The 144,179-nt window shown below is 40.9% G+C and overlaps 3 protein-coding genes across 3 annotated transcripts; 2 read left to right on the plus strand and 1 right to left on the minus strand.

The window, feature by feature from the left end:
* The first annotated feature begins 14,378 nt into the window (after window positions 1-14,378).
* On the plus strand, window positions 14,379-30,762 carry LOC124114058 (ras-related protein RABC2a-like). Its single transcript, XM_046474597.2, has 3 exons — window positions 14,379-15,393; window positions 23,225-23,333; window positions 28,651-30,762. The coding sequence occupies exons 1-3, from the start codon at window positions 15,147-15,149 to the stop codon at window positions 28,961-28,963; spliced, it is 669 nt and encodes a 222-aa protein (XP_046330553.1). The 5' UTR covers window positions 14,379-15,146; the 3' UTR covers window positions 28,964-30,762.
* Window positions 30,763-45,283: 14,521 nt separating this feature from the next.
* LOC124114061 (putative cysteine protease YraA) lies at window positions 45,284-109,471 on the minus strand. Its single transcript, XM_048396017.1, has 5 exons — window positions 109,355-109,471; window positions 106,247-106,384; window positions 103,209-103,305; window positions 50,225-50,339; window positions 45,284-46,216 (listed from the first exon to the last, which is right to left on the minus strand). The coding sequence occupies exons 1-5, from the start codon at window positions 109,415-109,417 to the stop codon at window positions 46,102-46,104; spliced, it is 528 nt and encodes a 175-aa protein (XP_048251974.1). The 5' UTR covers window positions 109,418-109,471; the 3' UTR covers window positions 45,284-46,101.
* On the plus strand, window positions 74,610-96,754 carry LOC124114060 (ras-related protein Rab-3-like). The gene is made up of 3 exons (XM_046474598.2): window positions 74,610-74,895; window positions 92,770-92,878; window positions 94,063-96,754. Exons 1-3 carry the CDS (start codon window positions 74,655-74,657, stop codon window positions 94,373-94,375), a joined length of 663 nt encoding a protein of 220 aa, XP_046330554.2. The 5' UTR covers window positions 74,610-74,654; the 3' UTR covers window positions 94,376-96,754.
* Window positions 109,472-144,179: the final 34,708 nt, after the last annotated feature.

The following is a 144,179-nucleotide window of genomic DNA, read 5'->3' on the forward strand; positions in this document are numbered from 1 at the left end:
TGTCACAGTGTGTCAGCTTAATGTTGGAGGAAAGCCCCAAAGTACCACCTTGGTGAACCCACGAGCAAAGTATGGTGCAGACAGGCCAGAAGGAATATCTCCGGCAAATCTGGGATTCGAACCCATGATTAGCTGATCCTGGCAGCTAAGGGAGACAACTGTGTACAATGAGTTCACACATGTTCCGGACGGTGCATTTAAGCAAAATATAATAGTTACATGTTGTTCAGAAGATATTCGGTGAAGGTTTTCATGGACATGTACTATCTTATTATCTGTGAACACACTATGCAATTTAGAAAGTGGTCAAATGTAACAAATGTTATATTTGGGATAACACTTCCTTTGTACAGTGGGGCGGTCGGGTAGACTAGTGGTTAAAGCGTTCGCTCGTCACGCCGAAGACCCGGCTTCGATTCTCGACATGGGTACAATGTGTGAAGCTCATTTCTGGTGTCCCCCGCCGTGATATTGCTGGAATATTGCTAAAAGCGGCGTAAAATCAAACTCACTCACTCACTCTTTGTAAAGTACCAATCCTGACTTTGGGTGCTGGCGATTGCCTCACTCTGGCAGTGTAGGTTCGGATCCCGGATGGGACTCAATCCCAAAAGGTACGAGAATATTTACTTTACAACGAAAGCGTTATCAGAAATATGACATTTGTACCAATCTTATTACAGTACAGGGGTGTTGCTCTAGCCTAGTGGTTAAAAGCGGTCGTTTGTCACGCTGAGGGCCAGGTTCTATTCCCCACGTATGTACAGAGTGTCGGGCACATTTCTGGTGTCCTTCGCCATGATATTGAGGATCGCGACTCATACTCATTCTGAAGGACCCGTGAAGATCCGGGGTAGAATAGGTCTTCAGCAACCCATGCTTGCCGTAAAAGGTGACTATGCTTGTCGTAAGAGGCGACTTACGGGATCGGGTGGTCAGGCTCGGTGACTTGGTTGATGCATGTCATCGTGTCCCAATTGCGTGGATCGATGCTCATGGTGTCAATCACTGGATTGTCAGGTCCAGACTCGATTATTGACAGACAGCCGTCATATAGCTGGATTGTTGCTGAGTGCGGCGTTAAACAACAAACAAACAAACAAACAAAACAGGAAGAGAAATTGATCCGGGAATTACAAATATCTCTGAAAAGGTGATTCTACACCTTTCTGACTATTGCTACCAAGACTTTACCAAGCGGGGTTTAACGATTACATCAACCTTTCATTAGGTACTACCCAGGTCCTGTATGAATACTGAGGATTTATGAGACCATGCTTCATTTACCGTACGTTATGACACCCGGGTACATATGGCGTCCAGGTCACAGCTGCTCAGTGTACAGTTTTCCTGCATCGCCCAGTCGCCCACAAATAATATTGACTAGTTTGCTCTTTGTCTTCAAACTGATTTTGCCCCAAGCCCCCTACACCGTCAGTAGATATACACAATGACTTCTTCCGCCGACCCTGCTGATTTGCACAATGAGCGCCGGTGTATTGATCCCCTGAGGACAACACTACAACTAACCAGACAGACTGGCAGAGAGACAATGGTTTATTTATGTCTGTCTTCTGTACATATATAAAACAATTTGTACAAATAAACATTGATGGAATGTGCTGTATCATTCAAAATAGAATGATGAGAGACAAATATCCTAAAATTCGTACAGATATGCTATAAGGCGTCACTGAATACAATACACACACTTGCATCACTGAATACAAAACACACACTGGCATCACTGAATACAAAACACACACTGGCGTCATTGAATTCAAAACACACACTGACATCACTGAATACAAACAACACACTTGCATCACTGAATACACAACACACACTTGCATCACTGAATACAAAACACACACTGGCATCACTGAATACAAAACACACACTGGCATCACTGAATATAAAACAAACTGGCATCACTGAATACAAAACACACACTGGCGTCACTGAATATAAAACACACTGGCATCACTGAATACAAAACACACACTGGCATCACTGAATATAAAACACACTGGCGTCACTGAATACAAAACACACACTGGCATCACTGAATACAAAACACACACTTGCATCACTGAATACAAAACACACACTGGCATCACTGAATACAAAACACACACTGGCATCACTGATTATAAAACACACACTGGCGTCACTGAATACAAAACACACACTGGCATCACTGAATATAAAACAAACTGGCATCACTGAATACAAAACACACACTGGCGTCACTGAATATAAAACACACTGGCATCACTGAATACAAAACACACACTGGCATCACTGAATATAAAACACACTGGCGTCACTGAATACAAAACACACACTGGCATCACTGAATATAAAACACTGGCATCACTGAATACAAAACACACACTGGCATCACTGAATATAAAACACTGGCATCACTGAATACAAAACACACACTGGCATCACTGAATATAAAACACTGGCATCACTGAATACAAACAACACACTGGCATCACTGAATACAAAACACACACTGGCATCACTGAATATAAAACAAACTGGCATCACTGAATACAAAACACACCTTGGCATCACGGAATATAAAACAAACTGGCATCACTGAATACAAAACACACACTGGCGTCACTGAATACAAAACACACACTGGCGTCACTGAATACAATACACACACTGGCATCACTGAATACAAAACACACACTGGCGTCACTGAATACAATACACACACTGGCATCACTGAATACAAAACACACACTGGCGTCACTGAATATTAGACAAACTTTGTCAATATCAGGTTTATCTGAAAGATTCTGAGACTTCATACATTCATTAAAAAGAATTGCCCTGATGTGGTCATGTCACACATGTACGCTGTGAAACAAAGCACCAGCGCAGCTGCTTCTACCCCATTGTCCACTCTGTTCCACCCGATTAAGTATATGACGTCAACGCGTGTGTCCTACTGTTGTTGGAAAGTAGCGGCTGGCGTGGTCTCTGAAATTATATTCAATGGTCACCCACCTGCCATTCTAATATACCCGGATATTAATATTTACTAATTTTGTAAACTATGTACCACTGAACATGTGTTGAGGACCAAAATTGTCATCTCTAGAGAAAGGATTGGCCCTGAGCACATGTTGAGTGGTATATTAATGCCAAGTGCTATGGAGAAGCTGGTGAGGTTTGTGAACATAGCACAGCCAGTAATTCCCAAATGGAGAAATTCTAGAGGAAACAGGCACACTGGTAACGCAGTAAGACTAACGCCGAGTCTCGGAAACATTTAAATTGATAGAAATAAATAACCCCATCTAATTCGAAAAAGAAACCCAGTGGGATAGGAGATTCAGAAGCTGAGGAAAAATCTAGACTTGCCTCATTTAGGGCCTTGCATTACAGAAAGGGCTGGGCGCCGGTAGAAGGGAAAATAATACGGTTCACAGACTGTGAGACAGACCAGTTATCCAGGCTAATGCGCCTCAATTGGCTATGCAGAGTTGCGTCCCGTAAGCGTACCAGGAACCTATGATCGTGTGGTCGAATCTCATATTCGTCCTTGACTTGTTTCTGGGTTTTTCAGCCCCTTTCCCATGCTCGTGGATTCGACCAAATTGTAATCGCCAAAGACCTCCATCACTTCGGACTTTTCTTCTATATCAAGCAGACACGCCGTGGTATAACCGAAATGCATGTCATCGTATCCCAATTGCGTAGACCGATGCTCATGATGTCAATCACTGGATTCTCTGGTCCAGACTCTATTATTTACAGTCCGTCGTCATATAGCTTGAATATTTTCCCAAGTGCGGCGTTAAACAACAAACAAACAAACAAACAAAAAGCCTAATCCTTAGCCTCGACAAGCTCTGCTGGACCTGGATTCGAAACGTCACTTGAGGGTTTTTTCACGTTTATCTGACATGCCGTAATGGATTTGAAATATGCGGGCTGAAAGCCCAGTCACTCATCATGACTCCTTCCAGGTAGCATGGCGCCATATGTAGACCGTTGGTGGAACTGCACCGTATCCCACAGAATACCTGGAATATAAATACTAAGGATATATGCGCTCATTTTTTTTCGTTATTTTCTAAACTGACATTTGCACCTAGCGTTCCCGCATAAATCTTTACCTACCTTTACCTGAAATCTTTTATAGGCATTTAGAAGCTTGAAGAACATGAAAACATGACATTTGTTATAGATAGAAACTTTTTTATTGTTTGTCACGACGTTTCAGGGCTACTTCTTGCTATTTCATCATCGAGTTAATATATAATAAAATATAATCATTATAATTTATTTATATATTCTTGTTTAAGTTTATTTTATGTATAATCATATCCAAATGTAGGATAAAGAATATTTTTTGTTACTTGTTTATATTCACTTCGATTTTGCAAACACGGAACAACGTTTTACGTCGCACTTGCAAGGGGTGGTGAAACGTCCCATCATGTTAGGTAGGGAGAATTTACGGTTCAAGGTTTTACATTTGTAATAAATAAATGCAATTTTCCGGTAGACAACTACACAAAAATTATATAATAAATATAGTATTCCTTGAGTCTTGTGACATATCTCTTGAGGGCGAAGCCACGAGTGAAAATATCTCCTTTCCCCCCGTCACTCGATGAGAGACACATGATATTTCATTCGACACATTGAATATCCTATAAGTATTTCACACATGTTATGAATAACACTTACACATTGTAATTGACACTTATAATTAACACTTATTGTGATTGACATATATTGTAAACGGATTTGGCATTTATTGTAAAATGATTTGTACCCAACATACCGAAAAAACATGTTTGTTCACCAGACATGCTGATTGTTCTGAAACAGTGTTTATGAAAATAATATAATTGCTCCTCCCCTGAGTGACCGAAAAAGTATTCTGACTCCCGAGAATATTAACGGCCGGTCCGTCACTTATTACAAAAAGCTATGACATTTCACAGACCCGTGAAGATCCGGGGTAGAATAGGTCTTCAGCAAACAATGCTTGCCGTAAAAGGTGACTATGCTTGTCGTAAAAGGCGACTAACGGGATCGGGTGGTCAGGTTCGCTGACTTGGTTGATGCATGTCATCGATCCCAATTGCGTGGATCGATGCTCATGATGTCAATCACTGGATTGTCTGGCCCAGACTTGATTATTTACAGACCGCCGTCATATACCTGGAATATTTCCGTGTGCGGCGTTAAACAACAAACAAACAAGCAAAACGCAACGCTAATTTGGTAGACAAGGCTGGAAAAACATGACAGCATGTCATTTGGCTGTGGACCGCCTCCGTGGTCTAGTGGTAGAGCGTCCGCCCGGAGAGCGGAAGGTCCGGGGCTCGATTATTTACAGACAGCCGTCATATGGCTGGAATATTGCTGAGTGCGGCGTTAAACAACGAACAAACCAAACCAAACCAAACATTTCACATAGACCTGGCTTACAAGCTGTGGGCTGTATTCGCTGTAATGCACAGCCACATTCACGGCCCAAGCGGCAAAAGTCTGTACAATCATTATTAAGACACTGAAGTAGTATATGAAAAGCTCTTATTCGCCAGTGATTATACATAATAAGAATAGATCGCCATTGTAAATAATTATGTTCTCTGTTAACGTCTATATGCATTGTTATGTAGCCTTGGGTGTAAATAAAGTTCAGGGCCCACTTGCACAAAGCGATCTTAGCGTTAAGATAATCGTAACCCCCATACTTTAACATAGGCTTACGATAGTCTTAGCGCTAAAGATCGCTTTGTGCAAGTGGGCCCAGTTCTGTCCCTACAACCGCTATCAGCGATTGTCTGATATTCTTAAGTTCTTGTTATGGCTTGTCATGAATGGCAGTTACACATGAGTGATACATTGGTGAAATATATCTATGTGAGGTATCTAATCGTCTTACATCCCCAACCCCCTCCCGGCTTCGTGGGTTAGGAGTGTTCTGGCGATGGAAACCTTGTATAAGTAATGGTTATTGTATGAACGTTTGTCTGTTACGGTTGGAGTAGGCTCTATGCAAGATCAACGTCACTTGTCCCTCGCCCATTAGACATAACACTTAACATTTTATACTTAAGAATATTTATAGCTCTTCTATCTTCTAGAGTTCCAAATACACGAACAGATGCTAAATTTAGTATGATTAATAATAGACTCACGTAAGGCGCGGAGATAGCAACATTTCAAGAATACTCTGCTGCTTATCAAAAGAAAAAAAGTAATAATTCTGACCTCAGGATGTATTGTTTATACTGTGCGTAATTGTAAATGAAATGGGTTAGTTTTGTTTTTGTTTTTTGTTGGTTTTTTGTTTGTGTTTTGTTGTTGTTTTTTTGGTTGTTGTTTTGGGGTTGTTTTTTGTTGTTGTTGTTTTTTTTGGGGGGACACATGGTTGAGGTAATTGAATACCATCCAATCCTCTTTGCCCTTTTATTTTTGTGTGTTTGTTGTTTAACGCCGCAATCAGCAATAGCCGAGCTATATGACGGCGGTCTGTAAATAACCGAATCTGGATCAGACAATCCAGTGATTGACATCATGAGCAAGTATCTATGCAATTGGGATCGATGACATGCATCAACCAAGTCAGTGAGCCTGACCACCCAATCCGGCCAGTAGCCTGGCCTCTTGCGACAAAGTCACCTTTTACGGCAAGCATATATGGGTTGTGGAATACCTTTTCTAACCCAGATCTTCACGGGTTTAGGCCCTTGAAACAAAAATTTGTCATTGGGATCTCGTCTGTCCTGAAATCCCCACGGGGTGAACGCACCGAAAACAGGAAGTCTATAAAAAAAAACACCAAAAAAGTTAAATTTACAGTCCCTTTTCGAATATACTTCTCAGAAGAAGTTAAGGAACACGTGATTCTTTCATATTACTATAGTTAATCTGCCATGTCATGAAAGAAAACACAGGTGGCACCATTCAGAAACGCATTGACAGGTACATAAAGTGTCCACCTGCAACACCTCTGTGACATATATGGTACAAGCCAAAATATGGAATTGCATCGGACATCATTTTGGCCAGTTGCAATTTGCTTACCATAAAATCTAAATATTTATACAGTTAAACGAATAGCTGCAACTCGATGGGACAAGCAGTGGATATGAAAGGGGGGAGATGTGATCCATTGTCGGCTGGCTATATCTGGACAAGGTCTAGACACACTTCATTATATAAACGACCCGGGGTAGAATAGGTCTTCAGCAACCCATGCTTGCCGTAAAAGGCGACTATACTTGTCTTAAAAGGCGACTAACGGGATCGGGTGGTCAGGTTCGCTGACTTGATTGAAGCATGTCATTGATCCCAATTGCGTGGATCGATGCTCATGATGTCAATCACTGGATTGTCTGGCCTAGACTCGATTATTAACAGACCGCCGCCGTAATGAATTTGAAATATGCGGGCTGAAAGCCTAGTCACTCATCGTGACTCCTTCGAGGTAGCATGGCGGCATATGAAGACCGTTGATGGGACTTCACCGTATCCCACAGAATCCCTGGAATATAAATACTAAGGATCTATGCGCTCATATTATTTCGTCATTTTCTAAACTGAAATTTGCACATAGCGTTTCAGCATAAATCTTTACTTTCCTTTACCTGAAGTCTTTTATAGGCATTTAAAAGTTTGAAGAACATGAATACATGAAATTGCGGCTTTAAACAACAAACATTATTATCGGCAGCTATAAATACAATGAGCCACTCATTAACATGTCGTTCGTTTCAACGATGTTATGTTATCATGCCGCCGTTGCTTTGTAGGAGCACAGTTGTGCAGTGTCAGGCAACAAATCAGACACCTTTTTAATAAGATAAGATAAAGATAAGTTAATATTTTATTTGCGTGTCACGCAGTATAAAAAAACATACATTCAAAGTACATGACAGAATATATAATACACCACCCGGCCAGTTGACCTATGAGACACGAGAGATAAAAAATAACTCAGTTTTATGTAAAGAGATTATACTGGTATCGTTTAGTGAGATACAAATGCAAAATATATACGAACGTGTGGTAACAGAACTATTTTATAAGTACTTATTTGAAAATGTCCCATTGTTAATATCTTTTGTAACTGTTGAGGAATCCTTTAAGGCAGAATACCATTAAAACTAAAGATATCTAGACTTGTATAAACATGTGGTTAAATCCTATAAGGAAGAATAACAATTACTTATGGATCAGAAGTGCACTATCTACAATGCAAGTTGAAATTTTCTTCTTTTATACATAGCAGTAACAACTGCGGCTAGGGGAATAGCTAGACTATCATTCTGCATAACATATATAAATTGGTCTTCTGGGGTTAATGCAAATCGTGTGAGTCGCGTGTGCTTCCGGTAGGACGGGTCATACTTACATCTGGTGTCATCCCATTGGTATCATTTTCAGCGCTATTTTGCCTTGTATCGAGACTTGTTATTCTTGCGTTAACGTTTCACGTCACTGAATTGCGAGAGACTAAACTGAATAAGGATATTTGAAAATTAAAACAATAAAAAAGAAACCATTAAGAATACCGTATTCGACGTAATAAGCGCTCAGGGCGCTCTCGAAATTAGAAATAGGGGGCTCTTATTAGAATATAATTTGGGTGAAAGAGTCGAAAGATCGTAAATTTTATGGTTTCTGCTGACAGCCTGAAATGATACAAAAGAAAAGTCTGTGCGTATTTTACACGACAGATATATTTTTCCAGAATTTAATAGCCCGTAAATAAGGGTGCGTATTATACACGAGTAAATGTACACGTATTGTGTACATTGATCAGTCGGAAGGGTGCTAATTGGGATTGTTCACTAGCCAATATATTGGAAAATATCGCCATGGGCGCTTATGAGAGCGGGGCGCTTATTACGTCGAATACGGTACCTGGTAAAAGTAGAGATTGTCTACATATTCATAAAACATGCACCCATTGTCGAAATCTCTATAGATCACGGATAACCAATCAGTGTTAAAAATGCGTAAAAAAAATATTGCCTCCAAGTATATTTAGCTGTCCTTGCAGACGGTAGCCCAGTCTCTTGTCACGCTCAGTTGCGTTAGCGAGCAAATCGACTCACGGTAGCTAGTGAGCCGTAGCGGCAAGTGTCAGACAGCCGAGCAGAAGCCAGATATTAATGCCCCTTTAAACTATAACCATCAGGGGTATTTCCAAATAACTATTGAGCTTCCGCCGTTCTTTTTTGTCTGTTTGTTTAGGCTGAAGAAATTAATTAACATGCACCCATTGTCGAAATCTTCATAGATCACGGGTAACCAATCAGTGTTCAAAAATGCGTAAAAACAAATATTGCCTCCAAGTTTATTTAGCTGTCCTTGCAGACGGCAGCCCAGTCTCTTGTCACGCTCAGTTGTGTTAGCGAGCAAATCGACTCACGGCAGCTGGCCTCAGACCACAATTAATTTCCTTCTTTGCTATCTACAGTGACATGATAGCCCACTCTTAATTATTATCGGTCGTAGGCCGTTCTCCTGTTGCATGCTCACCAACCTGCCACTTGTCACTTAATACACATTTTTGGCCTGCATTGACCGGTTCCCTTTCGCAGTAACCACTGTCAACAGTGCTCAACGGAAGTTTCGAGCCGAAACACACAGAGCGGCCTTCAACTTGGGGGTCCAGTCATGGGAGGCTGGAATAAATACCTTCACAGCATGTGGCTAACAAAAAATTGGCAACATACTACAATGTCTTATCTTTCATTTAAGCTATCACAAGTCACTCCAAAAAAATGGCACAGGCTGAACAGCCCATTTGAACAGGGCACTATATTCTCCTATTTTCCTTCCGGTTCATGGTAAGGTAAAACTTTGGGGGGATAACTGTGGTCTGAGGCCAGCTGGTGAGCCCTAGCGGCCAGTGTCAGACAGCCGAGAAGAAGCCAGAGAATAGTGCTCCTTTAACAGATAAAAAGTGGGATTTAAACGACGTGCAATTATCTGTCTGGAACTGCCAATTCGACTTGGGATAATACTCCTTTAAAGAAATGCAATCGGCGACGTACAGTACCATTTGCGTAACTATGGGTGAATCTATTGACATAATGGGAAACGTTAATTATAGAAATGGACAAGGACACTTAGACAGGCCATGTTGGACACGTGTCGCGTCGCCTGGAGCGTAGGTAAATTATTCTTCAAAGGACGCACGCATGTAATTAAGAACCGACCCACCTGTGACACCTATTGTATGATACGGGTACCCCATCTGTGCTACGTGATATGGATCTCGCTTTGTTGTTTGTACTGTTTATATATTTACGAGGGGTGGCTTACAAACTAAGTTAATGGTAGCGAACGCGTGCCATCGTGAGTACAGGATTGGAATATGTTGGATGACACTTAAAGATGTACTGAATCTTTAATTCAGTTTATAAAGAATTACGAAAAATATATCATCAGAAATGTACATCTTTTATTTCAGTGCTATGGTAATAGAAAAAAAGCATCCACTGTTGAATGAGACTCAATTGCAACGACCTAAATGGACATAAGTTCGATCGTATGTTGTTACGGTGTGTAGCCGGTTGAGCCACATTTCAAAAATGACTATTGCCGAATGCGCCACATTTTCAGCTGTGTGCATTTCACCTACTCTAGTCGGTAATTAGTTAATCAGATTACCGATACCTTTAAATGAGTGTCCCACATTTAAATTGAGTAAACTCACCTCAATTAGCTTGTAGAGATTACTAAGCGTGGTTTCTTTAGAGATCAATGGCGGTCTTAATTGACATTGAGTTAATCCTGTTATTCATAACATATTTAAATGACGTCCTGTTCACTCCATGTCAGAACCATGGCAAATGCACAAGTTCAAATAAAGTTCATTGAAAGTGACAGAGGAGGCGTCATTTTGTTCTATGATGGCTTTAAGTTTCGGTGTAAGAGCAGTCGTGACTGATGTAACACCTGAGTGAGATGGAATATGCTGACCACGTGGGCGACCTCCTTCATCTGCAGTAATGACATTATGGTAGTGTTCGGCATCATCAAGTCATGCAGTAGCGTAATACATCTGTGTCTTACATGTAAGTGCAAACATTGTCATTGTTTTAGATGTGCTACACAACAATTCATTACACAATCATGACCCGTAATGTGACAATGTAATATGACCTGCCATGATATCCATCAATGTAATGTTTTGATGAATATATTATCCCTGTTATGATCTGAATAAAAAATGAGAAAACAAGACTTGTATTTGCTAAATACGGTAACCTGTTAGAATCACAAAGCATTATTTTGACAGCATAGCCACGAGAGCCACATTCCACAATCACGCAACCGTAACCATTGCCCCGCGAGCCACATCAGTTTTGGCTATCTATTTTCGAAATGTGGCTTAGTAGTGGGGCGGTTAAGGCTAAAATTGTGCACTTTGGGTTAAAAGCACTAAACTTGGCACATTTATACATTGAACCATTCCAAACATTTTTGGATATGGATCCACCGCAGCAGAGCCCCCTGGTGGTAGAAAATCCAAGATGGCCGCCAACATGGCTGAACTCTCTGATGGTATCCATATATATCCATATCCATATCCATATCCAGAAATGTTCGGAACGTTTCAATGTATAAGTGTGCCAAGTTTGGTGCTTTTAACCCAAAGTGCACAATTATGACTAAAATCCAACCGTTGTTACTGATCCTAAGTGTCATTATTACAAAGATGATCTTCATTATTTACTTCCATGTAAACGATATACATATATTAGATAAAATTATTTCTTTTGTGTAAAAGGTAAGGATATTAAAGGATATATATTGTTTGGAAATATAACCCTGTCATCTGAAACAAATATTAGACTAATTGAATCTGTTCATGGATAGCTCCCCTCAGTCTGTCTTACAGACCCTGATACAAATATGTATCAGTAACTGGGCTCCCTTTTATTATATTTTTATTAAGATAACTGAACAACTGTTTTTTTTCTGTACGATATGTTCATTTCAGAGACTAGATGTTAGTCTATTAAGATAACTGAACAACTGTTTTTTTTCTGTACGATATGTTCATTTTAGAGACTAGATGTTAGTCAAAGTTCCCCTAACAAAACGCTTTGAAAGCCTTTAAAGTATGTTAGACATTTTTCTACATGTATTTATTCCTGTGTTGTGATGTTTTATTTAACTATTTTGTATCGTAGAGGTCTTCAAATAGGCATTGCGCCTGTTGACCAATCCATTTAGCATAAAAGAAAATATTGTTTCAACCATAAAGAACGCGCAACTGAGGTTTCGTTACACGTAGCGATTCTCTCCTGCTTCACTGACTCTCTATCTGTGTACGGTTCATAGGGTCATCTCAATCAACGGGTTCACATATAGTTCAGTTTCGCGGTTAATGGCCCACACTGACCAATCTTCAGGTTTGATCTGCGAACAATGTTTACGTAGCTGGGGTACTCATCTGTATATACTTACATTTGTTTCACTTTTAAATATCTGTCAGCATGAATGTCTTTTATTATTTATTCTGCAGTTCATAACATCAATAAATTATTTGACCGCCTCGGTGGTTTAGTGGCAGAGCGTCCGCCCGGAGAGCGGAAGGTCCGGGGTTCGATCCCCGGCCGCGTCATACCCAAAGACGTTAAAAGATGGTACTTGTTGTTACCCTGTCTGGCGCTCGGCATTAATGGGCTAAAACAAGGACTGGTCGGCTCGGGGTCAGTATACTGTGTCTGAGTGGGGTATTCATGTTAAACTGCGGCATGGTATCTCAGTGAGCTAGCACTATAAATCGGCATCAGTCCGGACTAGTACAAGCAGCCACACAAACACATACACGTGCATGCCCGTCGCTATATAAGTGCAATAATCTTGGACGCGACGTTAAACCCCATTTCACCTCACCAACAAATTATTTCGTGAAATCAATAATTCTTTCAGAGTTTAAGGTAAATAATACTCATAGGGCAAATCTTCATTTGTTTGCATAATATTGCAATAATCTGCCGAGGGAGCGAATTATAACTAAATTTTATCAATATTTGATCTATTTATATTTGTGATGTCACAGACAGTATTAATAAAATGTCAGGGTGTCAATAAAGGATGTTTATATTAAATATCAAGAATTCAATGTCACACATTCTATTTTATAAAATCATGCGTTAGATATTTAAATTGCGACATCAATAAATAAAATTAAAACATCAATAAATCGATTTTGTCATATACATGATTTCTTTATTAATCCTGTTGGTCATATAATCACCTGTGACTTCACATGTTGATAATTACATCTTTCGTCGGGGGCACGGGTGGCCCAGTCGTCCGCGATTCGCTGTGCAGAGTTGCGTCCCTTGGGCACGCCAGAAACCTATGATTGTGGGTTCGAATCCCGGTTCGCCCCGATTATGTTTCTAGGTTTGTCGCCATACCCGTGCGCGTGGGTTTCACCGAAGTGGTAAACGTCTGAAACCTGCATCACTTCGGGCTTTCCTCCCAAATTAAGCTGACACGCCACGATATAACTCGAATGCTGTTAAAAGCGGCGTTAAACTCACTCACAACTTATTCAGTTATTCAAATATGGACTAAAATATATCGGGAGCAGCCTGCGCCCAATTGGTATCACATCTTTATGAATATTATAGCTTGTGTTGAAGCATCTCCCAAAACTTGGGCCAAATAACCTAATGCCTTTGTTGGGTGCCTTTCAGTGCGAGATATTGCCATTGGTAGAATGCACAAACTGAGAAAGGGGAAACAGAATTGGTAGCCAGCTGCCATCCAAAGTCTGGGTGTCCTACATTAACAGCTTGTATTTGTTCACATAAGAGTGCCACAAAACTGTCATACTTATATGTTAGCATGGCTACACTAATGCCTCAACAAAGGAACTTGGATTAAGTTGGATATGAAATAATGCCAATTATAAGGCCAACAAGTGTACGACCAAATCCCTGTCATAAAGATGAAGCAATCATAACCCTAATACATCCTGTATATACGCGCTTAACGAAAGGCGGTTAAAACGAACCAAAATTAGTCGTTCCCTATGAGATCGGTGTAACCGTAGTTTACTGTACAATCAAGGAAAGAATTGAATTTCTTCATATTCACAGAAAATACTTGAGACAAGGGAAATTAATTCCCTGTGGATTCTCAAAAACTCAAAACATGTGAAACGCTTGAATTGTTGCAATCTCAGCAAAGAGCTTGAGGCACCTTATCGCCAACAGTGTCCGACCAGGTAGCAACACAACGTGTATTTCGCGTCCTTCAAGTGCGGAGACAGCTGAGATCTCACCTGTACTAAAGTTTGACTGACACAACCTCTGACCTCCGTGGGGTATATCTCCTTCTGCCGAAAGGCTATAGCTTAGGTGTCGCAGTGGAGTGCCTCACCACAAGAGCGGTGGCTGTGACTAAAATAGCTCTGATGAGATTCGAAAGATTGCATCGAGCCTCCGAGTCTTGTGATAGGACCATACTCCAGTAACACAACACCTTGACATGGCTTTATCAACAATAGACGAAGTTAGCTTGGCAACGACAGACGGATTCACATCGGATGCTGTTCACGTGTGAGACTGTGTCAGTAACACTGAGCATATTTATATATTGAGGCTACTGATTACTCTTGATTAACAAGCTGGAGAACTGTGGATATATGATTGGTAACATTCGTTTTTCAATGAGCCAATTAGATTGTGTCGTTTATATTTGAGCTGTTACTATATCTGACTGTTACTCGAAGAGAATGCACATGCGCTGTTGTATGGACAGTACTGCCGAAGTAATTAACACATGCGGACGGACATATGGCATTGTGTTGGTCAAATTTCCTTTATAAGTGAGAGAGCTATACTTGGCTGTTGTACACGCAACCTGTGACTGGCTTGAACGGATGGATGATCAGCATTTAACAAAAGACCGCCGTGTGTGCTTGGAATCAAGCAAGGTGCACCACTCTGCCTCGTCTCATTAATGAGAAACGCGGAATAAATTCCAAATGGGTGGTGACGAGTTTGAATAAGCCTGAGCCCGGCTCATTCCTACCATTGATAAACACGTGGAATTCTGGCTTCTCTTTGTGTCGGCTTGAAGACGAAAACATACCTGTTGGATTCGTGTGAATGAAACGAGCCCTCCGAAGAAGCGAGTATATATCAAACGAAAACATGACTCATTACGATTACAACGTTAAGATCATCCTCCTGGGAGACTATGGTGTGGGCAAGAGTACCCTGATGAACTATCTTGGAAAACAAAAGGAGGGATCAGTCAGATGCTGCTGTGCGCGTTCCAACAGGAATGGCTACGTGGAAATTGAGGTTAACAGGAATGATAAGTGCATCTTAGCAAGACTAACCGACACTGGAGGTAGGTCGTAAATTGCAAAAAATAATTCATATCACTGTTAAAGTTTATACAGAGATGGAACGTGTAGGTAAGACTGTCAAACGACTCACCTGTTTAAACATACACAAGTTTGAGATCCACTTGTATGTCATCGTGCAATGTGAACAGAAAAGCTCATTTGTGGTATGAAGTAGCCAGTACCAACAGAATCAGAGAGTAATCACATTTAATATTCAATATAGATATAAAATTAATGATAGTTATATATATATATATATATATATATATATATATATATATATAACTATCTCTAATTTTATATTTATATTGAATATATATATATATATGCATCGATATATTTATATATATATATATATATTTTGGTATATATCTCTATCTCTAATTTTATATCTATATTGAATATATATATATAATATATATATATATATATCGATGTGCATGAAGATATGTGTGGTTGTTGTACTTCATTGAGAGAGCTTTCCCACTGACATACAATGCCGCAGTTTAACATCGATACCCCACTCAAACACATGATACTGACTTCGGGCCTACCAGTCCTTGTTATATCCGCTTAACGCCGAGCTCCACACGGGGTAACATCAAGTACTGTCTTTTAACGCTTTTTGGTATGACGTGGCTAGGGGAGAGACCCACCGCCTTTCCTCTCTCAGGGCAAACGCTCTATCCACTAGACCAGGGCGGACCTATTAGAACCCCGAATTCTCACGGGGAGCACAGCGTAGATGACGTGTAAGCTGCACAGGCGAATTCTCAGTTATCTTTTAATATTTATACATGTTCCCTTTTCAATTAATAAATCATGCGATGATCATAAAGAAACATGCTAAGCTTATACAAAATTTAATTATATTCACCTCTGCTAAATTAGCATTATATTAATTTATAGCACTTCACGTGGTCTTCTTTGTTTAAATGAGACAATGGGACAATTAAAAATGATTTGTCAGACTTCAACACATACAATGGGATTCATTCTTTGTGAAGCATGTGTTACTCATTTAATTGTTGTGACATTCATTGCAATAACCGAACGATGCAGAAAATAGTCACTTGTCAAGATGTTACAGAAAAAACCCCATGTCATTCTAGAATATTAGTAGGGGCGGTCGGGTAGCCTAGTGGTTAAAGCGTTCACTCGTCACGCCGAAGACCCGGGTTTGATTCCCGACATGGGTACAATGTGTGAAGCCCATTTCTGGTGTCCCCTGTAACCGAGCGAAAACTTTCAAAAATATATATCAATAAGCTTGTGAACATATTAATCGTTTATTGGGGTGAGGTGAAATGGGGTTTAGCGTCGCGTTCAAGATTATTGCATGCACGTGTATGTGTGTGTGTGGCTGCTTGTACTAGTCCGGACTGATGCCGATTTATAGTGCTAGCTCACTGAGATACCATGCCGCAGTTTGACATGAATACCCCACTCAGACACAGTACTCTGACTCCGAGCCGACCAGTCCTTGTTTGAGCCCATTAATGCCGAGCGCCAGACAGGGTAACAACAAGTACCATCTTTTAACGTCTTTAGGTATGACGCGGTCGGGGATCGAACCCCGGACCTTCCGCTCTCCGGGCGGACACTCTGCCACTAGACCACGGAGGCGGTTAACTTTGAAGGAAGGATGACGTAAAAGTTGTAGATTACTTCACGTCTTCTATATTACTACTGAGAATGAATTGCAAACTTCAGTGATAGTATCGATATTGATTAAATTGAATGAATCAGTTAGCAGACTAAACTTACACAATGACATCTTTACCTTCTTACAAAGGTTTATTTTTTCCGATCCTTTGTTCTTAAACTGCCATGATGCTTTCCTGTCATCATTGATGTAGAATGTTATGCGATTGGGGCGGTGAAGCTAGGTTTGGGAGCCTAACAATTTCATTTTTGTTTCCAGCCCCTATTTTTTGACATATCCAGCGAAGAAAAGTTCTCTTTTGGTAAAGTCTGAGGGCATATTTGTTTCAAAAACATTCCCCGACCTCGGAATATTAACTAGTCGCCAGCCTAGGTCCATATACATATGGAATGAGGTTGGCGTTATTGCTGCAAACTATCATTCATGTGCTTGACATTTAAATATAAAAAGAAACTGTAATTTTTGTTTGTGACAGAACACTTTTCATTTAGAGTTTCCCCGTCTTATGAAAGGAAGCAAACAATTCACCCACAAGACATTTCTTTTCAGGAATTATAACATGTCAGGCAACGATTTGTCATATCCCATGACATTGTGTCAACAACGTCTAGGTCGTGGTTTGTGCACGAGACCGTGGAAGTTCCTCCTTTCTGAACGTTGCTTGCTTTTTGGATACAATGACATAATAAATCAACTAAAATGCAGGAAAGTAGTGCCATGGTAAATATCATCGACTACGGAAGAACATTACGCGTGACAGTATGCATGTTATTATCATATATGCAATGGAGTATTAAACCCAGATATACAAATGAAAGCGTCAAAATTCATTTCCATAATCAAAAGAAATCTCATTACGCATGAAAGTATACATGTTTATTATCATACTAATCATCACAAGTATATGCAATGGAGTATTCAACCGAGATACCGAGTATAAAACCGAGTATGTACATGAAAGCAGAGCCACGTACGATTCCGACAATATCGTAAGCATGTGTTTATGAATAGCTATCAAATAGTGATAATACCAGGTATTCGTGAAAAGGCGATTTTAATTATAAATGAATAGTTTTACGCCGCTTGTAGCAATATTCAAGCAATGTCACGGCGGAGAACACCAGAAATGGGCTTCACACATTGTACCCATGACGAGAATCGAACCCGGACCTTCGGCGTGACGAGCGAACGCTTTAACCGCTAGGCTACCCTTGATATGAGTTGAGTGAGTGAGTGAGTTGGTTCAACGCCGCTTTTAACAGTATTCCAGTTATATCGCGGCGTGTCAGCTTAATTTGGGAGGAAAGCCCGAAGTGATGCAGGTCTCAGACGTTTACCACTTCGGTGAAACCCACGAGCACGGGTATGGTGCTGACAAACCTAGAAACATAATCGGGACGAACCGGGATTCGAACTCACGATCATAGGTTTCTGGCGCGCCCAAGGGACGCAACTCTGCACAGCGAATCGCGACGCCTTAAACGACTGGATTAAGCAGTGGAAGGGTTCACCCTAAAATCTTTCTTTCTTATGACGAATCTATATCCATTTTGAATAAATATAAACCATCGAGCGTTGTAATCAAACCAACAATGGCTCCATACGTTCCCCACGAAGGTCACAATGTGGTACACACCGTCCAAAACATGTTCTCTTTCTAATGGGGTATTCGCTGATGCTTGATCACGCTATGAATTTGCTTCGCTTCCTAAATCAAAAAGTCCAACCAGACCGACTAATCCCAAGGTTGCCATGACCTGTCATGACTGGCTCCAAAGAACATTATCACATCAGCGCTCGGTCTGTAATCGTCGGACATACTATTTCGACGTTCAGTTCTCCGTTATGATTGATTTTTAATTCGAAAAATAACGGTACAAAAAATGCATAGTTTATTTCCATATATATATAAACATGTAAACATGACTATAAATAATGGTATTTAAACTACAAAAGAGTATGTCAATTAGTATGCTAGATAACCGTCAATATTAATAGAGGTGAGGTGAGGTGAAATGGGGTTTAACGTCGCGTCCAAGATTATTGCACTTATATAGCGACTTGCATGTACGTGTATGTGTGTGTGTGTGGCTGCTTGTACTAGTCCGGACTGATGCCGATTTTTAGTGCTAGCTCACTGAGATACCATGCCGCAGTTTAACATGAATGCCCCACTCAGACACAGTATACTGACTCCGAGCCGACCAGTCCTTGTTTTAACCACTTAATGCCGAGCGCCAGACAGGGTAACAAGTATCATCTTTTAACGTCTCTTGGTATGACGCGGCCGGGGACTGAACCCGGGACCATCCGCTCTCCGGGCGGACGCTCTACCACTAGACCACGGAGGCGGTCAAATATTTATAGAAGAACCGGATTGTTGACTCGCTTAACCGAAGACCAATGTTCGATTCCACCCATGGATAAAATGTGTGCAGACAGTTCTGTGTGATATTGCTTGACTATTGGTAAAAGCGGCGTCATACCTCGCTCACTCATCCACCCACCCTAGGCCCACCCACTCACTCACTCACTCCATGTCCATGCATACCACACGACATAAATTAAAAACAATGAATTATGTCGTTAACGTTACGTGTTCATTGTGAGTTTGACAGCCCATTGCATGTATATGCTGATAAGGCGAAGCCAGAAAGAGGTTTGCCGGCACAATGTCTAGGATTAATTTAAGTGAGTGAGTGAGTTGGGTTTAACGCCGCTTTTAACAATATTCCATTTATGTCGCGGCGTGATTAATTTAAGCTTCTCCTGTAAATCTAAATAACTTAGGTATGTAACAGTGATGCGTTGTAAGTTAAGGACACATCATATATAATATCCCTATACATTTTCATCATGATATGACGTTGTTGGTGATATGAGTTGGCTATATTGCTTCGTTTCATGTACAACTGTCTCTGTACAGTAAACTACGGTTATAACGAACACGCTTATAACGAACTAACGGATATAACGTACTAACTTTTTAGTCCCGACTATATGCTGTAGTTATGCTGTATATATGCTTATAACGAATTACGGTTATAACGAACTCAAATTAGTAGTCCCTTTGAGTTCGTTATAACCGTAGTTTACTGTATTAACTCCCAACACTGTTGGACATGCTACTAATGTAAGGCTATTGGACGAGCATCCGTGCTCCTATTGCATTACACGGAGCCAAAAGGTCATGTAGGTTTATTGATGTTGGGGTCAGATATTGGTGGGACACTAACTATCGTCTTGATATCATCCCAGGAGCTGGACACCCAAACACGTAAATGGTACCCCACCCAACTCTCCCATGCGGGTCATTCTGAGCAGGCTAGATAGGAACAAGTTTTGTTTATTTGTTTTTTTTAACACCGCACTCACCAATATTCCAGCTATATGACGGCGGTCTGTGTATAATCGAGTCTGGACCCGACAATCCAGTGATTGGCATCATGAGCATCGATCTACGTTACTGGGATACGATGACATGCATCATCCAATTCAGCGAACCTGACCATCCGATCCCGCTAGTCGCCTCTTACGACAAGCATAGTGGCTTCTTAATAATAATAAAGCGATAAAACCCTTTCAATATCCAATAGAAATCTCTTCATAAAGCAGAGTCGATTGTACAATTCCGACTATATCATGAGGATGTGTTTATGAATCACTATCAAATAGTAATGATACCAGGTGTTCGAGAAAAGGTGAGCGTATCCTGCCCCACCCATGTCACCCGTCGCAAATACATGCAAAGGCAGGTCAATTGGTAACCTGAAAAAAATATGGGAACATATGGTACAAGTCAAAATATGGAATTGCATCGGATATCATTTTTGTCACTGATGCGTCAAATTTGGAAATGTTCTCCACATGTCTAGTATAAAACTTTTTAATAGCTTTACCGAGGCTTTGAATGATGGAACTTTGATCAAGCATTGGCTCTGAATACCTATTCTACCCCGGATCTTCACGGGTAAACATAGGAAGTAGTGGTCTTGCTTGTCTTATTGTGTGTCATCCAGTGGGTTAGGTCGTTGGTCATGGCTTCAGTCACCCACCCTACAGCCCAGATTTAGCCCCCAGTGACTATTTCCTGTTCCGGCAAATGAAATCTGCCCTACGTGGAAGACGCTTCCAGGATGACGAGGACATAAAGGCTGCCACAGAGTCGTGGTTAGAGGGCCAATCTGCCGATTTCTATAAAAGTGGTATTCAAAGCTTGAAGGACAGATGGAATAAGTGTTTTGAGGTGAATGGAGATTATATTGAAAAATAAAAGTGCAAAAGATATTCTGCGACTTGGTCTTATATTGAAGTTGCAAAACTTATTGAACGCCCCTCGTAGCTTGCATATTTCTGACTGACGTAAAACAACATTCACTCACTTTAGAGGAAGGAAAATACCACGTACCGTTTACCCCTGGTCAGTCATGACTCAGCAACAAAGAAACACACTGCAAACACAGCCCCATATCTCAACATCGCTAACAATGTTTGAAATTATTCGAAACCGATCTGCTTAAGCATAGAGCCATCTTCCATTAAATACATATTCTCGTTCAAATGCCTTTCGACTAACAATACGGACCTGATAAAGCATACATTAAAACAAGTTGAATCTTTATGATGAGTTTTCTTATCTGGTACAAGGAGGACACTTAAATATTTTTATTTTGAAAGACGGACACGACAGGTCGTGTCACCTCACCATACCTCGAGGTACATTACGCTCGTTACCGTTTACATTTTTAGGGCAGCAACCCTTGAGGTATGTGATTCTGGGGGTGCATTGTTCATTCATCCGGCGTTGTATAACCAGGATTTACCACAGTAAACTGTATCTAAACCTGGGTAAATATGGAAAGAGTCCAGCCTTGCTGTTACAAATCATGAGCGATGAGTCATGTGTATTTGAAGCACAGCTGCGTTTCTTTGCGACTCACATGTGACAAAATCACTAAATTTAGAATACTTGAACCTAAATAGTGTTTGCTTTGTAGATGGGCAGCTAATGGTCTGTCGACTGCATGTACGGCTTATGGGCGGAAAGGGTTTCACACATAACAAATATTTTAATTACGGCCTTTGTTTAACTAGGGTCATGTAACATGTTGAAGTTAGACCTTCCGACGTGAGCTGCATATTTAGCAAGTTGAGGCTGAATACATATTTGAAAGTTTGTCAAGAAACAGGAGCACAGGCTTTACTGCTAGTATTTACAGGCCGACGTCATATAGCTGGAGAGTATTGTTGAGTGCCGCAGCAACAGCAATAGTGAGTGAGTAGGGTTGTACGCCGCTTTTAGCAATATTGCAGCAATATCACGGCGGGGGACACCAGTAATGAGCTTCGCACAAAGTGCTCATGTCGGGAACCGAGCCCGGGTCTTCGGCGTGACGAGCGAACGCGTTAACCACTGGGCTACCCGACCGCCCCATCTTAATATGAAATAGATGAGGTGGTTTCATTGGTCCTTTTTACTTCTAGTTCAGGAGGACAAAGCAGTGGAAGGGAACGCCGCCTTACAACAGCAATAACAACAACGATGACGATGATGATGATGATGATTTTAGATCAATAATAAATATCGCGAGTGTCAGAAATGAACTATCTTATAATATAATGGAAAGAGGTCCTGTAAGTGAGTTGGGTTTGACGCCGCTTTGAACAGTATTCAAGCTCTGTCGCGGCGGGTCTGCTTAATTTGGGAGGAAATCTCGAAGTGATGCAGGTGTCAGACGTTTACCACTTTGATGAAACCCACGAACACGGGTTTGGTGCTGACAAAAGTAGAAACATAACCGAGTCGGACCGGGATTCGAGTGATGATGATGATGATGATGTTTGCGTTCAATTTGAATTAAATTCACAACTCCCTGGGGAACCTGCAACACAAAGTGAAGCGCGTGGTAGAAATGTTTGCCGTCACATTTATATCTCGCTGATACCCCCATGCATCTAGTTGTCACACCACTGATCCTTTCCTAATGCTTTTGTCGCACTTTGGTCATTTTTGCATGTTTACGTTAAATCCGCATCGCGAGGAAACGAGGACGCGGGAAAGCGACCATGTCTCATACAGTATAACATACATTTGTGAGTGAGATGTACACACATACTGACGTCTTAAGTAGCATGAGACCATAAGACCATTTATCTTTTCATCACAGGCCAAGAGCGTTACCGCAGCCTAACCTCATCCTACTACCGAGGTGCACATGGCTGTATCCTGATGTATGACGTCACAAGGGAGGAGACGTTTCATAATATGCAAAATTGGTAAGTTGCAGAATGCGTTTAATTTCCCTCTGTTAACCTTTCAAACCTTCATTTTAAAGGTATATCTATTAAAAAGTAACACGGGTTTTCTCGTATTTTGTTTGTTTGTTAACGTTGTTTAACGCCGCACTCAGCAATACTCCATGCAGCTACATGACGGCGGTCTGTAAATAACCAACCCGTGGTTGATATTTTGAGCAACGATCCACGCCTTGGGTGTACGAGGACACACAACCAACCAAGTCACCGAGCCAGACCCATTAAGTCATAGCTTGCTGTGGACCAACTCGAACCAGAAATCCCTGCGTAGGTTCATCATCAGAAAACGGACATGGACAATGGACAGACCAGTGATGTTAAGTAGAAGGGCATTGTAACAATACACAGTGAAAGGTCGCTTTTAGGTGAAGTGAGATGAGAAGAAATTGGGCTTAACGTCGCGTTCAAGGTTGTGTTTGCGCGCGTGTGTGCGGAGCGCGTGCGTGCGTGCATGTGTTTCTGCATGTGTGTGTGCGTGTGCGTGTGTGTGTGTGTGTGTGTGTGTGTGTGTGTGTGTGTGTGTGCGTGCGTGCGTGTAAAGCTGTTTGTACTCGTCCGGACAATTGATAGTTGGTAGTTATATGGTGCTAACCCATTGATATACCATGCCGAACTTTGACATGGATACCTCAAAGGAACAGTCCTTGTTTAATGCGCTTAATTCCGAGCACCAGACAGGGCAACAACAAGTACCATCTTTTAAAGTCTTAAGGTATTGCGGGGACGGGGGATCGAACCCCCGCCTTCCGCTCTCCGGGCAGACGCTCTATCAAGTACACCAAGGAGCGCTCGGGCACCTTGTAACATGAATACCTTGCATGATCGAGCGTTCAGAAGGTATAATCTTGCATTACGCCGGACAGTGATTAGATAATAACCTTATTGTAATTCTCCAACAAAGGTTAGGTGGTCACTGGCCTGGCCTAGAGGTGACAGATAACAACAGTAGTAACATCGTGCACTTTCACTTCTTGAAATAGATCCGTGTCGTCATGCGTACAGTTACGATGCTTCAAACTGATATGGGCTTGTCAATGTCCACGTTAATCGCAACGTGTGACTATGCCCAAGTGTCATTAGTCTTGACAATTCTCACGTGTCGGTTTCACATGTTCAATTTCCGTTATTTACATGATAATGAGGAGTGGTAATTTTTTTTAACCATTTTGATTGAACAATACACCCACACAATTAGTATAAACTACCAACACGAGGGTGGGGGTGTCTGTCTGATGATGTTTGCTTTTAGAAATAAAAAACTTGTTTGCCAATCTTCCACCAGAGGGAGCTGCCTTTAATTCGTTTCCCTCTTCCCACGACATGCATGCGTACCAAGTCTTTTCAGTGACAGACTAACATAATGAAACCTATAATACAGCAATTAAAGTTTTTTTGTTTTTGTTTTTTTAACGCTGAACTCAGTTATATGACGATGGTCTAAATAATCGAGTATGGATCAGATAATCCAGTGATTGACATCACGAGCATAAAAAATTATCCAACCACATTTTACGAACTGTTGCAGGAATCAGAGATGGTTAAATGGACATAACCAGATTTAACAACAGTTCTTTTAATTTTCAGTTACGTAAAAAGTAAACTCGGTATACTTTCTTTTGCCCCTCAGATTAGCTTGTGTGAATATTCCATTGCATATATTGGATGATGTGATAATAACCAATCATGCTGTAATGCGTTATGTTCGTCTGTACTTCATGATTCATGGCGTACAGCATGACACTTCTTTCCTGTGATTTGACCCGTGAAGATATTCTTTAACTACTACTACTACTACGACTACTGTACCAGTGAAAATCCGGGGTAGAATAGGTCTTCAGCAACCCATGCTTGCCGTAAAAGGCGACTATGCTTGTCGTAAAAGGCGACTAACGGGATCGGGTGGTCAGGCTCGCTGACTTGGTTGATGCATGTCATCGATCCCAATTGCGTGGATCGATGCTCATGATATTAATCACTGGATTGTCTGGTCCAGACTCGACTGAAATAATGAGCAACGCCATCACAGTCACTTAGTTTGACCACCCAATTCTGTAGGTCGTTTCTGGGAGTGATAAATACGATGTTCTTTAACTACTACTACTACTACTACTACTACTACTACTACTACTACCACTACTACTACTGCTACTATACCCGTGAAGATCCGGGTTAGAATAGGTCTTCAGCAACCAATGATTGCGGTAAAAGGCGACTATGCATATGCTTGTCGTAAGAGGCGACTAACGGGATCGGGTGGTCAGGCTCGCTGAAGTATGTCTTCGATCCCAATTGCGTGGACCGATGCTCATGTTACCAATCACTGGATTGTCTGGTCCAGACTCAATATATCATATATTTGTCATATATCTGCAATATTGATGAGTGCGGCGTTAAGCAACAAACAAACAATTGTGATTCGATGAACAGCAGTAAACTACGGTTATAACGAACTCGAAGGGACAACTAATTTTAGTTCGTAATAACCGTAGTCCGTTATAAGAATATAAACATAATTTAAACAACAAATGGTCGTAGTTTACTGCACCACAAAGCCGATGTTGTTCTCCAATATATTTAAAATCCTTACAATATAATTATATATATATATATAATATATATATATATATAAAGAGAGAGAGAGAGAGAGAGAGAGAGAGAGAGAGAGAGAGACACACACACACACACACACACACACACACACACACACACATACACACACATATACAATTGTCATATACATTTGGTAAATTCGGCAATCCTGTTGGAATTCATAGGGTCGTTCATATGAATTCTAACAAGTCGAGTTGACTGCATTGTTGATGTTACTGTGAAATTCAATAACCCTGTCATAGATACCGTCAGAGTGTAGAGTCCCGCCAAATATGGGACCACCCACTGACATGGATACGTATCAATAACCTCCGATCAGTGCCATGTCTCAAACACAGCCGTCATCAGTCAAAGGTCGCGTTGACACCGAGCACGTGAGATAATTCCGTATGTCCATGTGCCCAGTAAGTTCAGGATAGTTCAGCAAGCAACAGTTGTCAAATGAATCATTCATATTGCATCTACATTGTTTCATGTATAATTTATATAAATAAAAGCCACAAAAACCTTTCCATATGCATATGAAATCTCGATTCCGGCTATATTATGAGCACGTCTTAGTGAAATTTGTCGAATTATTTTGTGAATAATTAATATTGAAAATATTTCGGATTTTTAATGACTTATTTTGAAGATTAATACTTAGAATAAATTGTTTTAGTAATATTTGTTTATAAATATATTGTGTTGAACAATGTTTATATTCAACACTAAACCGTGTAAATTTCGGGAACAAAATGGATCGGTTGTTTGGCTTGGTGAGTTGGTTGACTACGTGTCGTCATATCGATACCAGTCACTGGTATATCTTGTCCAGACTCGACTGTTCACATGTCGTTGTTATATATCTGTGCGGCCTTAACAACAAGCAAACAAGTGTCGTGACAACAAATCGAAACTTTCTCCTTTGATGTGATCCTTTATATTTGCCCCTCAGCATAGTTCAACATAAAACACCAATGTGGATTCATGTAAACAGCCGGGCAAAAGAAAGTATTTACTTGAAAATTGGGTGTGACCAACACGTTACTTGGTTGAAAAGAGTCTCCGAAACACTGTAAACCTTAGGCCCGAAACACAACTATGACACCCGTATCAAATAACCATTTCTTGTTTGTTTCATTTTTAGTCACCGTCACACATGGGTGTATACTTTCTTTTCCCCCGGCAACTGTTATGTTAGGGGCCACTATCGTATAATACAGTACGAAATAATACAGTACAGTATAATACAGTACATATCTGTACTTACATGTTTATAACGCAATATATCATAATTTTGTAGAAAGAGTTAATTACATAATCATTTTGTTAATTATTGTCACCATCCTCAAACCGAACAATCTTGCATATATTAAATAATGTCGTAAATAAAGCAACAAAACCCTTTTCATATCCAATAGAAATTTCTATAAAGCAGAGACGATTGTACGATTTCGACTATATCATGAGCATATGTGTATGAATCACCATTAAATAGTAATGATACCAGATGATCGCGAAAAGGTGAGCGCATCCTTTCCCCACCTGGCACCCGTCACACCTTTCCTCTGTAGAAGACACATATCTATTGAAACTAAAACTATATGAATGGCTACATTGTACAAATATATATCACTACGTGCTGTAAATGCTCGAAGCTCGACCAGGTAAACCAGTTGTTAAAACGAACGATCACCGCGGGCGCGGTAAGATGCATCCTCACCACCCACGTCGCCCATTGTGACCCCCCGATCATCATTAGTTGGCTCTTACAATGCAGTTTTGAACTTAATGGACCGATGACACATTGATTAAAACGGAAATGTGCAAAACCCTTTCCATAATCACACGAATTCATTAAGATTCCGACTATATTATGAGCATCTGATTATGAATAACTATCAAATAGTGATGTTGCCAGGTGTTCGTGAAAAGGTCCGCGTATCCTGTCCATCCGGTGGCACCCGTCACAAACAAATGCAAAGGCGGGTCAATTGTTCACCTAACAAAACACGGAATCATTCGGCCAAGACAGGGAATTGCATCCGACATAAGTTTGGTCACTGATGCTTCCAATTTGGAAATGTCCTCCATATGTCTACCTTAACACTTTTTGAACGTTTTACTGAGGCCTTGAATCGTGTAGCCCTCATCAAAAAACTATAGAACAAGAGTCATATGACGGTCTTTCAAATCTTAAAGTTGAATTTATCCTTCCAGTCTTGAGGATAGATTTTGTCACTCTGTATGTCCATGCATAGATCTAAATATGAAACAGATGAGGCGGTTCCACTTTTCTCTTTTGTATCTAATTCAAGTGGGTAAATTGGTGGAAGGGAATTGACTGTTTCACTATTATTGAAGGATATCAAGTCGTCTATAAACATGTAGCTTAAGTTATGCTTCTTGGTCAAATTTCCAAAATGGTCCGATCCATATACATAAAGAAACAGATCAGGTAGGAGGGGGTATAATTGTTGCTCATGGGGAAACCTACTTCTTGCCTAAATGTCCTAACGCCAAATGTCACGTAGATCTGTGAGGAAGACTAGGATTTCACATACTGTTTTCTCGCAAACTGCAGATGGCACTTGTTTTAATTGCCAACTTGTCCTGAACCTTTGAATATAACGATGTAGCTGTATCTATTTTATACTAATGAAGACTTTATTTCCCCCTGTTCCAGGTCTGCCGACTTAGAGACATACGGCCCTGTTCAACACGTCTCATCAATAATGGTGGGCAATAAATGCATGTCACCGGAACGGGAAGTGACGCGACAAAGGGGAGATAAGCACGCCGAGCACTTGGAACTTCCCTACACAGAAATCGACGTGGCAAAGAACTACAACGTCATTCGACTGTTCGAGAAGCTGATAGACAATATCATGGAAGTCGCGTCCAGGAAAAACTCTCTGGCATTGGAGATTAAACCACTGTCACTGAGAAAGGATTCGAAGGAGTCCCTCGCTCCTGAAAACAGTTGTTGCTCATGTTGAGGCTTGTCATATAGATGTCGCTTCCAGATGTACTGGAACCGGTTTATGGTTCTGGATTGGGACTTCCATGTTGTATCTATTTCGTGTACTGTTTTCAGTACTGTAATGCACCGTTTGACGTTAGTACGTGTTCGGTGATGTAGAACAGTTTAGTGCTATGTTTCCTTTCACGTCGTAGGTTTGTTATCACACCGCAGAGACAACAAGCACGTATTTCAAAGAACAACCAAGCGGCACGGACTATATAGACTCACAGTGTTTTGCGGATCAACATAGTACTAAATACTTCAAACTATAATGCCCGGAAGACTGTAAAAAAATATAATCCGGGTGTTTGATGATTGCTGGTTTCAGGGATCTCCACTGCAGGAGCACATAAAATAGAACCAGCACATCCTACCACATGTGGGAAAATAGTATATGGCAAACATGCGCAGCCTTAAGAGCTTGTTGTTTAAGGTGGCGTCAATCTTCATACTGTGATAACATCAACAATGAAACAAAATCCCATATCGCAGTTCGTATATCGGACCAGTCTATCTGCCCTATGTGTAAAACACTGTTGGGAATGAACTGAACATTTGATACTAAGCTTTTGAAATGTAATTTAAAAAATGGATCGTATTTATTGTCATCAACGTTCATTTCCACCCAGCACCAGCCCGCATTTTGTCTTCATCCCTTTGTCAATTACACATTACACATGGACTCTAGGGTCCTCATCACCGGCTTTCATTCAGTGTAGTAGTGACAGACGTATCTAAGGAGTGAAGTGTAAATCTCCCCAAAGTAAAGAAAGCCCTACTCCGTGTATGAAGTTTAAGACTTTGAAACAATGTGTAGAGTAGAGGCGACAAGGCCATGACACATGTAATCTAAACATTGGCCTGAGCACTCGATGTTTTCGTCTCGCAGGTAACAGGTATTTGTTTGATTCCGTATTCCTCGCGGCCGTATTCTTCACGGGTGGTCGGTCGACTCGGAGTCAGTATACTGTGTCTGAGTGTCTGAGTGGAGTATTTATGCATGTGGCATGGTACTTCAGTGGGCTAGCACTATAAAATCTACACACACACACACACACACACACACACACACACATCATGCACGTCGATATATAAACGCGACGTTAAACCCAATTTCTCCTCATCGAGAAGCATCGAATGAAAAGAATTTAGAGATAATTATTTTGCAGTGCCAAAAATAATAATTTGAAAATTGAAAAGAATAACCACAACAATAACATTACGATTTGGATTATAAACGGACAAAGACATCACCATCAACATAGAAAAAATAATTTAAAGAAGTTGACACTCATGACAATTCGGTTTTAATATAATGACCCATGGCTCATGTGTTTATACTAATTAATGATAAAATAAGGTTACGTATATATCATGTTTCCACTTTCATCAGTAATTCTATCAAAATATAACCTTGCATGTGACTGCATAACTTCAGAATGCAATGAGTGCAGTTCAGACGTGGGAGCACAGGATGGCACTCATGCATTGGTGCGTAATACACGTGTACGCATTGTGGTTAAACCAAGCCGTGTCTGCAATATTCTTGAACATATGTTATTTGTCTATTTATTTGTTTTTGTTTATAGGGCATTGAAGTAAACCCACTCGTGATGTTAGTTGTACAGTGGACACACCTTTGGAGAACATCGGCTTTGTAATACTTCGAATTACATTTGTTTGTTTGTTTGTTTTTTAACGCCGCACTCAGCAATATTCCAGATACATGACGGCGGTCTGTGAATAATCGAGTCTTGACCAGACAATCCAGTGATTGACATCATGAGCATCGATCCACGCAACTGGGATACGATGGCATGCATCAACCAAGTCAGCAAGTCTGACCATCTGATTCCATTTGTCGCCTGTTACAACAAGCATAGTCGCGTTTTACGGCAAGCATGGTTTTCTGAAGACCTATTCTACCCCGGATCTTCACGGGTCGTATGTCGTTCATGGTGTGTACATAAGACGAATTATTCAGGCCACATGTTTTAACAATGCTCCTTTCAGATTCCTCTTCACCGGGTGTGTCGTTATTCTTCTTCTGGGTGTACATATGCCATGTTTGTGATACATGAATGCACTTTGTAATATCAGAAATAAATTCTTTACAACAAAACAAGCTTTAATGTAGTCATGTAAGTAAGGCACCGTGATTAAGTCAATATAATGTTTTATACAACAGTACGCATTACTCAAGGTATATGTGGATATACGGTGGGCTGTAAATAATTGAGTCTGCACCAGACAATCAAGTGATTGATATTGTCAGCAACATACCGTGACGTCGGGGTATGATGTCACGTTATCAGGAAAGTCACCGAGCGTGATCCTGGCAATCCAATGATTGACATCATGAACATAGATCTACGCAATTCGGATACAATGTCATACATTAACCAAGTCTGACCACCCGATCCACTTAGTCGCCTTTCACGACATACATGTAACCAATTCTAACCCGGTTCTTAACGGAAGTTAAGATGTGGATGCTATGAAGCCAAAGCAAGTATTACATATTATTTGAGTATCTTACATGTACTATACGTAGACGGGTTTTTAACTACATGTAAAAAGCGTGAATTGTATTGGTTTATCGTACATGTAAAATGCGTGAATTGTATGAATTTGTTCCCTGCTACAGCAGTGTACAACTAGTTAAATTATACCCCGTCGTAATGGAAACAGGAAATTCAAGCTCCTTGCATCGATGTGGCATCGCCTAATGTTTACTAACATTGACTTTCGATGTACGTGATGCACAGAGCCTCAACACAAATTACAGCGACAAAACCCTTTCAATATCCAATAGAAATCTCTTCATAAAGCAGAGTCGGTTGTACAATTCCGACTATATTATGAATCACAATCAAATAGTGATGATAATATATAAGCGGTCGTGATATAGTGCGTGTACCCTGCCCCACCGGTGGCACACGTCACAAATACATGCAAAGGCAAGTGTGGCAAAGTCAAAATAGGGAATTGCATCCGACATCATTTTTGTCACTGATGCGTCAAAGTTGGAAGTGTCCTCCATATGCCTACCATAAAACTTTTTGAAAGCTTTTCCGATGCCTTGAATTTAGTAACCTTGATAAAATAACTTCTGAACAAGAGTCGTATGACGCCCTTTGAAGTCCTGGTGGAAAGAGCATGCTCCATTGAATCTCAAACGTTGTGAAATGTGAACGCCAAAGGCTGGAGCTGCTGGAATATTGCTCGACATGTAGGAAAGTTGACTATTGGAAAGTAAAAGTCAACCCTCTTGTCATGCAGTCTCGTGGAGAGATTTTTGTCACTCTGAATCTTTATGCATAGATCTAAATATGAAACAGAAAAGGGTGTCTCTCTGGTCTCCTTTATTTCTAGTTCGGGTGGGTAAATCAGTGGAAGGGAATTGGATATTTGTTGAAGGATATCATATCATCTATATACCTGAGGCTTAAGTTAAACTTCTTGGCCAAATTACCTTGTTTTGACTTTGCCAATCCGAGCAGTGATTCCGATTTATATACATAAAAAAACCAGATCCGCAAGAACGGGTGCACAGAGGTGTCCATGGTGATGATGCCCACTTATGTAGATTTTATCACTTAGGAAGTCCACATATTTCTGCCAGTAAACTTCAGATTGCATTTGCTTTCATTTTTGACAAATTGTCATGAACCTCTGAATATAGATTCGTAAATGTATCTGTGTTCACCACGTTTTGTAACAAAAGCTCTATGGATCAAGGAATGAAGATTTCCCTCAAGTTTGTCATGTGGGATGTAAAGTTGAAAAATGAAATGTTTTGACGGAATGTAACTTGGTTCTTTTCTGAGATTGCAAAAAGTTAAGCAAATCCTTTGAGCTTTTAAGTATCCATATGGTATTAATTCCACTTGTCCCAAATACTTTATGTGAATTTATAGAAAGTCCCTCCTTGATTGTATTAAGGATTATGGTTAGACTTTGAAACAAGAAATTGGAGATTCATTTGCTGGACTCAGCAATATATCTCTCTTTGTACGGACTTTTATGGAGCTTTGGAATCCAGAACACAAGAGGAATGGACATGTCAGGTTTCAGAGTCCAGTCAAATGTTGATAGTACTGATGCATGGTTTGGGCAGATTTCTTCCTCGGTTGACTTATTGGCCTTACATGTGGCATTATTTGATATATCATTTATCTTTGATGAAACAATTAATGTTGTGATGCTTACATATAATGGTTATGTTATTTGAGGCCTTGTCAGTGGGAACAACTACAAACTATTCATATTGGGAATTGACTTTTTAGCGCCATATATGACGTTTTTAGTTTGACATGATGGCTCTTCAAAAGGTTTTGTGCAGCATGTCTTAGCTGTAAAGTTAGATTTGAATTCAGGATAAGTTTTGCATTATTTTTTTGTGCCACATGAAGAAATACTTCATAGCAATTGGTTCGACAGACAAATGTCCTCCAACTTTACTGAACATTTTTACTGATGTTTGTAAATGAATCTTCATTTTTGAAATAGAAGTTGCCTTCATGTTGAACATATGTCGGTATCAAGATTTCCCGAAGGACCAACCGGGGACAACAATCTAAACCATAAGATATTGTCGTATCGAGCTCACCTTGCAATATGCCGAAAACAAATGTTTCGTTTGTATCACATTCTGATTAAAAAATATATCCACGGTTTGTTTTCCAATTGTGGTTAATGATAATTATTACGGTAGTATAAATTCATTGTAGGTAAACTTACCCTCATTCTTGTCACTCATTTTAACTATGCTTAAGTATTTTATCATGTCATAGCCCCAAGAGTGAGCACAGGCCAGTAATTAGTTTTCATACCAATATTTCAAAGTTTTCCGCAACTTTCAAATTTAACTTTTTTAGTCGGCCAAAAGACCCATATCCTACCGCGTCCTTCATGTGTATCATCAGCGTGTCCACCAACAAAGAGAAAACAGTTGTCACAGAACAAGTTTCTGAAATGCCTGATAAAGCCAGTTTGACGATGATAGCTTGATGACGCTTAATCCTGGTTCACATGGTTTAACCGTGAGGAACTTGCCCGAAACGAAACTTCCTTATGTCTATTTTGATTTGAAAAAATTCATATATTTCATAATGTTTCCATGTAACGGCTCAGAAATAACAATGAACTTTTTTTCTGAATGAACATTTTTCAGTTCAATCATGGCGTGTAGGAGGGACGTGAAAAGTAATTCGACCATGTAATTTGACAGCCTTTACCAAACAGTGGCGAAAATGATATGAACAGATAACCGAAAATCAGCGATGACACCAGGTGTTTGCGAAAAGGTGGTGTCCAAGTCGCCTTAGAAGCCGCAACCGCCGTGGAGAGTTGCGTCTCTTGGGCACGCCAGACACCTATGATTGGTTTGAATCTCGGTTCACACTAATCATATTTCTAGGTTTGTCAGTACCATACCCGTGCTCGTGGGTTTCAACAAAATTGTATACGTATGACACCTGTATCACGTCGGGCTTTCCTCCCACGGTAGGCTGACACGTCGTGATATAACTGGCCATGGAGTGCTGTTGAAAGCGGCGTTAACTAAACTCACTTACTCACTCCTCCTACGTGTATATGTCACTTCGTAAGGAAAAGGGCATGTATCAGTGTCCTGATCCTCAATATGACTGGACCTTTGGCCGCATCGTGTAAACATCTGTATGTGTCGTTAATGCAGAGCCACAGATATGCCAGTCCATTGACACCACGTCTGTACACAGGCTCAGACACTCGTCCGGAGTTCACGGACGGGGTATCAACCTCTGAACCTGTGTCCCGTGTGGTGATCTCGGCTCAGACGACCCAAAAACCTATGCTTGTAGTACGAGGTGTCTAAATGGTGGAGTGAGGTAAAATAGAGTTTAACGTCGCGTTTAATGTATTGCACTTATATAGCGACGTACATGTATGTGTGTGAGCGAGCGTGTGTGTGGCTGCTTGTACTGTAATAGTCCGGACAAATGTCGGTTTTACAGTGCTAACCCAGTCAGATACCATACAGCAGTTTAACATGACTACAAGGGGTGATTATTGGTCTGGAAATCACTATTGCGATAACTATTGATATTGCAAGCAACTATTGCGATAAATATCCGATTCGATAGATTTCAGTGTATCATTTTAGATGGATTTTAGAGTTGAATTAAACCTTGGAACTGAAGTTTCCTTTGAATGTGATAACCATAACAACAAATTAAAAGTAAGGTTTGAGATATGATTGATTTGTTTTTTCTTTACCCAAATAATTTAAGAAAAAGAAACTTACCATGTGTAAATTACTACCACTCATGATCAAAAGAAAAACAAATTTGAACAGCATTGCATGTGTTTTATTGATATCGTAAATACATTCCCACCTATCGATATTCCTAACTGAAACTAATTTAACAATCGATAAATTGACTTAAGTGCTTACCAATAGCAACATATCGATATTTCGGTTTATCGTGACACCCCTAATGAATACCCCGGTCAGACACTTGTACAGTATACAGATCAGTTCTATTTTCTTGTTCCCTTATTCCACTCTCCTGGCAGAGGGTCTATCCACTAGACTACGGAAGCAGTCAGCCTAAACGGTTTAATGGATGAATTTTATTTTACAGATTTTCAATGTGCTTTGTTTTGATCAGTGACAGAGAAAATTACAATACTCTAAACGTTATACGCTCGGATGAGCCACACTGAAGTCGCTCTCGCGTGTTAACAACATACAAGAAGCATTTATGAACAAACTAACAAATATAGAAATCCTTGTAAATTCACGATGACACCATGTCTATGCGAAACTGATGACTATTTCCTGCACTAGCGAGAGTACACGACGTCACGACAGAAGCTACGATGCAATATGCTTACGTCTAGTTTTCATACTTAGGAACAAAAACCTCAAACTGATTCGTTGTTGGCACCAATTAACCCTCCATGTGAGGGGACTAACGGGATCGGGTGGCCAGACTCATGAACTTGGTTGATGAATGTCCCAACTGTGTAGCTCAATGCGCATGATAATGATCGCTGGATTGTCTGATCCAGACTCGATTATTTACAGACCGCCGTCATATATATAGCTGGAATATTGCTGAGTGCGACATTGAACAGCAAACACCAACAAATATATCTATGTACCTATAACTAAGACCAGATAAAGCAATGCCAACAGTGACCTTACATTATATGCACGATCACAATGTTCCCATCGTGGTTACATTACGTCGCAGAGTGACGGAGACACTATTCTGGAAGTCGGTTTTAGCATTCAATACACGCATTAGTGACATAATAGCGTCGCATCATTAACATGTACAATGCCCTGTTCCATAAAGCAGTCTACGACTGTCCTCGATCTTTGCTTAAGTATGGGTGAGGTGAAATGGGGTTTAACGTCGCGTTCAAGATTATCGAATCATACAGCGACATGCATGTGTGTGTGCGCGTGTGTATGTGCATGCGTGTGTGTTCGTGTGAGTGTGCGTGCGTGCGGGTGGCTGTCTGTTCTAGTCCTGACCTATGCCGGTTTAATAATGCTAGGCCAATGAAATGACATGACGCAGTTTAACATGGATACCCCTCTCAGTATAATGACTCCGTGCCGGCTTGTTCAAGTGCCATAGAGAGTAACAAGTACCATCTTTTAGTGTCTAAACCAGGGTATCGAACCACCGACCTTCCGCTCTCCGGGCAGACACTCTATCGTACAGTAAGGGTGTTCGCTTGGAGAAACAGGGTCACTACTATCTGACAGTGCACTTTTATACCAATTGTACAGTGATGTTAAATGTAACTTTACATATTAAGTCCGTAAGAGCCAATTTCAGTCTAACTTTCATGTCTTCAAGGGCAAAGCTATTTTCGAGTGCAATATAATTTCAGAAGCTTTAGGTCTGCCATTAACTGCCCCACAAAGAACATCAGGGCAGGTCTTTTTCGGTGCTTTGAGGTACAAATGTAAATTATAGAAAATTCGCTTCGTCATGAGTGTCGCGTGGTGACAAAAATGATCTTAATGTTATATTTTCTGTTTATACTTGACATAAAAAAACGTGTATAAAAGTTCTTTGTTTAAAACGTTAATCCGACAGGGTTTGTACGTCGACGAGCTTCACAAACTGTCATCGAAGGGATTCCAACATGCACCTTTAGGACCCATAAAAGATACATAAATCTTTCATTTAGTGTATTACGAGTACAGTATGAGGTTAAATATGTCAAGGCATTTGAACACCATTTCCATTCATATTGTAGGTACCAAATCCACCTATAGGCGCTATTTTAATTTTTGGGGTTATGATTCCGCAGATAAAAAATATAACAATTTTGAAATATAAGTTCTCAATAATGACTAATGTCCAAAGGTTCAGTAAAGAAACCGTTTGACTTGTCATGAAGTAGTGTTTCTTTCTATCTGATAAGGTAAGCAGTGTCAATATCTCATTTTACAAGTTAAGTTGTACTCATTTCCCGTATGACGAGTGTTCATTTGTCTTTATATCAAGTTCCGTTGTTTTCATTTTCTTTCAGACAAGTTACTTTGTGTTCGCTTCTTAAAAGATGAGTCACGTTGTGTTCATTTCCTATATAACAAGTCATGTTGTGTTCATTTCCTATATTACAAGTCATGTTGTGATCATTTCCTATATAACAAGTCATGTTGTGTTCATTTCCTGTATAAAAAGTCATGTTGTGTTCATTTCCTATATAACAAGTCATGTTGTGTTCATGTCCTATATAACAAGTCATGTTGTGTTAATTTCCTATAAAACAAGTCATGTTGTGTTCATTTCCTATATAACAAGTCATGTTGTGTTAATTTCCTATAAAACAAGTCATGTTGGGTTCATTTCCTATATAACAAGTCATGTTGTGTTCATTTCCTATAAAACAAGTCATGGTGTGTTCATTTCCTATATAACAAGTCATGTTGTGTTCATTTCCTATAAAACAAGTCATGTTGTGTTCATGTCCTATATAACAAGTCATGTTGTGTTCATTTCCTATATAACAAGTCACGTTGTGTTCATTTCCTATATAACAAGTCATGTTGTGTTCATTTCCTATATAACAAGTCATGTTGTGTTCATTTTCTATATAACAAGTCATGTTGTGTTCATTTCCAATATAACAAGTCACGTTGGGTTCATTTCCTATATAACAAGTCATGTTGTGTTCATTTCCTATATAACAAGACAAAGACATGTTGTGTTCATTTCCTTTATAACAAGTCATGGTGTGTTCATTTCCAATATAACGAGTCACGTTGTGTTCATTTCCTATATAACAAGTCACGTTGTGTTCATTTCCTATATAACAAGTCATGTTGTGTTCATTTCCTATATATCAAGTCATGTTGTATCTATTTCCTCCATATTAACAATTTACATTCTTTTCATTTTCTTTGAGACAAGTTACTGTGTTCACATCTTAAAAAGCGAGTTACAGAGTGTTCATTTCCTACATGACAAGTTAATGTGTGTTCACATCTTAAAACATGAGTTACAGAAAGTTCACTTTCTACATGACAAGTTACGTTGTGTTCTCATCTTAGAAAAATTAGCAACAGTGTTCAATTCCTGCATAACAAATTACACGTGTTCATATATTAAAAATGAGTTACAGTGTTCAATTCATGCATAACAAGCTACACGTGTTCACATCTTAAAAATGAGTTTCAGAAAGTTCACTTTCTACATGACAAGTTACGTTGTGTTCTCATCTTAGAAAAATTAGCAACAGTGTTCAATTCCTGCATAACAAATTACACGTGTTCATATATTAAAAATGAGTTACAGTGTTCAATTCATGCATAACAAGCTACACGTGTTCACATCTTAAAAATGAGTTTCAGAAAGTTCACTTTCTACATGACAAGTTACGTTGTGTTCTCATCTTAGAAAAATGAGCAACAGAGTGTTCAATTCATGCATAACAAGCTACACGTGTTCACATCTTAAAAATGAGTTTCAGAAAGTTCACTTTCTACATGACAAGTTACGTTGTGTTCTCATCTTAGAAAAATGAGCAACAGTGTTCAATTCCTGCATAACAAATTACACGTGTTCATATATTAAAAATGAGTTACAGTGTTCAATTCATGCATAACAAGCTACACGTGTTCACATCTTAAAAATGAGTTTCAGAAAGTTCACTTTCTACATGACAAGTTACGTTGTGTTCTCATCTTAGAAAAATGAGCAACAGAGTGTTCAATTCATGCATAACAAGCTACACGTGTTCACATCTTAAAAATGAGTTTCAGAAAGTTCACTTTCTACATGACAAGTTACGTTGTGTTCTCATCTTAGAAAAATGAGCAACAGAGTGTTCAATTCCTGCATAACAAATTACACGTGTTCATATATTAAAAATGAGTTACAGTGTTCAATTCATGCACATTCAATTCGGTTTGTTTTCCAATTGTGGTTAATGATAATTATTACGGTAGTATAAATTCATTGTAGGTAAACTTACCCTCATTCTTGTCACTCATTTTAACTATGCTTAAGTATTTTATCATGTCATAGCCCCAAGAGTGAGCACAGGCCAGTAATTAGTTTTCATACCAATATTTCAAAGTTTTCCGCAACTTTCAAATTTAACTTTTTTAGTCGGCCAAAAGACCCATATCCTACCGCGTCCTTCATGTGTATCATCAGCGTGTCCACCAACAAAGAGAAAACAGTTGTCACAGAACAAGTTTCTGAAATGCCTGATAAAGCCAGTTTGACGATGATAGCTTGATGACGCTTAATCCTGGTTCACATGGTTTAACCGTGAGGAACTTGCCCGAAACGAAACTTCCTTATGTCTATTTTGATTTGAAAAAATTCATATATTTCATAATGTTTCCATGTAACGGCTCAGAAATAACAATGAACTTTTTGTCTGAATGAACATTTTTCAGTTCAATCATGGCGTGTAGGAGGGACGTGAAAAGTAATTCGACCATGTAATTTGACAGCCTTTACCAAACAGTGGCGAAAATGATATGAACAGATAACCGAAAATCAGTGATGACACCAGGTGTTTGCGAAAAGGTGGTGTCCAAGTCGCCTTAGAAGCCGCAACCGCCGTGGAGAGTTGCGTCTCTTGGGCACGCCAGACACCTATGATTGGTTTGAATCTCGGTTCACACTAATCATATTTCTAGGTTTGTCAGTACCATACCCGTGCTCGTGGGTTTCAACAAAATTGTATACGTATGACACCTGTATCACGTCGGGCTTTCCTCCCACGGTAGGCTGACACGCCGTGATATAACTGGCCATGGAGTGCTGTTGAAAGCGGCGTTAACTAAACTCACTTACTCACTCCTCCTACGTGTATATGTCACTTCGTAAGGAAAAGGGCATGTATCAGTGTCCTGATCCTCAATATGACTGGACCTTTGGCCGCATCGTGTAAACAGCTGTATGTGTCGTTAATGCAGAGCCACAGATATGCCAGTCCATTGACACAACGTCTGTACACAGGCTCAGACACTCGTCCGGAGTTCACGGACGGGGTATCAACCTCTGAACCTGTGTCCCGTGTGGTGATCTCGGCTCAGACGACCCAAAAACCTATGCTTGTAGTACGAGGTGTCTAAATGGTGGAGTGAGGTAAAATAGAGTTTAACGTCGCGTTTAATGTATTGCACTTATATAGCGACGTACATGTATGTGTGTGAGCGAGCGTGTGTGTGGCTGCTTGTACTGTAATAGTCCGGACAAATGTCGGTTTTACAGTGCTAACCCAGTCAGATACCATACAGCAGTTTAACATGACTACAAGGGGTGATTATTGGTCTGGAAATCACTATTGCGATAACTATTGATATTGCAAGCAACTATTGCGATAAATATCCGATTCGATAGATTTCAGTGTATCATTTTAGATGGATTTTAGAGTTGAATTAAACCTTGGAACTGAAGTTTCCTTTGAATGTGATAACCATAACAACAAATTAAAAGTAAGGTTTGAGATATGATTGATTTGTTTTTTCTTTACCCAAATAATTTAAGAAAAAGAAACTTACCATGTGTAAATTACTACCACTCATGATCAAAAGAAAACAAATTTGAACAGCATTGCATGTGTTTTATTGATATCGTAAATACATTCCCACCTATCGATATTCCTAACTGAAACTGATTTAACAATCGATAAATTGACTTAAGTGCTTACCAATAGCAACATATCGATATTTCGGTTTATCGTGACACCCCTAATGAATACCCCGGTCAGACACTTGTACAGTATACAGATCAGTTCTATTTTCTTGTTCCCTTATTCCACTCTCCTGGCAGAGGGTCTATCCACTAGACTACGGAAGCAGTCAGCCTAAACGGTTTAATGGATGAATTTTATTTTACAGATTTTCAATGTGCTTTGTTTTGATCAGTGACAGAGAAAATTACAATACTCTAAACGTTATACGCTCGGATGAGCCACACTGAAGTCGCTCTCGCGTGTTAACAACATACAAGAAGCATTTATGAACAAACTAACAAATATAGAAATCCTTGTAAATTCACGATGACACCATGTCTATGCGAAACTGATGACTATTTCCTGCACTAGCGAGAGTACACGACGTCACGACAGAAGCTACGATGCAATATGCTTACGTCTAGTTTTCATACTTAGGAACAAAAACCTCAAACTGATTCGTTGTTGGCACCAATTAACCCTCCATGTGAGGGGACTAACGGGATCGGGTGGCCAGACTCATGAACTTGGTTGATGAATGTCCCCACTGTGTAGCTCAATGCGCATGATAATGATCGCTGGATTGTCTGATCCAGACTCGATTATTTACAGACCGCCGTCATATATATAGCTGGAATATTGCTGAGTGCGACATTGAACAGCAAACACCAACAAATATATCTATGTACCTATAACTAAGACCAGATAAAGCAATGCCAACAGTGACCTTACATTATATGCACGATCACAATGTTCCCATCGTGGTTACATTACGTCGCAGAGTGACGGAGACACTATTCTGGAAGTCGGTTTTAGCATTCAATACACGCATTAGTGACATAATAGCGTCGCATCATTAACATGTACAATGCCCTGTTCCATAAAGCAGTCTACGACTGTCCTCGATCTTTGCTTAAGTATGGGTGAGGTGAAATGGGGTTTAACGTCGCGTTCAAGATTATCGAATCATACAGCGACATGCATGTGTGTGTGCGCGTGTGTATGTGCATGCGTGTGTGTTCGTGTGAGTGTGCGTGCGTGCAGGTGGCTGTCTGTTCTAGTCCTGACCTATGCCGGTTTAATAATGCTAGGCCAATGAAATGACATGACGCAGTTTAACATGGATACCCCTCTCAGTATAATGACTCCGTGCCGGCTTGTTCAAGTGCCATAGAGAGTAACAAGTACCATCTTTTAGTGTCTAAACCAGGGTATCGAACCACCGACCTTCCGCTCTCCGGGCAGACACTCTATCGTACAGTAAGGGTGTTCGCTTGGAGAAACAGGGTCACTACTATCTGACAGTGCACTTTTATACCAATTGTACAGTGATGTTAAATGTAACTTTACATATTAAGTCCGTAAGGGCCAATTTCAGTCTAACTTTCATGTCTTCAAGGGCAAAGCTATTTTCGAGTGCAATATCATTTCAGAAGCTTTAGGTCTGCCATTAACTGCCCCACAAAGAACATCAGGGCAGGTCCTTTTCGGTGCTTTGAGGTACATATGTAAATTATAGAAAATTCGCTTCGTCATGAGTGTCGCGTGGTGACAAAAATGATCTTAATGTTATATTTTCTGTTTATACTTGACATAAAAAAACATGTATAAAAGTTCTTTGTTTAAAACGTTAAGCCGACAGGGTTTGTACGTCCACGAGCTTCAAAAACTGTCATCGGAGGGATTTCAACATGCACCTTTAGGACGCATAAAAGATACATAAATCTTTCATTTAGTGTATTACGAGTACAGTATGAGGTTAAATATGTCAAGGCATTTGAACACCATTTCCGTTCATATTGTAGGTACCAAATCCACCTATAGGCGCTATTTTAATTTTTGGGGTTACGATTCCGCAGATAAAAAATATAACAATTTTGAAATATAAGTTCTCAATAATGACTAATGTCCAAAGGTTCAGTAAAGAAACCGTTTGACTTGTCATGAAGTAGTGTTTCTTTTCTATCTGATAAGGTAAGCAGTGTCAATATCTCATTTTACAAGTTAAGTTGTACTCATTTCCCGTATGACGAGTGTTCATTTGTCTTTATATCAAGTTCCGTTGTTTTCATTTTCTTTCAGACAAGTTACTTTGTGTTCGCTTCTTAAAAGATGAGTCACGTTGTGTTCATTTCCTATATAACAAGTCATGTTGTGATCATTTCCTATATAACAAGTCATGTTGTGTTCATTTCCTATATAACAAGTCACGTTGTGTTCATTTCCTATATAACAAGTCATGTTGTGTTCATTTCCTATATAACAAGTCATGTTGTGTTCATTTCCTATATAACAAGTCATGTTGTGTTCATTTCCAATATAACAAGTCACGTTGGGTTCATTTCCTATATAACAAGTCATGTTGTGTTCATTTCCTATATAACAAGACATGTTGTGTTCATTTCCTTTATAACAAGTCATGGTGTGTTCATTTCCAATATAACAAGTCACGTTGTGTTCATTTCCTATATAACAAGTCACGTTGTGTTCATTTCCTATATAACAAGTCATGTTGTGTTCATTTCCTATATAACAATTCATGTTGTATCTATTTCCTCCATATTAACAATTTACATTCTTTTCATTTTCTTTGAGACAAGTTACTGTGTTCACATCTTAAAAAGCGAGTTACAGAGTGTTCATTTCCTACATGACAAGTTAATGTGTGTTCTCATCTTAAAAAAATGAGCAACAGAGTGTTCAATTCATGCATAACAAGCTACACGTGTTCATATATTAAAAATGAGTTACAGTGTTCAATTCATGCATAACAAGCTACACGTGTTAACATCTTAAAAATGAGTTTCAGAGAGTTCAGTTCCTACATGTCAAGTTACTTTGTGTTCAATTCCTACATGACAAGTTATTGTATGTTAACATCTTAAAAAATGAGTAACAGTGTTCAATTTCTACATGACATTTTACGATGTGTTCACAACTTTAAAAATGAGTTACAGAGTGTTCACTTCCCACATGACAAGTTACGTTGTGTTCACTTCCCACATGACAAGGTACGTTGTGTTCACTTCCCACATGACAAGTTACGTTGTGTTCACTTCCCACATGACAAGTTATGTTGTGTTCACTTCCCACATGACAAGTTACGTTGTGTTCACTTCCCACATGACAAGTTACGTTGTGTTTTTTGAATTCCCATATTGCACTACAGATGTCAAATTTCCTTCAGACAAACAATCTCATTCTTCAACACATGAAAGACAATACCTACAAGCGTTGATCTTAGTTTGATGACTGGTAGTATGTGCCCTTATGTTTTGTGTACGGACACATAAATGTATGCGCGCTGAATGCCAAAGTCCCGCGGATGATGGTAGAATAAAACTCATGTTATGGTGAGGTGAGGTGAGGTGAAATGGGGTTTACCGTCGGGTCCACAAATATTTCATGCACGAATGTGTGTGTGTGTGTGTGTGTGTGTGTGTGTGTGTGTGTGTGTGTGTGTCTGCTTATTATAGCCCGTAATAATGCCGATTTCATATACTGAGATACCCCACTCAGACACAGTATACGGACTCCAAGCCGACCACTCCTTGATTTAGCCCCTTAATGCCGACTGGGTCACAAGAAGTACAACCGTTTAACGTCATTTGAAATGAAGCAGGCGGACGCTTTACCATTAGACCACGGACGCATGTTATGGTATATACTAATGTAAAGGAAACAAATAGCACGTACAATGTAGATGTACACGTTTAAGTTTCTTTCTTCATTTGGCGCAGATGTGTATGTTTGCGCAGGTTCATCATAGGTAAAATAAACCTATATAAACCGTTACAAATTTGACTGAAAAAGTAGACAAGGCGCATCAGTATAAATGATTTTAATTCCACAGCAAATGACAATTTGTTTCAAGAAACTTTACCACAGAACAAGATACCATCGGGTATTAGTTGAGTGAGTAGATTAGCCTTCCATTGCAACTACTGACCATAGTGAGTTTAACGCCGCTTTTAACAGTATTCCAGTTATACGGCGTGTCAGCTTAATGTGGGAGGAAAGCCCGAAGTGATGCAGGTCTCAGACATTTACCACTTCGGTGAAACACATGAGTATGGCGCTGACAAACCTTGAAACATAATAGGGGCGAACTGGGATTCGAACCCACAATCATAGGTTTCTGGCGTGCCCAAAGGAACTTAACCCCGCACAGCGATTCGCGGCGCCTTTCCCGTGTCCCCCTACTGACCATATGTGACCATGTAAGTGGTTAAACAGTCACACAAATGCCCTTCATGGGCACCTGTCATGACACAAAAGTTCATAATCCGGGTCCTGTGTAGAATATGTCCCCAGCACTTTATTGCTTGGCGACTAAACTGGATTAGTTGGTCAGGTTTATTGGCTTGGTCAAGTGCTTGGGACGATGCTCACAACATCAACCACTTGTTTCGTTGGCCCTGACTCAATTACTTACAGACCGCAATAATATATAAGAAAATTGCTGACTGTGGCAACACATGAAGGCAAACAAATAACATGAAACAATTTTACAGTAAGTACACATGTAGGGTCATTTCTGTGTTAAGAAAGAAACGCATTTTTTTCAAACGTGTTGATTTTTTTCCCTTTAGTAGTGTCAAGCAAAAAAAATAGATATTGTATGCAAAATCACAAATCACGTTTACACAATTATTTAAATATTAACGAAGTCATGAATCATTTCCTTGTTATTCGCCTTTAATATATATTTTAAGCACGATCTTAAATCAACATGACGTGTCCGTAATGATATTTGCGATAGAAGATAGCAATGTTCATAGAAAAATCATGAAAAATTAATTAATTGTGAGTATATTAATTGGCAAAGAAACATTATCTGGGAAACATGCATGTGCTTCAATACATCCATTTTCATCATCCCGCACTAAATGTTAGCGAAATTTATTCACTGCTGAGCTGTTGCAGAATTGCCTTGCAGAAGTCAGGGAGGTCCTGTGGTATTCTCGAGGTGATTAAATTCCCATCAACCACAACTGGTGAGTCCTCGTAAACAGCGCTGAAATGACACGCCCATATATCAGTGAAAACATGTATCATAACTTTCTTTGGGGTTCTCCCATCTAAAAACTATCGTCGCTCAGCAACCATTTTGACCACCTAATCACCCTTAGCGGACTGTAGCGACCGAAAATTGTTTCGGTTACTGATTCAAGAAGTACACATTTCTTTTCAGGACATGCAGAATGTATTGTAAAGATTTCCATGTCTTCTCATGTCATACGACTGATTTAATCGCAGAGAGCCGTGAGAGGACATGGCCACTTGTTAGTGAGTTTGAGTTACGGTCATTTGTTGAGGCATCGCAGTTAATTCAAGGTGTGTCATGAGGAGAGGTTGAGGTTTGTCCCTTGGTGAAACCTTCAAGAACCAAGTGGCGACTCCGGAACAGAACATCTGTCCCCGGAAACCCATGCTTGCCGAAAGAGGCGAACACATGGACTGGGTCAGTCTCGGCTTAGTTGATGGCATGTCATGGTATCAAAATTCCGCAAATCGAAGCTCATAATGTCAATCTCTAGAATGTCTGGTCGGGTCTCGATTATCAACAGTCATACAGCTAGAATATTGTTGAGTAAGACGCAAAAACCAAACAGACACGAAAGCTACAAGAATATGTGGTTCTGTCAAACCATGCGTTACGCTGCGTTATCTTAAGTTGATTATTATCATGATTATCATGGCTTTCAATGTTACTACAATGTGTAGGACCGACCAGTGCTCATGCGACGGTAAATGTGAACTTACACTTCAAAGCGTGGATCATCACAAGATTTTACTTCAGCAATAAAATTAAAATTGCACACCTTAGCTTTGCTTGTATGTTGTTTAACGCCGCACTCAGCAATATTCCAGCTTACGACGGCAGTCTGTAAATAATCGAGTCCGGACCAGACAATACAGCGATTAGATTAGATCACAAGCCGCGTCATACCAAAGATGGAACTTGTTATTTCCCTGACTGACGCTCGGCATTAAGGGAATAAACAATGACTGGTCGGCTCGGAGTATACTGTCTGAGTTGGGTATTCATGTTCAACTGCGGCATGGGATCTCAGTGTGCTAGCACTATAAAATCGGCATCAGTCCGGTCTTGTACACTGAATATGTGCGACGTAAAACCCCATTTTACATCACCTTGTAACGTTTGGCGTGTAATGTATCTCGGGGCTCGCGTGCTACAAACCATTAAACATAAATTGCAGCTGACGGGAACACGTATCATCTCCACTTTGTGTGCTTTGACCCTGTCTAATGTTACCTCCTCAAAGGAACAACTGGCCCAAGACTCAACATAATGTTCTAATGACTGAACAGTAAACACTCGAGATGGTATATCCGTGATCTGCACAACAGGTCGACTTAAACAGCATATATGCCATTTATAGTTTGAATGGACATTATGAAACATACACATGTCATAGCAATACAATAACACATAGCTTCGAACATAAATTTTAGTTAGGGCTGTGCCGTTACACTGGTGTAAGGTTCATATCACACAGTGCATGTATGTACTGACTGGTCCTCAATCACATATTGCTTGTGAAGTGGTGAGTGCAGAGAGGTGCATGTCAGTTAAAAAACATAATTACCTATACCTGTAGACGTTAATGGGCAATATAGGTGACTTTGAACAAGACAATCCAGTGATTGATATGAGCAGTTGGGGACACCAAGTACAGGGCTCACACTTTCTACCCATTTTGGGAATCGAACCAGGTCTTCGGTTTGAGCCAATGATTAAACCACCAATAGGTATTCAGCAACCTATGATTGTCGTAAAAGACGACTATGCTTGACGTTAAAGCGACTAACGTGATCGGGTGGACAGGCTCGCTGACTTGGTTGAAGCATGTCATCGTATTCCATTTGCGTGAATCGATGCTCTTGATGTCAATCACTGGATTGTCTGGTCCAGACTCGATTATTTACAGACCGCCGTCATTTAGCTGGAATATTTCTGTGTGCGGCGTTAAACAACAAACAAACAAGCAAAACCCAACGCTAATTTGGTAGACAAGGCTGGAAAAACATGACAGCATGTCATTTGACTGTGGACCGCCTCCGTGGTCTAGTGGTAGAGCGTCCGCCCGGAGAGCGGAAGGTACGGGGTTCGATCCCTGACCGCGTCATACCAAAAGACGTTAAAGGATGGTACTTGTTGTTACCCTGTCTGGCGCTCGGCATTAAGGGGCTAAAACAAGGACTGGTCGGCTCGGAGTCAGTATACTGTGTCTGAGTGGGGTATTCATGTTAAACTGCGGCATGGTATCTCAGTGTGCTAGCACTATAAATCGGCATCAGTCCGGACTAGTAGAAGCAGCCACACACACAAGTGCAATAATCTTGGACGCGACGTTAAACCCCATTTCACCTCACCATTTCCAGTCAGTATATGTCAACCGTTCCAGTTACGAAACACGGGGATGAAAAGACCTTATCAGAACACATTAATGACCTTAGCTTGTACTGTGATGACACGGGGTTATACATGATTCATGAAGTGAAATGTCAAAATATTAAATATGAACTTTCATTAGAGCAGAGCAAGACACCTTGTGCTACACCTGGATACACCCCTGACGTGACTTATAAAGCTGAGGGCCTGTCTCTATATCTCATCGTAACAAGAACAAGTATGTATGTATGTCAGTCTAAATGAAATATACCTCGTTTGTGAACTTCTGGGGTCCTTGTTCTTGTATCTTCCTATACGTATTCGCGGCAGGTGGAAAGGGTGTATTTTTGAGGATTGGGTACGAGGGAGGAATAAAGACGAATTAATATGCCACATTTTGATGGGGGGGGAGAAGAGTCCATTTTGACGTCCGGCCCCGGTTCAAGAAAACGAGTTGTGTTTACAAGGGGGAGAACAAAATGAGTAAGCGACTAAGCACAATAAGCACACTTCACTTTCTGTAAGGTGAGCTTATAACACCATAGTAGATCGAAGGCAACATGATTTACATGTCGCGGCGTCAGAATCATACTGTTCTATCGACTGAATTGGGTCAAATTGAGTTATTGGTACCGTTGGAAAGCGCAGGTTCTGATCTTTCCGGCTGTGCAAAAAATATTCTCAGTTGATCAATAGTAAAGCCAAAATTCACAGAATTATTTTGTTCTATCAAGAAAATGACACTTAAATTTAGTCTTAAAGTGTTCCGTGTTTCCTGACCAATGAGGGAGGAATAAAAACGAATTAATATGCCACATTTTGATGTCAGGTCCCCGTTCAACAAAACCTTTTTTGAGGGGAGCACATTGTTTACGGGAGAGGGTAAAACGAAATATTGGAAGGGGTGGGGGGGGGGGGGGGGGGGGGGGGGGGGGGGTCACACAACGAGTATTGTTTACGAGGGAAAGAGAAAAAGAGAATTGTTTATGAGGGAAGGAAAAGTCGAGTATTGTTTACGAGGGAAGAAAAAAACGAGTATTGTTTTCGAGGGAAGGGGAAAACGAGTATTGTTTACGAGGGAAGGAGAAAACAGGTATTGTTTACGAGGGAAGGAGAAAACGGGTATTGCGTGCACGAGGGAAGGGGTAAGCGAGTATTGTTTACGAGGGAAAGAGAAAACGAGTATTGTTACGAGGGAAGGAGAAAACGAGTATTGTTTACGAGGGAAGGAGAAAACGAGTATTGTTTACGAGGGAAGGGGAAAGCGAGTATTGTTTACGAGGGAAGGAGAAAGCGAGTATTGTTTACGAGGGAAGGGGAAAGCGAGTATTGTTTACGAGGGAAGGAGAAAGCGAGTATTGTTTACGAGGGAAGGGGAAAGCGAGTATTGTTTACGAGGGAAGGAGCAAAAGGTGAAGCATATTGCTTATGAGAAGAAGAGTCCATTTTGACGTCTGGCCCCGGATTAACAAAACGAGTTGTGTTTACAAGGGGGAGCACAAAATGAGTAAGCGACTTACAAGCACAATACGCACACTCCACTTTCTGTAAGGTGAGCTTATAACACCATAGTAGATCGAAGGCAACATGATTTACAACTCTCACCCAGCATTCTCCACGTCGTCTTTGATAGCATGGAAGCAGGTTGCTCGTTTCCCTTTCAAGATCTTGGCCGAGCAGAACATCCAGGCACCGTGACATATGGACGCCACTGGCCTCCCTGGCAAAGAGAAATAGATTTGTTATAATCGGAGCCGGATTCGAACCATGACAAGCGGATCCTATGGCGTTAAGGGATATAACTCTTATCAGCGACAACTTCGCCTTAGTCCACTTGACACCCATTTTCTTTTTCAGTTTGAGTAAATACGCGACACGACTTTGTTTGGCATAGAATCATGCATACACACTGTTTGTTTGTTTGTCGTTTAACGCCGCACTAAGCAATATTCCAGCTATAAGACGGCGGTCTGTAAATAATCGAGTCTGGGCCAGACAATCCAGGGATTGATATCATGAGTATCTATCCACCCAATTGGGATACGATGACATGCATCAACCACGTCAGCGAGCCAGACCACCCGATCCCGTTAGTCGCCGCTTACGACAAGCGAAGTTGCCCTTTACGCAGGCATGGGTTGCTGAAGACCTATTCTACCCCGGATCTTCAGGGTCTGTGCACATATAAAACAATAGTCTTTACAGGTATAGGGAAGTATATTTTCAAACTGGTGGGAATTCCTCGTAAGAATTTAGATTCTAAGCAACTATGCTTGTCGAAAGAGGCGACTGAACGGATCGGATGGTCATGTCGGCTTCGTGCTTTTAACACAAGGCGCACTCTTGACCCTATATCTGTCATCAAACGGCTAGACCACATATGGATCGAGTGGTCAGGCTCGTTGATTTGTTAATGATGTCAATCACTGAGTTGTATCCTATAAAGCCTTAAAAAGGCCGCTTTATGATGTCAGAAAAGTTTATTAAATGTGAAATTAATACACACAAAAGATCCCATTTCTGTAAAATATTACTCAATCTTGATAAGTATCTCTTAGATAAGCTGAGAAAACTTGTCCCCATTGTAGACACCCTGTACCAAGTACAATAGCATGGATCAAGGGCCATAAATCTGTAAAGAATAATTTACGGCACTTATTGTCGAACTCAGTCTTGACAAGTGTCTCTTACATAAGCATGCACACTTTCGTTCATGCAAGGTCGATTTAGTTTGTTTGTATGTTGTTTAACGCCGCACTCAGCAATATTCCAGCAATATGGCGGCGGTCTGTAAGTAATCGAGTCTGGACCAGACAATCCAGTGATTGACAACATGAGCATCGATCCATGCAACTGGGATCGATGACATGCATCAACCAATTCAGCGAGCCTGACCACCCGATCCCGTTAGTCGCCTCTTACGACAAGCATAGTCGCCTTTTGCGGCAAGCATGGGTTGCTGAAGACCTATTCTACCCCGGATCTTTACGGGTCTGCAACGTCAGTAGTTTCTGTGAGAGTTGTCCCCATTTCACACAGTGTGCACTTAACTGAAAAGCATGGAGCAAGTGCCATACCTCTGACAAAAATGAATGTACACCATCAATTTTCGACCTCAAGCTGAAAAGCAGTGAGCAAGGGCAATAACCCCGCACAAAAATATTTGAAGGGACCAATTTTCGAACTCAAGTCTTGACAAGTATCTCCTACATAAGCATGAAAACTTTCATTCAGGTAACTTCAGTAGTTTCTGAGCCAATGTCCCCTGTAGTGGTCAAAATTTCACCCGTTTTCATTTAGCTTCTAAAAGGGTATATTCATTTGTCGTTTCTTTTAAGTTTGCAATTTGTAATATTCCCATTTCGTTTAAAGTTCTAAAATTTGTATTAACTCGTCTTAAGCTACCCTTCCAAATATATAACAAGGGGATGTCAATGCTCTGGAGTAAGGTTTTCAAGCCATGTGGTCTGAGAAGGCATATGTCCAAGACACCAAGTCAAAATGTATTGTCTAAAACAATGGTAAGCCAGTTTAACAATTTCACACCAAGCCTCAAGCAATTACTGTAAATGCAATGTTACATTATATATATGACGCTAAACTTGAAGTAATTCTCTGGTGTGTAGAACGGATAATTGTTTCACCGTGTGTGTGTTAGTTCATCTGTAGAAGCTCACCTTACCATACTTGCCCATCAAGTTCAAATGTGAGCCTAGTTCTCTTTAAGTTAATTATCGTTTAAAACGTATAGACATCTAATTGGGTTTTTCAATCTGTATTCTGTAAAAGAGCAAAATGAAAATAGATAAGAAAGAATGAAAGAAACCAGAATAAAGAATTAAGAGCACGGTGTGCACTAAACTGAAGAGCATGGAGCAAGGGCTATACCTCTGCAAAAAATGAATGTACGCCACCAACCTTTGACCTCATTTGAGATCGTGAACAGTAACATCGGAGTGTAAAATTATTTCGAGGGAACAACAGTTAAAAGGTTTTTAAAGATATATTTATTCAAAAGCAAGGAGCAGGTTAAAATAATAACGACATGCACTAAATTTCATCATTCTTGTTTTTCATATCCGTCGAAAACAGTTCCTGTTTGCCGAAGAAGGCGACAGTGACATTTGTCACGTTCAACTGAAAAAATCCAACTTTCTTATACAACTAAAACCGTGTGACAGATGAGGTATGCCCTCTTGTTAAAATATAGGACATCTGTCCATTTAGGTCCGCCTCAAAGTGATTGTTTATTCATTTCGGGACACAGTCTAAGGGACAATTAGGTTAGCTTATGAAATAATTTAGCACTGAAAACGAGGTGTTGCCATAACCTGGACAGGAGGATGGGCTTTTACAACTGTACCAATGAGGGGAATCGAACTTGGGTCCTCGGTTTAATAATCACTCATCCCTGGGCTATATGGTGGAGATTTACTCGGAGATCGCTACAAAAGACGTACTTCTTGTCTGTAGTGGGAGGGGTCGACCAAAGAGAATGTGTTCACATGGATTTTAACTAAAATTGGGTCTTTCCCTGAACCACGAAAGACGTCAGCTGCACCACGTCGGCCTGCAACTACAAGACGGCCTGCAACTACACCACGACGGCCATTTTGGAGGTCGGCAACTGCATCACGACATCCGCCTGTCAGTACACCTAGACGGACTACAACTGAACCACGATGGTCTGTTACAACATCATGACGTTATGTAACTTCATAATTACCGTATGCAACTACATCATGACGGCTTGCAACTTGGGTCCTCGGTTTATTAATCATTCATCCCTGGGCTATTTGTTGGCGGGGATGTCTTCTCGGAGACTGCTTCAGAAGACGTACTTCTTGCCCGTGGGAGGAGTCGACCAATGGGAGCGAGTTCAAATGGATTAACTGAAATGGGGAGTTTCCCTGAACCACAACTGATGTCAACTACCCCAAGACGTACTACAGCTGCACCACGACGGCCAGTAACTACATCATGACAATGTGCAACTGCACTATGATGGTCTGAAACAACATCTTGACGGTCTGCAACTAAACCACGCAGTCTGCAACTGCACCACGACTGACGTCAACTACACCACGATGAATTGCAACTACATCATGACGGCTTGGAACTGTGCCATGGCAGCCAAGAACTGCAGCACGACTGACGTCAACTACACCGCGACGGTCTGTATCATCATCATGACGTTCTCTAACTCCATAATGACCTGATACAACTACACCACGATGCATTGCAACTACATCATGACGGCTTGCAACTGTGCCATGGCAGCAAAGAGCTGCACCACGACTGACGTCAACTACATCACGACGTCCTGCATAAAGTACCACGGATTTTCCGACACTATAAACACCTGGGACCTGAAGAAGACAATGAATTATTGTTCGATCTGTTATCTTTTTTCCCATAGATCATTATATTGCTAATACAGTGAATGTCTAACAAGGTATGTATCCCTTTCTTCCAGACAGTGTTTTTACTCTGACACAATGTTAAATCGTCCTTGCACCTATATCATGAGACTTGTCTTGAACAATTACTGCCCGGAATGTTCTTTATATTTTGTGAGATCAAAGCCGAGTTCCCTAAATATTAGTGAGTGGGTGAGTTGGGTTTAACACCGCATTTTAACATTATTCCAGTTATATCACGGTTTGTCAGCTTAATGTGGGAAGAAAGCCAGCAGAGATGCAGGTCTCAGACGTTTACCACTTCGGTGAAACCCACGAGCGAGGCTATGGTGCTGAAAAACCTAGAAACATAATCGGGGCGAACAGCCACAACTTCATACAGTCAATATTTCAATATCACCAACCACTGACACGTGCGAACTAGTTATTTGGTAAGTCCTCAAAGAATATTGAATTCACTCATATAGATGTGCGCGTGATAATTATGGACATTGCACAATAGGAGCCGAGAAACACAATCACACGTGCGCCCCATATGTGCACGTGCATAATGAAATTGACAAGATGTCTCATCTATTTTTGTTATCAAAATGATTTATTAAAACATCTACAATGTACTTCTGTTTAACTGCTATGCTCTGTAAATATTTCTTTTGACGCTGGTAACATTAATGATGAATTTAATATCATCTCTTCTTTTTCACCGACAACATCAAACACTGAGTAACAGCTGACACGAGATTGCGCGTGAATGGTGACAACGTGTGTGAATACGCGTGCAGCACGCGCTTTGCTTTGTGATGGTAATGATATGATTTCGAACAGTTGACGCGCGTGCAGTACGTGTTTATTCTGTTGTTCCGTCGTGACAATGACAGACATTCGATACTGTGTTTCTCAATGTTAAAAAATACGGGATATATTAGATTCTCATTCTGTTAAATTGAATTGAACAAGGTTCTGTTAATTAAGACAAGCACTGGCATTGTGGCACATGGGAATAGTTGAGGTGCGTGTGAGTGCAACGCTTACGCGCACTCAAACAAGCCGGACCAATGTTTTTGTCTCGCATATCATACAGTTAGGGGGCAACCATTTCATTTTCAGTGTGTGTGTGTGTGTGTCGTGTGTGTGTGTGTGTGGGGGGGGGGGGGGTGGGGGGTGTGTGTGTGTGTGAAGAGAGGGAGGATGTGGGGGGGGGGGGGGGGGGAGGGAGGAGGGATGTGTACGGGGGGGGTGTGTGTGTGTGTGGGGGGGGATATGTACGGGGACGGTGGTGGGGTCGGGGTTGGGAGTGGTGGTCAAATGGGGTTTAACGTCGCGTTCAAGATGATGGCACTTATATCGTGACGTGCAGGCGCGCGTGTGTTGGTGCGTGCGTGCGTGCGTGCGAGTGTGGCTACTTGTACGACAGTCCGTTTGGCTCCAAATGAGAACGATGAATTGCACAATAACTCAAAATCGGGAATAGTATATTAAATGTCAATATGGCCCACGGCAAGAAATACCCCGTACCAAATAGCGCAAACACGTACTGCACGTGCTACACAACGGTACAGGGAACGGCAGAAAAAGAGGGTTCGTCTCATGATAATTTTAATGTCACAGCCCTCGTCGTCCGAATTGCTTGTGTCACGACAGTCACTTGCTTTAGTCAACCACTTGACCAGTAGCTTGACTATATCTCGCTGCTATGTTTCTTTCTACCTTTACCGCTGGTGTTATGGTCAACCGTATACACGGGCTCAGGTTTTTTAGATTTGATGATTTCACTGAGTTCTGGTTTTACCGCCCTGAAAGCAAAGGTCATACTCGTCCGTTGCGGCACAATCACAATCTTCTTTAAGGCTATTAGACAGGGCCTTGTTGTCTGGATCCTGCAATTTGTGATGTGATGCATTGTTCATGATAATAAGGGTCTTGGCAGGCACAGTAGGGACCAATGTAACTTTCACCTACTCTAGAAGTACCTTGCCGTTCATTTCTGTGTATTAGTCCCTATTGTCCTTTGCCTTGGGTCGATGGACGAGGTCACAGCCTGGGAGAACACCCTGATGAACACAACCAGCATGGAGAACGATAAGTCTTTCAATTTCCCTTTGGTAACTTTCTCCCACACTCCTTCCAGTTCCCACTGGGTACCACTGACTGCTGGTTATGTGAGGGGCACATAATTTACCCACGTCTCATCAAGGGAAACATGCTCATATCCTTCATCTTGGTTTCTGCTTGATGGTTAGAAGAAGTCAGATCCTTCACTTAACCTTCTGTATCTGTATCCAAAAGTATGCAAACGTTGCCATAGCTTGTATTTTGTCACAATTAAGTCATGTTTCAAGGTATTTTCTTCAAGAGTCTTAGTAACATGCACTTATTTTCTGAATGCAGTTTAACAATTGATTAAATTAAATTGATTAATTGCACGTCTGACGTGATCTAATTTATCAACCCAACATGGTTTTGATATGTTCCCCATCTGCTTCGTCCATCTGCTTCGAGTCCCGTTGACAGACGGACAGCTTGTCAGGAGACATACCAAGAGCTTTAGAAGTTGGTTTCAATATAACAAACAGCAGATATAGTTGAGTACAGAGTATTCATTGTCGTATACCGTATTGACATTTAATAGACTATACCCAATTTTTTAGTTATTTTGTAATTGATCATTTCATTTGGAGTCAAACGGACTGAAGCCCGGACTAATACGGATTTCATAGTACTAGCCAACGGAGATACCATGCCACAGCTCAACATGAATACCCTATTCAGACACGGTATACTGACTCCGAACCGACCAGTTCTAGCTTTAGCCCCTTAACGACGAGCGCCAGGCAAGGTATCAAGTACTATCTGTTAACGTTTTTTGACATGACGCGGCCGAGGATATCCGCGCTATATGACGGCGGTCTGTAAATAATCGAGTCTGAGCCAGACAATCCAGTCATTGACATCATGAGCATCGATCCACGCAAATAGGATACGATGACATGCTTCAACCAAGTCAGCGGGCCTGACCACTCGATCCCGTTAGTGCGTAGTCCTGCGCCATGACTGGAATATTTTACTAAAAGCCTAGGCAAGTCTTGATTCAACTAAACCAAATCTACTTTCCTTGACTCAACAAACAGCAGAAGAGGAAAGGTTCTTTTGAATTAAAATAATTATAGTTATTTAAAAGAAATGTTTTCATAGACTAAGAAAATTAACCCAAATAGCATGTTAAATGCGCCTCGGGTATTATGTGCACCCCCACTTTTTAAAAAAAATCCACGATCCGCCTCCGACCTTGGTGACATTAACGAATCTGAATCGAGACGAATCGTGGATTCGAGCCCTCGACATTCGAATGCTTGCTAGTAAGGGAAGCAACTCATAATGTTGCGCATTTGATCACGTGACCATATGCCTCCGCATACATAAGAAGTGCTCAGAGCACATGACTTGGTAAGCATTGTTTTCTTTTCCTACTGAAATATTAACAAGAATCATTACCGGGACGATTGTAGGATTCCAATCAACGATCCTAGGATTCTGGGACGCAACTCTGCACTTGAGTTGTGTCGCTTTAGATCACTGGAACAGCCGTGACCCAACATTTTTCCAAGGTTTAATGACTTCATTGGGTAGGTGTCACGAGTCGTCATTATCAGTCACGCAACTTAATCACAACGTATGTGGACGAGACCTTCCCAGGTCAGACTAGAGCGGCTCAGGCCACATTGGAGCCATACGAGATAATGGAACGAACGCTGTCATATAGCTGGAATATTGCTGAGTGCGGCGTTAAACAGCAAACAAACAACGTTAATGGAACGTCTGGGCACACCCTTCGTTCTCATGGGACATTTTGATGTATTGAGTGAGTGAGTTTTACTCTGCTCTTAAGATGGGGGGTGGGGAGGAATGTGCTTCACGGAGTGTAATCACGTGGCAACCCCCGAAATAAAGTTAAAAAAAAGTCATTATGTGAGGGATATATTTCATGGAGCTGCAAAGAAGATGAGCACAGGATGCTGGGGATGAGGAAGGTTGGTTGCTGGTTGGTTTACTGTTTAGCGCCGTACTCAGCAATATTACAGCTTTATGACGGCGGTCTGTAAATAATCGAGTCTGGACCAGACAATCCAGTAATTAATATCATGAGCATCGATCCACGCAATTGGGATACGATGACAAGCTTCAACGAAGTCAACGAGCCTACCACCCGATCCCGTTAGTCGGATGAGAAAGGGATGAAAATAACGTGGAGTGATTATTTCATAAAATATGTGCTTCTTTGCTTCGGACTCGACCTCCTATGGAGGTGCCCTCGGATCTTAACACAGAGAAGCATCGTGTCGGAGTAACATTGTTTTAATGAGATTGCAAGTCACAGAGATCCCCATCCTCTTCCACCCCTAGTTGTTACGAGATGCCAACCTCTGCAACAGTTCACATCTATGTATATTCCGTCACTACTTCAAGACATACCAGTAGTTGTTTGAGCTGTATTTTGTGAATATCTAGTGGACAATATTTTGTGACTGTAAAACCTGAGGAAAAACGAATTATTAAAACGTCAAAACCTCCAATCCCTCAAACCAAGATACCAAATGGTCAGTCATTCACATGCTCTTTATCTGAGACCGCCTCCGTGGTCTTGTGGTAGAGATTCCACCCAGGGGGCGGAAGGACCGGGGTTCGATCCCCGGCCGCGTCATACCAAAAGACGTTAAAAGATAATACTTGTTGTTACCCTGTCTGGCGCTTGGCATAAAGGGGCTAAAACCAGGACTGGTCGGCTGGGAGTCAGTATACTGTGTCTGAGTGGGGTACTCATGTTAAACTGCGGCATGGTATCGCAGAGGGTTAGCACTGTAAATCGGCATCAGTCCGGACTAGAGCGAGCACGCACGCACGCACGCACGCACGCACGCACACACACACACGCACGCATGTCGCTGGATTAAACCCCATTTCACCTCACCTATTCAACTTCATCAACACATTATGAGGGGCAAAGCACATTAATAATGTTCATTGAAGAGCCTTAAACACAGATCATGTCTAAAGTGATAAAGACAACTTAAATGTAAGGCATAATGTGGTAATATTCCAATTTGATCCGAGAGCTAACAACAATTTGATCACACAGTAACGCACAACCAACACCAACCATTTCACTAAAACATGTTTGTAGAAAGAAAATAACGAGTTCCGGATAATATGAGAAGCAATGAACTGCATCAAATCATCCTTGAACGCCCCGTGAAGATCCGGGGTAGAATAGGTCTTCAGCAACCCATGCTTGTGGATATGAGGATATGCTTGTTGTTGGGAGGCGACAAACGGGATCGGGTGGTCAAGCTCGCTGACTTGGTTGATGCATGTGACATGTAATCGTGTCCCAGTTGGGTGGATGGATGCTCATGATGTCAGTGACTGGATTGTCTGGTCGACTCGATTATTTACAGACCGCCGTCATATAGCTTACGTATTGCTCAGTTACACAACAAACAAACAAAAATACGTGAACAGTATCAACAGGAGGCCTTGTGGGTTCACATTAGGTTCCCAGCACCCATGACGGTCGTCTTCAGAGGAGATTGGGTGGACGGGCTCTGTAACTGTCTGACACTGTGCCCCGATGGCGTGGTGAAATGACTATGCTAACAGCCCACTCACTAAGTATGTAGGTTACTCACCGTCAGAGTTTTTCTTTTTTCAGTTGGTAATGCTACCTGTTAAATTAACGATAAAGCACTTAAGTCCCTTATAAACATCCCAAAATATTGATACGCATAGTTTAAACGAATGTAATCAGATAAAGATATTGGATTAGTACGTATGGTTTCAGGCCTCGTTTATCACTATTCCAAAAATATCATGAGAGGGACACCAGAAATAGGCCATATAGATAATAATATATATAAAACGTCAAAGACAGAGACTGTCTCTCTGACGAAATAGATTCCACTGGGCGTAAAAGGCAAAATAGCAATGCAAATTATATGAATGGATCACTGAAAATCAGTAATGACACTAGGTGTTCGGGAAAAAGGTAAGCATGCCCTGCCCTACCGGTAGAACCCGCCACTCACACAATAGATAAAAATAAATTACAGGGTGAGCAGGTCTTAAGACGTTTACCGCTTCGGCGAAACCCGCCGATGGTGCTGTCAAACCTGGAAATGTCATCAGGGCGAATCTGGCTTTCGAACCGAAATTAGGTTTGTTGGACGCTTTTGTGACTGTATCTACACCCACACTGCGGCGCCTCAAACGGCTGGGTGAACTGTGACTCTAGCGTACCTAATCAACTGATGACACACAATGTACATACAGACCAGCCTAATTTTGAAGTTTACTCAACTTCACAGTGTTTTTTATTTGGCTTGGGATACCTCTTGAGTTAACGATAATCCCGTATAAACATCTAAAAAAAATTCATACGCACAGTTTAAACGAATGTAATCTGATAAAGATAGTGAGTGAATATGATTTTACGCCGCTTTTAGCAATATTCCGACAATACAACGGTGGGGAACAGCAGAAATGAGCCTTACAGCCAAAGACATGAAATATGCAGCTACTACGTTCTAATGAGAACTCAAATCGTTTTGCAAACGGCATCACATTACCGTAAATATACCTGCATGACTGCCATCTATTCACAACACGGTGTCACAGTGCCCTAAGTGACCTACTTGGGATGTTTACCCAACCAGGAAACCAAGGTATAAATAGTTCCTATGTCGCAGTGATCAAACTTGACATAAAAGGAAAGCCAGTACAGCGCGTGTACATCGGATGCACAGCGCCCATGTACGTCACTGACAGATGCAGCTGTGGTATGCCAATTGCATTCCTTGTCAATGTCAAAGGGAAGAGCATTGCACAAACCGATAAAACTTGCGAAGTCATCCCTTGAAAAGTGATTGAAATCTGAGCAGGTTTCTTTCTGTGGCCTTTTTCGGTGATTGTGTCTCCGCATTCAAATCACGCACACACAATATAGGCCCATGGCAACGTGCACGTTGATCAGTTATTTTCTCTGTGTACATTTCTGATTGGCTTCACTGAGTCTTATTTAAAGGGGAAGGGAGGTAGTCTCTTCACGCCTTTCTTCGATTTTACACTGCAGTTGTGGATGCTGTACTAGAGTGCACTGTAGACCAAAACATATATCCAAATATACTTGAATTGAAATAAATCAAGGTTAAAAATGTACTGAAATATCAATAAAGGGACTTCCGACGAAGACACATCTGGATAATCTGGTGGTCATTTTTGGAAACATGTACACGCACGCACGCACACACGCACGCACGCACGCACGCACGCACGCATTTCTACCAGAATCCGCACGCACATAGCGACGTGAGCCTTAACACCTTAACACTCACATACTGTACCATAGACGTACAATAGTCTTAGGCATAACATTGCATTTTGCAAGTGGGCCCAGATACGATCATTGTTGCTTGCTCCTAAGTAAGTTGGGTTTAGCGCCGTATCGAACAGTATTTCAATTTGATGTTGGAGTAAGACCAAAATGATGCAGATGTCCAGGTCGTACACGTTTACCAGTTTGTGTCAACCGACGAACACGTCTCTGGTGCTGATAAACACACGAATCCTCAATATGACGAGACCCGTGAAGATTCCGGGGTAGAATAGGTCTTCAGCAACCCATACTTGCCGTAAAAGGCGACTATGCTTGTCGTAAAAGGCGACTAACGGCATCGGGTGGTCAGGCTCGCTGACTTGGTTGATACATGTCATCGATCCCAATTGCGTGGATCGATGCTCATGATGTCAAACACTGGATTGTCTGGTCCAGACTCGATTATTTTACAGACCGGAGTCATATAGCTGGAATATTGCTGAGTGCGGCGTTAAACAACAAACAAACAAACAAACAAACAAACAAACTCAATATGGCGAATCTTGGATTCCAACCAACGATCCGAGGGTTCTGACACGCGACCGGGACATGCAGCAACCAAGTACATCGAGATGCGTCGCCTTGACAACTGGAATACCCGTGACCCGCATAGCTCGAGTATTAATCATTAATGAGTCATTTGTGTGGGTGTTGCGAGGCGTTGTAATCAGGCGCAACTGAATCACAATGTGATGAAAGTGGACCAGACCGTACCAGGTGAGACTCAATCAGATCAGGTCACATTAAAGTCACGAGATAAACGAATGTGAGGCTGCACCCAGCGTTCTGACCTGTAGGGTATGTTACTGTATTATTTATTTGTTTGTTGTTTAACGCCGCACTCAGCAATATTTCAGCTATAAAATGGCGGTCTGTTACAAATGAAATAATCGAGTCTGAGCCAGACAATCAAGTGATTGACATCATGAGCATCGATCCACACAAATGGAATACGATGTTATCCATCAACCAATACAGCGAGTCTGACCAACCGATCCCTTTAGTCGCCTCTTACGACAAGCAGAGTCGCCTTTTACGGCAAGCTTGGATTGCTGAAGACCTATTCAAACACGGATCTTCACGGTTCACTGTCGCAATGTCCGGGGTTCGATCCCCGGCCGCGTCATACCAAAAAGCGTTAAACGAAGGTCCTTGTTGTTACCCTGTCTGGCATTTGGCATTATGGGCTAAAACAAGTTCTGGTCGGTTCGGAGTTTGGATACTGCGTCTGAGTGAAGTATTCACGTTAAACTGCGGCATGGTAGCTCAGTGGTATGGCACTATCAATCTGCTTTAGTCCGGACACACACACACACACACACACGCACGCGCGCGCGCATGCACGTCGCTATACGTGCAATAATCTTGGACGCGACATTAAACCCCATTTCACATCACCTCACCTTGTGGGTTAATATTAGGTTCCCAGCACCCATTACGGTCGTAAGAGCCAACGACTGCAAAGGTGATTGGGTGGACGGGCTCTGTGGCTGTGTGACACTGTGCCCCGATGGTGTGGCGAAATGATCATGCTTGTTCAATAAATCAGACAAAGACTACATGTTCTTGCATTTGTAATTTGCAAACATCGGGATTGATGCCTTCAATGTGAGTGACAGACAACAAAAGTTTCCCAAAATATCCCACAATATTTAAAATTTCAGGCATCACCAATAATTTCTTTTCTTCTACGAACGTCATTTCATCCAGATTGTTTAATTATTGGAACGTGTTGCAGAACGTTCACTTTGCAGCTCATGGCAAAACATCCACTATTTTGGCTGCCAAGGCTCATCATACTGCTATCAACCCGTAGGTCATATAATCACAGGTGACTTCTCTTTTGTTGACAAGAACAGCCTTCGTCAGTTATTCAAATTTGTCCCCCCAAAAAGTGAGCAGCCGCCAACCAATTAGGATCACAGCTTAAAATAAATATGGATGCCGTCGAAGCGTATGCAAAAAAGTAGCCCTAAAGAGAAGAGGAACCTGTTGAATGTCTTTCAGGGTGGGATACGTCATTGTTTGATGTTGTCATTGACAGAATGCACGAACTAAAAAGGGGGAAACGGAATTGGAATAAGCCCATTCCGTCCCAGCCAGCTGTCATCCAAAGTCAAAGTCAAGTCAAAGTTTGTAGTTGTTCCCACTGACAAACACCATAACTATTATATGTAAGCATCGCCACATTAACTGTTTCATCAAAGAACTTGGCATAAATGACATATCAAATAATGCCAGATATGTTAACTGGGGACGAAATCTGACAAACTTAAGGAAATACTTTATTCCTTGATCCATGGGGCTTTTGTTACAAAACGTGGTGAGTACGGTTACAGTTACTTATCTATTTTCAGAGGTTCAGGACAATTTGTAAAGAATGAAAGCAAATGTTATCTGAATTTTACTGAAAAACAATATGTGAAATGTTGGACTTCTCACTGATAACATATATGTACATTTAGGGTGTAAGACATTTAGGCAAGCAGTAAGCATCCCTATGGATACCAACTGCACTGTGCTTCCTTGCGGATCTGTTTCTTAAAGCAATTGAATCAGAATTTCTGCTCGGATTGGCAAAGTTGAAAAAAGGCAATTTGGCCAAGAAGTTTAAATTAAGCTTAAGGTTTTTCTATGATCTAACATCTTTCAATAACCATCAACTAGCCAATTCCATTCCACTGATTTTCCCACCTGAACTAGAAATAAAGGAGACCAATGAGTGATTGAGTATGGTTTTACGCCGCTTTTAGCAATATTCCAGCAATATCACGGCGGGGGACACCAGAAATTTGTTTTCACACATTGTACCCATGCCGGGAATCGAACCCGGGTCTTCGGCGTGACGAGCGAACGCTTTAACCACTAGGCTACCGGACCGCCCGAAGGAGACCAATGAGACCGCCTCTGTTTAATATTTAGATATATGCACAAAGATTCAGAGTGAAAACACACACACACACACACACACACACAACCACACACACACACACACACACACACACACACACACACACACCCCACAAGACTGTTTGTCAAGGGGGATGACTTTAACTTTCCAAAAGTCAATTTTCCCTTATGTCGAGCAATATTCCAGTAGCTCCAGACATCGGTGTTTATATTTCACAACATTTGAGATACAATCAAGCATGATCTTTCTACCACGATTTCAAAGAACGTTATACAACTCTTTCTCACAAGTTGTTTGATGAAGGTTACAACATTCAAGGCCTCAGTAAAGCTTTCAAAATGTTTTATGGTGGACATGTGGACGCATCAGTGACAAAGATTCCCTATTTTGACTTGTACCATTGTGTTTTTTTCAGGTGAACAATTGACTTGCCGTTGCATGTGTTAGTGACGGGTGACCCCGATGGGGCAGGACACGGTCACCTTTTCGCGAACAACTGGTTGATAAACACTATGTGATAAACACATGCTCATGATATACAGTAGTCGGATTCGTACAATCGACATTTCCCCCCATTTACTTGTCAGCGATATACAGTGAAACATCGTTAACCTGGACGATCATCGAAAATATGTCGAAGTATCGATAGTTCGAGACAAGCGAGTATTGGTTCAAGGACGCAAGTTAACCCTTGTTAGATCGGACCCGCCTCACCTTTGAGCGAACACCTGGTATCATCACTATTTGATAGCGATTCATAAACACATGCTCGTGCAGTCAACTGTGCTTTTAGAAGAGATTTCTATTGATTATGGAAAGGGGTTTGGCGTGTTACAGCTGGAATATAGTGCGGCGTTAAACAACAAACAAACAAACAAACAAACAGGTGAACATTATCAACAGTAGCTAGGCGGCGTTGTGTGTATGAGGTCCCTAGCATATTTAACGGTTGTCAGAGCCGACTGCAAAGGAGATTGGGTGAACGGGCTCTGTAACTGTGCCCCTATGGCGTGGTGAAACGATCATGCTTACAGTCCACGCACCCACTAGCCCCTTATGTATGTCGTTTATAGTATTCCAGATGTTTTAATAAAGAAATTTAACAAAGTTCGAGTTTTATCAAGACTATTTCAACTGCAATTCCATGAACAATTCCATGTTAAAACAACGCCAAGACCAGTCTCGATTATCCGCCCAAACAGATTCCACTGGAAGGAAGTGGCAAAATAGCAATGCAAATTATATGAATGGATCACTGAAAATCAGTGATGACACAAGATTTTCGCGAAAAGGGTAGGCATGTCCAGCCCTACCTGAAGCACCCGCAACACACAATTTGGAGAAAAAAATACAGGGTGAGCAGGTCTTACGAAGTTTACCACTTCGGTGAAAGTCACCATGGTGCTGACAAACCTGGAAATATCATCAGGGCGAATATGGCACTCGGACCGTCGTTCAATCAGTGATGACACCGGGTTTTCGCGAAAAGGGTAAGCATGCCCAGCCACCCAATAGCACAAGCCATAAAAACAAATTCCATGACGGTGAAACTCGCAGATGGTGCTGACTAACCTGAAATGTAATCAGGGCGAGTCTGGATGTTTTTATTCGAAGGGACGTTCATGGGTTTTATTGCACGCTTAAAGGACTGCCTACACCCGTGCCTCAAGCGTATCTTATCAAATCATAACATATAATGTAAACACAGACCAGAATGATCTCTGTTTCGCTGGGAATGATACCTCTCAACAAGACATCACTTCAACCCTCATAAACAATTTATTTTTTTCAAAATACTAGTTTAAACGGATGTAGTCATTTAAAGACATTGAGTGAGTACGGATTCACGCCGCTTTTAGCTCTATTCCAGCAATATCACGACAGGGAACACCAGAAATGGGCTGATGAGTGAGTGAGTTGGGTTTAACGCTCCTTTAAAAGTATTCCAGTTATATCACGGTGTGTCAGCTTCATGTGTGAGGAAAGCCCGAGGTGATGCATGTCTCAGACGTTTACCACATCGGTGAAACCCACGAGCAGGGGTATAATCGGGACCAACCGGGATTCGAACCCACAATCATAGGTTTCTGGCGTTCCCAAGGGACGAACAACGAATCGCGGCGCCTTAGACGACTGGGTCACCCGTGCCCCCCGGCTTCACAGGTGAACACACGAATGTGAACCTCGGCCGCTCTCAAGAAACCTTGAGTCTTTTTTAACAACCGCATAACATTACCCTATATATACCTGTTGGCATCGATTCAAACACTCATTGTGACCTACCTGGGGTGTTTACTCGCACATCGCCTGCACCACACCCATGTACAGTCACAGACAGATGCAGCTGTGGTATGCCAATTGAATTCTTTGTCAATGTCAAAACCACCAGACAAGATTTCAAAGGAAAGAGCATTGCACAAACCGATAAAACTTGCGAAGTCATCCCTTGAAATGTGATTGAAACCTGAGCGGGTTTCTTTCAGTAGCCTTTTTCGGTCATTGTGTCTCCGCATTCAAATCACGCACACACAAGCGGTGAATTTAGGCCCATGGCAACGTGCACGTTGTTCAGTTATTTTCTCTGTGTACATTTCCAATTGGCTTCATGAGAGTTCACTGAGGTTTCTTGTGGTGATTCATTACGTTTGAAAACTCACTATTCTTATTTAAAGTTGAAGGGAGGATGCCTCATCACGCCTGTCCTCCCTTTTACACTGCAGGTGTGGTTGCTGTACCTAAAGATCATTGTTGACCCAACCATATACCCAAGTACTCGTCTTCCGACGAAAGACACATCTGTTATTATTTGGTATTCACTTTTGTAAACATGTACGCGCTTACATACATATACGCACGCACGGAAACAAGCATTCATATATATATATATATATATATGTGTGTGTGTGTGTGTGTGTGTGTGTGTGTGTGTGTGTGTGTGTGTGTGTCTGTGTGTGTGTGTGTGTGTGTGTGTGCGTGCGTACAAACAGCCGCCTTCTCCCGGCCATATATATATATATATATATATATATATAATATATATACACACACACACACATATGTGTGTGTGTGTGTGTGTGTGTGTGTGTGTGTGTGTGTGTGTGTGTGTGTGAGCGTGCGTGCGTGCGTGCGTGCGTGCGTGCGTGTGATACAAACCATGGACTTGTGGCTTAAGCAACGACATGCGCAATTTGGGAAGAAACAGACATTAATTTCTGAAACTACTCGGCGATTTTTCAATCGACTTGTTGCGCAAACTTACCACTTCATCTGAAACACTACGACTAAAATATAATCTATTAAAATCCTACTCTAGAGTGAAGTGTTTCATCTGATATAGTCGCTGTGTGACTGTCAATCAATGTCATCAGTCGTATGCATTAAGTGCCCATAGGTCATGGGCGGACAGATATAACATCCGATAACCTCTTCATGTCACGTAGACATGTACATGTGCTATCATCGTGTCACTAAAATACAACTAACAAACTGTCCTGTAGTTTAGTGAATAATTAAATTTTCCTTGTGTTCATTGAAATACCTGCATTCTGATCAGCTGAATTGGTCACGTTTTATTGCATTCATTTCCCAATGAATGCAAAAACTTAACGACTACTCTTATAAGTACGGGATGTCGGGGAGTCTTTCTGCTCAAGTGTATCGCCATGCACAGGGCATTTAGCGACATTCATGCATATTCATTGTCCAAACTACCCTTTGAAACCGAAGGCCGAGCAAACATGAGGGCTCGCTCGCCTCTTTTTTTCCCGCTTGCCTCGGTTCCACATTAACTTTCATGTCTTCGGGTTTCATTTCTAACTAGCAATTTTCTGTCTTCCCGTTCTCAGGGAACTAATGTTCGAATCTGGCGGTAACTTACCAGATGTCATTTGAAACAGCCGCCTTCTCCCGGCCATTTTTGTTCCGGCTCGTTACAGTCTGACTGTTGCAGTTCTTCTCGCCTCTTCCTTGATTGGCAGGTCCTATGAACTTCGTTTTGATCCTACTCTCCGTTGATTGGCTATTGACTTTGTGGGCGTGTCAAGTTATGTGCAATTAAAAAATCACCTGATTCATGTCACGCCACAGTAAGTATTCCTCACCTGGAATGTTTATTAATCTCGTCATTTTTGTCTTGACAACTGACCAATGCTTAATTGAGTTAATTGGGTTTAACGCTGCTTTCATCAGTGTATAAATTATACGGTGTATCAGCTTAATATTGGAGGAGGGTCCAAAGTGACGTTTACCACTTTGACATTTGACACAATTATTGCACATGAAAGGTGTTGGGTTTAATCAAAATTGAAAAAAGCCGAATTTTTCTGAAATTTGAACCATGTTTCATAATGTGACCTCTTGTGACCTTGACCTTATACAGAGGTGACCCCAACCAGACTTGGCCTTAGAGATTATGATCAAGTATAGGTATCGTCAAATTCCATTCATAAATACAAAACTTATCTTGTTCTCAAGCTAAACATTCCAGCCAAACAAGTGCACTGACAAACCTTGACCATCAATATCATCCAAACACAAGAATTTTGCTGGTTGGAAACTGAGCTGGTGTGACAAATATGAAGTCTCCATATCATACTGAGACTACTTACATGCCATTTCGAAACTGAATTACCTTCAAAGCTTTGTTTGTTTGTTGTTTAACACCGCACTCAGCAAGATTCCAGCTCTACGATGTCGGCCTGTAATTAATCGAGTCTGGACCGGACAATCCATTGAGCAAGTCAGCAAGTCTGACCGCCCGATCTCGTTAGTCGCCTCTTGCGACAAGCATGGGTTGCTGAAGACAACTTCCAACCCAATCCCAAAATTAGATCTTAGTTCCCGCTATCGCTAAACAAAGATCTGAGGACATCCCATTACAGGTCACGTCAGAACGACCTTTCATCCGACCAATCAAAGCGTCGATTACCACATCGTGAAAGTGACAGTCGGAATGTGTTGTCTAATCATGCAACCTCGAAAACGTTAACACGGGGTATTCCGAACGACAGTTACGACCCGTACGACTAATTCCGTCAAAATTATCGTCTGTCTCTCGCTTCCGTGGGATGAACATTTGAACGTAGGAGGCGTTTGCTCTGTACGTGGGAAGCACTGCCATACAATCTCAACCATATATTAGACATTCCGTGTTCGTTTGTTCAGTTTTCAAAATATCAATCAAGAACTGTGTAAACATATTTTTCAAGCGTAGTGTGAAATGGAAGTCGCCAGTTTGAAACGAGTGCCGTGATATCGACTTCTTGTTAGTCATTTCAGTAGTCGGTCAAAGTTCGCGAAAGGTCGTTCTGACGTGACCCGTAATAGGATGTCCTCAGATCTTTGTTTAGCGGCAGCGAGAACCTTGATCTGATTTTAATGATTGCTTCCAACCCGGACCTTCACGGGGAGACATTAAAAATGGCGGTGGCTCAAATTTGACCAACCAGAAGGGGCTGCTGAGGAATCCGCAACCGCCACGTGTACACAGTCAACTTGTAACAGGTCACACCTTGTAAGCACTCGATCGTCATATTCGGTCCCTCTTCCGACAAGTTTGGGTACTGGGGATCTATTCTACCAGGGAACCGGGAAATACCACGCGCTAGAATCTGCAGTTTCAGATTAAATTATAAATGTATCAAACTGGCTCAACAACGTTGGGATTCGGGATAAGATTTGTTTGTTTGTTTGTTTTTTTGTTTCACGCCGCACTCAGAAATATTTCAGCTATATGACTCCGGTCTGTAATTAATCGAGTCTGAACAAGACAATCCAGTGATTGATATCATGAGCATCGATCTACGCAATTAGGACACGATGACATGCATCAACCAAGTCAGCGAGCCTGACCACCCGATCCCGACATGCATAGTCGACTGTTACGGCAAGCATGGGTTGCTGAAGACCTATTCTAACCCGGATCTTCACGGGTCGGATTCCGGGTTAGAATAGCGTACCATCAACTTATGCTGATCGTAAGAGGCGACCAAATGAATCGGATGGTCGGGCTCGGTGACTTGGTTGATTGCGTACGTGAATCGTTACTTATATTATCAATCACTGGATTGTCTGGTCCAGACTTGATAAATTACAGGCGTACAATAACATAAAACTGTATCCATTCTGCCTGTGAATAATAATCTTGATCTATTTCTGCCACAAGTAAACCAATAAATTGATTTATAATTGCCAAAAGCAGATCAATTGTAGGTGAGGTGAAATGGGATTTAACTTCGCGTCCAAGATTATTGCACTTATATAGCGACGTGCATACATGTGTGTGTGTGTGTGTGTGTGTGTGTGTGTGTGTGTGTGTGTGTGTGTGTGTGTGCGAGCGTGCGCGTGTGGCTGCTTGTACTAGTCCTGACTATTGCCGATTAATAGTGCTAGCACACTGAGATAACATGCCGCAGTTTAACAGGAATACCCCACTCACACACAGTATATTGACTTGTAACAACAAGTACCATCTTTTAACGTCTTTTAGTATGTCGCGGCCGGGGATCGAACCCCGGACCTTCCGCTCTCCGGGCGGACGCTCTACCATAAAAGAAACAACAAAAAACAATTTCCGGACAGGTGTTTTTTGACATTTTGCCCTTGGGGAACTCAGGGTTAAGAAATGTCCCTAGGTACAGGCGATTAAATGGATTATATCGTCAGGTGCGTTGACTTAGTTGATTGTGTGCCCTCGAAATAGACGGCGTAGGGCGTTGCTCATAACATCAAACTCTGGTTTTCTGGTCCGGTATCGAATATTTACAGACCGCCGTGCATGTATACAGCTAGAAGGGAGAGCACAAAACAAACAACCGAATTCTAAATCATAGACGCCCATGGATCTCCGCGCCATGTTAGTGCCGTTAAAAGGCTTTGTTGCATGACCGGTAACTTTTATGACAAACCCTACTTATTATTACCACAGCTGACAGACCAAAGTATGAACAAACCTATAACACTGTCAGGTCACCATAAGATAACCACAGAGTAAGCCTCGCGACAGACATCAGATGTTTTAATTGCCGACGGAAGTTTAAGTACACTCAACAAGCATGCCGTGATCTAACCTTGTGGTTATGATCTCGCCAGGTGAAGCGTTGTAACGTAATCGTGGGGAACACCCTACTGAGATGCAAGGCTTCGGCAAACTGGCAATTTGAAACATGTGGAAAGAGCCCTTTGGCTTTCATCATCGATCACACAGTGTATTATGCATGTACCTCCATACATACCCACTCGCTACCATAGCTTTTTTGTAGGCCTCGTTCGATGGCACAAGGCTGAAAATGGCATTCCAATCAAGCAACACTCAAAAGCGAAAGAAGCTGTCTTCGTTAAAGATAGGTTTCTTTGTCCCACTGTTTCTTGTTCAACGCTACTCTCGCCATGCAATATCCCTGTTATATGCCGGACCCGTGAAGGTCCGGGGTAGAATAGGTTTTCAGCAACCAATTCTGCCGTAAAAGGCGACTTTGCTTGTAGCTGGAATATTGCTGAGTGCAGCGTTAAACAACAAACAAACAAACAAACAAAGCTATAAGCCTGCCAGTCTGGATAAGCCAATCCAGTGATTGGCACCATGAAATTCGATTCACGCAAGTGGGATACAATGATATGCAATCAACCAAGCCATAGAACCTGATCTCTTACATTTACACATGCAGTTGTTTTTACGACAAGTATATAGATATCTAGGGGCCTATATTCTTAAGCGGGATCCACGCGGGATAAGTTGTGTTTGTTTGTGAAGATCCGGGGTAGAATAGCTCTTCAGCAACCCATGTTTGCCGTAAAAGGCGACTATGCTTGTCGTAAAAGACACGATTATTTACAGACCGCCGTTATATAGCTGGCATATTGCTGAGTGCGGCGTTAAACAAAAAACATACGAACAAATCATATAATCAATAGGAAATGAATCCTAACAGGGGCAATATCATCTCCACCATCACTATTATCATCATCCTCACCAGCAGCATCCTTCTTCTTCTTATTATTATCATTATTTCAATAGGATGATGCATACCAGCGAAACCTCGTTTAGTCGAAATCCGTAACTCGAAATATCGTTTAATACTATGGACCAGATATACCCCTTTTCAACACAATGGACCCGTGAAGATCCGGAGTAGAATAGGTCTTCAGCAACCCATGCTTGCCGTAAATAACTTTATTACTTGCCCGTGAAGAGATCACCCGTTTAATAAACATACAGCTTTATTACACATTGTGTAATACCAAAACGCGTGCTTGTGTACTCTCGGAACACGTTTCACGAACAAATATTGAAAGCTCTCAACATCCCTTGGCTTATTCAACGACATTGTGTGTGGAGATGATAGATCACTGGGAGGAGCTTATGCACACTCGATGACCCCAGCAACCTTGTTGCTAGGCTGACGTCACATAGCATTGTTTCGCCGATGGATCTTGCAACAAAATTCAACAAATTACGTCATCGGGTATTGTGACGTGATTGTAAACTTTGAGGTGCAAGGCCCCGTTCCACAAGGCGATCGTACTCTAGCGCAACGACAGTCGTAAGTCTAAGTTTAATTATGTGAGTTGTGATAGCCTTAGCACTACGATAATTTTGTGGGACGAACGCCTGAATTCTAAAGCTGGACCATTGTATGATATTAAATTCATACGTTTCAACTTTTGACGTGTTTGAAGTATTATTCTGTTCAACTCAATTTGATTATGCCATGGATCGTGTAGGTGTCAACCTATTTACACTCAACAGTATAATTCTAAAAACATTATAAATGACAAGTAATAAATAAAATACTAAACTCGCTCTCGTGTAAAACCAATTTTATGAAACTCGTGAATAGCTTTCGCTCGTCAGATACCAGAACTATTCACTCGTTTCATAAAATTGGTATTACACGGGAGCTCGTTTAGTATTCTATATGTAAGAGGTGACTAATGGGATCGGGTGGTCAGGCCCGCTGAAATGGTTGATGCATGTATCCTAATTGCGTGGATCGATGCTCATGATGCCAATCACTGGATGCCACATATAGCTCATCTTCCCGAGGCAAGAGAGTTAACTGAAAAGTCCAGTAATCACCCTTGCCGAACTAGGCTGGAATTCCTGGGCTTGATCGTAGAGCCACCAGTGGCTATTACGAGTTATGTCCTTTCTATGCCTCTCCTATTGAGTAATCAGATTCAACCTCTCGAATCACTTGCATTTGCTTCAAACAAAACGGTGGCGCCCAGTCAAGACGATCTGATCGATAATCAAGATCTATATTGTGATAAAACGAGTCTTACATCGCGAAGTGCATCAAATCACGTGAGCACCTTCGTTAAAAACAGGAAAAGATTTAGAAAATATCTGTTGACAACGAGTTAGCGGTGCACATGCTTTGCAAATCCTGCAGTCGACCGAAATCTGCATGACACTTTACGAACCGGATTTCGATTTTGGTGCGCGATTTTGATTGGACTATGCATAGACTCGTTAGCCCAGCCAAAATGTAACTCCATAATACCAGCCTAGTTCGGCAAGGGTGGAAACTGGACTTTTATAGTCAGTTAACTCACTTGCCTCGGGAAGATGCATGTAGCTGGTATATTGCTGAGTGAGACGTTAAACAACAAAAAACAACATCAAAACAAATCAGAACAATGGCCAAATCCGTGCTCCGCTTGTTTCGAAGAACGGATAATCGATCTATGATATGGTATTTAGGCAGACGAAACAGCACTTCTTCACACGTTCATGCGAAGTAAAATGTACACATGTAACGATAGCATGATACCAATTCAAGTAGAAAACGGATTCCACCGAGATAAACAAGTCCGACGTAACAAGGGTTAACTTCGTCCTTGAACAAATACCCGCTTGACATGACTCCGATGATCGTCCGTGTAAACGATGTCTCACTGTATGTTAATGACAAATAAACGGGACAAAAAAGTTTCCATAATAATAACAAATGTCTACAAAAAGAGGTTACCATTGTACGATTCCGACTATATCAAAAGCAATTGTTTATGAACCATCAAATAGTGATGTTCCTGATGTTAACGTGAGGTGAGCGGATCCTGCCCCGCCAGTGGCTACATTAACAAACACATGCAAAGGCAAATGCTGTTTCCTCATATGTCTTCAGATAACGCTGACGCTCTCTCCGTATCTGTATGGCCCACATGTGAGGCTACTGGCTCAGTACAAGGTCTCCCTTTATCTGCGGAACAAAATAGCTATATATTTGGGGTACTCCCACTCGGCAGTGAAGCCCCGACATGTGACACAGTCATCACATGATTAGACCCGTCAGTGTCGTCAATTTCAACATGGCGACCAACAGCTATACCGACAAGGAATACACAGTGAAGGCGGTGTTGATTGGGGATTTAGGTGTCGGCAAAACCACATTTCTTCACACGTTCATGGAAGGTAGATTTACACGTGTAAAGACATCATTTGATACCCAAGGATTCAAGCAGAAAAACATTATCTACCAAGACAAGCAGATCCGATTGCAGATGTGGGATACGGCGGGTAAGTACACCCTGACCAATGCTGGATGGCCTTGTGGTAATATGCCTTATCACGGCCTGTGATGAATACGATACGGCCCTGGTCGAGTTTAAGCACTCTCATTTCAAAATAGAGCGTGTCAGTTTGGAAACATTACTGTGATGATTTTGGCTAGTGTTTTATCATTTCCAGATATTGTTGAAATTTATCTGTCCAGCAATACCTATTGTATACCTCGTTGAGTTCGTCCCTCCAACATTAAGCCAGACTGTAGTAGAGTATAATTTAATCAGAAATATGTAGCTAGGACTAACATTAATTACTAGAAATAAATTATGATTTATAAATATATATCTACAAAATATAAAATCAAATCATATGAAACCCAGACCGATGCTTAATTTCTCGGCCAATCTAGACTTGCCAAACCATTCTAGACTTGAGTTGGATATATTCGTAATTTATTCGCCTGGGTCTGTGAGACTGTGTAGCTGTGTCACAGCGGCCTGAGCACCCTGTGCATCATATCGAGTCTGGATCGTCAACTGTGTAAACCGTATCCCGCTCCGAGGGACCCGTGAAGATCCGGGGTAGAATAGGTCTTCAGCAACCCATGCTTGCCGTAAAAGGCGACTATTCTTGTCGTAAGAGGCGACTGACGGGATCGGGTGTTCAGGTTCGCTGAATTGGCTGAAGCATGTCATCTAATCCCAATTGCGTGGATCGATGCTCATGATATCAATTACTGGATTGTCTGGTCCAGACTCGATTATTTACAGACCGCTGTCATGTAGCTGGAATATTGCTGAGTGCGGCGTTAAACAACAAACCAACCAACAAACCGCTCCGAGGTGTTTGGGACATGTATAAAAACTCAAAACTCAAAACAGGTGCACCAAAACCTACCACCTTCTGGCTACATATCAGCCATTAATTATACATCATGTAATTGTGTGTTGTGTGTGTGTGTGTGTGCTGTGTGTGTGTGTCTGTGTGTGTGTATGTGTGCTGTATGTGTGCTGTGTGTGTGTGCTGTGTATGTATGTGTGCTGTGTGTGTGTATGTGTGCTGTGTGTGTGTGTGTGCTCTGTGTGTGTGTGTGTGTGTGCTGTGTGTGTGTGTGCTCTGTGTGTGTATGTATGTGCTCTGTGTGTGTGTGTGTGTGTGAATGTGTGCTCTCTCTCTCTCTCTCTGTGTGTGTGTGAATGTGTGCTCTCTCTGTGTGTGTGTGTGTGTGAATGTGTGCTCTCTCTCTCTCTGTGTGTGTGTGTGAATGTGTGCTCTCTCTCTCTCTCTCTGTGTGTGTGTGTGTGTGTGTGTGTGTGTGTCGGGGGGAGGGGGGCCTGGGGTCGTGTGTCACTGCTGCGAGAACATTTTATCAGGACATCCAGCCTATCGGCGAACAATTTTTTTAAGATGGGGTTGAGTTGTTTTTATTAACCAAAGAAAGCGCACTCAGCCACTGGAATTTAAACGGTCCCCTAACTTTTATATCTTTGCTGTGTCGATCTCTCGTAACTAAGAATGTACACCAGACAAAGCAGATGCAATCCCGATAACGCTTGCGTGTGTTGCTAAAATGTTTATCTTAAAAGTTTTCAAATACATGCGCACTAAAAATGGGTTAGTTAGATTAACCTCACACGTCTGAGCTGAATTAACACATTCTGCCACCAAAGCATGACTGTGCACGAAGATGGACTTGGAATTTGAAAACAGAAATACCCACATACATGCATGATTGCTCACAACACATTCAGTGACAGTTGCATACACACTCGAATGTGCCCCCAACCGAATCAATGCAAAACTAGGTCAAAGCAACATACAGTAAGCCATTGCAGGACTTTGTAGTCGATAAACATCTGTGATATCAATATCGAACACTGAAATAGACAAGGGCCGCTATTTCATATTTGTTATCAACCATAAGTTATATTTAAAATGTCCATGACATCCATACCAGTTTATGAGGATCGTCAACGCCTTTGTTTATGTCAGTCTGAACGACAAAATAAATATTCATAACTAAAACAAAATATAAAACGCCAATGTCTCAAAACTGAATAAAACATGTGTTGTGGCTTCAAAACAAATCGTTCGGCCCTACCTTTGAGAGAGTGGCGAGTGAGTGAGTTGGGTTTAACGCCGCTTTTAACAGTATTCCGGTTATATCGCGGCCCTTTGAGAGAGGTGAGGTGAGGTGAAATTGGGTATAACGTCGCGTCCAAGATTATTGCACTCATATAGCGACGTGCATGTACGAGTGTGTTTGTGTGGCTGCTTGTACTAGTCCGGACTGATGCCGATTTATAGTGCTAGCACACTGAGATACCATGCCGCAGTAGTTTAACATGAATACCCCACTCAGACACAGTATACTGATCCCGAACCATCTTTTAACGTCTTTTGGTATGACGCGGCCGGGGATCGAACCCGGCAACTTCCGCTCTCCGGGCGGACGCTCTACCACTAAACTCTTTGAGAGAGGAATGGCGACAGAACCAATAATACGTATCACACAACAGAATGTTTACTGTAAACAAAAACCGTCTACGATAGAGAATAAACAAAAAGTCAACGATAGAGAATAAACGGTCTCGACTATTCGACGAAACATATTCCATTAGACGTTATAGGCAACATGGGGGTGAAATTCATATGAATAGAACACTGAAAATCAGTGATGACACCAGGTGTTCGCGAAAAGGGTAAGCATGTAACCATCCGTGTAGAAAAAGGCAAACTTAAATTCAAATTCAAAATTAAATTGTTAATATACAATGATTGTATAAATTCAGCGCCAGCTGCTTTATACAATCAAGGCCCGCTGGTATTTCGTCTGATGCTGAGTGCGGCTGAATAGAGGTTCAGCTGGGTCAATATAGTCACGAGATCTTGATGCGGTATTTGTATTGTTCTCGTGACCACGTGATGTCTGCAAGAGTTAAGGTCAAGGGACTCAAAGCTTGACGATCTTGCAATATCAAAATAACACTTGTTGCTTGGTATATGTCTTTTTCATAACGAAATACATTATATAATTACCATGAAAATAAACCACGTCGATCAGAACACATAGAAGGAAACCACTTTGATGTGAGGCAAAGAATGTGACACACTGTATTAAGAAGCATTGTGAAATGTCATTTGATTATTAAGAAGTATTGTGAAATGTCATTTGATTATTAAGAAGTATTGTGAAATGTCATTTGATTATTAAGAAGTATTCTGAATTGTCATTTGATAATTGAGAAGTATTGTGAAATGTCATTTGATTATTAAGAAGTATTGTGAAATGTCATTTGATTATTAAGAAGTATTGTGAAATGTCATTAGATTATTAAGAAGTATTGTGAAATGTCATTTGATGGCGGTGGTATATATTACGGTTCATTGTGTATGGGTAATAAAGCCCGTGACAAGGATTGATAGTGAGTTGAGTTAAGTGCTTGTTTGAACAGCATTTTGGGAAGCTTGAACACGCCGTCCAAAATACATCGTCCTAAAAAGAAAACAAATATACCAAACTCTACATCAGTTTTGTTCTCTTTAGAGTCGGTAAGTGTGTGAATAATTAAGTTAACTATATGACGGCGTTTCACGGGTGTCCAGATAATTAATTATCGATAGTTTGCTTGCAGATTACAGGTAGCAAATGGGAAATTTACAGGTATTTACAAAACTTGCATATATATATCTTTATGAATGTTATCGCATGTATTGGTATGAATGATAAATAAACTTTGTTCATTCCAATTACAATTTGGTACTTTCACCACAAAATGCATAGGTACATGTAAGGTACATAATTTGTCAAAAAGCTGAATTTTTTGGGATATGAGAAAATCTTTAAATAAACTGATTTTCTTGAAAGGTATAGCAATATTTGTGCTCTTGATGATGTCCAAAACTTTCAAGTGTACAAAAAAGGACACCACCCATTTCAATACGCCTGACAAATCTCATACCAACATTTCATTGATTATCGTAATTGTAAAGTTTGACTTTTCCAGTGGACGAAATAGTGCCCTCATCAAACACCCATCTTCCAAACAGTTGTCATTAAATATTCATAAATCACGCACATAAAATAGCAATGTACCCCAAGCAGACCTCCTCACATCAGACAGACACAAACAGTGGGATCCCAGTTTTATGCCAGATTGACTACCTTTGAATTTTTAGATACTGAATAGACATAAACATTATATATATACCTATCAAAAGAAGTGAAAGAACAACCGATCTATATCAATTTCTAAAATGATGACTTTAGTCATGAAACATTATGAGGTCCTTTAACTTCTTTTGAGTAAGATAACATAATTCAGTATCTAAAATCATGAGATATGAACTATTAAAAGGGTAACGCCATTTTCAGGGCATTATCAGTTGCAGAAGGCCGACATCTTCCAATAACTCATAGAACAAACCTGATGACGTCACTATTGAACGTGACGTCACCCATCCCTATCCCTATGACGTCATCTAACAACGGGCGTGATAATAGCCCGTCGTCAAGCAATATGAGGGCATTATCAAGTTACAGTGGCCCGCTCATTCAGATAACAGGCGGGCAGTTTAATGATAATTGTAAACCTATAGAAAGTGTGTTCTGTGTTGTGATTGGCTAATTTGGGTCACATGACCAAATGTCAGAGGGTGAAAATATGATTTGCATTCCCTGAAGCAAGCGACCGAATCACTGTGTAGGAATACATAATTACGCAAATTGAAATACAAAATTGACATTCATAACAAATATTTTGATTTTCTCTATTCATGGGAAATATTGGGATTTTAAATTTTTAATTAAAAAAATTTATAATTACCAAAATCACAATCACCATAGCGACTAACGCGCACCTGGCGAACCCTCAGATATCACTGTTCTGTATATCAAACGGCATAAAAAAAATTCCAAGACCAAGCCAATTCTTCAAGAAATGTGTGCATATAATTTAACGAAACATAATATCGATTTTGGTTAAGTTTTATCGTCAGTTTTAGTTATAAAATAAATGAAACGGCTATTCATGGACACTATTTATATGAACTTATAATATTAACTATTACACTCCCTAGAAATACATACAAGATTAAATGTAAATGTACCTGTCACATGTACACTTGTTCAAATTAAAGAAATATCGTAGACGACACTATAAACTTATCAACTTCATTTGTGAACATTGTTCAAACAAACAGGAGATTATCAAACGTTCATATATGTTGTGGCCTATATCTACGTATGATATCATATTGAACATTGATTTAATATACAAAGTGAAATAAATTGTATGAAAAAAATGTACAAAAGATATGCAAGATCTACATCATGAAACAGTAAAAAGCAGTTAACAATGATCTTGAAAATTTTCATTCGAGCCCCTCAAGCTTACGCTTTCGGGTCTCGAGATGAATTTCCAAGATGCAAATACTCGATAAAATCCCGGAAATAGACACACATGTACACATAGTATTTATCTTCTAATTCTATCCCTTTTAGCTATAATGTCATATAACAAAATCAGGTGTTTATATAAACCTGAATATTCAATATCTAAAGTACACCGTATCTGTGAAACCAAATATCTCTCTAAAGACCTTTCACCAAAGTCATCAGACGTAACCTTTACACAGTTAGCTCATTGAATATGTTAGTGAACCGCATTTCGTAACACCAGGTCAACGACCACTGATCAATGTGTCGTTTGTGTAAACAATGTTGACATGTAGATCGGGAACTATAGCAGAAGCTGACTTAAACGATAGGCAGATAAAGGGACTTTCACCTCCTTGCTAGACAAGGTTTCACCATCGGTTACTGCTAATTTTGTCTCCTGTTTCCGTGTTTGGCTACTTATCTTCATCTCTAATCACGATACACGCAATAACACTCTACGGCGCTTACTATAACGTTGTGGTTGACCATGATTGGATTTATGAGCTAAAACTGTGTTTAAGATTTGCCTGATGTGAAATAAGTGTGAACATGTTTTTTGCAGACTCAGTTGAGAAAAACCCGCAAACTTTAAAAACAAACATGCTTAAAATACAAAAGTTATCGGTTTTCTGGAAGCAACAACGTCATCTGGGAAGGCGATTTAAACTATGTGGTATCAATTTCGCAAAGCCCTAAGACACGTTTTTGAAACTTTTGTATTGGCAAAAAGAAAAAGAGAAAAAAAAAAGACCGAAAGATATCTCCCATTTAACAATGTTGTTTAATCAGTCAGATTGCAGCACACACTTCAGTATTATTTATATGTGATTGTTGTTGGTTTGATCCACTTAGCAATATCCGAGCTGTAAGGCACCGGCCTGTACACAATCGACCACTCACAGGTTGATGTTATGAGCATCGCCCCGCGCCATCGCGGAACGAAAACATCACCAACATGACCACCCGATCCACTGAGTCGCCTCTCACGACCGGCATAGGTTCCTAGGGGCGTATTGCAATCCGGAATCCCCACGATGTCGTTATTTAAGAAATAAAGGACGAGTGAGAGTTGTTTATGGTACAATAAAACACTGCAGGGAGAATAAACCATGAGAGGCGCAGCCCGAGTAGTTTATTCTTCCTGCTGTGTTGTATTGTACGACAAACAACGACCACGAGTCGTTTATTGCATCACGTCAGGCTTGCCTCCCACATTAAGCTGAAAAGCCGCGATATAACTGTAATACTGTTAAAAGCGGTCTTAAACCCAACTTACTCACACATTCACTCTTCAAAGCTACATGTAGCTTGTATTCGAAATCAACTCGGATCAAAGTAATGTTCGAGCACGGTCAACGTCCCAGACCTTCCTAAAGTTTAAGCTCAGCTCATATTGAAGAAAATGTAACACGTAAATAATAAAAATACACAAAGGCATTCACATAATTAAATCCTTGAATCTCCAAGAATCAGTTTCCGTTAAAGAACATGAGTCAGTGCATGTACACAGATATGACATCAGTATAATTTTCAAAAACATAAGACAAGAGACAAAAATTATTACAGATGCGCAAAAAGCTAGATCCAAGTAAATCCCTGATGTAATACTCGTATTCATGACATCACGTTTTGAAACAGATTTCACTATTACTAGTTCTTGGATCAACCCATTCTCCGAGAATCGCGATCGTAAAATGACAGGTGCGTAAGATTTACAGCCACGACAAGGGCGTCAAGATACCGTTGTATAATTTGAATGACATCACCTGGTGAAATAAGTCTCAGTATTACATGGATTCCGGAGAATCGTTGAAAATAATCGGGTCGGGGTCAGTGTTATCGCACAACCTACTCACATAGAGGATTGCCACTTGTTTTGCAAATAATGTTGGAACAAAGAGTGATTCATTATCACCAGGTGCATACCAGAAGAGAATTCATCATATCAACACCTACGTTGACGTAATTTATGACACATGAGTCACTGATATGAATGTAGATAGGTGGTTTTTTTCTATTAAAATGACTGCTCAGAATTCTCACGTGTCCCTTCCACTGATTTACCACCTGAACTAGAAATAAAAGAGACCAGTGAAACTGCCTTATGTTTCATATTTATCTGCATAAAGTGAGTTAGTGAGTTGGGTTTAACGCCGCTTTTAACGGTATTCTAGTTATATCGCAGCGTGTCAGCATAGTGTTGGAGCGATGCAGGTCTCAGACGTTTACAACTTCAGTGAAACCACGAGCACGGGTATGGTGCTGACAAACCTAGAAACATAGTCGGGGCGAACCGGGATTCGAACCCCCAATCATAGGTTTCTGGCGTGCCCAAGGGACGCAACTCTGCACAGCGAATCGCGGCGCCTTAGACGAGTGGGCCACCCGTGCCCCCCTACGCATAAAGATTCATAGTGACAAAAAACTCGCCAGAAGACTATGACAACAGGGATGACTTCAACATTATAACAGACAACTTTTTTGTCGTGCAATATTCCAGCAGTTATTCATTTGGTGTCTTTTGAGGTACAATCGAGCAGTCTCTTTCGCCAATTCAAGGCCTCAGTAAAGCTTTCAAAAGTGTATTTTTATAGCAGACATGTGGAGGACATTAAACGCATCAGTGACAAAAAAGATGTCCGATGCATTTCCCATTTCCCTATTTTAACTTGCCTTTCAAAGTGTTTGTGACGGGTGCCACCGGTGTGACAGGATACGCTCACTTTCACGAACACCTGGTGTCATCACTATTTGATAGTGATTCATTAACACATGCTCATGATACAGACGGAATCGTACCGTCGAATCTGCTTTTAGCAAATATTTCTTATCAATATGGAAAAGGTGAGGTGAAATGGGGTTTAACGTCGCGTCCAAGATTATTGCACTTATATAGCGACGTGCATACACGTGTATGTGTGTGTGTGTGTGTGGCTGCTTGTACTAGTCCGGACTGATGCCGATTTATAGTGCTAGCACACTGACATACCATGCCGCAGTTTAACATGAATACCCCACTCAGACACAGTATACTGACGCCGAGCCGACCAGTCCTTGTTTTAGCCCCTTAATGCCGAGCGCCAGACTGGGTAACAACAAGTACCATCTTTTAACGTCTTTTGGTATGACGCGGCCGGGGATCGAGCCCCGGACCTTCCGCTCTCCGAGCGGACGCTCTACCATTGGACCACGGAGGCGGTCAATATGGAAAAGCGTATTGTAACATTTATTAACATTATGGAGGTGAGGTGCAGCGACGTGTTTGTACGTGTGTGGGGCTGCTTGTATTAGTCCCGACTTATGCCTGTTGTAGTGTTAGCCCACTAAGACACCACGCCACTGCTTAACACCCCACTCAGAGATACAGACTCCGTGCCGATCAATCCTCGTTTTATCCCCTTAACGCCGAGCGCCTGGCGGGGTAACAACAAGTACCATCTTTAAACGCACTTGGTATGAAGCGATTAGGCAATCGAACCACCGATCAGACCGTGCAGACACTCTATCTTCTACACATTTTAACTATAGGAGATAAACTGAATGTGGTTCCTGAGATCAGATATGTTGATAAACGTTGTTTTGATGACCGAAGCGCGGACATTATCTTGACGAGTGCGGATATTGTGCTGACAGCCCTGGAAACATAATCAGGACACACCTGGGGTCATAGGTTTCAGGTACGCCTAAGAGACGCAACCCTGCACAGTATATTGCGGCGCTCAGGCGACTGACATCTACACGCCGCGATATAACTTGAATACTGTTAAAAGCGGCGTTAAACCAAACTCACTCACTCACTCACTCTAACCCAACCCTGTGTTCCCCTCGGGGTCGGCCCGGGAGAACCAAAATTGATATTTGGAGGAAATTGCTCTTGGCGTTCCCGGGACCAGTAAGGACTGACACGTTCAATGACACGGGATTTGGCAATCCATGTACCTGGCAAATAAAACGAGAACAAAGGAGTACCGCTCATCGATTTCAAGACAGTATTTATGCATTAATGTTAAAGATTGTTTACAATATACATATTCATATCACTTTTCAATCCCGGTTAAGAAGTTCCGAGAAGTTAATGTTTAATAAATGCTTTGTATGTTAAAATGTATAAAAAGTTCAAAATGTACATACTGTATGCTGCTTTTGCTATCTCAAATGGTTCAGCAGGATGAGTGTGGGGGAAGCCAATAACTCTGAATAACTCGTTTATATCATAAAGTGTATTTCTACTAATGCATTTCGGTATGCCTCGTTTATACAAGCATTCATGGTTCATCGCACTCACGGGAATTCCGTCGATTTTGGCAGTCCCGGAACCAACAGCAGAATTTCTCGATTTATCAATTATCTAAAATTCAGATTTGGCGTCCCCGGCCTATAATCTTCCCCTCAGTCGCCAAAGGATGACCCAACCTCTTGATAATTTTAACCGGACAAGGGTATTGACCTATCCCTTTACATCCTTCTATTTTCAGCTGCTGACTTAGCACATGACTACGCATGGGCTACAGACTGACACATACTTGACACAATTTGTACTTTGCCTTGGCCGCAGTATACATTGCCCCGTGTTACCCCGAGATTACATACGTGATGGAAGAGGCAGATGTTTGATATCTGAAGCAACATCGACTGCACACTGTGTACTTTTATAATCGTACGATCATTTACGTGCTGGGACAAATGCTGTAGTATTTTCTTGTTAAGAGTGAGTGAGTTGGGTTTAACACCGCTTTCAACAGTATTTCAGTTATATTACGGCGTGTCAGCTTAATGTGGGAGGAAAGCCCGAAGTGATGCAGGTGTCAGACGTTTACCATTTCGGTGAAGCCCTTAAGCACGGGTATGGTGCTCACAAACCTAGAAACATAATCGGGGCGAACCGGGATTCGAACCCACAATCATAGGTTTCTGGCGTGTCCGAGGGACGCAACTCTGCACAGCGAATCGCGGTGCCTTAGACGACTGGGCCACCCGTGCCCCCTCTCTTGCTACGAGTGAACCACTGTGTTTTCACTGGCCTATACATCCTATACCAAGTTCATTCTTATTCCCCGAGGTGTCGCGAAGGATGATGGAAGTCTTCAAGTTTATAAAATATATTCGTGGTGACAAAATAACCCGGTTAAAACCTACTCCTAATTCGGAAAGTACCGAGCGTTCATGAGCAGAGTTGTCACCACGCGACGTGACGTCATAGTGGAGAGTTCAATTGCAGACGATCACTGTTCATGAATCGTGTTTGGAAGGCTACTAGAGCTCACCATTTCATCACCTGACAATGCCGTTGATGAAAAAGTTGTATTTCGTTCAATGACCTTACACATATTCATCAATATGGATATGAGCCGGTAGCGAGGAAGATTTACCGAGTGAAGACCATCAGTCTGATGTCAAACCAGAAAGACCGGGAAACACAATCTGGTGTCAAATGCTGTCCTGACATTTCTGAATTAAGTGAATGTTTGTCGATAAAAAAATATTTCGTGTGACAGTTTTACTTGTATAAAATGTAAATGGACTACCATATATTAGAGAGACATATATACGAAGAATGAAATAAATTTAATACATGACCTTAACTTGACAATATCACACGAAACCAAATATAATTTCTAATAATATAATTATTTCTCTCAAAACGTAACCAAATTAACACTTATCTAACCTGAAACAGTTTCTTTTCAAACAATAACTTATCCCAGATTTAGACAGAAAATGACAGAAATAATCGTCGGTGGTGGATCCAGAGGCGGGATTAAGGGGGTTAAAGCACCCCGAACCCGACTCCTTTTGAAATCCACAACCAGTAAAAAACTTCCCTCCCCAACGAGTGTAAAACAGTTCGTTTGAGAAAAACGTGATCCATCTCTTATTATTAATAGTCGATTATAAACATATATCCAATAAAACTGAAAATACAAAAATACCTTTTTTTCACATTGACATTTATAGTAAAGTCATTCCCGAGGCAAATACATGTACTTGGTATTTTTGTATTTTTCATTTATCATGACGAACACATCCTCATTTATATCATCTATCCTGTTTTCTAATATAAAGGTATATATAATGTACGTGGTGATGAGTATTAACATGTTTTATATTCTTTAAGGGATGACTCAATTAATTTCAGGGACTGTGCACACACACGATTCTCAACTTCATGTCTAGTTTATTATGGACATCCCAAAAATGAATCTGCCAACCCCTTTAGGTACGCGGGACTCATGGGTCTATTTAGAGGGTATTCGGTACTTACCGATGTGGTACGGACCACGGACCTATATAATCTGGATGGGATTTATAAGTCCGTAGCGGGACTCAACCATGCAAATTTAATGGTGTACGCGAAAGTGTCCTTTATATATTTTCTTTTTTTCGATATTTTTCAGTTATTTTACATGAAATCGAATCCTTTTCTCAATGCTTTTGAGATTTGTGTTGGGTAGTATTCTCGTTTTAGGGGTGAGAAATAAGATAGTATTCGGGATTCAGAGGAGGAATGGGTTCGTACCCTAAAAAAATGTAGAAAAGTTTATCATGCATGTTTTGTGAATGAAATAAGAGAGACCTTTCCGGCAGAATCAGACGAGGATTTCAAGTACGCAAGACCATGAACTAAATATGTGAATTTATGAATTGTGCCAAATACATAACTTTAGCATGTAATCTGATCAATGTGCATGGTCCTTTGTAATTGTTGTACGAGGGTAGTTAGTCATGGATTATGTGTAACAATGAATGGTGGGGGCGAAAGTTAATGCAGGTCTTAGACGTTTACCAAGCTCCAGGTTCATCATCTCCCAGCGTTAGAAACTAACAGTTTTCATCCACTAGTCCTTATAATGATAACATAGAGCAAAACCCTTAAAAATGGCAATTTTCTACTAGTCCTTATGATACCTTTACCATGGGGCAGTTTGGCAAGGACTATAGGACTAGTGCCAATTTCTAACCCTGTCTCCTGTGATAATTTACGTCGTTTTGAGGCAGACTAAGCAGTTTTTGTTGAGCAATTTGTAACCATAAGGATAAGTGCTAGGTGCATCACTATCAGTACAAGACCACTGTCAAAGCAGTGGTAACATCTGACGTTTCCTCATCCAAATAAGGCCAAGTCTGTTCCATCAGCTGGTAAGGCGACGGTTCACGTTTTCTATCGATGCAGCGTAAATAAAAGACACGAGCATCGGCCGTTAGTGTGAACAGATTGTCAAAACCAACAATCTAATCTGCTGATAAAGTGACATTTGAGGATAAGACGCCCTCCGTCAGACAGTCTGCAGATATAATGACAGTTGGCGTCTTATCAAAAGGCAAACTATAAACTGTGTACTCTTCAATATAATCCACTCTTGATTGAGTGAGTGAATAGGTTGAGTTTAATTTGTTTTTGTTGATCAACATGGCATTCAGCAATAGTCCAACCATATTAGGGCGGTCTGTAAATAATCGAGTCTTGACCTGACAATCCAGTGACTGAAGTGATCATCGATCTACGGCATTGGTATACGATGACATGGATCAATCAAGTCAGCGAGCCTGATCACCTGAACCCGTTTGTCGCATCTTACAAGCATGGGCTGCTGTAGACAAATTTTAACCTGGCTCTTCAAAGGAGGGGTGGGGGGTGGGGTTTGGGTTGTTGGGGGGGTTGTTGGGGGGGTTGTTGGGGGGGGTTAGTTTCAAGACTTGTTGCAATACAATATCCAAGCCATATCTCTGGACGCCAAACAGATACTGCAAATTGAATGTCACACTTTGTAACGTACTTCACATTGTAACTTTGACCTCACATTTTGTAAGAAAGTGACTTCAAACATGCTGTAAAATGGACTTCACACATCGTTACAATGACTGTACACAATGAAGCACGGAGTCCGCATATTGTAACGTAGACTTCATACATGGTAACAAAGACTTCACACATGGTAAGAAGGACTTCGCACATTGTACACCCCTTTCGGCCTACGTAAAATAGTATACTAACATACATCGTTTTACAAGTACAATATAACTAAAAACTTGTCATCAACACAACACTTTCATCTTCATATCTACATAAAGACAAGAACACTTGTCGATCAACATGTGCTCATCCTTTTCGCGAACACCTGGTGTCATCACAGACAGGATCGATTGGTTTTAATTCGTGAAGTGTTTTGATGCATAAGAATTATAATCTTAATTGTTTTGGTTTTTTTTTAAATCAATGTAAGGGTCATGGTTTATCAAGAAGTGCTTTGGATATGCTTATCCTTTACGCGAACACTTGGTGTCGTCACTGACTTTCAGTGATCCAGTGATATAATTTTCACCGCTATTTTGCCTTTTAGGCCCAAAGGAATCTGTTTCGGCGGATAATCGAGACAGGTTATTCTCTGTCGTTGACATAAAATATTTTCAGTAAAACATGCTTATGTAAGAAGCATTTTATTCTTTGAGTGAGTGAGTATGGTTTTACGCCGCTTTTAGCAATATTCAAGCAATATCACGGCGGGGGACACCAGAAATGAGGAACCGAACAACGTGTTTGGGAAACACAAAAATTAACTTTCAGGACTTCTAGAATATCCAGTGAATAATTACATTTTTTGTAAAACCAGAGGCAAAACATTTTTCCAGCATTTTCGGAAACTCAATATTTTTCGAAAAGGTCTTCCGCCCGTCCAGGGTATTGACACCTCGACCCTAACAGTTGATGCATGTACATGATTTACTAGACGATGCTAGCTCCTCCGTGATATCTTCCACACGCATCATCATCAACATTAATACACCCCATACAGCAGAACATCGTCTTAATCAAGCTATGTCAGCGACGCCACATGTCGATGATACATCCACGGACATAGTTATCGTAGTACATATGTCCGAGATAAGGTTTTGATATGTCAGTGGTGTGATATACGTCAGCTTGTTTACTATCTCATGAATGCATACAGCAAGTGTTCGAAATAAGCGCCTGCCCGTAGGCCCGTGTCAGGTAGATCTTGTGTCGGGCCCGTAGTTTTAAAGACCCGTGAAGATTCTGCAACTCACGTTTGCCGTAAAAGGCGACTATGCTTGTCGTAAGAAGCGACTAACGGCATTTGGTGGTCAGTTGGTTGGTTGACTTGAGTTGATGCATGTCATCGTATTCCATTTGCGTGGATCGATGCTCATAACGTCAATCACTGGATTGTAGGGTCCAGATTCGATTATTTACAGATCGCCCTCATGTAGCTGGAATATTGCTGAGTGCAGCGTCAACAAACAAACAAATAAACAAACAAACAAACAACGACTAAAGATGAACCCCGCTGGGGAACAATGAGCAATTAAAAGGATGTGACGGTTGGATCGTGTTTAAACATTGGTTTGTGTTGTCAGGTCTGAGTGTCGCACTTAAATATGATTATTACCAAACAATAATTGTTTCTTCGTACTTTCAGGTTAGTCTTTTATGGAACACAGATATACATTTTAACTCGGAACATCTTTTTTTATCATCATATGTCTCTTAAACACAATCCTGGAGAATTATAACACATATTCCCATTTTAAAAATGTAATTAAAAAGATACAGAACAAAATGTAGAACAGTGCGTTATCTTGTAAAGCTGTGAATGATTGGTGCTTGACGGCGACTATAAATGTGATGTAAATTGTCAACATTTTTAATCTATGGTGATAAATATATTCCTCACATTTTCCTCACTGCCCCTTCCGTCACAAAACGTCACGACTGTCAGTTACGATTGTCCCGAATTTAAAATATGTCTCGCCTTTCATTTGAAATATATAATTGAAATAAATTGTTACGCGCCGAATAAAGATCTTATCGTATGGAAATAAATCGATATGAATAAATATCAGTTTGTATATAGTCCCCGATAACGTACACTTCTATCTGTAGTTCAGAGGCCTATATTTCTGACATACGAATCCAAGATTCATGCCGTATGTCTTCAGGCCGCTGTGAAATATGACTCCCAGACTGGCAAGATGAAAGATTTATATTCATGCCAGCTCGTCGGAAACATTTCGGCCCGTAACCCTGCTTTAAATTTTGTCTGGGTTAGGGTAATGTAACCCTAACCCTTAACCCAAGATATATGATTGTTCATACTTCTAGGCAGGGACAATGATATTTAACGATTATTTCTATGCAGGGGTTACGAGAGGAAGCTTCACAAAGCTCGACTTTAAAACTTACATGACACTGATATAGTAAGCGCATACTCCATATTCGAGTATGCCCAGTACTCGATGTCGTTCAGGACATATTCCCAACGTAACCCATTATTTTCCCTTCACAAAATCTCGAAGGATACATGACCAATGCGTATTTACACAATGAATCACGGCTTTCCTAAAATAATATCTATGATTTGTGTTCTAATTCAGTCAACTGTGAACTGAATATTGTTAAGTATGAGACATGGTTTTTTCCACACTGAGCGTTGTACCGAGCAGACATTAGTAACGCATTTGGTTTCAAGGTAGGCGTGGTCAAAAGGTGACTGTTACACCATCAACTCTCTCATGACCGTTGAGGCACCACTAGCTGTGACTGGTACCCCATCAACACTCTCATGGCCGTTGAGGCACCACTAGCTATGACTGGAACACCATCAACTCTCTCATAGCCGTTGAGGCATCACTAGCTGTGACTGGTACCCCATCAACACTCTCATGGCCGTTGAGGCATCACTAGCTATGACTGGAACACCATCAACTCTCTCATGGCCGTTGAGGCACCACCAGCTATGACTGTTACACCATCAACTCTCTCATGGCCGTTGAGGCACCACCAGCTATGACTGTTACACCATCAACTCTCTCATGGCCGTTGAGGCACCACCAGCTATGACTGGTATCCCATCAACACTCTCATGGCCGTTGAGGCATCACTAGCTATGACTGGTACCCCATCAACACTCTCATGGCCGTTGAGGCACCACTAGCTATGACTGGTACCCCATCAACACTCTCATGGCCGTTGAGGCACCACCAGCTATGACTGGTACCCCATCAACACTCTCATGGACGTTGAGGCACCACTAGCTATGACTGGTACACCATCAACTCTCTCATGGCTGCCAAGGCACCCCTAGCTATGACTGTTACATCATTAAGTCGCACATGGCCACAAAGGCACCAATAAGCTGTGACTCCATCAACGTGATTTTGGCCACACGTAACGACTGCTAAAATGTCCTGAGGCAAAGGAGTGAACTGACTGTAAATGTCCCGTTTCCACCCTTGCCGAACAAGGCCGTAATTTCTGGGCCCGATCGTAGCGCCACCTGTTGCTATTACGAGTTATGTCCCTTCTATGTCCCTCCTGTTGACCAACCAGATGCCATCTCTTATACCAAGTGCATTACTACAAACAAAATGGAGGCGCCCAGTCAAGACGATCTGATCGATAATCAGAAATCACATATATATTGTGATAAAACGGGTCTTACTTCGCGAAGTGTATCAAACCACGTGAGCACTTTGATTAAAACATGAAACATTCAAACATTCAAACATGAAAGATTTGGAAAATATCTGTTGACGTCGAGTTGGCGGTACACATGCTTTGCAAATACTGCATTCGACCGAAATCTACACGGCAGGTGTAACGAACCGGATGTCGATTTCGTTACGCGTTTTTGATTGGACAATACATAGACTCGTTTGTCCAGCCAAAATATAACTCCATAATTCCACCCTAGTTCGGCAAGAGTGGAAACTGGACTATTATATTTAGTTAACCTCCTTACCACAGGGTCCATGTGCTATGACTGTCACGCTATCATTTCCCTCACTTTATGCATTGGCATCAGTTGACACCATCGGGGCACGATGACACTCAGTAAGCCAAGTCACAGAGTCTGACTACCCTATACAGTAAACTACGGTTATAACGAATACGCCCATAACGAACGGACCGATATAACGAACTTATTTTAAGTCCCGGCCATTTGATGTATATATGCTGTATATTTGCTGTATATGTGCTTATAACGAACTAAAATTCGTGGTCCCTTTGAGTTCGTTATAACCGTAGTTTACTGTACATTTCAGGGGCACGGGTGGCCCAGTCGTCTAAGGCGCCGCGATTCGCTGTGCAGAGTTGCGTCCCTTGGGCACGCCAGAAACCTATGATTGTGGGTTCGAATCCCGGTTCGCCCCAATTATGTTTCTAGGTTTGTCAGCACCATACCCGTGCTCGTGGGTTTCACCGAAGTGGTAAACGTCTGAGACCTGCATCACTTCGGGCTTTCCTCCCACATTAAGCTGACACGCCGTGATATAACTGGAATACTGTTAAAAGCGGCGTTAAACCCAACTCACTCACTCACTGTACATTTCAGTCGACTCGTACGAAAAGAATGGACTGTTTGGAACCAACTGTACCCAGGAATCAACACGGGGTTTAAGTTATGATTGTTATACATCTGTTGCAGGGCAAGAGAAATACCGCAGTCTCACAGCATCGTACTACAGAGGAGCTAACGGATGCATAATCATGTTTGACGTCACCAACGAAGAATCCTTCGACCACGTCCACAGATGGTGAGTGAGGGAATTACCGAGTTTACGTCAGGCTACATGTATACATAAGGGTGTGTGCGAGTGAGTGAGCGAATTTAGTTAGCGCGGCTTCTAGCAATATTCCTGCAATATCACGGCTGGCGACACCAGAAATGGGCTTCACACACTGTACCTTAGTGGGGAATCGAACCCCGGCCTACGGTGTAACCAGCCAACGCTTTACCACTAGGCTACCCCTATGCATAAGGAGTGAGTGAGTTTGGTTAACGCCACTTGTAACAGTCAAGTTAATGTGGGAAGAAAGCCCGAAGTGATGCAGGTCTCAGACGTTTACAACAGTGGTGAAACCCACGAGCACGAGTATGGTGCTGACAAACCTAGAAACATAATCGGGGCGAACCGGATTAGCACCCACGATCATAGGTCACTGATGTGCCCAAGGGACGCAGCTCTGCAAAGCGAATTGTGAAGCCTTAGACGACTGGGTCAGTATCCATATTAATGCCATACCTTTGCAGCAAGTATCTTTTACGCCACAGTCAGCAATATGCCCGCTATATCACATCGGCCTGTAATTTATAGTCTGGGACAGAACAAACCAGTGATTAACAGTATGAGCACCGTCCCACGCCGCCGGGTCACGGTGACACGCAATCAACCACGTCACCGAGCCAGGCCAGTCCATCCATTATTTGTGAATCTTATTAAGAAGCAAAGGCTACTTGGGATCTTAACATACCCGGTTTCCCACGGAGGTCGACCCGTGAAGCTCCGGGGGAGAATAGGTCTTCAGCAACCCATGCTTGCCCTAAAAGGCGACTAGCTGTAATATTGCTGAGTGCGGCGTTAAACAACAAACCAACCAACCAACCAACCCACGGAGGTCATGGAAATGAATCTTGTTTGATTTTACAAACGGTTCAAGCTCTTGAATGTCGACACACGATCATCCCTATCTGAGATTGCCTACCGACAGCTACTCGCTAACAGTCGTTTACACAATCAGTTTCTATCGTATACCTGAACACCTTCCTTTAAGGGATCAATGTCGACGTCACTGGTTATTGTCAACATCCCTGAATGACATGGTGACAATATTTTCGATTTGTTTTCCCATATCAATTGGAGCTAAGATACATAAGTAACGAGTTATAATAGTTTCATTGAAGGCAATGACAATCACATCAGCTTTTTTCTTTCTCCAGGTTCGAAGACATAAAAGAATATGCTTCCCAGAAGGAAATCGCAGTTGTGCTTGTTGGCACGAAGTGTCACGAGCATGACCGAGAAGTGGAGATCGCGAGAGCGACCAGCTTCGCGGAGGAACACAATATTCCCTATTTTGAAGTCAGCGCGGAGAGAGACATAGACAGCGTAAATAATGTATTTGATAAGTTGGTGGAAAAAGTACTAGAAAACGTGGCTCGAAACTCCACAATGTCCCAGTCTTCTGATCGATCTGAAGTCAGTAAGTTGTCCCCAGGCCAGAAGAAGAAAAAATCCTGGTGCTCTTGTTGAAGGCGTTGTTGAATACCTTTGTGAAGACGCTATTGATGACTGGAATAACGAACATCTGACAAAAGCCCTAACGGCTTTATCAGATACTGATGAATCTGCCAGACTAAGGGGTGTTGCGAATACGTTGTCCAATGTCGCACAAAAGTTGTAGCTGTAGCTGTAGCTGTAGCTGTTAATATTATTTCGACATATTTTCTCATGCCACAATGCCTCATACGACCTCGCGTAGACATGGGAAACCGGGAAATATGGTTCATATGGGTAAATATGGTCAATATGGGGGGAAATGGTACATAATGGGCCATATGGTGCATATTAGGATATGTAGTGTGCATAGGCTGAACCTTGAAACATGCTATTGGTCGTTTCTGCATATGCAATACAGAAATTTGCGCTCTGATGCAGTAGGTCTTATTAAAAAGTCAAATGTTCTATTTATTGTGTACACGTATTTCATAATGTATTCTCATTTCAGTGTCATTGAAAGAGACAGTAACTAGTTTCGACAAATCTGTTATTTCACTCGAGACCAAATATCCATTGTATTGGTTAAGATGATAGTATTTCGTTACAAAATACATGCGGACTTGAATGGTTTTATTTCACTCGTTAAGTAACAGAAAACAACTATGTAAATAATCGCGACGAAAACCCTTTCATATTCATGAGCAATCTCCGCTAATAGCAGATTCGATTTCACGATTCCAACTTTATCATGAGCATGGGTTTATGGATCACTATCAAATAGTGATGATACCAGGTGTTCGCGTAAAGGTTAGCGTTCCCTGCCCCACCCGTAGCACCCGTCACAAAAACACGCAAAGGCAAGTCAGCTGTTGATCTGAAACAAAAACCGGGAACATATCGTACACGTCAAAATAGGGAATTGCATCGGACACGATTTGTTTTGTCACTGATGCGTCAAATTTGGAAATACCCTCCAGATGTCCACCATAAGCTCTTTTTAAAGCTTTACTGAGGCCTTGAATGTTGTAACCTTGATAAAACAACCTCTGAGCAAGAGTCGTATTACGCTCTTTGAAATCCTGTTACTTCAAGTCTGTTCAAGGCGAATCGGATCTGTTTGTCCAAATAGCAAATATATGTATGTTACTCGTTCGGTCGGTCATCAGAGTCAGCGGACTTGTTTAAGCAACATGAAAGTGAGATGAACAGATGGTGCTGCCGTTGACGTCGGAGTGGAATACTTATGTGATGTGATTTTGCATATTCATCAAAAGATTGGTTGGTTGGTTGGTTGTTTTACGCCGCACTCAGCAATATTCCAGCTATATGACGGCGGTCTGTAAATAATCGACAATCCAGTGATTAATGTCATGAGCATCGATCCACAGCAATTGGGATCGATGACATGCATCAACCAAGTCAGCGAGCCTGACCACCCGATCCCGTTAGTCGCCTTTTACGACAAGTATGGGTTGCTGAAGACCTATTCTACCCCGGAATTTTCACGGGTCTATTCACCAAAAGAACATTGAGCAGTGTAAATATCATTATCAGCCATCTCATCAAATCCCCACACAAATTGAACATGTATGATATGGGCCAACTAAACAACTGAAAACGTTAAATTTAAGTGTGACGGAAAACTTTAAAATATGTTATGAAATGTTTGTTCATATGACTGGAAACTAGCCCTTCTTCTGTCTTACAAAGAAATTTGCAAAAACGCGCAAGGGCATATTTTTCAGCTTTCCCGTTTGCAAATATGACACTTTGAACCTTACTGTACTGTCTTGGCCCTACATCCCAAGAAGCATAGCCGGGGTCAAAGATTAGACATAGCTTCATGACAACCTTATGCAACTAAGAACGTTTACTACAGTTTGTGTTACCAAGTAGAAAACATAACATAAGTGTTGAATAGTTCTTGCAAGATTAATATCGATACTAGGCTTGGATAACTAGGATAGGAGTTAAGAGATTTCATAAACACCTGGGATAAGAGTGAGTCAGTTACAAATATACCTGGGGAAGGAGTTCCTCGGTTGAAGCCCTGTGAAGGCACAGTTCTTCATTGATAACATTACGTCAAAACAATAGGATCACTTTAGTGAATTCTCTCTGTGGGCTGACATTTCATACGCTATTTTTTCAGTTTCCCTCTTTAGATTTCAATGAGTAATAGACAGAATAACGTCCCTGAAGAATGAATGCAGTCCCCCGCCAACGATTCGGGATTAAAACCATTCATTCACTCGGGTCAGACAATTCGTAATTTCTGGAAGCACGTTGGTTATTCTCTCATTATTACACTTGTTCATTGTTTGTATTGTTTACTCGCTTGTCTTAAACCATGTGGATAATAAACATGAAATACGTGTTTCATGCTCTGGATACTATTTCACCTTCTCTATATACCATGTTTGGCTTGTTTGTTGTTGTTTATAGGGCACTGAAGTGAGTGAGTGAGTGAGTATGGTTTAACGCCGCTTTTAGCAATATTCCAGCAATATCACGGCGGGGGACACCAGAAATGGGCTTCACACATTGTACCCATGTCGGGAATCGAACCCGGGTCTTCGGCGTGACCAGCTAACGCTTTAACCACTAGGCTACCCGACCGCCCCGGCACTGAAGTAAACCCACTCGTGATGTTAGTTGTACAGTGGACACACCTAGGGACAACTTTGGAGAACAACATCGGCTTTGTTATACTTCGAATCACATTTGTTTGTTTGTTGTTTAACGCCGCACTCAGCAATATTCCAGCTTTATGACGGCGGTCTGTAAATAATCGAGTCTGGACCAGACAATCCAGTGACTGACATGAACATCGATCCACGCAATTGGGATACGATGCAATGCCTCAACCAACTCAGCGAGTCTGACCACCCGATCCCGTTAGTCGCCTCTTACGACAAGCATAGACGCATCTTACGGCAAGCATGGGTTGCTGAAGACCTATTCTACCCCGGAGCTTCACGGGTCTCCAAGGTAGACTGATAAACAGAATGTCTTTCACTCATGATGTAAATCATGGATTGTCAGGTCCAAACCCGATTATTTACAGACCGCCGTCATATAGCTGGAATATTGCTGAGTGCGGCGTTAAACAACAAACAAACAAAACACTTTGGACGTGTTTCCAAAAATGAATTGCATATAACAATTGTGGGTTGTGCTCGTGTATGTAAAACAGCGGAGGGAGAATAAACCAGGAGGGGCACAACCCCGAGTGGTTTATCATCCTTGCACTGTTTTATTGTACGATAAACCACGACAACGAGTGGTTTATGTCTTATATTAGATATCAACATTATTTACAACATCCCTTAGGGGATAAATAAAATTTACAAGCCTTAAAATATTTTACCCGCATTTAAATAATAATGACTCTCTGACTACAATCCGATTGCGGCAATGTCGGACAAGTCCATCTTCTGAACAGAGGTTAAGTTTGGTATTTCCTGAATGCTAGTATTCTCATGACGATTGTCTGTACCTTTTCTACGAACAAAGATTGGCATATCTCGCCCAATTTTTGATTCGATCTTTCGTCCATTGCGTTTATCCCAGTTGCTCAGCTGCATCTGAGGGGAACAACACATTACCCTTTCACAAACAACGTCGTCCAATTTACGACGTCATCGAGTTGCGAGCGTATGTTCTTATCTCCAGATATGACGTCATGATATGACAATTTATTATATACTTAAGTGTGAAAGAATGAGTTCTCCGCAGTTGAGATAAGTGATATTTTCATTGCAGTGAAGATAACAATTGATATTTCGCTGCAGTGAACATAACACTTGATATTTCACTGCTGTAAAAATGACACTTTGAAGGACTATTGTCATACAAAAGTGACCTCCCCTTAAATTGTCTCCCTTTATCGTAAGTGTCTAGCCCATACACAAAGTTTTATTTTGCCTTGTCAATGTGGAACGAACGTAAAAAGGAAGTCAATAGTTTGTGACAAACTATTGACTTCCTTTTTACGTTCGTTCCACATTGACAAGGCAAAATAATAACAGATGGTCATTTATGGGGTTAATATCGCTTCAGGCTGTTTGTTATACGCTTGAAAAACTTTCGTTATGCACTGTAAATTTTTCACGTAACTCGTCAATCGAGACTGTTCGTTTCGCAAAGCGCCATTTTTTTACTTGACCAGCGGCTTGATAGTCTTCAAGTATATTTTGTTTATAATCATACCTATATGTATGATACAGAATTTTCGTGTCCCTAAATAATTTTTGTTACTTTTGTGTATATATTTTTAAGATTTTGCAAACACGAAACTACTTTTTAGTCGCAAATACAAGGGATGGAGAACCGTCCCTGTGCTAGGTAGGGAAAATTTACGTTTCAAGGTTTTACATTTGTAATGGAATTATAACATTTCCGGAACACAACCGCACAAAAAGTATATAATAAATAGGATATTCCATGTGTCTCGTGAACTCTCATTTCGTGAGGGATGGAAAGGGGACATTTTCACTCGTACGCCACTCGTGCAAATATCTCCTTTTCGGGAGCCTGGATGGTTCAGTCGTCTAAGGCGTCGCAACTCGCAAGGCAATGTCCAAGATTCGCCCTGGTTATGTTTATGTCAGAAGGTTTGTCAGCACCACACCAGTGCTCGTCTAACACCTGCATCACTTTATTTCTCTCACATCAAGTTGACACGCCGTGATGTAACTAAAATAATGTTCAAAGCGGTTTTCAACCAAAGTCACTCACTACAATCATGAATGCCAATGAACATGACATACAAGAGAAATGAGCTCAAGCCAAGAATAGAAAAGACATAGACCGCACGTCTACAGATAATTTTTATAAGCTTAGATATAAGTGTCTGTTAAACACCTCTAGGGGAGGCACGGCGTGAAAATCAGGTCGCTATACGAGTTTCGTAATTAGTGAGGTGAGGTGAAATGGGGAATAACGTCGCGTTCAAGATTTTTGCACTTATATAGCGACGTGCATGTGTGTGTGTGTGTGTGTGTGTGCGCGTGCGTGCTTGTACCGAGTTCGGACTAATGCCGATTGTACCCTGCAAGCCCCTTCAGATTCCATGCTGCAGTTTAACATGAATACCAATATCTGACACAGTAAACACACTCCGAGCCGACTAGTCCTTGTTTAGCCCCTTAATGCCGAGCGCCAGACAGGTAACAACATGTACCATCTTTAAGCACCTTTGGTAGGACGCGACGGGATCTAACCTCGATCCTTTCGCTCTCCGGGCGGACGCTCTACCACTAGACCACGGAGGGGGTCGTTTCGTCATTGGCGAAAGATCGAGAGAGACTAAGGTGACGCAGGTCGTTGACGTTGACCACGTTTCACTTTGGGCAAACCGTCGGTGCCATCATAAGCATCGATCCACGCAATTGGGATACGATGACATGCGAGCCTGACCCCCTGATCCCGTCAGTCGCCTCTTACAAGTATTACGGCAAGCATGCGTTGCTGAAGACCTATTCTACCTCAGATCTTCACGGGTCGACTCGAACTCACGACATGCGGATCCGGGCTATGGTACGTATTTAGTATGGCAACGAGGGTGCACACAATATCAGACATTCGGCTTTGTGTATGTCCAATTATGTTTGGAAAACGAATGTACTAAACAAAATTCAATCAGTTCTAGATTCCGCGAGGACACTTAGGATATGACATCATTTCAATATCTTTTTTACGTACTGCTTCAGAGGTTCATGATGGATATGGCTAAATTTCAGTCCTACGAAATGCGCAAAAGTAAGACTTACAGACATTCATTCCAGTTGATGTCACAGTAGGATTTAGAAAAGCGCCAAATTTCAAGCTCTATTCTGAAAAACAATTTCTACGTTTTTCATTTTCGTGTTTAAGGCAAACAATGTATTGCCACACATACTTTGAATATTGGAGTAACTGTGAATTTTTATCTTGTAATCTATAACGGTAAATAAAATTATTTCAAAATGCCTACGCTAACTGAACTAAATATTAAATTCCGCAGTCATGCGGCCGCTAAATCGACGAGTTTAATCAGAGGTGATTATTGTGGTTTGACACCGCTGATTAACCAATCAGAATCAGGTTTTTTTCCAAATTCATGGTAGATTATGGATGTATACTTTCTCTGCTCGGCCATTGTCAATTTCAGAGACCACTGAGAAATGAGTAAATTACGATCGGTTGGAATGTACATTGATCCGTTGACCAGGACAATCATGTGATCAAACCGTGGTGTAGAATCTTGGGCCTATTAGTATTATTTAGTAATATGAACTTATTGTTAGGATGTCCTCCATCTTAGAAATTCAAAAAAAAGCCTATCGAGAGATGGGAGTTCAAAATGTCTGGAAATGATCCATATTTTGTTTCGAACGGCCTGTCATTTTGAACTTTTCGTCGCCGGCAAAGGAATTATCGATGTACATAAATGATGGCCTTTTTGAAACTGTTCACGTGTATAAGTAGGATTGATAATTTTAGGAGTGACATGTGGCAAGGTGACAAAATACCACCCCACACTGACATGTCATCACTAAATACTAGCAGGTGTTCGCGAACAGTGTAATCGAGGACAGTCCTATCTGTTATCCAGTCTAAGGTCATGACTGGGAGTGTGTTTGTACGCCCCTTTCGAACATTATTCCACTTCTATCACCGTGTATCATCTTAAATCCAAACGTGTCGCAGCACCGAGAAGTTAATTTGTTGAAACCCACGACCCCCAAAATGGGTGCCTACAAACAAAGGGTACAAATCGGGGCAAAACTTGAATTTAAACCCACGGACATCGGATCCTGTCACGATTAGAGGAGCAACTATCTCATAAAAGTTTACAAGTTATGGATCCGCCTCTATTTTGTAACACTACAATAAAACGACAGACGACGGCCATAAAGTGCAGTGCACCGCCATTTAAACTCTAGTTTAATACAGGTACACTCAAAAAGTCGTGTTTACATACACGCACGTGACAGTGAGTGCTAAGTGATTCAATGAGGGGGTCGACAAGTAAGATGGTTTATTTCCTTTGATTTGCTTAAAAAAATTCAGCAGTTTTTCAGAAGCATTAAAACCGCACCGAAAAGTGCGAAATCGGCATAAAAAAGGACATAAAGTTTCAACTTGCTACAGACACTTTATGAATAACTTTCATTAACATTGCAATGATTGGTTTGATTTGTGTCGCAAACAGTCTGTGGTCACGATCTGATTCTTCACCCAGCATTACGCCTTTCATAACATAGAAAGTGGTGTCCACAAGGTTCTTCTTTCTCCCTGTGTCTATCAATGTATATTACAGAGTTTACGCGCCACGCATTTCCCTCTGGGTGGAGGAGACCTTAAAGCAGAGTAGTTGACAAGTTTGGTATTTCGACAGGCAACATTCCGTGTTTTGGTAAGAATATAATGTGGTCCATGTGGTGGATTTGGTCCAAGCAACCTATTATTGTCGTAGGAGATGCCTGAATGAATCGGGAAGACAGATTCAGTGATAGCGTTGCTTGGAGCAAGACGACCTTTAGCACCTCTCACATCTCTCCATAATCTGCATTGCGCTTGTGTCGAGCAGACAAACAAAGATTGTAAAAATGGTTACGTGCGCTAGCAGGTGACTTGTGGCTGAATGTACTTGAAACATGGTCCATAAATCTTATTTAAGATAGTATAAAATTATATGTTATTTCTTTATGCGTTATTCGTGTATAATATAAATCACTTTAGATTGTATAATATACGACGGCACATATATCAGCGTGAGTCACACGTAACATCCTGGACGAGTGCAAGCACACCATACAGTTGGCACATCATATCATGTCCTATAGTGAATAGCATCATGTTCTTCGTGAAGATGTAACCATCATACTCTGAAAGATTATTCTCGTTAAAGCACATATATAATATCGGGCCATTGGGTCATTTCCGATGATGATGATGATGATGATGATAATGATGATGATGATGAGGCCGACAGTAGTATGATATATCATTATATGCATAATATCCAATCACTAAGTGATTGCTCAAAGCGCCTGTCATTTTACCCTGGGAAACGGATAAGTGCGCATACCAATTGCATTCACCTTTCCCTAGGGAGTATCTCTTCAATTCTCGTGAATATTCTCATCGTGTCCATGAACATGTAACCACACCATGCAAGACAGTGTTCCTCCTCGCTACCAACGTTAATCATCATACATCCCTTGACGACGTTTATTCCCAAGAGGTTGTTGTCCTGGACACGTTTGACATCTAAAATGCCACTTAAAGATATCATTCTAAACTGAACTTAAAGAATAAGGAAATCATTTGGAAATTCTATTACACTAAAAGAAAAGAATCACATGCCCTTATGTTTGTTGGTTTGTTCGTTCAACGCTGCACTCAGCAACAGATGACGGCAGTCTATAAATAATCGATCCACGCAATTGGGATAAGATGACATGCATCAACGAGGTCAACGAGCCTGACCACCCGATCCTGTTAATCGCCTCTTTCGACAAGCATAGTCGACAAGCATAGTCGCCTTTTACGTCAAGCATGGGTTGACCCTGATCTTCCCGGGTGCAGGCCTAAATGGATGATTATGTGAGTAACTGCATTTTAATGCCGAGGTCAGCAATGTACCAGGGTAAGTTTTATCAAGGCCTGTAACACATTGAGTCTGGACTTGAGAAACTAGTGACTGAAAGCATGAGCAGCACTCCACATCATCAGGATACAATGATAATATGCAATCAGCACAGGCGGACCAGCCCATCCTTATGTGAGCCTCCTACAGAGCTTTAGGCCCTGGAGGACTATATGACCTGGAACTCCCTAAGGGTGAATCAAATAAAAGCAATTGAAACGTCCTTACCTGAAGTATACATGTTTCGGACCAGGTCCACCATTCTCTTGTCCCGGCGAAGGTAATCAGGGCAGAAACCGCCCGGTATTATCAGGGCAGAAAGGTCCTGTTGACAGGGTGAATGTGTGAGTTGAGTTTAAAGCTGCTTTGATTTGTATGTTTGGTTGGCTAAGCCACACTCAGTCTATGAACATTCGAGTCTAGACTAGACAAACCCAGTTATGATAGTGTGAGCAACGTCCCATTACGTCGTTATGAACCAAGTTACTGAACCCCACCACCCGATAATTAAGCTGCTCCTTAAGACACACGTTACTTGGGACCTATTCTAACCGAATCCCCATGGGTGGTCAGAAAGGGAGTAACAGAGTCTATGTCAGGAAACATGTATGCACTGGGCAGTCATACCAAGGCGACATGGACACGTTCGTTGGTGATTAACACCCTTCAGCATCCAGACACACAGATGAAACTAGTGATGGATATTATGAGCAACGTCCCATGTAGTCAGGGTACCATGCCAAGTAATCAAACACCTCAGCGAGTCTGACCATGCGATCCATTTGGCCACCTCTTACGACCAGCATAGATTCAGTGTGTGTAATGGTGTTAGTGTGTGTTTGTGTTAGTGTGTTAGTAGCAACATAGCGACCTTGCCAACGTTGCCATAAACACCTAATGGTGTTTCTGTGGACGTTAATATGTCTTGCAACATCACATTGACTCGAACCTGCTTCAAGCATATCAATGACGCTCATTTTCGGACAGGCGTGTCATTTCGAAATGTTGAATAATTGCGTAATTTTGTTGTTTTTCTGAGTGGTTGTTGTCAGAACAATTCTCAACAATGCATATGGAATCCCGTTAACGCACATGTTTATCTACCCATTCTTGGGTAGTGAAATGCATGGGGCTTGAATATAAGTCAGATTTTGCATGGAATGTATCCTTTTCTGTAGCAGTTGCGTTTTTGTGACTTGATTCCATACATGTACTACAATATTGAAAAACAAACTTTACTTGTTTGAAAAATACACTAAAACATTGGTGTCACAGGAACTTTTGTTGTTGAGTATACAACAGTATTCGGGACACACATGCAAACTATACTGAACCGCAAAAGAAACGTCCCCATGGATAGATATATGAGAAACCTTATTTGTCCAAACACTGTAAACATACTTTGAGACATATCAAAAAGATGAAACTTGGCAAAACTAATCATCAAGGTTGAAATTAACGTGTCAAATGTCCTTAAAGTGAAACACAACACTAGTCTCTGAGAAAATGACATCACAAGTCAGTATCTTGTGTATCCGCCATGTGCATTGATGACTGCCGTGCAACGTCGATACATGGAATGGATGAGGTGGTTGATGAAGGCCATTGGCAATTGAGCCCACACTCTGAGGAACGCCTGACACAGTTCAGCTGCAGTTGTCGGCCTTGGTCGGACGTCATTCAGCCGTCTTTGAATCTCGTCCAACAGGTGCTCAATGGGATTTAAATCGGGGCTGAGGGCAGGCCACTGCATGGTTCTGATGCCATTCTGCTGGAGGAAGTCTCTTGTTGCTCTCACAGTGTGGGCACAGGCGTTATCATGCTGAAACTCATGGTTGCGGCGACGTACCAAATGAGGTATGGCATCTGGTCTCATGACTTGATCAATGTACCGAGCTGCTGTTGCTCTCTCTCTGCCATCTGCTGTTGAGATACAGTAACGGCTCTTGTCTGAGAAGAGGATTCTTCTCCACTGCTGGTGGCGCCAATGCTGGTGCTGTGTTGCCCACTGAAGATGGTCCCGGCAATGACGTGGTGCCTGAATTGGTCCACGGTGTGGCCTGTGACAGTAAAGGTGTCTGCTCGTCAATCGTTGATGCACAGTGTCCACACTAATGTGTCGCTAGTGTGTCCCCATGGTCTGTCGAGCAGTTTCCGCAGCAGTAACAAAGTGATCTTGAAGATGCTGTCGCACAATCTGATGATCATGACGTCGGGTGGTGACCCTTGGTCTTCCACTGCGTGGTCAGTCATTTGTAGTGTTGATGCACAGTGTCCACACTAATGTGTCGCTAGTGTGTCCCCATGGTCTGTCGAGCAGTTTCCGCATCAGTAACAAAGTGATCTTGAAGATGCTGTCGCACAATCTGATGATCATGACGTCGGGTAGTGACCCTTGGTCTTCCACTGCGTGGTCAGTCATTTGTAGTGTTGGTGCTCTGGTACCGTTGCTGGACCCTGTATACGGTCCTTACATGGACTAGAAATGCATTGGGTTCTTGTCGATTGGTTTGTTCAGCTTGCAATCGTCCAAGGACTTGGTGTTGCTGATTTCTTGTCAATCTTCACATGTGGTAGCAATTCAATAACGAATGAATGTAATCCGATCTGGGTGGATTTTTATAGGGCAAGAAATGGGGGAACGCATGTGCATTTCAATTTGCACGGACCTCACGTGCATCGAGTTACCATGTCAGTTGCCGTGATGTGTTGGGTGATCGGTTTAATTGTCATCAAATTTTATTTTTCTGGACAAGGTAATGTTAAATTTTAGAAACTTTGACAAAAATTACCCAGGTATTTAAATGACAACTTTTCATGCAATGTTACTTGGGGTGACGTTTCTTTTGCGGTTCAGTATAATATACAACCATGCTTATTGTACAGCATTCATACACTATATCGGGAGATTTGAATTTGAATAGGATTTTCAGTGAAAGTGGCAGGCAAACATTCCAAATTACAACTGCATATCTAGCTTATGGTGACATATTCACCCACATGAGAAGGGATCCAAAGTATTCTTGTTGTTGTCACAATTAAATTTGAAAGGGTACACCTCAACATTTTTGTGCGTGCCCTGTGGCACACTTGAAAAAGCAACTAATCTATTCCTGCAGCGTCTGAAGGCACAAGCAACGATGTAGTCATTGATGACTCATAATCAGCCAAGTCACCAAGCCTGAATACAGTGCTTAAAAAATACATATTAAATTAGGGGCAGGGTACAATAAAAAAACCAAGATATTTATTACAAAAAGCCTTACCTCCACTGAAACATTTTCAATGGCTTCGTCCGACACACAGGGGTAGCCATGTTTGCTTGTGTACTTCTTTCCTTTCTCTCCAGATATTGTAACCACAGTATACCCGGCCTCTCGTAGTCGCAGCAGGGGGTACCACAACTACAACATCATCAACGTCTGATGTTTATACAGGACTAGTCGCAGCAGGGGGTACCACAACTACAACATCATCAACATCGTATGTTTATACAGGGGGACTAGTCGCAGCAGGTGGTACCACAACTACAACATCATCAACATCTCATGTTTATACAGGGGGACTAGTCGCAGCAGGGGTACCACAACTACAACATCATCAACATCTGATGTTTATACAGGAGGACTAGTCGCAGCAGGGGGTACCACAACTACAACATCATCAACATCTTATGTTTATACAGGGGGACTAGTCGCAGCAGGTGGTACCACAACTACAACATCATCAACATCTGATGTTTATAAAGGGGGACTAGTCGCAGCAGGTGGTACCACAACTACAACATCATCAACATCTGATGTTTATACAGGACTAGTCGCAGCAGGGGTACCACAACTACAACATCATCAATATCTCATGTTTATACAGGAGGACTAGTCGCAGCAGGGGTACTACAACTACAACATCATCAACGTCTGATGTTTATACAGGACTAGTCACAGCAGGTGGTACCACAACTACAACATCATCAACATCTTATGTTTATACAGGAGGACTAGTCGCAGCAGGGGTACCACAACTACAACATCATCAACATCACATGTTTATACAGGACTAGTCGCAGCTGGGGGTACCACAACTACAACATCATCAACAGCTTATGTTTATACAGGAGGACTAGTCGCAGCAGGGGTACCACAACTACAACATCATCAATATCTCATGTTTATACAGGAGGACTAGTCGCAGCAGGTGGTACCACAACTACAACATTATCAACATCTTATGTTTATACAGGAGGACTAGTCGCAGCAGGGGTACCACAACTACAACATCATCAATATCTCATGTTTATACAGGAGGACTAGTCGCAGCAGGTGGTACCACAACTACAACATCATCAACATCTTATGTTTATACAGGGGGACTAGTCGCAGCAGGTGGTACCACAACTACAACATCATCAATATCTCATGTTTATACAGGAGGACTAGTCATAGCAGAGGATTCTACAACAACCACATTATCAACATCTGATGTTTATACAGAACTAGTCGCAAGAGAGGATTCTACAACTACAACATCATCAACATCTGATGGTTATACAGGACCAGACATCTCATGTTTATACAGGACTAGTCACAGCAGATGATTCCACAAAAACATCATCATCAACATCTCATGTTTATACAGGAGGACTAGTTACAGCAGTGGGTACCACAACTTAAACATCAACATAAGATTTTTTGTCCGTAGGACTAGTGGCAGCAGAGGATTCCACATCTACATCATCAACATCTGAGGTTTATACAGGGGTGCTAATTGGCATTCCTATCATCTTACACTCAAGACATTAAAACACAGATTTACCTGTATGACAACTCAAATCTTTAATGTTTAACAGTCTAGCAGGAAGTGTGAAATCTCATTATACAGATACAATTCTTCCTCTTCACACATGGCAATATGTCTACATTGTCTACAATGCAAGCATTGTCCTTTACATGATGGAAGAGAGCTTGCATGTCTGAGAGGACACCTCCCTCAACAGCTATATTCTAAACTAACTGGAAGCGCTGATCAGCCATACAGCTGGTTGGTATTCTTTTGATGAAGGCGTTTTATTTAAAGTTGTGGTTTTTTGACCTGGTGACCTGCCTGCATACATGAATTTTACCCTTCAATAAACTTTTGAAAAGTCAATATTGTTTTCGACCACTGATTTATACATTTATAAAGTTTATTATACTACGAGGACGAGTTCAGTCTAAACTCAGTGAACAGCCTCTGCCATCTGGTGGATATTGCCTCTGCTTTGGAAGCGAAAGTTGGTGGTTCGATCCTCTGGCCACGTCATACCAAATATAAACGTAAACAGATGTTACTTGTTGTTATCCTGTCTGGCGCTCGGCATGAGAAGATAACATAAAGGTCAGTATAATATGTCCGAGTGGGGTGTCTCTGTTAAACTGTGGGCATGGTATCTCAGTGGGCTAGCACTATAAAACCGACAGAAGTCCGGACCAGTTCGAGTATGAGTGCGAAATCGGACCCTCGGGAAGCGCTCGTAAAATCTTCACCATCATCATCATCATCATCCAGTACAAGCAGCCAAACAAACATTCATGCAAGTTGCTTAAAACGTGCAATAATCCTAACCCTGTTGCACCTCACCTCACTTCTAAACTCAGTCTAGCAATCATCATCATCATCATCATCATCATCCAGTACAAGCAGCCAAACAAACGTTCATGCAAGTTGCTTAATACGTGCAATAATCCTAACCCTGTTGCACCTCACCTCACTTCTATACTCAGTCTAGCAATCATCATCACCATCATCATCATCATCATCATCATCATCATCCAGCACAAGCAGCCAAACAAACGTGCATGCAGGTTGCTAAATATGTGCAATAATCCTAACCCTGTTGCACCCCACCTCACTTCTAAACTCAGTTTAGCGATCATCATCATCACCATCACCATCACCATCACCATCGTGCAGTACAAGCAGCCAAACACACGTGCATGCAGGATCTAAACTCAGTTAAGCGTTTCTTGATAAAATAGCCAGGAGTAAGTGAAAAAAGCGCTAGTAAAATGTACGCGTACTTTCTCTTCCGTATAACGAAAATAGGGTACGTTTACAAACAAAACAGTCAAAGCGTCGCTTCCAAACAACGGAAGTGTTACCGACAGATAAATATCCTAAAAACGTCACATTTGCGTTTTTGTATGTCAGAAAATAAACGCGCAATCATTGAGATATTTCTGTAACGACAACAAAAATTACCCAAGTGGCGTCAGCACTATCATGTCTTTAGTGCCGACACCAGGCCAGGGCAACAGACGCCATTCTCGAGAAGGCAATTGGCTCTCAATTCTTAATGAATGAACTATAAATGGGGTTGAATTTACCGCTTTTCATACCTCTAAATCTTCATAGTTAAATTCCACTAATATTCCAACTTTTTTGGTTGAGGCCATTTTCATGAACAGACACCAACAACAACACGTGTGTATTGCGTTCAGTCAAAGGGAAGTAACTCACCACAGTATTGATATGTTTATTACTGTGATATTTGGGCACGGGTTCGAGGCTGTACAGTGATTTTGTTTTGATTTTAATAATAGTGAGATACTTTTATTTTATGGATGCAGATATAATTCATTTATCGCGGATATACTTAAAATGTATCGTCAATACTTCACGGTCTTGTATATACTACTTTTTGCTGTTGGATCAGAGTTGTGTTGGCAAAACAAAAGACCAAGTATCAGATTTTATTATTTTATATGACGTGTGAAGCCAATTTCTGGTGTCCCCCGCCGTGATATTACTCTAAGATTGCTAAAAGCGGTGTAAAACCATACTCGCTCACTTATTATTTCAATGTAAGTGATATTTGAAAACTATATAAAATCCCTTCTGACAAGAGTTGTGTCCCTTACACCACTTTCCTTTATCAGATCATATTTTTATGATAATCACACATCGCTGTTGAAATGCAAAATTCTACGATATGTGTATGAATATTCTGTATACCGTATCTGTATTCCAACATGTCATTTTGAGGATGTCAACATGTTTGTCAGGGACTTAAAGGGAGACGTTCTCCACCCCCTTGTGTCAAATTCCGGTCCAGGGGGAATTGACTACGATGAAGTGATTACTTTGTTGTTTAACTCCGCACTCAGCAATAATCAAGGTATATCACAGCGGTCTGTAAACAATCGAGTTTGGACAAGACAATCCAGTGATTGACATTATGAGCATCGACCCACACATTTGGGATCGATGACATGTATCAACCAAGTCAGCGAGCCTGACCACCTTATGACAAGCATAGTCGCCTTATACGGAAAGCGTGGGTTGCTGAAGACCCTTTCTAACCCGGAATCTTCACGGGTTCCTTATTGCCGTGATGTACATGACCTTTTGACTTATATTCAAAGGTGTATCTGGAAGCGTTTTAGTAATATTTGAACATGAGCAAGTTTTTCATCCAAGCTAATTCCATAGGATATGTAGAATGATTAAAAAACAACCCAAACACATCATGATGGTAAAAGATCTTGGTCACGGACTTGCTCATTGTTAGATTTTTAATTTAAAGTTCGAAAAGTCAACATTTTGCACTTATTTTACCCATGCAGTTGAGCTTATCAAAAATCCAAAACTTGCAAAAGTGAAAAGAAACAAACTTAGCTGTCAGCCTCGTGAACATATCTGATCATTTTCAAAGCAACCTTTTCATCATCTTTACCATTCATCATGTCCATTGAAGCAAACTGTGCTCTTATCCTACCTCGTCCTCTGCCCGGACTGACACTTTGCTCGAGGGTAGTCCCACTCTTACTGCCATTAATCAGTTCCAGCCGTGAGGATTCATGGCGCGGTAACGCAACAGGCTAGAGGGTTCAATTCACATAAATGTTTATCATCAATTAACAAATTAACAGTAAAGATTTAAGCTATCAGTACGGCCCCATCTTACTAATGCGCCGGAATTCGTTGTGCAGATTGTTCTTGGTTCGAATCCCAGATTTCCTCAGCCTATGATTCTTGGTCTGTCAACACCATACCGTAGTCGTGGGTTTCACCAGAGCGGCACGTCCAAGACCTGCATCACTTCTGCCTTTCCTCCAACATAAAGTTGAATTGACACCAGTGATATAACTGAAATACTGTTCAAATCAGCATTATCAACTATATGTAGGGGAAGATATTATACCTAAGGGCTGTTTTAGGGATATCAGTTTCTTATTACTTACACGGACATTCGTGACCAACTCGTGTTATTCCGAGACAAGCCGAATAGCTTCTTGCAGGTTACGGAAAGAGGCGAGTGGTGACGAATGAAACACGGAAAGCAACCAGGTTGAACTTTATTTCTTTTTGAGTGAGAGGACATTATTTTACGTCATTGTCAGCAATAGAACAGAAGCCGCCACATGCGGTAAATGTAGAACAGAAGCCGTCACATGCGGTAAATGTAGAACAGAAGCCGGCGTATGTGATAAATGTAGAACAGAAGCCGGCATATGTGATAAATATAGAACAGGCGCCGGCATATGTCATAAATGTAGAACAGGTGCCGTCACGTGTGGCAAATGTAGAACAGAAGCCGTCACATGTGGTAAATGTAGAACAGGTGCCGTCACATTTGGTAAATATAGAACAGGTGCCGTCACATGTGGTAAATGTAGAACAGGTGCCATCACATGCGGTAAATGTAGAACCGGTGCCGTCACATGTGGTATATGTAGAACAGACGCCAACACATGTGGTAAATGTAGAACAGGTGCCGTCACATGTGGAAAATGTAGAACAGGTGCCGTCACATGCGGTAAATATAGAACAGGTGCCGTCACATGCGGTAAATTGAAGAACAGACGACGTCATATAACGCCATACGTTGTGCCTTATGCAGTGTATCCTATCAGTCATGTAATGATACAAGTGTGACATGTACGAAGATATGGAAGTTGTATTACTGAATATGTCTCTTTAACATGAGACGTCGAGTTCTCTTGCAGCGTAACACGTAAACCTGACTGTCATGTCGTGACAAAGGGGCATAGTTAAATACTCCCAGGGCTCTATACACTGACATGACCCTGCGCAGACATGACTTACATGTACTCTTACGTCCTTGACATGCTTTTTGTCATGGAAACAAGAGCCTTGTATTTTTTCAAACTAATTTATGCGCGTATAAATCAGTGTACATGCTGTATAATGGCACAGTTGAGTGATCTTGGTGCAGGTGTGCTATTTTACTTTCTCTATTGGGCGCCTTCCTAACATGCATTTTCGGATTTTCTATTAGCAGGTATGCAAATGTACTGTGTATGTCAGTGAGATACATTCGACATTGATACCCAAGTAGCAAATAGTTTCAACTGAAAAAGTCACGCCATGCCAACATTTCAATACACGAGTCCCGCTCATTATCGTCGCAAAGGAGAAACGCGAGACCAGCTATGCAGGCTATCACGTGCTATCGGCAACCCCCCATTGGGATCTTTCAGAGTAAATGGCTACACGATACCCACAAGCTCAAGCAATACAAAGCATAAACTAGGACACGAGACGCACGCATGGCTACCCCAAAGGACCCAAAGAGGTATGAGTAAACAATCAGGGCCTGGTCTCAAAGTATGGCATTTTCCAGTCATTGCATCTTAACCCTTTACGTGCTGCCCGGGGTATATATTACGCTCTGACTTGACCTTCATTGAAATGATGTTAGTTCTGATTAACCCTTCGAGTCGTAATGTGTTTATGTGGCCAAATGACTACAACTTGATTCGCTGGACTCGTGGTAACTCATGAACAAGAGTTTGCATCAGAATAAATCTGTGATCTGATTTCGCCGATTTTAGCAATATTCCAGCAATATCAGAGGACAACATGCATAAGAGGCAACATACATGTGACTTGAACCGGATTATTACGCTTCACGGATCATTACGCATCACGGAGCTTTACTCTTTTGTGCGTGCTTGCGTACTCTTATTTAAACAAGCATGAAGAATTCTCTTTAATAACTTGAATATTGCTGAGTGCGGCGTTAAACAACAAACAAACAAACCAAATTGAAACGCAAAATTTAAACGGAAATCGTGTGTGTGGCTGCTTATCATATAGTCGGTATCGTACGAAGGACTCTGCTTTTAACTGAGTTTTCTGAGGGTTATGGTAAGAGTTTTGTAGCTTTTTTTGGAACAGCTGTATTTCCTTACCAAAGTGGTTGGTTGGTTTGTTGTTTAACGCCGCACTCAGCAATATTCCAGCTATATGACGGCGGTCTGTAAATAATCGAGTCTGGACCAGACAATCCAGTGATTGATATCATGCGCATCGATCCACGCAATTGGGATCGAGCCTGACCACCCGATCCCGTTAGTCGCCTTTTACGACAAGCATAGTCGCCTTTTACGGCAAGCATGGGTTGCTGAAGACCTATTTTACCCCGGAATCTTCACGGGTTCTGACGAAAGTGGATTTTTTGCTTTGAGCAGTGTTCCTTTGCCCAACACACTTCTTTGACTCTTACTGCGCCTAGGCGGGTGGTAGAATGGGCCCGGTTCTATCAATCGGCTGGTCATGCCAAGCCCTGTGTATTGCACAACTGTTTCTTTGAATCTGTTTTTGTCTTGTCACAACGTTATATTCATTGAATTTCTAATGTATTATCGACAAGTATGTTCTTTGCCTAGAGTCGTATGTCCAGAAGGCTCATGGGCCAATCTGGTGAAATGATTACTTGTTTAATTTTTCTGCTGGAGTATATCATCCCAGTATCCTTGGTGCTGCAAGTCGGAGATCCACTTGTTTATAGCACTGTCTATATGACACTCCGTGGAGGGTGGGGAGCTGGGATGATGAATCATTTGACATGCCAACATGGGTCTTGAAACCCCTTTGAAAAAAAACGTCAGCTTGACAATGATCCAAGCACCATTTATAGTCATCGACTCCAAAACAAGTTGAATGCTGGCCAAGGTTTTTGGTTGTTGAGTCTCCGGATAAAGAACCAATTAAACTCAACCTGTTTGCTATTTCAAAAGGAGTGTATGGAATAGCAGGTGATGTAAAGAATATCAAACGCATGAGATCTGGATCACTTCTCATAGAATGTGCTAGAAGACCGCAATCAACTAACCTGTTTCTACCGACACCTTGGCTGGAATTCCTGTTTCAGTATCTGCCCATAGGACCCTCAATTCAAGTAAATGGATTGTTTGACAGAGTTTGACATACTCTGTGAGCTGAAAGATCAAGGCGTCACAGAGGTGAAACGGTTCTCCAGGCGTCTGAACTCTCAAGTGATTCAAACCAACACATACCTGTCTTTGTTTGTCTCTCCAACTGCACCAAAATCCATCAAAGCAGAACAATCACATGTGACTGAAGATTGCAACAGCAACTTCAAAAATGTGTCAACTGCGCGGGTCAGCATTCATCTTCATCAAAAGAGTGCCCAGTATGGAAAAGGGAAATGGAAATCAATAAAATAAAATATACTCAGCACATTGGTTACACTGATGCCAAGAAACTCGTTCCACCCTTCCACCAAAATGAATCATATGCCTCTGTTACCAAAAGACCATCTGTGACAACGGCTTCTATTGAATGTCAAACAGACCTAACATGGACAAAATCCACCAACCCTGAACTTGTCCGACGTGAAGATATGGTACCTCATGGAGAGTTTGCTACACCAACTGCTGAATTGCTACCAGCTAGTTTACTGCCATCTCAATCTCCCACTACCTATTTTTCACAGAAGGAATCCTCATCTCACATACAATCTGGTCTCGGAAAACATAAAAATACAACTGCTCAATATCATCTCAAAACAGATTCTTTGCCAACGCAACACTCACAAAGTGTACATGAAACTCATGTCAAGCAACCTGTAAAAGTAAATCAAAAGTAAAATAGGATCAATCAAAGCGATAGGCTCGCTAAGGGTTCAAAAGGTCAAATCCAGCTTTACAATAAGTTTGGATCCCTCGAAGATATGGATGTGTCTGAACACATCTATCATCGAACAGGAAGTTTATTGCCTACAAAGTCTAAGCATGGTAGATCACCAATAAATGCATCCAAATCATGACTCATTCACAAAATATAATACAGTGGAATTGTAGAGGTTTTAGGGCTAATTTTAATTAACTTGGGCTTCTTCAGCAGGACTTCAATCCCGTAGCATTTTGTTTCCAGGAAACATTCCTGAAGGAAACCGATAGAGTAGATTTCCGTAGGTATGATATTCATCAAAGTTATTCCTCAAACACAGAGAAAGCATCGGGTGGTGTGTCCGTGATGGTTCGTCAAAACATACTTCAAAGTCCAGTGCCACTCAAAACTGATCTTCAAGCAGTTGCGGTACGAATAACTGTACATGTTGCAATTACACTATACTTCTTATATGTACCACCTTCATCTTCTCCTCAACTTCTGACATTTCAGAATTTAATTGATCAGCTTCCCAGCCCATTCATTATAATGGGCGATTTGAATGGACAGAGTCCCTTGTGGGACAGCACTACGTTGAACAACAAAGGTAAAACAATAGAACAATTACTTATCAACAATAATCTGTGTATTTGTAATGATGACTCCAATACATACCTGCATCCGGCTACTGGGACATATTCAGCCCTCGATCTTACAATTTCAGATCCTTCACTTTTGAATGGACAGTACATGATGATCTTTGCATGAGTGATCACTTTCCAACACTTCTTAAAAACATTACACCAAGCAAAGAGATTCCAGTTTCCAGATGGAATTTCAATAAAGCTTACTGGACTCTATACTAGCAGTTATGTACTGACAACCTTTTATCTGCATCGTATCAGAACGTAGATGATCCTATTGAATCTTTTTCACAGGATCTCACTCATATCGTTACGAACACTATTCGTAAATCCTCCACGGTTCCCCATATTAGAAAGCCATGGTTCAGTGATAAATGCAGACAAGCTAGAAGACAATCGAAAAAAGCAGACAAACGTTTTAATGCAAATCCATCACCTACTCATCTGAACAATCTTAAAATGTTAAGAGCAAAAGCTCGTAGGACTAGGAAATGAACTAAACGTTCTTCATGGAGAACATTTGTTTCTTAAAAAATACTCGAACGCCTCTTAATAAGGTGTGGAACATGATCCAGAAAATTAAGGGTAAGGGATCTCGAAACAGTCTGCATCATCTCAAGGTGCATGATAATATTTTAACAAGTAAACAGGACGTCGCAAACAAATAAGGGGAAACAATAGCAAATAGTTCTTCTTCTTCTAATTACACTCCTGAATTTCAAAAATATAAAACTAAGCAGGAGCAGAGGCATATCAATTTTTCCTCCGATAATTCGGAAAATTATTATGAATCATTTTCTATTGATGAACTCTCTGCAGCTCTTGATAAATCTCATGACACTGCAACTGGGCCTGATGCGATCCATTACCAGTTGTTGAAGCACCTCCCTCATAAATCGTTGTTAGTGCTTCTTAGTATATTTAATAACATATGGGAACAAGGTACATTCCCAGATTCCTGGCACAAAGCAATCATTATTCCAATTCCTTAGCCAGGCAAAGATAATACCAATCCAACAAATTACCGTTCAATTGCCTTGACTAGCTGTGTTTGTTAAACATTGGAAAGAATGATTAACTTGAATGATTAACAAGAATGATAGACTTGTTTGGAATCTTGAATCTAATAACTTAATAACAGATATCTAATGTGGATTCAGACGTCATAGAAGTACAGTTGATCATCTTGTTCGACTTGAGTCATTTGTTCGTAATGACTTCGTAAATAAGCAACATGCAGTTTCATTATTCTTTGATTTAGTGAAGGCCTATGATACCTATTGAAAATATGGTATATTGAATGACCTCTATAATATGGGATTCCGTGGGCCCATGCCTGCTTTCATTTCCCTATTCCTTGATAATAGACAATTCCAGGTTCGTGTGGCCTCGACTCTGTCAGATATGTTTGATCAAGAAATGGGCGTGCCGTAGGGGAGTATTCTATCTAGTTACCTTGTTTAGCATCACGGTCAACAGTCTCGCCAAAGTGCTAAATGAACACACTGATGGTTCCTTGTTTGCTGACGACTTTAATGTGTCTTGTCGCGGAACTAGCATGCATACTATTGAGAGACAGCTGCAAATGTGTCTCAACGAAATTCATAAGTGGTCTCAGGAGAATGGTTTTAAGTTTTCACTGAACAAGACATGTTGTCTCATTTCTCATAATAAGAGGAAAATAAATAATGAATTGTTCTTGAATACTACACCGATCAAAATAATTAAAGAGACACAGTTTTTAGGTATTACATTTGATAGCAAACTGTCGTTTATTCCCCATATTAAAACTTAAGACCAAATGTCTAAGGGCACTTGATATTCTTAAAGTTGTGTCAAATGCTCATTGGGGTGGGGATAAAAAAACACTTCTGCATCTCTACAGAGCGTTAGTTCGATCTAAGCTGGACTATGTTGTATTCATGGTTCAGCCCGTCAATCATATTTACGGGAACTAGATAGTATTCACCATCGGAGACTGAGCTTGTGCTTAGGTGCCTTCAGAACCTCTCCTATCGAAAGTCTGAATGTTGAAGCCAAAGAACCATGTCTCAAATTAAGACGGATTAAGCTTGCTCTTCAATATATCACTAAAGTTAAATAGACTCCTTCTTATCCAGACTTTGACAATGTTTTTAAACCTCTGTATGTGGGTTTGTATGCCAAAAAGTATAACGCAATACCGCCATTAGGCATTCGCATGAAACCTCACATAATAGATGCTAATTAAGAATCTTACATCTATTGCCAGGTTGCAAATGTCAGATATACCTCCATGGCAATCTATACATCCTGTGGTCAATCTTGAACTGACAAGGCTGAAAAAGGCCAATACAAATGCATTACAATATCAACAAGCGTTTCTAGAAGTTAGAGATGAATACCCCTCTTACACATGTATTTACACAGATGGCTCAAAAGAAGGGGAGAAAGTATCTGTTGCTGCAGTTACAACTGATGGTACGTTTTCGCTTAGACTGACTGATGACAGTTCCATTTTCACTGCAGAGGCAAAGGCTATTGTGTTAGCTTTGCAGTATATAAAGCACTCGCCGAACAGACAATTTATCATTTTTTCTGATAGTTTATCCTGCTTGCAGGCGATAAATGGTCGGAAATCTGATCATCCTTTTTTGGCTGAAATTTTGGAACGAAACCTGAATTTATCAGTAGCCGATAATAATATTGTCTTTTGTTGGCTTCCAAGCCATGTATGAATAAAAGGTAACAACAAAGCTGCTATTGAACAAAGAGTAACACAGACTAAATTCCCTTATACTAATTGTAAATCAGTTATTGGGCAATATGTTAATAAATGTTGGCAGTCAAATTGGGATACTCAAACCACTAACAAGCTGCACACAATATTCAACCACTTGTCATAACAATATCAGTGTTGGTTGTCGTAGAAATGACATTTTGTTCAGCCGATGCCGTATAGGACATTCACACTTTACTCATGCTTTCCTTTTAAAGGGAGAAGATGCTCCCATGTGTATTCCTTGTCAATGTCAAGTTACTATGAAACACATACTTTTAGACTGTGTGGATATTGATTTAATATGTACGACATATTTAAGATTTCTACTTTGAAACAACTTTTTACTCAAGTTCATAGCCATACAATTATAGCATTTTTGAAAGAAATCCATCTTTATGACAAGATATAGGTTTTCACCCGAAAAGACAGGTTTTTTTCAATTTGTCTGTGATAGATGATTGATATTTTATGTGATCTTTGATATCATACTTTTATGATTGTTCTTTATTAGTACATGTTTGAAATTTTACCTGGTTCTCGCCGTGGCGTAAAACAATATTCATTCATTTATTCATTCAACACACAAGGACGGTCGGGTTGCCTAGTGGTTAAAGCCTTCGCTCGCCACGCCAAAGACCCGGGTTCGATTCCTGATATGGGTACAATGTGTGAAGCCCATTTCTGGTGTCCCCGCCGTGATGTTGCTGGAATATTGCTAAAAGCAGCGTAAACCTCACTCACTCACCTTCAGTAACACACAGTTTGTTGTTTAACGCCGCACCCCGGGCCAGACAATCCAGTGATTGACATCATAACCATCGATCCACGCAATTGGTTGAGGTTTGTTGTTTAACGCCGCACTCAGCAATATTCCAGCTATATGACAGCGGTCTGTAAATAATCGAGTCTGGATCAGACAATCCAGTGATTAATATCATGAGATATCGGTGACATGCATCAACCAAGTCAGAGAGCCTGACCAACCGATCCCGTTAGTCGCCTCTTACGACAAGCAAAGTCGCCTTTTACGACAAGCATGGGTTGCTGAAGACCTACTCTACCCCGGATCTTCACGGGTTCCCAGAAAGAGGACGGCGCTATTGCTTTAACGTTGTTTGATTACATGTTATTCCATGTTCTTTTAATGGATAGCTAACGATTCCAATTTTCCTTCCGATATTGATGCTAAAAGTGAACAAATACTGGTAGTGGAATGAACATTATCATAAATATGTGCTATTCAAATGTAGGTAACTGCTTGACGTAGACTTACCACATACGGAAACATTCTCAAATCACGCCTTGTCCCTGAAATATGTATCATATATGTATATGAAACAGGACTTAGAGTTTGGGCGTTTGTATTATCGCCCTGATCATGTTTCTAGGTTTGTCAGCACCATGTTCGAAATTTCGGTTATCCCAATTTTTTTATATTTCTGCGGGCTTTGCTCCCATATTCAGCTGAAATCGAATTCACACACACACAGGCGATGGGGAAGCCTGAAACACACACACACACATATATATATATATATATATATGCGGCACGTGTAACATCATAAGTGAAGGTACTACTTTCCTTTTTGCAAATGGCAAGGGTTTCAATGTGAAAGCCGACATGAACTGCCGCAGCAAAGATGTGGTGTATGTTATGAGATGTTCGGGATGCGGCGAAAACTACATCGGTGAAACCGGCATGGAATTAAAAGATAGAGTCACTGTACACAAACAGCAGATTAGAGACCCTAATGTTCGATGCTTAGGTGTCAGCAAACACATTGATGATTGCGGAAACGGGAAATTTACTATTTTTCCGTTTTATAAATTGTATACAAGTAACAAGCAGCTGAGACTGGAAAAAGAACAAATGTTTATCCAATTGATGAAACCAAAGTTGAACTCTAGAATGTATTAATAGATTTGTCATTTCAATCGTAAATGTTGCACTGTTACTTTACAAATACTGTATATTTAATTCAAAAGTCTCCCTACAATTGTTGAATTACTTGGTGTCGTCGCTGGAGTGTGTAAATACATTGTGACGTCACAGTTGTAATTTATGACGTCATCATAAGTATGACGTCATTATATGTCATTGTCAGTTACACTGAAGAGCTGTCATGAGACAGCGAAAGTACTATGTATGAAACTGATATAAAGAAGATGATGGACTAACATGGACTTTATTATTTTATTATATATTACATGTACACCGAGTGAACATTTACCTCATTTTTGTATATATATATATATATATATATATATATATATATATATATATATATATATTATATATATATATTTATTTATTTGTAGTTTAATTACGGAGCTGAAGTCTTTATTATCATTTTGACATGTATGGAATTAAAACCTGCAAATTTGCCTTTTTAATGCACCTTAATGCACGTTACGAGTCTTGACAGTGAACAAAATGTCACGTTGTTAGAAACGCACTCGTTATGTATGATATATGACGACCTGACCCTGTTCCGACTTATGCATTGAGGACTGTCACTACGAACACGGTATATATATATATATATATATATCAACTTCACGTTTGCAGTTCTGGGGTTCTGTTCCCTCTTGTTGTAGCTATTGCAATGTTGTGAGGAGATATGAGACAGTCACCAAGGCAGCGTTAAAGTCCTTAGTAACTCCTTATCAGAATATGTCTTCCTTTGTAACATGTGGCAGCGCTGTCAGCTGCAACGTAAATGATCTACCTGTACAACTGACCTTTCCATGCTCCCAAATCGTGCTTATCACGACAGACGCGGCTGATGGTTTGGCTAGGGACCAAAGTCAGGTCAGGTTTCTTTTGTCCACGAAGCATATCAGTTATTGAGCGGTATTTACGAGAGGCCCCCCTCTATTGCAATTATCTTTAGAATGTTGTGTGTGACTGTGTTGACTTGAGAAGAAATTATACTCTTATTTGTGTCAGACAGTATTATGCATATTCCTTTATTGGCTCCGGATGGCCATGAGCTCAATCCATTTCTTTGATATTGATGGTTGGTTGGTTGTTTAACGCCGCACTCAGCACAATTTCCAGCTTTATGACAGCAGTCTGTAAATAATCGAGTCTGGATCAGACAATCCAGAGATTGATATCATGCGCATCGATCCACCCAATTGGGATCGTTGACATACATCAACCAAGTCAGTCAACCTGACCCCCCCCCCCCCCCCCCCCCCCCCCCCCCCCGATCCCGTAAGTCGCCTCTTACAACAAGTATAGTCGCCTTTTACGGCAGGTATGGGTTGCTGAAGACCTATTCTACCCCGGTATTGTATTGTATTGATAATGAGCTACATTATATGTACATTGCTTGATTCCCTGCAGATTGGACAGAGTTGGGCCAGTTTTGGTAAGAATGCATTGATGTTTGGGTTTATTTGGAGTGAAATATCAATCCGCTATGTAGTGTTTGATTGGTATTTTTTCATTGTTTGCTGCTGCTCTCAGCAATATTCCAGCGAGATGACTGACGGCCGTCGGTATATAATCAATTCTGGACCAGACAATACGGTCATTGACATCAAGAGCATCGATCTACGCAGTTGGTACACGATGGTTGGTTTGGTTTGGTTTTGGTTTGGCTTGTTGTTTTACGCCGCACTCAGCAATATTCCAGCTATATGATGGCGGTCTGTAAATAATCGTGTCTGGACCGGACAATTCAGTGATTGACAGCATGAACATCGATCCACGCAATTGGGATCAATGACATGTATCAACCAAGTCAGCGAGCCTGACCACCCGATCCCGTTAGTCACCTTTTACAGCAAGCATGGGTTGCTGAAGATCTATTCTACCCCGGAATCTTCACGGGTCAAATATCTTCGACAAGCATAGTCGCCTTTTACGGCAAGCATGGGTTGCTGAAGACCTGTTCTACCCCGGAATCTTGTTGTTTAACGCCGCACTCAGCAATATTCCAGCTATATGACGGCGGTCTGGTAATAATCGAGTCTGGACCAGACAATCCGGTGATTGATATCATGAGCATCAATCCCAACCTTTTACATAATTTGAGCCAAGTAAAGTACAACAATAAACCCCAACATATTTTTTTTCTAGGAGCTTCTGAATGTGGGGACATGTAGTAAGTAGCCCAGGACAAATCAGAAATGGAGAAAACTTATCACTTACAAAACCTTGAATTTCGAGTTTGAGTTCTTGTAAATTGTGTTCAATGAGTGAAACCTGTTGAATTTGATAAGTTAAATTGATGTTACTGAACTAAACGCTTCCTTTAATGTGTTCATGAATTGTTTGTGCTCCAGTTGGCTTGTTGAATGGCTTCATGATTTAGTTCGATGCCACTGAAAGCATTTTGAAACCTGTGGTCCATTTATGCCATATATGATGAAATGTGGGAGAAAATATTTTGGGGTGTTGGCTACTCGGATGTCTCTGAGAGTGAGGGCATTGGTGTATCTGGGAATCACATTGACTGTCCATTGTGGCAGTTCCTAAGAGTGATTTGGACAATGTCCCAATGAATCCTTGCATAGCTCGTTTGGATCATCCTTTGGATGGATATGTCACTCGTGGAATGAGTTTTACAATCTGCTGAATTGTTAAATGCACCATGGTTGCCGTCCTAGTCTTGTTGGAATTCAGATTGGCCGGCATCAAGATGGCCCAAGCCCATAGCTTCTGAGGAGGCATCAGTTATTGAGATGAATGGCTTATCAAAATTCGGATACACTAGGACAGGTGGCATTGCATTTTTGAGTGTACTGAAGTCCACTTGATATTTGAATCATTTTGCAAGAGTTTATTTAATGGTGCAGCAAGTTTGGAAATGTTTTGACGAATTTCCAATAATAACCTGCAAAACCCAGGAATTGGTGAACATTTTGTTATTTTGGGTGAGGAAATAACACAATTGCATTCTGAGAGGGTCTGCCTTTATATCTTCCTTGGTAAAGATATGGCCTAAATAAATAACTTCCTTTGCTGCAAATCTTCATTTTCTTTGCCTGAGAATGAGACCTGTCTCCTGAAGTTTTTGAAACAGATTTTAGATTGCCCTAATGTTTTATTGAAGACAATGATGTCATCAACATAGATTAGCTCTATTTCCAATTTAGTGTTGCTAAGGCTTTTGCAATGGTGGCTTGGGATGCCACTGGAGCCATTGGAGCCTATTCCACTCAAAAATACCTACTGGACAAATGAAAGCACTTAAGTTTTGTTGTGTGACCCAGTGGTGTTTGAAAAAATTGGATATGGCATTAGCTCGGTATCAACACCATCATTGAAGCGTGGAATCGGGAAAAAAGCTGAGCATGTGATGGGATTGAGCTTTCGGTCATCTATGGCAAATCTGAAAGTACCATCTCTCTTTCTTACCACTACTACAGGTGACCTCCAGCGAGACTGGCTTGGTTCAATGATTCCGGTGTCCAGCATTTCCTAACCTTGTTTGACTGTGTCATTGCGAACTTGCACAGAGTGTCTGTAGAATGGCATGCAAACAGGAGATGCACCACCAGTATGATTTTTATGATTATGCTAATTCGTCGTGCCAAACTCGGTCTAATCTCTAGCAAAGAAAACCCGATGTGACTTGAAGAAATACTGGAGTTGATCCTTTTGCTCTTAAATTAAATCGGATTCAGGAAGATCAAATGATAGATGAGAATTGTCAAATACGTCTTGAGATGAAGTGCTATCAGCACTTGACTGGGGTATGTCATCCACTGATTAAACTTGTCCTCCTTCCAGGTAAGATGCAGTAGACAGCACTTCTCTTTGAGGAACAGAGACTGGTTGATCTGTACAGTTGAAGATCCTCATGGTTGACCTGGTATCTTTGTTCAGAGAAGATTGATCTTGGAGAGTTGGGATCTACAATAGCACTTGATTGTTCATCACACATGAGAGTGTGTAGAGAGGATATTACTTTTCGTTTTAGGAGGAATTACCTCATACCTGGTGTTCATTAGAACACGTAAGTTAGTTTCAACTAAATTAACATGAATTTCACCATCATAAGATTGAACTAAACGACAACTTTGTGGTCTGTGATGAAGTCGATGCCATGGATTAGTGAATAGTGCAAAGACATGAAATGTGTGATGAGGTGACCTCCAGAGACTAGTAATTTAATACAACCTCAAACAGGGACATGATCACCACCTACACCTATAAGTTTGGTAATAGAAATGTTAGCTTTTTGGAGAACCTTCTTGGTGATACATGAAATACCTGCACCTGTATCATCTGAGGCACTTTTTTGGTTTTGCTTATACTTATATTTATGGTGTTCTCAGTCAAAGAGACACATAGACTGGTGATTTCAGTTATTGATAAATCAATTGATTCAGGGAAATTTTGAGATTGGGTTCTGTTTGAATGACAAATGATTTTGACCTAGCATTGACTAGGTTTGCTGATTTTGATGCGGTTATTAAATGTGTTGTTTTGGGTACCTGGCCTTACAAATAGACACGTGATTTTTGTATTTTGTATCTGTTGACCTTGGAACTTCTGCCATTGCTAATTAGCTGCCTGTTCGTGTTTTCCCTACTCTGGAAAGCACAATTCTGTTTGCTCATGAGGTTAGATCATTCCTACAGTTAGCTACGGGTGACTGGCTTCTCCAAAGTCCGCACGTCATACGTAAAAAGTTCAGCACTACTGAATGTAGTGATTGCCAGAAATCATGAGACCTTGACAGGTCACTCTGCTACTGTGTGATCGTTCTAATGTAGTTTTGCCAGTAGGTAATTATGCGGCAGTTTTGACAGTATATGGACTTACTGCTAGTTTTACTGCACTAAGCTTGGTAGTATATTGTATTTAGATAATATACCCCCTCCTTTCATCTATTAATCCATTAATAAATCATTTACTCGGGATTATCTAGCTTTGGGCAAGCAGCTTTTCATTGTTGGAAGTCAGGAACTTCTGTAGGTCAAATACCTGTATAATCTTGAAGTCAAGTATTTCCTTTTCAGTCTAAGAGAATTTAGTCTATGAGAATAGATTTTAATTTAGTCAAATCCGACAATCATTTAGTGCACCAGGGACCTTTTAGGGATAGGTCCACAGTGTCCTTTTCTCCCCATCAAGCAAGGTCAAGATTATTCACTCTATAGAATGTGCGGCATGTCTGGGATGGCTCTTGTTTATGATAAGAGGGTTCTTATTGCTCTTTGGCCAAACCCAGTTTAGTGGTTAAATTTGCAGGATTTGTTGTTCACAATTGGTAACATGGCATAATCAGGTGGACCTTCCGTAGCTATAATTAAGAAAGTTTCTAAGGATCCGTTGGTGTAGTTAACTGGTAATTATCAAGTTGTTTTAGTCTGGCTTAAGCATTCAGAAATTAGAGAGGCGTTGATCTCAGAATTATGCTTGGATCCTAATGAGGCAGAGGAGAAATCAGGGCGAGGTTGTAATTGTAATAGCGCATGTCTCTCCTTTGCAGCACACTTAGACTTGAGGAAACTAGAATTAGAGGAAAAAAGATAGAGGCTCAAATCAAAGAAAGAAGCTAAGAACATGAGCTCAAGTTAAAGGAGTAAGTAGTAAGACAAGAAAGTAGTAAGACAAGTAAGTAGTCAGGGCAGTTCTTCTGATAGAGTGAATATTGGCATATAACCGTGCAGTCTAAGTTTAAAGACAAGGCTACTGTAGCATAATGGTCTTTGGATGACGAACTGTCTAGGAGTTGTCAGCAGGTGAAGTTACCAGCCCTCAGGGCTAATGAGGTGACAAGTCTCCAAAAGCCAGGCTCTGACATTTATGCTGACTTTTTTTGCTAAGAAGAGCAACTTGTTTGATAATAGGACTAATCCGGAGTCTGTTAAGGAGTTGTCTGAGCTTAGAGGTTTAAAGGTGTTACACAAAGTCAAGGATAGTATGCTGTCTGGTTTGAAAATCCTCTTGTCAGATCCGAAAGTGGTGAAGATGTCCGGAAATTTACCTGACATGCATCACTGCTAGATCTATGTCCAAAGTCAGATTTTTATCATCCAAAAACTGGCTCCCACGGGAGATATTGCTTGGATGAGATCAAGCAATATCTATACTGTAGATTTCACTGCAATGAAAGTACATCACAATGCTTTGCAGACCATTGTGACGTCACTGGTAACCATGACGTCACAATCAAATGACATCACTTATGGCTCTGCTACTGAAGTTGTTTGCAGTACTTTTTACACCGAAGTCACTGTCCTTTTTACACTGAAGACACTGTCTAATTACTATCTACAAATTGAAAAAGTTGGAAGAATGATATTGGATGATAAATAAAATCTCTCCCTCGTGTCTTTTGATATCAAATATACAAACACTCGTTCATAAAAGTGGCAAAAATCCTCGACAAGCCTCGGAATTTTTCCTCCTTTATCAACTCCTGTTGATATATTTGATATCAAAAGACACTTGGGTGAGATTCTCTATATCCGACACCAGTGTGTCAGCTGTATTTGACGAGGCAGTTAATGAGAGTAGTGTTAATCTGGAAGTCACGCAGGATCGTATTGATAAGGCTGAGGTGGATACGGATATTGATTTTCATTCTACGGTCGGTCAGGAGAAAGTAGCCACGCCCAAAGCAATAGGACGGCTATTGATCGGGGTAAGTCAGGTGTTGTTAAGGTCATTTGGATTCATGAGTCGTTGTGTAGGCCCAGAAGGCAGATGATTCATTGAGGGCTTTATGGTGTGATGTGTCGTCAGGTTATGTGGGTAGAATGAAGGATTGGCTCTGGCAAGCTACCAATTGAGCTAAGCAAGACTTGCTTGTGCTAGACAATTTAGAGCCAGTGACCAAGTGTTTCTCTATCTTCCCATCCAAAGTCCTCCCTCAAAGCTAAATCCTTTTGCTCTTACACAGTTAAATGTCAGTTTAATGATGTAGGGTATGTTACCAGCCTGGACACGTACTGAGCGAGACGTGCCACGCAGCCAGTCAGAGAAGTAACCCACACAGAAGATGATGGTCAAGGGGAAGTTATGGAAACCAACTTCCATTACAGTGAAGTCCTGGCTGACCTAGGGATCAAGCTGAAGCATCTTCCTGACTTATAGAAGACTTGTAGGCTGTGATCACTGATCACGTTGAAATTCCTGGAATTTTATTGAAAACAATAAATATTCCCAGAAAAAAATTGCACAATAAATGTATGCTTCAGACTTGAAAAATAACAAATTGCCTGCCACAAATATTATATTGTTGCCACGTGGTTTCCTTATTAAAATTCAGTTTCATTGTTTAAAAAAAAAGTTATCTACGTGTGTAGATGCAGCTGAAATGATATCAAATCTCCATACTAAATCCCAGTTGCCCTAAGAGTATCAAATGGTCAGTCCATTCCTACAGGTACATACCAGTGACTTGCTTCCCCGTAGTCCACATGGCCTAAATAGCTTGGTTGGTTGGTTGGTTGGTTGGTTTGTTGTTTAACGCCGCTAAATGACGGTGGTCTGTAAATAATCGAGTCTGGACCAGACAATCCAGTGATTAATATCATGAGCATCGATCCACGCAATTGGGATCGATGACATGTATCAACCAAGTCAGTGAGCCTGACCACCTGATCCCGTTAGTCGCCTTTTACAGCAAGCATGGGTTGCTGAAGATCTATTCTACCCCGGAATCTTCACGGGTCAAATATCTTCGTAGTATCATGTGTGGTGATCGCCAGGAATCGTGGGACCTTGATGGTTTGCTCTGCTACTGTGTGATCGTTTGAACTTAGTTTTGCCAGTAGGTAATTATGGGTCAGTTTTGATCTTAAACGGACTTATAAACCTCCAGTGATGCATTACCATTGATACAACAGGTTGTTCTTTTCCCCAAAAATCCCTCTGCCCATGGGATTTTCTACAGGAGATCCCTCTGCCCACGGGATTTTCTACAGAAGATCCCTCTGCCCACGGGATTTTCTACAGAGGATCCCTCTGGCCTTTTGAAAAAAAACAAAGCAATTTCATCAACGTTTATTTCATGAAATGTTTACAGATGTGGACATCAAAAACAATAGGACGTCCACTTCTGGTTGGCTCATCTGGAGTTACTGGCGACTGTGTAGACTTTACTGGCGACTGTGTAGACTTTACTGGTGACTGTGTAGGCGTCAGTTTTTCCGACTTGTCAGAAATGGTCTCGCATATCCGTTTCGGATCGGCCCCACAGATAATTGCAGACACTGCCCACTTGTACGCTTGTACGACCCCACGGCTTTACTTCGGTGCCCTGAAACAATATTTTTTTATTAAAAAAAACCCTGATGGTTTCTCTGAGGTAAATAAGAAAGGCAATCTAACCCAAGCTCAAGTACTGCGACTATAGCGGTCACGTTTTTGCAAGAGCTGCATAAGTTAGAATTTTATATCTGATGCGTTATATAAAAATATCAAAACGTACCAGTTATTTTGCAAATCATCTGCTCGTCCACACCCTCTTGATACAGTCTGGTGGCGGCGGTCGCCCCGAGTGAGTGGTTACTTTTCCCCTGGATACCACATCCTTTGAAAAGACATTTGATGGTTGCCTGCAAGGTGTTGTGTCCAACCGGTTTGTCAACAAACCAGATCTCATCCTTCGTAGTTTGCCGTGGAACTTTCGAGTGCTACAATTGAAATTTCAGAATTAAAGTTATGTCATGTAAACAAAAAAACATCTTCATATCTGTCGGTTTATAAGTCAGATATAAACCTTCTCCTATGGCTATCCGTGAAAATAATGCACTCTAGGCCTACGGCCCGCGGGCTTTTCCTTTGCCGGACTGCATTATTTTCACGGATAGCCCGCGGAGGCGGTTTTATATCCTATACTTAGTGCTGGTGTTACTACGGATTACTTATCGGGTAGTGTATTATATTTAGATTGTATACCCTACCCCCTCATTATGCAGAGTTAATTAACTTCCAGGTGTCTTTTTGGTCCCATCCGGTTTAATCTGATGTCTATGTGTCTTGCTGATTCCCCGTAAGTGTTCACTTAGCCATCTTATGTAATTGCCGGTATACAGATGCACATTTAAAAAGCGTGCATATTCGCTCATTGTTGTCTGTGACAACATACGTACAGCCACTCTCGATTCTCCCTCGTTAATTATATCTGGCTGATAATTATAACACTGTGAACTTTTACCACACTGTCTATCATTTCTCTATTTACTTTTATTAACACTCTAGTCGCAGTACCTCATATCCGTGACAAAACACTTGTGCGATCACCTTAATTTGAGCACGCCCAGGTCGCCTTTGTAACAGGGATCAGTTTGCACAGGCCCTCTGAGAAGAATGGCGTCGAATCCCATTTCTGGTGATCAGCCGTCTCATATCGTTTGCCCATCGTCGAGTTGGCCATGCATGATACTGACTTACAAGAATGGCATTCTGAAGTATAAAAGGGAGTTTCATGTGCTGATTTCAGTCTTGATGGTTGATCGAATACTGAACATCTGGCTACATCCTCCAACTGGGGACACAATACCTTCCTTAATGTTCTCATTCACAGCTTAATTTTTATGACATTGTAAATTCATGTCTTTTGACAATACCAGTATCTACCTTGACATTGGTGCTCTTCTGTATTTGAGAACAAACAATGTTTCTTTGTCTCGTCAGTTTAGCTTACTGCAATAAACTGTTTGTATTTTCATATAATTATGTTTATGTTTTTTCCAAGAAGGGTAAATGATACTTAATGGGCATTTCACATCACAGTTTCAGGCACAGCGGTACAAGTGGAGTCAGTAACCTTTTCCAAGGATACAGGACAGTGACTTGAATTTTATAGCCTCTTGAAATCGAAGAATTGAAATGATTGTTACAGGCATACTGTCTTTCATGCTCGTGTCTCTGTGTCAAAGCTTATGGCTTTGCTCACGAAATACTCTGTATTAATGAGGATATCCATACTGTATTTCAGTCGAGACTTTTTATTGAGGCTGAATTATTTTCTTGTGGATTTTCATGGTGGCTCTGGCACAGGGATGTTTAGGGTGTTTCATGGAAGAGTTTGTTGTGAAGTTGTTTTAGCACTTTGAGACAGGCTTTGTGTTGGCATAGGAGTTTGGCAGTTGGGTCCATCTTGATCTGGGAAGAGGATGTGGGGGTCTTGGTGGGTGAAATCTGAAGTGTTAATGAAGACTGTGGTTTTGCCAGCAGATGCAATCTTCATGGTCTTGAGAAAGGAGTACTTGTCTAGAATTATTAGCTTCTGTGGTGATGCGGCCGTCAAATCAGAATCGGGTGTTTTTCCAAATTCATGGTAGAATAAATTGTTTCACGTGTCTGTTAGCTTTATCACGATGGCATGTGATAAACCAACGGTTGATAGCATAAGCAACGATCTTCTTCCAGGTAAATGAAAAACAGTCACAGTGTTGGATGACTTGGATCCCTCAGGTCGTCTGGCCACAAGAATAAGGACCTTGGGACCTACCCTGACAAGAAACCCCACAGGACATGCGTGTTTTATGAATGTTGTTGTACGTGCAAATTAAAATTCCAGCTTTATCACATCCTTAATCACCCAGAGTATTATATACATTCTACCATGGGCACAACATATCTTCGTCTTCAGCCTGATTCCAATTACATATTACTCAGATTAGCTGTCCAATCGGGTTGTGCTGTACACGTGATAGGGGAGATCGAGAAACGAACCGAAGGGGCCCGGGGTATTTATCATACTACAATGACGATTAATACACTGTGAAGATCCGGGATAGAATAGGGCTTCAGCAACCCTTGTTTACTGTAACAGGCCACCATGCATGTCGTAAGAGGCGAGTAGCGGGATCGGGTGTTCAGGCTCGCTGACTTGGTTGATGGATGTCATCGTATCCCAATTGTTTGGATCAATGCTCATGATGTCAATCACTGGATTGTCTGGTCTAGACTCGATTATTTACAGACCGCCGTCATATAGATGGAATATTACTGAGTGCGGCGTTAAACAAGGAACAAACAAAACCCTGGAAAATCGAGGAGGGCTTTATCACGTCAGACTGTGAAATATAAATTTGCGCTGACAATTCGGCGGTTGTGAAGCACAGTCGGGCATCGAGACACCATCAATCTCACATCGTGACATTATTTTTCGTTCAGTTCATTAGGAATTTGTTTGTTGACTGGTTCCACATTTCGCCCGTTTTAACCGAAACCAAGTTGATTTTGTGTTTATGTCCCTTGATATTGCTGATAAATGCCAGTAGCAGCAGCTGTTGGCTAAACGTGATCATAAACCTTCCGTAACCATGCACACGCAACGTATGTAGGTAACTAGGCCATATCTATGTCCATTACGCATTAGTAACATCGCAAAGCATATGAATCCTGAACTCATTAAGCAATAGGCATCCCACCTGTACAGTATATACGTAAGCCTGTTTGATAGGATTCCTCATCACGTGTTTAGTCCATGTTGCAACAGTAGGTATTCTTTTCCATGTTCGTTTTTAGTCTTTCTTGACAACTGTATAAGGATCTATTCCGATACGTCGCTATTACAGTAAACTAAATAAGTTGTTATCTATAAATTGTGTCTTCTTTGTCATCCGTCTCCTTCTAAGAAATACCTATCATTAATCGCAATATACAATAAAATAACTACAATACCGACACGCAAAATATTTGTGTACCATGTCCTGTTTTCTCAACATTATTAATATAAAATGTAAACAAATCTTGGCTGGAAAGATAGTCAAGGCTACAATCTAAAGTCTGATCAGCTGGTGATGATGGTTGTTTTATCGTTACTTAATCGGCGATTATAGTGTCATAAGAATTTCAAGAAAATAATTGTATCTTCATATTTTTCATTGCAATGGATTTCCTCCAATATACCACCCGTGAAGATCCGGGTTAGAATAGATCTTCAGCAACCCATACTTGCCGTAAAAGGCGATTATTCTTGTCGAATGAGACGACTAACGGGATAGGGTGGTCAGGCCCGCTGAAAGCATGTCATCGTATCCAAATTGCGTAGATCGATGCTCATAGTGTCAATCACTGGATTGCCTGGCCCAGATTCGAGTATTTACAGACGGTCGTCATATAGTTAGAGTATTGCTGCGTGCGGCGTTAATCAAAAACAAAAATAAATTTAAACCTTCAATATACGCTACAACACCAAGAGAAACATGAATTTAAGCATGTAAAATCATGCCACTTTCATGGGCTCCGTCGTGTACATAATATATATTTTGTTATAAGGGACTTGTCCTTATTTTGTTAAAAAATCAACCTCATTCTATGTAAGGTTTTTCTCCCCTCACACGTGTTTTTTCATGACACACTCCCCCTCCCAAGATAAATGACAAGTCCCTATATCATATGTCCAAAGATACTTCCTGTTCTAAACATATAGAAGATATATAGGATTTTAGTGCACAACATGGGGGTGGGCAACTGTACTTCCATTATCCCGTAAAGGTTCCCGTCCGAGAATGAGGTCTTTGTGAGTGGAGCAAGGCCTGAGGGGGTAGGGCAAAAAGTAAGACCGTCAGCCGATATGCCCGTGTTGTTTCTTTTGGACCTATCCCCTGAGGCCTTACTATTCACCAAGACCGAATTCGAGGTCGTTCGAGGTCGTGAACTCACTTATAAACCGACATCCTCTCCGAATGCGTCACGATATGGCTGAAATACTGCCGATGTGACGTTAAATATTAACTCACTCCTCTCCGAATATGTTGTATTTATTTGATGCCGTTATCCCTGTCTTAAATGGAGTCGTCTGACGCTCAATAATGTGCATGCACTTGCAGCAATGATATTGCACGGGCACAAACCGGTGTTGACGCACGCTGTCATTAACCATGTATTCAGCGAACCTTTGCTTCAACACCTGCCCCGATGGCTTAGTAGGAAAAAACATGGTGTATGTGGTTGCAGTTTTCATGTGAAATTAAAGCCTTGTCGTTTAGCCAGTCAAAAATCAACATTAGATAAATGGATACAGTTACAAATTCAAACCAGTTCATTTTTACGGTTTAAAGTAAAACCTTAGGTCTTGCTTGAAAAAAGTAAAACCTCAAAGCAGATCTTATAGAGAAAGTAAAACCTCAATGTAGATCTTCCTGGGAAAGTGAAACCTTAAAACAGGTCTTCCTGGGAAATAAGCATCAAAGCAGGTTATACTAGGAAAATAAGACCTTAAAGCAGGTCTTCCTGAGAAAGTAAAACCTTAAAGCAGGTCTTGCTAGGAAAGTAAAACCTTAAAGCAGGTCTTCCTGGGAAATATGCATTAAAGCAGGTGTTCCTGGGAAAGTATGACTTTAAAGCAGGTCTTGCTGGGAAAGTAAAACCTCAAAGCATTAAAGCAGGTCTTGCTGGGGAAGGAAAGCATCAAAGCAGATTTTACAGGGCAGTAAAACCTTAAAGCAGGTCTTGCTGGGAAGGGAAAGCATCAAAACAGGTCTCCCTGGGCAAGAAAGGAAAGCATCAAAGCAGGTCTTGCTGGGAAAGTAAGGCATCAAAGCAGGTCTTACAGGGCAGTAAACCTTAAATTAGGTCTTCCAGGGAAAGGAAAGCATCAAAACAGGTTTCCATAGGCAAGAAAGGAAAGCATCAAAGCAGGTCTTCCTGGGAAAGTAAAGCATCAAAGCAGGTCGTACAGGGCAGTAAAACCTTAAAACAGGTCTTGCTGGGAAAGGAAAGCATCTAAGCAGGTCTTCCTGGGAATGTAAAACACCAAAGCGGTCTTCCTGGGAAAGTAAAGCGTCAAAGCAGGTCTTGCTGGGAAAGTAAAACCACAAAGCAGGTCTTCCTGGGAAAGGAATACCCCAAAGCAGGTAATTCTAGGAAAGTATAACATTAAAACAGGTATTACCAGGAAAGTAAAATCTCAAAGCAGGTCTTACTGGGAATGTAAATCATCAAAGCACGTCTTTACAAGGAAAATATAACATCAAAGCAGGTCTTACTGGGAATATATAATATCCAATGTAGTCGCTCCCAACTTGACTGAGTCGAAGTTCCTGCTGAAAGCAGATAACCTTGAAAAGAACAATGGAGTGACATCACCTGAGGTTTATGATTCGTGTTTCCAAGTTTTACGAGCCTCCCTCGTCAATGGATCGTCAATAATTGTTGACTAGGTAACGCGATTGTTTTATTAGGTGACCTAGGCAAGTTGACAAGGTTATATCTATCAGTGGCAGCATGTGTTTATGAATAACCATCCCATAACAATATCAAGCATATGTTGCCGGGGGAGTATTCTATACCGGAATCGCAACTGGGAGGAGGATCGGGGGTGGGTTGTCTGGTGGTGTGAGGTGTGTGTGAGGGTGTGTAATTCATTATATCAGATAAAGAAAGGGTTCATACTAAATGAAAAACGTCATCTGTCATACGTTGTGTGTGTGTTTACATTTCACTTGATATAATCACGTTTTCTTTAAATGTCATTCAGGGCAACACGCACCGGCCCTTCATCCGTCCCATGTCTTTCATTGAAAGTAATATCTTGGCCTTGTCACGAATATATGACCCGGTACAGGGTGACAGGGGTTACTTAACCTCTTAGAAATGTTTTATATCTTTGACGTTAACTCTTTTAAATGTTAATTCTCCACGCGAGTACAATGTGCGAAGCCCATTTCTGGTGTTCACCGCCCTGATATTACTGGAATTTTGCAAACAGTGTCGTACAACCATACTCACCCAGGTATATGACGGTGAGTCAGCTAAATGAAGGAATGTTCAAGATGAGGCAGGTGTGGTCTGCCTTTACGTCATATTCGTAGATGGTCTAAGGGAGATAACTCCCAGCAACCTTCTCCTTGGGTAACTCTTTAGCTTGTGAAGAGTAGGGAAGAGATCTTCCAATATGTCTGCCGTCATGTAGACCATGTGCTCATAGCTAGAAATAAACTCTATTGCCCACTACACTACTGATTCCATTGTGTATCAAGGTCGTAGAGGATCCTACCACGATGACATCCACGTGAACGGACTTGTTGCTGACAGGCCCTAGGTTCATAATCGGAGAGTATGTCAGATCCGAACCCACAACAAGAGAGGTACGGGGAAAGGATTCAACTTGGCACGGCGGGTTTCGGTGACACAGACCATTGCTCAAACAACCATACTCTTTTCATTTATAACCAGTGAACATAAGACCTCACTCGACCACAATATCAAATGTGATTCCTATGTGGTTAAAAAGACTCAATACGGACTTTAATCTTCTGTATAAGTATGGTGGCATTATGAAAGGTGAAAGGCTCTCATTTCAACATATTTTATTTCTGTACAGATTATATAGATCTATTTATCAGCTTATAGTAAAGTTTAAGAATATGCCGTAATAAGTAACTGTGAATTATTAATACCATGATCAGTTTCTGACAATGATTTACTGGTGTCACTAGCCAAGGTTTCACCGTGAGGAAATCGCCCATGCTTAGACGTTGTAATTGTGACGGGTGCCACCCGAGGGGCGGGATAGGACCATCTTTTTGTGAACACCTGGTGTTATCACTATTTGATAGTGATGAATAAACAAATGCTTTTTATATGGCAAACGTACAATTGACTCTGATTTCTGATGAATATGAAAAGGGCTTTGTCGCTTGTTTTTACAAATCAAACGCTTTGCATTGAAACGGCACTGACTACTTCGTTATTTTACAGTTCTTGGTTCACGGTTCAATCAACCCTAATCATGAGGAATCTGAAAAAAATAATATGAGCTTAAAGCTGTCTTGTGCTCGCCGATTTGGATAAGCACACTTACTCAAACTAAATTGCCAAATTGCTCACTTAAAGTATCGGGGCGGTATGCTGTATACTTTGTCCCAAGACGCGATATGGTGCAGTTATGCACATTAAAAGTGTCCAGCAGGTTTACAGACATTTTGGGGGCGGTCGGGTAGCCTAGTGGTTAAAGCGTTCGCTCGTCACGCCGAAGACTCGGGTTCGATTCCCGACATGGGTACAATGTCTGAAGCCCATTTCTCGTGTCCCCCGCCGTGATATTGCTGGAATATTGCTAAAAGCGGCGTTAAACCATAAGACTCACTCACTTAAAGTATCATATGTATAATACTATTATAACTGCACACTTACTCCAAGCAGTGTGTGACTTTGTTCCTATGCGTAAGTTTAAAACAAAACGCCTAATGAAACATAAAGAATAATATTTTTAATTTCTCATCCGAGTGAACGTATTCATATACACACAAAAACTAAAAAGTGATTATTCTAATCTTGATCTTTAATTCTACTTGGATCACCGATCAACGGGTTTGACAAGAAAATTCATAACTAATGAGATAAAGTACCTTTTAAGGTTTTTATTAAAGTATACGACCTCGATAGTTTGTTTGCAGTGATGTTTATTGATGTGTTTGAAGTTATCATCAGTCAATGTATCAGGTACCTTTTGTATTATCTTATGATACACTCTAAAACTTAAAAGAAAAGGACATCTATTTTATATATGTAGATGGCTTTAAATTACACGACCTTATTGCCGAGTTGTTTTTTTATTTGTTTGTTGTTTAACGCCGCACTCAACAATATTCCAGCTATATGACGGCCGTCTGTAAATAATCGAGTTTGGACAAGACAATCCAGTGATTGACATCATGAGCATCGACCCACACATTTGGAATCGATGACATGTATCAACTAAGTCAGCGAGCCTGACCACCTTATGACAAGCATAGTCGCCTTATACGGAAAGCATGGGTTGCTGAAGACCCTTCCTAACCCGAAATCTTCACGGGTTCCTTATTGCCGTGATGTACATGACCTTTTGACTTATATTCAAAGGTGTATCACTGAGCCACAGTCGACAAACAAGTCCAGAACTCAAGCATATCATTGGAAAAGTCATCGGCACACTGCAGCTAACTACAACTGCCTGTAAGGAATGTATGGTGTTGTTAAGTAGTCATACAATAACCGATAGTGAAATGACTTGACGATTAAAGAATATGTATCAAAAATTAACCTCGCAATAATGTGTAAATATTTTAAGCAACAAGATGCTACGTTAAATCAACATGATAATATTTCACCCTCGAGTAATCTGTTCCTGCAAGAAGACACATATTTGTTTCAGTATCTTGAGGGTATACGCAACGCTGAAGGTGTTATAATGGAGGATCCGATTCAGTAGTTTCCAAATCTTATGGAAGCTTAATGGGAAGATATTTCCTTAGTTCGTTTTTTTTAAACGAAATAATGTGATACACATCATACACAAAGTGAATGCCATAATTTTAGCACTATTACTTTCTTTTCGCCAGACGAGCTAACTGAGATCGCTATGCATAGAGGAACGTGTCGTAGAGTTGTGCTGAGAAATGTGCACTCAATGGATAAGTGGGTACAATGTGTGAAGCCAATTTCTGGTGTCCCCCGCCGTGATATTGCTGGAATATTGCTAAAAGCGGAGTAAAACCGTACTCACTCACTCACTCAATGGATAAGGGGCCTGAGGTATTACTTTTGACAAAGGTGACAATATGTACTGACGAAAGTGGGTGAAGTTTCGTACACCCACAGGAATCTGAAGTAGACAAAAATAATGAAATGTAATGCCATTTCTCTCCTACAGTTTTCTAAATGAGAGGGTCTTCGATAGTTCACCCTTCATCCCACCCGCCATCTCATACCTCCGACAAGGCTCCTTCAAGTCATCTCAACGAAATTCCACCCGTCAGTTATTAAGCTGCCATTGGGATATTCGAATAAGTTAATCCTGGAGTACTGTCTACAGTTTCATGTGGCAACATTTGTTAAATTAGTATTTGAATCCTTTCGAAACCAAATATACATATCATACAAATTCATCTTTTCTGCACCTATTCTATTTTCATCACAAAACTATTTTTAAATAATGTCATTTCAGAGTGTGTGAATGTTGTATGTAAATACATAGACGTCAACGAGAATAACCAGTCACCATTATCCGCCGAAACAGATGCCGTTGGACGTAAAAGGCAACTATAAGTATTCCAATATAATTTAACACTTTTTAAAGTGTGATTTCGTGATCAAAATGTGAGTATTAATAGATTTCTCAAGAATGCTTTAAATATCATGGATGTACCCATGATGCAATGTAGATGACTATGACCTTTGTTCTGATTTGTTCATATCAAGATATCTATCCAACTCGCACTTATTTTTGAAAACGATAAGAAGAAATAACTCTTTGTCGTTTGCTTTTAAATGTTGAATTTCTTTTCTTAATTTAATTTAGAGTTAAGATCAGAGTGCATTGCGTATATGTCATACGTACATATAGATGGATCACATCCATGACAATGTCTTCCGGAATAACTTTACTTACTGAACACAAGTGAGCTTCTGTACCTGGCGAATAATGCATGTACATGTTGTCTCTACACGATACACAGTTCAACCTAGATGTCAAGTTAATGTGTTTTGAAGAGGCACTTAACCTCTGTTAACAACATTCTTTGAATACCTTGTTACAGAGCTGTTTTATGATAAAGGATATCAGTCATTGTGATGTCATTGTACTGAAATTCTAATAACCTCTTCATCAATTTCAGCAGTTAGTTTTATATACACGCCTACTTATCTTTAGAATAACAGACGAATGTATGTGACATTCTAGGCATAACTGTCTCTGAAATAAAAACTCATGTAACATCACTTGGTGAACATGATTCTCTGCAATCAAAAGGTTTAAGTATATATCTGTAAATGTAAGCGTATAGGTTTCGAACCAATACGTTTTCAGCGAACCCCATACAATGAAATGGGTCTTTTCATTTTCTTACGGCTTAAGCACTTTACATGTGACGTCGATAAGATATATAATGTTTCAGCAGGCGAAACCTATTAATGTTTTTGAAGATATCAGTTATAAAGAACAATGGTAATCTGGCTACGCTTAAAGATGGTACATGGCATTCGTATTATATTGATTACCGCATACTGAATGTTCCTAGATGTCGCGACACTTGTATCTCTATGTAAGTTATATAGCACTTCATTTTCTGACTATAAACATTTGTTGAATCTCCGTTGGAAACATCCTCCTTCAGCATAGCGTAACATTATTGTACCGCCATCGATTACGTACTAGCATGCACCTTAACCAGACACAAACGTGTTCGTAAATAGCAAAACACACACTTCTATTTGTGTAACCACGACGGTTTGAGGGACTGTAATGGCTAAGTATTGATTTACAGGCTGAATGTTTTCAAACCTCTACAAGATGAAATTATAAACATGCATTGAAGTCCCGTGTAAACATCCAGTTTCATAGCCAATGTGTGCCATTGAGTCGTTGTGTCTTTCCGTAGTGTTTTCCAATAGTACGCCTGATGCCATTTATTCAACATAGGACGAAATGTGATGACATACAACTTGTATATGCTATAATCTATGTGTCGATTTTGCACATAATCTCAAATATAGACATTGTCAATATCCGGACAAAATAAAAAATCTATATTATACAAGAATGTTTAGACTAAACTATAAGACAGAGTCAACCTACATCTATAATTGTATCTTTAGATATCTCTGTATATAAATAGCAACGGGAGATGATTTACATTTGTAATTTTGTTTTAGTATTAACTGATCCATTCATTCATTCATTGTTGTTGTTTAGCGCCGCACTCAGCAATATTCCAGCAGTAAGACATTGGTCTGTAAGTAATCGAAAATATGCCAGACAATCCAGTGATTGATAGTATGATTTTTTTGTCGTTGTTTAGCGACGCACTCAACAATATTCCAACTATATAACTGCGGACCAGACAATCCAGTGATTGACATCATGAGCATCGATCCACGCAATTTGGTTGGTTTGTTGTTTAACGCCGCACTTAGCAATATTCCAACTATATGACGGCGGTCTGTAAATAATCGAGTTACAATCCAGTGATTAATATCATGAGCATCGAGCAACGTAATTGGGATCGATGACATGTATCAACCAAGTCAGCGAGCCTGACCACCCGATCCCGTTAGTCGCCTCTTATTACAAGCATAGTCGCCTTATAGTATGGGTTGCTGAAGACCTATTCTACCCCGGATCTTCCCGGGACCATTGATTGATAATAGAATGAGCATCTACGCAATTGGGATACAATGATATACATCAACCAGGTCAGCGAGCCTGACTGACCGGTCCCATGAGTCGCCTCGTACAATGAGCATGGTTGGTGGGCGGTAGTATTTGAAGGAAGCCATCTCAGAAGTTAAAAACAAGGTGCGTATTGGAAAATTCAGCCAAAAATATACACTGTCATTTACATAAATGCATGATTGTTTCCAGTACAATTACAATACGCATAATATAGTTTTGGAATATAAAAAAATGCTTTGGCTATTTACGCTTATGGTTTAATCGAATGCTTGAATTACAGGTGTTTCTTAAATACCCAAACACATGTATAACTACCAACATTTTTATTCTTTTTATATTTTTAGACTTTGTACACCACATGACAAACACAAGGAAAAACCTCATTCCTTGATTCTTGGGGCTTTTGGTACAAAACGCGGTGACCATACATACAGTCAGATATAGTTACATGTCTATCTTCAGAAGTACAGGTCAATGTGACATAAATGAAAGGAAATGAGTGAGTGAGTGAGTCCCCATGGTCACCAGTTGCGGTCCTCTTCTTGCTGATATGTTTCTTTGTGTATATGAATCAGTATTTCTGCTCGGATTTGTAAGGTCAAAACAAGGCAATTTGGCCAAGACGTTTAACGTAAGCTTCAGGTATATCAATGATTTGATATCGTTCAATAGCCAATTCCGTTCTACTGATTTACCCACCTGAACTAGATATTAAAGGATGTGTCGATGAGACAGCTTCATCTGTTTCATATTTTGGTTTATGCATAACGATTCAGTGACAAAACACTCTCCACAAGACAAGAGGGTTGACTTCCGCTTTCCAGTAGTCAACTTCCTCTTTATGTCCAGCAACATTACAGGAGCTCCAGCCCTTGGTGTCTACAGTTCACAATACCGAAAAGTTACGTTACATATTTAATGACGTTATCTTACCAAATTATTTGAACTATCTTTCTAAACATTTAGAAACCATTTTCTGCTCTAGACTAAATTCTTATTGGTTGATCGTTAACTGTTCTATCCATTTTTGAAATTATCCGACTGAACTTATTCTTCGACTTCCATTTTCCAGTTTATTGTGCCAGTTATTAGGTGTTTTTTTTATAAGAAGCAACGAATATTGCATATTGTATTGCTATCATACCACAGAGGCCAGGTATTTTGTATTTTGTGCTATTATTCTGAATTGAGGATGTGCTCTCTCTCTCTCTGTTTACATCTATTCCATGTTAACTCTAAAATAACAGCCACAACGAGCACATCCGTAACGTGTCTCCAAAGAATCAGTCTAGGAGCACCATCTTTGCTTTACGCCTTGAACGACTTTCTCCATGCTTAACTGCAAATGAGCACGTGTCAAGGTCATCAACAAATCGCTTATTCACTTGAACTGCCATGATTTAAATGGTATATGATCGCATGTGTGTAGTCCCGGTCCACCTAAACTGACACCGTGAGTGTTGTATGAAATAATTAAAATGACACATATTTAATTATTGATACAGTAATTGTTTAGCGAGGGTTTGGTTATTGATTGGACGGAAAACATTGTTAAGGTTCTTCTACTATACATCAAATAAACTATTAGCTAAGTGTGGCCATGCTTGATTATTCATGGCTTGTTGGTTAAGGATATGGAAAATGATCTTGGATGTGACGTCAAACCCAATTTCTCCCCACCACACCTCATTTGATTACTCAAAATCGACATCCCATTTTAAACAACAATCTTTGGTATGGAAACGTCAATCTTTCAACAGCCGACGCATCCATGCATACAACAATGACCCGAGATTGCATACGGTCAACATCAGAACAACAGCTTCTTAAACATGTTCTGTTTCAGAACACAAACTATGAAGTACAACACATTCACACTAATCACTGCGTCAGGGCCACATATTCGTCGGTCTCACAAATGTCTCAGTCTCTCACGTGTCGTCTGCAACTAAAAACAACAATCTTCACTCATACTTTAGGATGGTTCCGTTGGCAATGAGGATGTGCCAGCAGGCACCTGTAGATCATAACGTTAATGTAAGCATAATTACAGAACATCTGCCTTCATGCAATTTGTGAACAGCACCGTCTTCGTGAACAACTTTTTGGGGGCAGCTGTTGACTGTGAAGAGTAATGGAAGTACCCTTATTTTTTGGGCCTTAATTTACACTTTTGTGGTCACCCTCAATGCCCCACGGTATTTATATAATCCTACACATGTGTGTGTTATCATAAACCCGATGCTCAGTTTATGACTTTTGGAAGTGTTTGTTTGTTTGTTCCTTGTTAAACGCCGCATTCAGCAATATCAAACTATATGACGGCGGTCTGTAGATAATCGATTCTGGATCAAACAGTCATGTGAATGACATCATGAGCATCGATCCACGTAATTTAGATACGATGACATGCATCAAGCAAGTTAGCGAGCCTGACCACCCGATCGCGTTAGTCGCCTCTTCGGACAAGCATAGTCGTCTTTTAACGGCAAGGATGGGTTGCTGAAGACCTATTCTACATCTTCACGGGTCGCATGTTATGCAACATACACATGTGATCCGCAGCAGGGGAGGACTAATCAGATTAGGTGCAATTAATTGAAATGTATAACAGTTACTCTGAAATGTTTTCATACATTTGCATACCTACACATGAAACGTACGGTGGACCAGTTGTTATCAGATAACTATAGACAAGAGTATGTGAGTGAGTTATCCTGGTTTAACACGTTTACTGCTTTGGTGAAAGAGCAATGGTGTATGGGCCAGGCATTACAAGTGAGTGAGTGAGTGAGTGAGTAAATTATAGCTATGAGGATGTGCTCAGTATCGCTTTGCACGTGTGTATCCTTTGTCAACAGGTTAGCATATATGTGTGTGCGTATGTGTGGATGGCACTGTTATTATTTTATCTCACTCACTCACTCATGTAGAAGTTGGTTTGGATACAGTCCAGATATGATAGTAATATATAAAAGCATACACATTGAGGCTCCGGCTGTAGCACTTAACACAGACTACTTATCTGCTATCAAATATTATGAAGGCTCGCAAAGATGGACTTGGATGGGAGTCCGCCAGGAATATCTGCCAAGGGCCCGTTTAAACAACTGACGCGAAAAGTCAAAGTTACGTTTAAATAATTTATGTAGCTTGTATATCTTGTCTATTTTTGGAAATAACTGCTTTTCTCTCCTGTGCATTCCGATAAAGCATTAATGTCAATCTCTATCAAGCGCTCGTTTAAACAACTGAAGCGAAAAACAACCAACTCAGAGTAACGTTTAAATTATGTATAAAGTTTTTATTTCTTGTACAATTTTGGAAATAACTACTATTTTTACCCGATAAAGCGAAAATGTCAATTCTTTGTATTTGATAAGAAGTCCATTTTGTTATTTTTCACACATTAAATTTATATGTATTCTCACTGACAAAGGCTACAACCCTACACATTATACTGACTCAGAGCCGACCATTCCTTGTTTCTTCCCCTAACTGCCGAGCGCAGAACCATATTTCAACTTCTTTTGATATGACTCGTCTGACATGAACCACCGACCTTCCGCTCTCCGTGAAGGCGCCCTATACACTTGACCACAGAGGCGGTCCAGTACTAGGTACATAGGCGTTTCATCTCATTTGTTCATTCCACTTCAAAACTAACGTCCGGTAAATACGGTGATTTTAAGATTGCGAACAAGAACCAATCGTAATACGATGGCGGTAAAAACTGTAACGGCTCATAACCGGTTAGACGTATCAATCCCGAAAAGGGTACTATATAAAAATT

The sequence above is a fragment of the Haliotis rufescens genome, unplaced genomic scaffold (assembly GCF_023055435.1).
Source record: "Haliotis rufescens isolate VD_foot unplaced genomic scaffold, xgHalRufe1.0.p SCAF_15, whole genome shotgun sequence".
Classification (NCBI taxonomy): Eukaryota; Metazoa; Mollusca; class Gastropoda; order Lepetellida; family Haliotidae; genus Haliotis; species Haliotis rufescens.

Bases quoted from the DNA above. Each gene is read 5' to 3' on its own strand.
- LOC124114058 (XM_046474597.2), top strand. From the start codon at position 15,147: ATGAAACGAGCCCTCCGAAGAAGCGAGTATATATCAAACGAAAACATG. The intron at 15,394-23,224 runs GTAGGTCGTAAA...TTTTCATCACAG, and splicing joins AAGACTAACCGACACTGGAG to GCCAAGAGCGTTACCGCAGC. The intron at 23,334-28,650 runs GTAAGTTGCAGA...CCCCTGTTCCAG, and splicing joins TTTCATAATATGCAAAATTG to GTCTGCCGACTTAGAGACAT.
- LOC124114061 (XM_048396017.1), bottom strand. From the start codon at position 109,417: ATGAAAATGGCCTCAACCAAAAAAGTTGGAATATTAGTGGAATTTAAC. The intron at 103,306-106,246 runs GTAAGGCTTTTT...CCCTGTCAACAG, and splicing joins TTGAAAATGTTTCAGTGGAG to GACCTTTCTGCCCTGATAAT. The intron at 50,340-103,208 runs GTAAGGACGTTT...TCTCTTTGCCAG, and splicing joins CCGAAACATGTATACTTCAG to GGAGGCCAGTGGCGTCCATA.
- LOC124114060 (XM_046474598.2), top strand. From the start codon at position 74,655: ATGATTAGACCCGTCAGTGTCGTCAATTTCAACATGGCGACCAACAGC. The intron at 74,896-92,769 runs GTAAGTACACCC...CATCTGTTGCAG, and splicing joins GCAGATGTGGGATACGGCGG to GGCAAGAGAAATACCGCAGT. The intron at 92,879-94,062 runs GTGAGTGAGGGA...TTCTTTCTCCAG, and splicing joins TTCGACCACGTCCACAGATG to GTTCGAAGACATAAAAGAAT.